Source organism: Podarcis filfolensis (genome assembly GCF_964270895.1).
Source record: "Podarcis filfolensis genome assembly, chromosome: 6".
NCBI lineage: Eukaryota > Metazoa > Chordata > Lepidosauria > Squamata > Lacertidae > Podarcis > Podarcis filfolensis.
In genome coordinates this window covers 92,599,034-92,743,212 of record NC_139609.1, presented here as the reverse complement: position 1 = coordinate 92,743,212, position 144,179 = coordinate 92,599,034, and the positions used below count along the sequence as shown (strand labels likewise).

Below are 144,179 nucleotides of genomic sequence, written 5' to 3'. Positions count from 1 at the left end.
AAAAAGGGAAAGTGCTCTCTGCAGCAGCAGGAACAGCAACCACCAGAGGAATGCTGCAATTGCTGTTGGTTTTCCCCCACTACTTTAAAGCCTGAGAGCCATTAGAAGAAGAAGAGAAGAAGAGTTTGGATTTGATATCCCACTTTATCACTACACAAAGGAGTCTCAAAGCGGCTAACAATCTCCTTTCCCTTCCTCCTCCACAACAAACACTCTGTGAGGTGAGTAAGGCTGAGAGACTTCAGAGAAGTGTGACTGGCCCAAGGTCACCCAGCAGCTGCATGTGGAGGAGCGGGGAATCAAACCCGGTTCACCAGATTACGAGTCCACCGCTCTGAACCACTACACCACACTGGCTCTCAGAGGCGAGGAATGCCAAAATCTGCTTGTATTCCACTCAGCAGGAGGCCGAGAAGGACCCACTGCAAGGGAATAAACAATGCCCAAGTTTGACCAAATAAAAACAACAGGAATACAGCTTGAAACAGGTTGGCATAGAGACAGAAATAATCAGTGATTTGCTTTAGGGCTAGCGATGGACTAGATGGGCTATTGGGGAAGGCTGATCTAGGAGATCCCTTAATGTGGAGAGTGGGGGGGGGGGTTCGCTCCAATGACCTATTTTCTCTGTTAAATCTCTAGTCCAGCTTTGGGGAATCTCTGACCCTCCAGATGTTTCTGAACTACAAGTCCCACCAGGTCCAGCAAGCATGGCTAACATCCAAGCTTGATGGAAGCCACAGTTCAGCAACATCTGGAGGGCTGAAGATACTGCACACCTCCTCTAGCCTGACGAATGTCACAGGAGTTTCCCCTTGGTGTTGACCTTTAAAGCCCTAAATGGCCTCAGCCCTGTATACCTGAAGGAGTGTCTCCACCCCCATCATTCTGCCCGGACGCTGAGGTCCAGCGCTGAGGCCCTTCTGGCACTTCCCTCACTGTGAGAAGCAAAGCTACAGGGAACCAGGCAGAGGGCCTTCTCGGTGGTGGCACCCGCCCTGTGGAACGCCCTCCCACCAGATGTCAAAGAGAACAACAACTACCAGACTTTTAGAAGACATCTGAAGGCAGCCCTCTTTAGGGAAGCTTTTAATGTGTGACATTTTAATGTATTTTTAATCTTTGTTGGAAGCCGCCCAGAGTGGCTGGGGAAACCCAGCCAGATGGGCAGGGTACAAATAAATTATTGTTGTTGTTGTTATTGTTAACATTGTTATTATTGTTATCATTGCTGTTATTATTATTATTCTAGGCAGAAGCCACAACTCATGCAGTAGCACAGAGCATCCCCACTGACTCGATTATAAACATTTTGATCATCATCATCATAATGAAACAACAACAAAATGCTGGATTGTTTCCAGAGGGAGGAAGAAAGCAAAGCTCTCGCAGCCTGGAAATCAATTAATGAAAGCAAAGCTGGGGAGAATCAGGGAGTGATGCCTCTTTTATGAAATCCATGCTAAGTCAGGGACCTCGGCAGGCAGAGGGGGCTGTAAATGATACGTCTCAATGTGGTCCATTTTGTTTGCTCTTGAGTGTTTGTAATTACTTAACAAGCAGATCATCTGATTATCCCTTTCAGCAAAGGCAGCATTTTATTACCTCTTGTGAAGCTGCAATTTTAGGAGCGTTTTTTGCCCAGCTCAAAAAAAAACGCAACAAGGTTCCTTTTAATAGGTAGGCCACATCATTGGCTTACCTATCTTAGTATTGTGTGCTCTGTCAAGTAGCATCTCTAGAGGATCCTGGAAAGAGTTCTTCAGCATTAGTTGCTACTTTTTTATATGAGAAAAAATGGTGAGTAATGTGGGCTGAATAGAAGTGTATAATATAAAGTACAGTTTGGGGAAAGTGGATAGGCTTAAGTCTTACTTCCTCTAGACAGGACCAGCCCATCCATGAGGCAACGTAAATTGACTGTCTCAGTGGCAGGATCTACAGGGGCAGCAGATCATAGAATCATAGAGTTGGATGGGTCCCCCCAGAAATATCTTTCTGATATTTAGTTGGAATCTCCTTTCTCGGAGCTTGAAGCTATTGGTTCGAAACCTACCTTCCAGAGCAGGAGAAAGCCACTTCTGGGACCTGGAAGGAGGTCGGGTTGCGGGCTTCACGGCCACCCCACGTGCGTGGGGGCTGGGTTGCAGCCCCCGCGAGAACGAGGGAATCCTGGCCGCGTTGTCCGCCCAGCCAGCCAATCGGGTGGCTGGGGGTGTGTGGCCTACCCTATTTAGGGCCGGCGCGGCCGGGGCTCGCCCTCTTTTCACCCAATTAACCTTAATTCTGGTGTCCTGTGTCTTTATTTCTCCCTGGTGGGGGGCGGGAACTCACCACGCAAAACAACCTTGCTCCAACTTCTGTGTGGCAGCCCTTTAGACATTTGAAGACCCTCTCAGTATCCCTCAACAGTTCCTCATAAGGCTTGGTTATGGGGTAACTGTGCCCCTGAAGGACCAGGTGTGCAGCCTAGGAGTCATTCTGGACTCACAGCTGTCCATGGAGGCGCAGGTCAATTCTGTGTCCGGGGAAGCTGTCTACCAGCTCCATCTGGCACGAAGGCTGAGACCCTACCTGCCCCGGACTGTTTCGCCAGAGTGGTGCATGATCTAGTTCTCTCTCACTTGGATTACTGCAATGCGCTCTATGTGGGGCTACCTTTGAAGATGACCCAGAAACTACAACTAATCCAGAATGCGGCAGCTAGACTGGTGACTGGGAGCGGCCGCCGAGACCACATAACACCAGTCTTGAAAGATCTACATTGGCTCCCAGTACATTTCCAAGCACAATTCAAAGTGTTGGTGCTGACCATTAAAGCCCTAACTGGCCTCGGCCCAGTATACTTGAGCGTCTTCACCCCCATACTTCAGCCCGGACACTGAGGTCCAGCTCTGAGGGCCTTCTGGTGGTTCCCTCACTACGAGAAGCCAAGTTACGGGGAACCAGGCAGAGGACCTTCCCGGTAGTGGCGCCCTCCCTGTGGAACGCCCTCCCACCAGATGTCAAAGAGAACAACAACTACCAGACTTTTAGAAGACATCTGAAGGCAGCCCTGTTTAGGGAAGCTTTTAATGTTTAACAGACCACTGTATTTTAATATTTGTTGGAAACCACCCAGAGTGGCTGGGGAAACCCAGCCAGATGGGCGGGGTATAAATAATATATTATTATTATTATTATTATTATTATTATTATTATTATTATTATTGGTTTCCTCTGCACACGTTCCAGCTTGTCAACATCCTTCTCAAATTCCTGATGTAGATCTTTATTCCCCGCTTGCTCCTGATGTAGATCTTCAATCACCCCTTCTTCCCTGGTGATAAGAGGGGCGCCATTTTGTCGTTCACCTCAGGTGCCAAAATGTCTTGGGCTGGCCCTGCCTCTAGAACTCGAGGTCATCCAATGAAACCGAACGAGGGAAGGCCGAGGACAGACAAAAGAAAGTGCTTATTCACTCAGCGCATTGTTAAACCATGAAATTTGCTCTGTCTATTTCTTTTCACCAGCTTCGATGGCTTTAAAAGAGGCTTAGTCAAAGTCCTGGACTCAAGTTCTCAAGCTTTTCTAAATTAATACAAGAACCCTGAACTTGTCCTGGTAACATAAAGACAGCCAGTGGAATCTTTTAAGCGCCTGTGTAGTTAATGGAGCCGCACGTGTAAAATCTTTTCAGCGTTTCAGACTATATTCCGTGAGGCAATAAAAAAGCTGCCGGGAGGAATAGAAGGGTTAATTTGATTTCCAACATTAAATTCTGACTCACAGCAGGTAGGTGAAAAGGAGTTGGCACTGCTTCCTCCCCCACCCTATAAGATTGCCTATAAATCACTTACTGCATGATTCTATAGCCCACCCAGCAGCTGGGACACAATTACTAGCAAAATAACTAGGTATAAGTTTCCAGCTCCTTTTCCTTCTCTGTGTTATGCAGGCTTTAAAATGACAACAGTGGACATCTTCCATTTGATCAGGCATCTATGGTTCCTGACATACTAATAATAATAATAATAATAATATCAGCAAAGGACAAATTGCTAACAGACAGCGTTTCTTGAGAGGGAAGGAAGGGGGAGTCTTATTATATTATCTTTGGTAACAATAGTAAATACAGAGTCTCTGTTGTCAACTGACAGAGTCCTACATACACATCAGTCACATTCACATTACTGTTATAGGTAATATGATTTTTGGGGGAAAGAATTTCTTCACTGAAGTACGTGCCCAGGAGTGCTTTTGAATAAATCCATACACATCTTTAGAGCAAGAGGCAGGGCTTTTATCAGCTGGAATTCAGTTCCAAAACCTCTCAGGTGAGTGACATTACCATTCTATCAAGGGAGGCGTTCATGATGAGTTCCAGCACCCTTTTTTCTATAAAAATAGCACCGGCAAGAGGAACACATTTTGTTTTAGCAAAATGCAGTCAGACAGCAGAGATCATCGACATCATCTAAAGAGGCTGCGTTTTTCTGTTAGAGCCCACCTGAGACAGGAAACACAGTCAAAGTAGAGGAAATGATAGAAACTCAACACGGCGATGCCTTTTGGTGGATGGTAAAAGATGATGCCAGCTTAATTCAAGACACAAGTTTCTCCCTTTTGCAGGGCTGCCCTATTGAACCTCCTGATGAAATAGTATAATGGCACATTAGGTAGGTATTAGCAGCATCAAAAGGAAAGGAAATACGTCCCCATTGGCCTGTTCAAAAATGGGCCCCAATCCAGACCTTCTCCTTTTTCCTCTGCCTTTTCTAGAAGAGGCAACTAGAATTTTTTGCACTAGATAGCTAAGCAGAGTGTTCCAGGGCTGGGCATTTGCCAAGGTCCAAGACCAGCTGAGGGCAACCCATTTCCATAAGTATCCAAGATGATCAGATACAGCCTTAGAGAATTCTCAGTTGGCATCTCCTGCTTCTTCTGGGTAACGGTAAAACACTGACAGTCTAGTTTCTCATTTTTTAGAAGAGTGAGAAGGCAGTTTCCCATATAGGAATTGAGAGATGCTTGAGTTGAGAGCTTCCTCCTGAACAGAACAGCAGGTAGAAATAATGTCAACAAATAAAATATCAACAAATAAAAACAATGATTGCACATTATATGAGCCATGGAATTGGAAGGAGGAGAACTATAAATTCGACAAATAAAAAACTCAGACTTTCAACACTGATCAGAAGTGAGGATTTGTTTGGTTCACATTTGTAATGCAAATCTACCTACTTCTCACTTCCCAAAACAAGATGTGAACCAAAACACAGATGTAATTCAAATCTTGCACTGCTGTTGTTTGGAGACACCCCCTTCCTCTACCAGAGCTGAGAAGGGACGCGGGTGGCACTGTGGTCAAAACCACTGAGCCTCTTGGGCTTGCTGATCAGAAGGTTGGCAGTTTGAATCCCCGCAACAGGGTGAGCTCCCGTTGCTCTGTCCCAGCTCCTGCAGTTCGCAGTTCGAAAGCACACCAGTGCAAATAGATAAATAGGTACCGCTGCAGCAGGAAGGTAAACAGTGTTTCTGTGCACTCTGGTTTCTGTCGTGGTGTTCCATTGTGCTAGAAGCAGTTTAGTCATGCTGGCTGCATGACCCGGAAAGCTGTCTGTGGACAAACGCCAGCTCCCTCAGCCTGAAAGTGAGATGAGCGCCGCAACCCCATAGTCACCTTTGACCGGACTTAACCATCCAGGGGTCCTTTTTTTTTTTTTACCTACGAGAGCTACAATTCTCAGAATGGTTTGACCATCAATCCCTCTCCCCAGGGAACTCTGGGATTGTAGCTCAGGGAGGAAAATAGGGGTCTCCTAACTCTTGTCAGATTACAGTTCTCATAATTACAGTTAACAGATTACAGTTCTCATAATTCTTTGGGGAAAGCCATGAGTATTTAGAGAGGTGGTGCCGAGCTTTATATGTATGTTGTGAATGTGGACAATCTCCAGTCACAGCACTGTGATGCTGTAGCAATGAACCAGGTGATGAACAATCCCTCTGGGTGCTCTTCAGAGAGGACCTTTCATCTCTGATCTCAGTGCTAAGCCCCACTGTGTTGCAATGAGAGATAAACCCTCTGCCTGCTCTTAAGATTAACAAGTAGCACTTTCTGCCACACAACCCCCAGTGTTGGAGTGAGAAGCCGCTCTTTAAAGAAAAGAGAGCTTTATCCCCTCTCATGGTGTCAGTGAAGTTAACTCTCTTTATCTGAACAGCTCGGGAGGCCAGCATAACAACTCTTCCCAGTAGATCTTGCCCCAATGAGACAATTCCTTCCAAAGCAACCTGAGGTTCCTTCACCTTGTCTGTCTTTGCTGTGCCTTCTTCATACCTCTTCAGGTTCTGGGAGACCAGGGGGGAGCGGAGCTGGTTGCAAGAGACTCATTGGCTTCTTCAGAAGCCTGGTTAGAGTGTGGTGCTGATTATGCCAAGGTTGCAGGTTTGATCCCCATGTGGGACAGCTGCATATTCCTGTATAGCAGGGGATTGGACTGGATGATCCTCAGGGTCCCTTCCAACTCCACAATTGACTCACAATCCTCTTCAACCTCCTCTTCTGCCTCTGCTTCTGGACTCTTCTCTGCCACAGCCTCTTCCTGCTCACTAAGTCCTGTTACCTCTCTAGCTCCCGACACCTCCTCCTCTCAGTCTGCTCCCTCTTCTCCCTCTGATGACTCATCGTCATCCCACCCCTGGCTCTGAGCCTTCTTCATCTCTTGGGGTTCCCCAGCTGATGCCTCCCACCCAGGGGCAGAGGAAGGGAGGTGTGGTGGGGGCGGTACACCCTGGGTGTCACTACGAGGGGGGTGACAAAATGGCAGACGGCACTCACTGGGGGCCTGCAGCACACCTGAGCCACGCATCTCTCTGTTATTGGGATACTGCTGGGGAGACGAGGGCATCAGGCAGGCCCCCAGCTGGCTCTGGACAATCACTGGTCTCTGTGGTGGTAAGGAAAGGGTTAAAATGAGTGTGATGTGATTGGCCAGTGGGAATGTAAGGGAGGAGTAAAAGTTAGAGTGGGAGGTTTTGAAAGTCAGTTGAGGTTTGGGAGTTGAAGAAGGAAGAGGGAGGATTAGGTGTGGGTTGGTCGAGTTGTATTGTGAGAGAGTAAGAGGAATTGTTATGTGGAGTCAGATAGATAGTTGGGGATAATCAGTTTGAGGTTGTTAGAAACTAAGATTAAGAAACTGTCAAGAAAAACTAACTGAAACCATAAGCTTGTTCCTGCATTTAAAAATAAACTTGTTTATTTGTTTATGTTAACAGCCGACTGGACTCCATGTGTCTCCGTGAGATACGGGGTGGTGGCAGCGGAAAAAGCAATCACAGTGGTGGCACAGGGTCAATAGACCATCAAACGTCGGGGGGCCCTGTGTCTTCAGGGGCGTGGGTTCGAATTCCACTGCTGCCACCAAAGTTTGTGGCGATCACACAGGGTGTCCAGCAAAACAGCCACATAGCAAAAGCAACATACAACGGAAGTTCCCAGCAGACAGTGCTGGGAGTAAACAGGCATGTGATACACAAACGTCATGCCTGTACCCTTTTAAGGTGGAATCGAACTATATCCTAACACTCTCCTGGGAGTGACACGGTGGCTTGGGTGCCCGCAGGCTCCCCGCTGCCCCAAACAGTCCGCCCACCGCCTCCCCCTCAGCTGTAGGGCGGCTGAGTGGGAAGAGGCAGTCAGACTCCTCGGAGGCCCTGTGGAGTGTCCTGCCCCGGCTCACCCTGCCCTATGGGCGAATGGCCCCACCCCACAGGCAGCTGGCCCTGCCCCTAGGCACAGGGCATGCACACCACCCCAGGCGCCCAATCGGCTTGCTCGGCCACTGCTCCCACCACTCTTCTGCATCTAGCCAGTCCATAACACTGATCCAATGGGAGAGATAATTTTTTGGGGGGGGGGGATCTGCTGAGCTACTTTCTGTGGCTTGGCAGGCCAGATTTGGCCCACAGTCCAGTCCCCCCTGAACTAAATTGTCCGACATAGGTCTTTCCATGGATTTAACAAGGCTTGGGCACCGTGGGCATCCAATTGGCTCATCATTCCCTGCAGTCGCTAGGTGGCTACCCTGTGGCTCTCCAGGCACTTGTTGAGCTCCCATCACCCCTGATTATTGATCATGCTGTTTGAAGCTGATGGGAGTTGAAGTTCTGTGCATCTGGAAGGCCGCTCCCTCCACTAGGCATTGCTGCTCTTATGAATTCACATTGGCAGAAGCTGGCAAGTGGGAGGGAAACCTGCTGGATGCTTTGAATGGCTCCCACTGGGAGTTGTAGTTGAAAAACAGCTGGAGACCCAAGTTTTTTGGAAACCCAGCTTTAAATAAACTACTTGCACAGGAAGGAACAATTATCTCAGGCATTCCTTGCAAAGGGGATGGGGGACTTCAAAGCAGTTAGTTAAAAACTCTGCTCCTTCCTTCCCATCTCCCTCCCCTGCCCCCTCCTCTCTATCCCCTGAATATGCCTGCTTTCAGCCATGAATATGATGCTTCCATAACCATGTGATGATTATGACCTCCTTTTTAATATGTAAGTGCTCAGTGGGCTGCAGACTCTGGACAATGGATATCAATTTGAACCTATTTGCAGCAAGAGTCAAATGATTGCTGTTTTTCTTTAGCTAAGGCGGAAGGCAGACAAGCCACTTTCGAAATGGATTTCTTTACAAATAGCCACTCACCACTCTGGAAGGAGGGCGCGAAATTATTAGGCAACCATCGGGCTCAGAGCCAAAGTACCTGTTACATTATCCAGGCTATCCTAACCCCCCCCCCCCACTTTTATGGGTGTCCTTAGAAAAGTTGTTTTTATTTTGGTGAGTAGGGGAAAGGAGCAGCACACAGGTCCTGCTTCCCAAACACTTGTTACATGAAAAGTCGCTTGTCCAAGCATGAGGAATTAGGACTCAAATCTCACTATATGTTCCTCGGATTCAGGTATCCAAACAGCCAGACCTGCATGCAGTAAGCAAATAAAAAGCCTTAAACAAGCCGCCCTCACTTCTTTGTATTTTACTCATGGGAGCGGAAAGGAAAGAGGAGAGATTCCCCAGATGTTGGACTACAACTCCCATCATCCCTGAGCTCCGGCCTTGCTAGCTAGGGGTGATGGGAGTTGTAGTTCAACAACATCTGGGGACCCACAGGTTGAGAATGGCTGGATTAGACAATAAGAAAGCTCCCCCCCCTCTGTTTCTGGTTTTCCTTTTGCAATATTTCTGTGGGTTTCCCCAGGCTTTTCATCATTGCAACCCCCAACATTGGCCTCCTTTCCTGTCACTCTGTTTCCTGGGTCTCAGACAGAAGCAAGCGTCTAATGTGTGAAGTAGGAGTTGGAATCTAGCACGGTGATGGGTCAGTTTCGTTGTTACCACCTCTGACGGCGGTCTCATTTCCTTTCCCCGTGTTTCCTGCATCTCAGACGAAGCAAGCATTTAATGTGTGAAGCAATGAGGAATGTGGGTGTGTGGTATTTCCCCCCGATTTGAACTATAAAATGGTGATTTTCTTGAGTCAAAATGAGAGTACCCCTAAACATTTTTTAAGGAAAAAAAAAGCACTGGCCCTGACGGCATCATGAGGAGCAATGAGAGAAACGTCAGGAACTTAGGAAGCTGCCTTATACTGAGTCAGGTGATTGGTCCATCTAGCCCAGTATTGTTGGCACCAATTGGCAGAGGCTCTCTGGGGTTTTGGGTGCATGTACGCGGGAGGCGCTGTGGGTTAAACCACAGAGCCTAGGACTTGCCAATCAGAAGGTCAGCGGTTCAAATCCCCATGACGGGGTGAGCTCCCGTTGCTCGGTCCCTGCTCCTGCCAACCTAGCAGTTTGAAAGTACGTCAAAGTGCAAGTAGATAAATAGGTACTGCTCTGGCGGGAAGGTAAACGGCATTTCTGTGCGCTGCTCTGGTTCGCCAGAAGCGGCTTAGTCATGCTGGCCACATGACCCGGAAGCTGTACGCCGGCTCCCTCAGCCAGTAAAGCGAGATGAGCGCTGCAACCCCAGAGTCGGCCACAACTGGACCTAATGGTCAGGGGTCCCTTTACCTTTTTATATTCATTTGATGACCTTGAGATGTAATCACTGCATGGCATAATTTCATTGGACATGGACAGGTTTGAACCAAGGCTTGAGGATTCAGGTTTCTGATCACTATCGTCTGTGCTGTTCACTTGCCTTGTCGTTCACCTGATTCCTGCATCTTGGCTTTTTTCATAGGCTGTTCTGCTAAATCTTGTACCTCTTCTATGGATGTCTTTTCAAAATGCTCCAGAGGGCAGAAGGTGTGTCTTCCTCTCCTGTCTTCAAAGTCGTGGCGAGTCGTTTGCGCGGCCGACCTCAGCACTGGGTAACATGGCAGCAGCGACAGACCAGACTCTCAGGGAAGAAAGGAAGAAAAAAGGAAGGGAAGGAAGGAAAGAAGGAACCGAGACCCGCTTTGGCAAACCTCGGTTCCGAGCGCAGGTCTCTCACTGCTCTACCAGGAGCCACTAGGGATTGAACCCAGGGATAGATCTACTATGAGGATGGAGCAAGCTCGTTCTCGCCTGCTCTGAAGGGTACGACCCAGACCAATGGATTCAAATGACAAGACGGCAGATTCCGACTAAGAACTTCCTGACTACAGTGGTACCTCGGGTTAAGTACTTAATTCGTTCCGGAGGTCCGTTCTTCACCTGAAACTGTTCTTAACCTGAAGCACCACTTTAGCTAATGGGGCCTCCTGCTGCCGCCACGCCGCTGGAGCACGATTTCTGTTCTCATCCTGAGGCAAAGTTCTTAACCTGAAGCACTATTTCTGGGTTAGCGGACTCTGTAACCTGAAGCATATGTAACCTGAAGCATATGTAACCTGAAGCGTATGTAACCTGAAGCGTATGTAACCAGAGGTACCACTGTATAAGAGCTGGTTGACAGTGGAACAGTCTCCCTTGGGAGGTGGTGGACTCTCCTTCCTTGGAGGTTTTTAAGCAGAGGTTGAAAGGCCATCAGTCCTGGATGCTTCAGCTGAGATTCCTGCTCTTCTAGGGGTTGGACTAGGGTACCCTAGGGGTCCCTTCCAACTCTACTGTCCTATGATTCTATGATCTCTGAGACCACCCTGAACAGCTGAGTCACAGAAGAAGGGAAGGATTGAAATGTCGAATGAATCCCCAAATATCTCTTGACGGTGATATTTGTGTGGCTTAAAGAATACAGTGGTACCTCGGGTTAAGAACTTAATTCGTTCTGGAGGTCCGTTCTTAACCTGAAACTATTCTTAACCTGAGGTACCACTTTAGCTAATGGGGCCTCCCGCTGCCGCCATGCGATTTCTGTTCTCATCCTGAAGCAAAGTTCTTAATCCGAGGTACTATTTGCGTGGCTATTCCCTCCCCCTCCCACAGATGGAGTAAATAAAGACACAGGACACCAGATTTTAGGTTAATGGGCGAAAAATGGCCACAACTTTATTGATTACAGGAAAGAGCGGTATTGGCTTAGGCATTGGCCCTAACACACTATCCGGTTCTAACCGGGAAGGGTTAAACACCAGCAGGGGGAGCCCCCGAGATGCACATCCCTAGGCGTTCCCCGAGGGGTTACCGCTCGGGAGCGCGCTTTAGGCCTTAGCCTCCGTAGGTTTCGGACGAGGCGACGCCCCTCGGAGTCCTTTAATGAACTACCCTTCAAGAAGTGGGGGAGGTGATGGCGTTCCTCCCCCCGATCTCATTTGCATAACAATACCCCGGCCAATGCCTAACCGCCAAGACCAAGAAGTTGTGACGTTTGCTACGAGGTAGGCGAAAAAACCAAGTGGCTTCAAAATTCCAGCCAATTAGCCAAATGGAAAAACTCCTACCAGGCCCCTTGCGGCGACCAGCCAAAGCCCATAGCAAAGTCTGAATGCTAAACCTAAAGGGCGGGTGGGTGGGAAAACACAGCTGCTGCGAAGGAGGAAAAGGGGCGAGCCAAGGGCTGCCCCGACCTTAAGTGCCCCTAGGTCGGCCCGCCCCTGCTGCCAGCCGATTGGCTGAGGCTGCAGGAGATGAATAATAAAAGGGAATCCCTGGTTCCCGCGGGGCTGGCACCAGCCCCGCGAGAGTGTGTGTGGGCGGGGTCATGAGCCCGCAACACCTCCCCTCCTAAATTCGGGAGTGGCTTTCTGGGATAGAGGAGTCTGTAACCTGAAGTGTATGTAACCCGAGGTACCACTGTATATAAAAGAGCGTTAAGATCGGGATGTGGAAAATATGAAAATAACAAGAAGAGGCAGGATTGAAGATATTGGAGATACACTTCAAAGGTCCAGACTATGGGGAACCCCGAAAAAAAAATATAATTAATAATTCAGATGGTAATCTGGTTGTTTTTTTATTTTAGTTTATTGTTTTTAATTGGATTGTGATGGATATGTTAATTGGCTGTTTTTACTGGAAAATCAATAAAAATGATTTTTTTAAAAAAAAGAATATATAAAAGAGCATTGTGGAAAATTGAAACTTTTGACAGGATTTGACTGAATTTGACTGAATCTTGTGGGGGAACAGAGATACTGAGAAATGTAGAGAATTATAGATAAGGAATGGATAAAATAGAAAGTGAGAAAAGGTAAATGACAGATAAAATACACAAGGAGTCAAAGAAATATGTAATAAAAATTATTTATAAAAAAAAGAAATATGTAATGTCTTGTTAAATAAAATGAAGCAATACTGTCATGGTTTCTAATTAGTTTTCTTTTGTATGTATGTGGGTTTTGTCTTTTCTTTTTTTGTTAAAAACTTGTTTAAAAATTAATAATAATAATAGTAGTAGTAGTAGTAGTAGTAATAATAATAATAATAATAATAATAATAATAATAATAATAATAATAAAGCAGTGCTGCATCAACAAGGTCTAGGAAAGATACTTCATTTTATAACAGCTGCCCGGAAAGCTCTCTGTCGAGAATGGAAGGGAAGCAATATTCCATACAAAGGAAATCTGGTTATTTAGTGTTTAGAGTTTAGCATACATGGTTAAGTTAGAGATATTATCAGAGTTAGAGAAGGGATGCAACAGTGGAGTTTATTTACAATATATTGGAATAATAAGGCACATGAAGCAATAAAGGTTATTCAGGGACATAAGGAAACACAAAATTTGTATTATGTATTTCTAGATATGAAGCAAGCCATGGTTTTTATAATAACAGTATGTGAATAGTATAATTTCGAGGCAATAGAATATAAAGTATAATAAATTAATAGATGCTTTGCTGGTGCTAAAATAGAATATTTTACCTCTAGATTGGACCAAAACCTTGCAGAGGATTAGTTGTTTCTGTTCTCCTTGTTTGTTTTTCTTATTTTGCAGTAAACAAAACCTATGTAATACTGTTATTACTCTTATTATTGCTATTTGCTTTGTGCAATATTATATCAGATTATAAATTAATAAAATATGGTTTTTGAAAATGCAATAATAACTCACAGTGCACAGGCAAATATCTATGTAAGCCTCAGCAAATAAACGCAGTCCAGATGCCAAATGCATGACAGGATATAGCAAGATCATATTTTATTGCTTTAATTTCCAACCAGGAATAGAAACCAAATAATTGTATGACTTTCTTGTGTCCTTTTAATGGAAAAAAAATATGAAATTCCCTGCTCCCCTCTAAAATGACATGAAAAACTTGGAAACATCAATGATCCTTGGGAGCATTTGATATTTTTGGTAACATTTCCTCTCTTTCTCTGATAAATGAAACACCTTTTAATGATAGGAAATCCTTCTGAAATGGCAGCAGCGGGGAATAATTTAATTTTGTTTGTTCTCCTTTTGTGAGAGAAAAACAAACCTCTCATTTTGGCTGTATCTGGTTCCTGTGCTTATCTGAAAGCCTACTGGAAAAAAAAAAACTCCTGCTAATGTAGACTGGTTTTGCCTAATTTAAAAGTTTCTGCATTTCCACCTCATGTGACTTCTTTTTTTACACTGGCACTCTTTGAGCAAGCTGAAACCTGAAGAAACAGTCTCAAAGGCTTGCAAATGCCGTGTCTTATCGTAAGTCCTTCTGTCTATGTATCCTTCTCTCAAATAGCAAACTTGGGTGGTCAAGTTCTTATCAGTTTGGAAATTAAACTGTGCCACCCTTAAAGTCAGAATGTAAGAGGAACAGGAGCAGGCCAAATGACCATCTAGCCCATCATTGTGGTCTTGCCAGGGCTGGATTTAGGTTTGATGTGGCCCTAAGCTACTGATGTATGGAAGTGAGAGCTGGACCATAATGAAGGCTGATCGCCGAAGAATTGATGCTCTTGAATTATGGTGCTGGAGGAGACTCTTGAGAGTCCCATGGACTGCAAGAAGATCAAACCTATCCATTCTTAAGGAAATCAGCCCTGAGTGCTCACTGGAAGTACAGGTCCTGAAACTGAGGCTCCAATACTTTGGCCACCTCATGAGAAGAGAAGACTCCCTGGAAAAGACCCTGGTGCTGGGAAAGATGGAGGGACAGTGTTCTCGAAGCTACCAGCATGAGTTTGACCAAACTGCGGGAGGCAGGAGTGCCTGGCGTGCTCTGGTCCATGGGGTCACGAAGAGTCGGACACGACTAAACAACTAAACAACAACAACAAAGCTACTGAAGGTAATTGGGCCCTTTATATGTCCAGCTGTCCTTTTTTGTGTTGAATGTATGCTGTGTGGTAATTAATGGACCTAATAGGTATCTAAAGCCATTTGCACATAACAAAATATGTATTTTAATCAAAGTAACTGTTGAACTGAAATACAGTATGCAACCAGTCCATGCAGAATGTAGGCAGCCTATATATAGAAATGAGCAAACCAGTGATATTTTAGGGAGCAGGCTAGCAGGCGGGGCCCATGACTTACATCAGAGGAGCCTACACAACACAAAACACTGTTGCTATATGTAGGTTTTATTTTATTTCTTTTTAAACTTGTATTTTGGAAATGTACATCCAGGTTTTCTTTTCCTTTATTTATTTATTTATTTATTTATTTATTTATTTATTTATTTGCGCTCCCAAGAGAGTGAGGCCCTAAGCTATAGCTTGTTTAGCTTATACGTAAATCTGGCACTGGGTCTTGCAGTAGCCAACAGAAGGACTTGTTTGCAACAAAATTCTCCCATTCGGGATTTTCAGTGACTGGGATTCAGAGGCATACTGATGCTTCTGGTTCTGGACACGCCATGCATTTTCAATGGCTAGTAGCAAGGGATGGTGTGGGTGGGTGGGAATTCAGTTTAGGCCACTTAAAGGGCAAATCTAACGGGGGGCCACTAGGGGCGCATTGGAAGATGGCCGACAATACCATCTCTCCGACCCACACGGGGTAATTAAGCGGCTGTTATGGGAGTAGGCAGCCTCCCTTGTTGCCCCAAGGAAAGGGGGAACACTGCCCTTGCCTGCTGTGCCCATAAATCACCCCCTAATTCAAAAGAAGGGGGTGAGGGCCCTAGGCAGAATGCCCCCGTGTGGACCTCGGCTCTCCTGGACGCTGTCTCTGATCGCGCACTAGTTGCAGCAATTTGGAATAATTAATTACAAAAGAAGCAAATGCACATATTTCAAGTGAAGAAGGGGAGTGAAGTCTGCTAATTTAAGTGACCTCTGCGAAAGAAGACGACGGGCTGGAGAAACAGGAATATTTTACGATGAAGATACACCAAAGGCAGGGTATGTTGACAACGGGGCTGAATGGGGGAGGGAAACCTTTTTTACTTTCCTTCTATGTGATTTACAAGAACCCCTCCTCATTAGAACCGTCGGTTGAACTGACCCAAGCAGGATGATTAAGGTCTGCGTGGAGATAAACTTTAACCAAAAGTATGCTTTATGGAGCCCGAGAAGCAATAAGAGCTTTTGGGAATGGCGCAGCAATTAATTCAGAGTCGCCATCTTGCCAAAGGATTTATAGCTGGGAGGAAGAACGGACTTGTTTTCAGACTGCATTCCTAGTGAATCTCCTCAGAGGTTTTGAGAAAGGAGGCAGATTGGTGAAGATTAATGACGCTAAGACTGCTTTGATGTATGGAAGTGATGTTATATGGTATGGAAAACGTCTGGATATGGCTACTGGATAAAAAATAATAATATCCACGCAGGATTACAAACTGTTCTAACCAGCTTGCGGAGACTATCAGAGGTCACAAAGAGAAAGGAAAAATATATGAAAATAACAACAAGAGATGTGGAAAAATAATAAGAAAGGACTGGATAGTACTGTGAACATCATTTGGTTAGATTTGTGGACATTAAAACAGCAGTAAGAAGCAAGAAGTTGATTGGATCCCTTCGGAACTTGAAATATGGGTACCCCCAACAAAAATTTAAAATTCGGCTGTGTAATTTGGAATTTATGTAATTTGGTTTGATTTGATGTGATTGGTCGGTTAATAAAAAAATATTCATAAAGGGCAAATCTAACAATTCCACACTTTCTGAAACAATATGAGGACTGAAACAGTCCAATTCACGCTTATCTGAATTTTGTACAGTATTTCAATGAGAAATACACACACAGAGAGAGGCCCAAAGTGCAACCAACCAACCAAGCAATCAATCAATCAATCAGTGAAAATAACATACAAAACTACTTTATATTTGGGGCAATTGCTTGCCAAAAAAAGTGTGCATTGATCAAAACTGCATACGTCCTACCAGTGAGAGTGGCTGGGCCACAGAATATGGAGGGTTTCAGCTGAAAACCAAATGGAGGGAAGGAATCAGTTTGCTGGAGCACCTAACTCTTGGTAGATGCCCTGGAAGTAAACACTAGGAATGGAGGGTGGATACCATAAGGTGAATTAAACAAAAAGTCCTTCCCATCCTATACTCTTGTACCTATAGGACCACCTCTCCTAACGGTCTTCAAATAAAAACATATTGGAGATCCTGGGCCACAAGGAGGTTAGGTTAGGCTGGCCTCAACCAGAGCCAGGGCTTTTTCGGCCATGGCCCCGATCTGGTGGAACACTCTGTCACAAGAGACTAGGGCCCTGCGGAACTTGACATCTTTCTACAGGGCCTGCAAGACAGAGCTGTTACACCAGGCCTTTGGCCAAGGCACAGTCTGAACCCCCTCTTTCTGTAGTCCTCATAGAACTCTAGCCCAATGGTTGCCATTAATTTGACTCTGAATTGATTTTAGAATGAATTTCAATTAATTGATTGTGATTTTATGTAAACTATGTTATTTTTACTGTTGTTAGCCGCTCTGAGCCCGGCTTCGGCTGGGGAGGGTGGGATATAAATATATAAAAAAATATTATTATTATTATTATTATTATTATTATTATTATTATCATCATCATCATTATTTATTACTCACCACCCCATGCTAAAACACTAAATATAGATGATGAAGTCCAGAGCTGGAGCTTTCATCTTTGAGGTGTAGCCTTATTAGACTTTACCGATTGGTGGGCTCCGTGTTGCTCCCAGACGGGAGGAAGGAAGTCAAATGACACCGAGGGTTAGTTCAGAGAAAGAGTTCTTTATTTCTGCTCTCCAGAGCAGCAGAAAGGCACTTGTGTGGTCAGTCCACAGCAAGTCCAAAGAAATGAGAAATTTCATGCAGTATATATATCCTCCAGGCACCCTCTCCCCCTTCCCCAGGAATCCAAGCACGTCAGCTTGTACACACGCAGGTTGACATCACACATGTTCCTGCTCCGGCACTCTTAACCATAAAAGGGTTTTCCTTCCTGTACTCCTGACCATAAAAGGATATTCCTGTTCCCACTCTTATCTTGGAGCAAGAGGTCACCAACTCCAAGAACACACTCTGACGCTGTTCCCAGACTAGGTCTGTGCATCAGAGAGTGGTCAGGATGTAAGATAAGACCTAGACATGTCATCCCTGTTCTACTGGTACTGTCAAAGCCATCCTTGCTGTCACGAACTGATAAAGGAGAGGGCTCTGAGCACTTGTTTATACAGCTGGCTTCTTGTTTGTACATTCTCAGAGCTCAAGTTAATGGATTTTAGCTAAGGAAAAATAGGGATTTTGGTGCCTGTTTCAAACTGCCTGCGCAGTCAGTTTTGGGTTTGGGAAACCCATTCCTTCAGGGGCTCAGGATGCACTGCAACATATTCTTGTTTTACCCCTCGCCCCATTTCTCTGAAGCAACACATTTTTCTTTCTCGCTGACTTAAACAAGATTAATTTCCAGAGGGCTGGGTTGGCAATTAGCGAGTTGTCCATTTAGCCCCCTCTCAAAAGAACCTGCAATTAGCCACAAGGAGAGCAAACAATTAGCCGGGCTGTCGGAATAACAACACGTCAGGGTGAGGGTTCCCAACGCCCCCACACCCACAAATGTCAGATCCAGAGTCTTGCTAAAGGAGAATGGGTTATTATCATTGTTAGAGAGGTTCCACTTGAGCTGCAGAGCCACGGCCTTTGGGTGAATGGAACATAAAGGTGATTGTGGTTAATTAACTATAACTTAGTTGGAAAAGAAGGTTAAGGTGTAATAATTGCTGAATTATACCCTGAATTTTCAACTCCTGCTTTTCACCCATGTCTAGCCCAACCCCTCAAGGGATACACCAGCCCTCTCTTTGGATTTTCAGTTTTTGTTTTTTAAACCCATAAGTTTTAAACTTTTTACTTGCAGATCTGTAAGGAACAGCACACAGACTGTTTTCTGCTCAAATACTCAGTAAGAAGTAAACCTGCTTTTGGATGATGAACCATAAATGGACTTATAGTATGAAAGCCCAGGGCAAAAGAGCCAGTGAAAACCCTCATTTTCTCTCCCTTGAAGTTTAACCTAGCAAAACCAATACAGTCATACCTCAGGATGAATACGCTTCGGGTTAGGCATTTTCGGGTTGTGCTCCGCGGCGACCCAGAAGTAACAGAAGTAAAGGAGCGCGTTACTTCCAGGTTTTGCCGTGCGCGCATGCGCAGACCATCAAAATGACGTTACGTGCATGCGCAGAAGCACAAAATGTGACACGCACAGACGCGGGGACACGAGTTACGTTTGCTTCAGGATGTGAACGGGGCTCCAGAACGGATCCTGTTCGCATCCCGAGGTACCACTGTACAGTCAAACCTCGGTTGTTGAACGTAATCCATTCCAGAAGCCTGTTCGGTTTCTGAAATGTTCAACAACTAATTTAAATGCAGGATTTAACTTCCTTCCGCAGGGCCTGTAAGACAAAGCTATTCCGCCCAGCTTTCAATTTCAACTTAGCCTGATCTTTTATTCCCCTTCCTTTCTTCCCTCCCCCTCCCCTTTTTATGAAGATTACCCGCTTTGGGATCCCACAGCTAATTCTCCCCTGGTCTCCTCCCTGGCCCAAATAGGACTAATTTATCCAGCTAGCCCTGGTGATCATCTAATGCTTATTGGATGGATTTCCCCCCTAAATTGATTTTTGAATTCTGAATTTATTGTTATTCACATTTTATACTGTATTTTATGCTGTTTTTTTGTACCATCAATTAAGTGTTTCAAATTTGTTGTTAGCCACCCTGAGCCCAGTTTTCTGAACCGGGAAGGGCGGGGTATAAATAAAAAAATATTATTATTTATTATTAAGGCGTGGCTTCTGATTGCTTGCAGGAGCTTCCTGCACTCAAGCGGAAGCTGCGTTGGATGTTCGGCTTCCGAAAAACATAAAAAACCCCGGAACACTTACTTCCAGGTTTTCGCCATTCGGGAGCCAAAAACGTTCCAAAACGGAGACGTTTGGGATCCAAGGCTTGACTGTACATCAATCTATAGATAGCTGAGGTGCCTGAATCAGCTTAGTTGCGTGGTGAGTTCCCGCCTCCCCCCAGTGGAAATAAAGACACATGACACCGATATTTAAGGTTAATGGGCTGAAAAAGGCCACAACTTTATTGGTTACAGGTGATGAGCGGTATTGGCTTAGGCATTGGTCCTAACCGACTATATCCGGCTTCAGCCCGTCTGCTTGAAGTCTGGGAAGGGTTAACCACCAGTAGGGGGAGTCCTGCTGATGCACGTCAACTAGGAACTCCCCTGGGATCACCGCTCGGAGACGTGCCTTAGGCCCTCACCTCCTCAGGCTTCGGACAGGGCCACTCCCCCCGGAATCCTTTATTGGACTACCCTTCAATATGTGGGGCAGGTGATGGCGCTTCCTCCCCCCCTCCCATCTACATAACAATACCAATTCTAATGCCTAAAAACCAATACCAAGGAAGTTGTGACGATTTGCTACAAGGTAGGCGAAAAACCAAGTGACTGGTGCCAATGTGCCAAGTGGAAAAATTCCTACCAGGCCCCTTAACGGTGACCAACCGAGGTCCATAGCAAGGTCAAAGACGAAAAAACCTAAAAGGGTGGGTGGGTGGGTGAGAAACTGGAGCAGCTGGAAGTGGCAAAGAGGGAAATCCCAGGTAGCCCCTGTGTTAAATGGAGCAGGCCACGCCCCCCAGGCCAGCTGATTGGCTGGCCAGGGGATGATGAGATCAGGGATTCCCTCAATCACGCGGAGGCTGAGAGCCAGCCCCCGTGCGCATGGTGGGAGGATGAAGCCCCCAACCTCACCTCCTTTCTACGTCGGAAGTGGCTTTCTCACTGAGGAGACCAAACTGGAGGTGATGGACTAGGAATGAGACCTTGGGGTCATAGTAGATAAGCTCAAAGAAATTGTTGCACCAGTGTTTCACGGGAGCCGTGAAAAACGCAGACTCCATGCTAGAGATCATTAGGAAAGAAATTGAAAATAAGACGGTCAATATCATAATGCTGTTATACACATTTGTGGTATGACCCCCATTTGGAGTATTGTGTACATTTCTGGTTGCCTCACCTCCAAAAAAATATTGTATGGTTGGAAAAGGCCATTCGCTTGGTCCAGAAGGTTCTTCTTATGCTCTTACATCAGGTCAAAGAGTTGTCATTTAGGATGTGGTCTGGGAAGAGGGTTCTAACATGTGCTCCATGACCAAGCCCTGAACTGACTGAAGTCCAAAAAAAACAAGCTACTCCAAATGAGGGTATTGCTCATAAGTTCTGTTTCCTGTAGGTACTACCATCACCTACCCAGATTAGGTTGGGCAAATCTTATCCCACAATGAAGAAGTCAACAAGCACATATTTTAATGTTTGATGCATTACTGTATTTTAATATTTTGTTGGAAGCTGCCCAGAGTGGCTGGGGAAGCCCAGCCAGATGGGCGGGGTATAAATAAAACAACAACAACAACAACAATAATAATAATAATAATAATAATAATAATAATAATAATAATAACCCTAGAAGGAAATTTACCAGGTTTGATTTGGCATTTTAAATAGCCTTTTTAATTGAGGAGGAAAATGCCAAATTCTGTGCCTTTTGTATACACTTTTTGTTTGGAGAACTGCACCATAGATTTCAGGGAAGCATGGATTTTGAAGAAGAGCTTCATTTCAGCTTGAATATTATTTTGGGAAGTATGAATTGAAGTGGTTGGGCTGGATCCTGACCTCTCCCAACCACTGCAGGCCATTTTGATAGGTTTGGCCTGGCCCGCCCACCCTTGTCCATCTCCTGTTGTCATATGATGTCTGGCAATAGTTTAACTCAAGGAAAGAAACAGCAGATTGGACTGATGTGAAACACTAGTATGGAAAGAGCAAGACTCTTCCAACACATTCATATTTCTTTATGCAGCATGACATCCCATCATCTGTCATTAGTCACACTTGCACCCTGATCCCTGTGGTTAATAATTTAAAAGTAATGAAGCGCTCTCTGTGTGGGCAATCACAAATATGCGTCTCATTAACATTCCTATAAGTTTCTTAATAAATGATTTATTGCACTAGAAAGGTCATAAGATAGTACAAAGGTTACAACAAACTGCAAAATATTTTTCTTTTCTTTTGACAAATTCTGACAGTGAGGGCTGCATGTTCTGCATCTCAATTCCCCCACCCCATTAAGGGGGGCTGAATTATGTGGAACACATTATTTTTAGTGCTTGCCTAAAGTTTGAGGAGAGGGGACGCGGGTGGCGTGTGGGTTAAACCACAGAGCCTAGGACTTGCCAATCAGAAGGTCGGTGGTTCGAATCCCCATGACGGGGTGAGCTCCTGTTGCTCGGTCCCTGCTCCTGCCAACCTAGCAGTTCAAAAGCACGTCAAAGTGCAAGTACATAAATAGGTACTGCTCCGGCGGGAAGGTAAATGGCGTTTCCGTACGCTGCTCTGGTTCGCCAGAAGCGGCTTAGTCATGCTGGCCACATGACCTGGAAGCTGTACGCCGGCTCCCTCGGCCAATAAAGTGAGATGAGCACCGCAACCCCAGAGTCGGCCACGACTGGACCTAATGGTCAGGGGTCCCTTTACCTTTACATTAAAGTTTGAGGATTCCCTCTCTGCCCTGCAAAAATGGATGCATACGCCTGTATGTTTTAGCTAGGAATGGATGGTGTTGTCATCAGTTCTGAGGTCAGAGCACCTCAAAACCCACTCACTCTGTGGGCACACAAAGAACACCCAAGGAATTGGGGAGTTGTCTGCAAACAAAAACAGTTTTAAATTCTCTCCTTGTTCTCAACAATATCAACGAGATGCCTTGTGTTTCTATTTAAACTTTGCAAATTATTTCTACACTGGCACGTATAAATTAGCATATGCAAACCAGAGACTTCTTTCATCAGCTTTTGGGGTGATGCAGAAGTGGCCCCCACATAACTCTGCTACATCTCCCCCCAAAATTCTTTGGGGGAGCCATGGTGTTATGTACTGAGTTGAATAGGATCCAAACTGCAGCAGTCTGATTGGTCCTAGAACAATAGGATCCAAAAGGCAGCAGTCTGATTGGTCCTAGAACAATAGGATCCAAAAGGCAGCAGTCTGATTGGTCCTAGAACAATACAGCAGTATGATTGGTTGGCAGGAACCACCCAATCATGCTCCAGATAGAAGTGAATCCACAACCTGATTGGCTTACAGTAGAATTCCGGAATTAGCCAATCATGTGCAGCCCATTGTGTAAATAATGTATATAAAGCAGATACTTTGAGGGGACTTTCATTCATTCCTCCTCACCACTATGAGCTGAATAAAGAGCATGAAATCACTTTGCGACTCTGAGTATATTTCACATGACTTTTTAAAGTGGCACCATAGTGCCCTAAATGCATGGTATGAATGGGACTGGTACTGTACACTAGGGACGCAGGTGGCACAGAGCCTCTTGGGCTTGCTGATCAGAAGGTTGGCAACAGGGTGAGCTCTCTCTCTCTCTCTCTCTCTCTCTCTCTTGCAAAACAGTTTACATAAAACAGCACAGACAAACAAAAGAGAACAGTACGTCAGTAACAACTACACACACACTAACAACAAATCTTCTAACTTCACACACACTTTTGACTTCTGATTCACAGCTTTCTACTGTACATATTCTTAGCCTATACACACTTCCTGTTATATCTATTGCATATTAGGTTTCTAGCATTCCTGAATATTCAAGATTCAATATAAACCTGTCAGGAGATCTGCATTTTCACAATATTGTTTTATATATTCTTTAAATATTATCCATTCTTTACTCTGATTTGTGTTTCCTCTTATTCTCCCAGTCATTTTTGCATGTTCCAAGTATTCTATCATCTTCACCTGCCAGCCAAGCTTTGCCGGAATTAAGTCACCTTTCCCGTTTTTTGCTATTAGGATTCTAGCCACTGTAGTTGCGTACATAAAGATGGTTCTAAAACCTTTTTGTATTTCAGTGGGTGAGTTCTCATTGCTCTGTCCCTGCTCCTGCCAACCTAGCAGTTCGAAAGCACAAGTAGATAAATAGGTACCCCTCCGGTGGGAAGGTAAACAGTGTTTCTGTGCACTCTGGTTTCCGTCACGGTGTCCCGTTGCACCAGAAGCAGTTTAGTCATGCTGGCCACATGACCTAGAAAGCTGTCTACGGACAAACGCCAGCTCCCTCTGCCTGAAAGCGAGATGAGCGCCGCAACCCCATAGTCACCTTTGACTGGACTTAACCGTCCAGGGGTCCTTTCCTTTTTTCTTTTTTCTTTTTCTGTATACCATTAGGGATGCTTTGGGAGGGAGGACCTGAAAAGAACCCAGCAGCTTAATGCAGTCATGGATGAAGATGCTGAAAACCCATGACACCCCCTTTCAGCTCATTATCTCTACCTATTGATTTGGAAAAACAGACATAATCAACAGGTATGAGAAAGAAGCGGAAAACAACGATATGCACTTTATAAAGCAGACACTATGAACACCTTGTCTGTGTTTTTCCACACTGTTAAACATCTGCCACAAAAGCCACCTCTCTGTCAATGGCAATCTTCTTAAGATCTGCAAATTATTCTTGATGCTGCACTGATTTTTATCCTTCCCCTAGAGGATTTGCCTGAAACCTGCCCTATTACTATGGTCACAGATTGACCCTCTTTTGCAACAAATCAGAATTGCAAATTCCTACAAAGACATACTTGTTTCTTTCTCTTTTTTAAAAAAAATTTATTAAAGTTTTAAGGATTACAAAAAGAAAAAGTAAATACACCATATTAAACAAAAACAAAACAACACATCACAATAAGGGAAAAAAGAAAGAAAAATAAAAAGAAGAAAACAGAAAAATAAAAACCATTTAAAAAAAACACAGCGAATCTTCCCATAACATATCTTTCATTTGCTTGTTTCCTTGACCTCCTCACACCTCCCTTTTTTGTATTCTAGTTCAGTTAACTATTTCAGCAAATCCTTTCCATCTTTTCCAATTTTTGTCCCGTAATTTATTTTAATATAATGTAACTTTACTTTCCCTCCTTTCACCAATTAACAGTCTGTTTTTTCCTAAACCTTTATAACATTTCTGCTAAAACCACATAACTTCATTCCAACATCCTTCTAACATTCGTTAATTTTACAATGTTTCTGTAGATAGTCTTTAAATTTCTTCCAATCTTCCTCCACCGACTCTTCTCCCTGGTCTCGGATTCTGCCAGTCATTTCCGCCAGTTCCATGTAGTCCATCACCTTCATCTGCCATTCTTCCCGGGTGGGTAGATCTTGTGTCTTCCAGTACTTTGCAATAACTATTCTTGCTGCTGTTGGACATACTTGTTTCTTTCTCCTTATGATGCTCTGAGGAGTTCAGACAAGTATTGGAACATTGAGATGGAAGGGTAATCAAATCTCATCTAGTTCAATCCAGCCACAGCAAGGAAACTCACTACTAAAACAAAAGACAGGTAGTCAGACCCCATTTTGTACTTTTAACAGCTACAGAGAGAAGCGTGAAACTCCAGCAGCTAAAATCTCTTCTAGTATTATGCATTGACCCAGAGACCCTCAGCCTTCACCACAATGCTGTGTGCAGCATTGACAACCATTTGCAATAGCTTTACTGATGATTTGTTAGTTATTTTATATGATTTAAGCTGTTCTTGCGATGTTCTATTATGCTATTGTTATTTATTGTTTGTAAATCACTTTGGGATTCACTTGAATGAAAAGCAGCATAGAAATTCAACACGTCCATCCCTTAGTGTATCGCTATTATTTACTTATCTCTAAAATGTATATGACCTGCACCTTCAGTCCCAATCAATATTCCCAAGATGGCTTGCAAAAGAATGAAAAACCGAACGTTATAGGATTCCCCATCACTGCGGCAAACACAGACAAAACACCAATGTCTGAGGCAATAAAAATAATACAGCATCACGTAGCAGAAGAAAAAGAAAAAGAAAAAGAAAAAACTCCCATTGCAAAAAGAAACTTGGCTCAAAAGAGGGTCAGCAAGTTTGAAACAAACAAGAATGTTGTTCTAGGGCAAGTGATTAATTGGCAGTCATAAGAGCCTGAAGAGAAGAGCCTGCTGTATCAGATCAGTGGCCCATTCTAGTCCAGCCTACTGTTCTCACGATGGTCAACCAGATGCCTGGGGAAAACCAGCAAGCAGGACCAGATGTGCTGGGCTTGGGGGTTAACCTGAGCAACGCGGTCCAGGTCCGGTCCCGAATCCAAGGATTCCACGAGGAGTCAGTCCAACAGGGCTAAGGCAGGAAACCAGGCTAGGTCAGGCACAGGGTAACAGACAAGAAGCAGCAATGTTGCTCCTGCAACCTGGGGCGGGGTCTGGCAGCCTTTTATCTCTGATGGGGTAACGGCCAGTCCTGATCCCCCGGTGACTCACCTCCCTGTCTCGCCCGAAGGCAAGCACTCCTCCTGCGAGTACTCAGGTTTCTCCTTCTCTCAGACCTGAGTCTCTGCAGCTTGGGAGATGTCAGTGGGTTACTAGACCCAGAGGCTGCCTCAGCCTCTCCTGACCAAACCGGTAGTGGAGCAGCTGTAAGTGATGGCCCAGCAGAGGGCAACGAGGTAATCCCCGCATCTGGAGCCAGAGCAGGCTCAGGCCCCTGACTCGGCCCAGCTGGTGCTTGTTGCAGGGGAACCTGTGCAGACTGGAGCTCCTCCAGTTCCGAGTCTGAGCCCGAGTCCCAGGCCATCACACCAGAGCACAATAGCCCACTCTCCTCCCACGGTCTCCAGCAACTGGTTGTCAGGTGTCAGAGGATCCAACCCTCACAGCAGGTTGCCAGGAATGGATACGACAAGGAAGTTCTTACCAATTGCTTTTTATTCAATATTCACAGAGAGAGGCTTTGAAATGCAGCCTCTTGGAATAATGGCGTTGCTCTGAGTAAATCTCCATCCTCCCTTCTCTTCCACTTCCTCATTCATCAACGGTACCACCACCCCTATGGCTGTTGCTTAGTGCCCTCTGTCTTTGAGCTCTTTGCTCTCCGGATTTTGAGGCTCGCCAGGTTCTGGGAGATGGTGGTTCTGGAGTGCTTTCTAGTGATGACATGTCAGCCAGCTGCTTCTCCGACTCTTCCTCCTCCTCCTCTTCCTCTCCCATTATTTCCCAACTTTTCTCCTCACCTGCTGTGACCTCCCTCAAACCCCTGTTTGTAATTCTGAACTGTCTTCTTCTTCTCTGGAAGGGTCAGGCTGAGGAGGTGGTCTCCTCCATTCCTCCTCTGTCCAGTCCCTGACGTTGGTAGTCAGAAGCATTACTGCCTCCACACACACTGTGGAGACAGAGCATAGCCATCATGTTCAGAGCAAGCAGCATTTCTTGGTCGTGACAAACACCATCAGGAACACCCAACGCCCAGTTACAGTTTGAGAGTTGGAAACAGAACTTAGTTCTGAGCATCTCTTGAAAATGCAGCAGGATGTTTATCCCTGGATTATAATTAATGTTCAACTGTGTGGTTCTGTTTTTATCGATAATTATGTTAGTGTGCTGTGTGTGTGTGTGTGTGTGTGTGTGTGTGAGAGAGAGAGAGAGAGAGAGAGAGAGAGAGAGGTTTTTATATTTTGGTTTCCATATCTTACGTAAACTGCCTAGGAATTATATATATTAAACTGTGTGTGTGTCTTTTTCTTTTTAGTTCAAGATGCTGAGAACCAACCGGAGAACTCACTTGGCAGACAGTTTTAAAGTGTCGTAACAACAACAACAATATATTAGGTAAACAAAAGCTATTGTCAAACTAGGAACATCATGCCCTTTATTTCAGGGGTACTTAACATTATGCCCTTCAGATGTTTTGAACCATCCATTTTTTAAATTATTGGTGTGCTTTTAAAATTGAAAATTTCTTAAAGAAAATGGGGGAGGGGACCAGAAGAGAGAGAAAAATGCAAAAGAGAGGGGGAAAGAAAACCCAAAAAATGCCAACTCACATTCGCAACACAGTAGATATCCATCCATCTTATTTTACACAGAGAGATCAATACATGCCATCCAAATGCCCGAATAGGTACCCAAGTAAAGTTGCTGTTAACAGAAAGCACTTCAGATGCCACAAGGACATTAAGGTTTTCAGACCATTAGATAACATATGGCGAGTGTTTACCCTTCCAGGCTCCAAGTAGAAGTCTCTTAGCAACCAGAAGGGCTCACGGAATCATTTTTGTTGTCCTGCCGTTTAGACCCCCGCTACAGGGATATAATTTAAAAGTACACGAACAGCTGCAAACGTCAAGGATGTTGCCAATGCACGACTATTAGGGGCAGCCGCTTCAGACCAAAAAAGGAGATATCTCTGGCAAACCCATGTCATATTTAGCTGTGATTCCTGCATTGCAGAGGGTTCAGCCAGAGGACCCTATGAGTCCTCTTCAAACTCTACAATTCTAGCATGTTGTGATATGCCTCCCTAATCGCTGGCTATGTTGGCTGGGGCTGATGGGAGATATGAAGGGCAGGTCCACACCAAATATTTAAAGCACACCCAACACACATTTATATCACATGACTAGGGCTGGGCAATATCTGGTTTTCAATGTTGTGATATATCATGAGCTAAGCATTGTGATATACCGATATATCACGCTGTCTGAAATAAGGATGCAACTATGTAGAGGCAAATGAGATAATATCCTGGCAATTGTTCTAAAACTGATACAGTTTTACTAACCTTTAACATTTTGTTACCACTGTTATTTTATAGTACTGTGGTAAAGGTAAAGGGACCCCTGACCATTAGGTCCAGTTGTGGCTGACTCAGGGGTTGCGGTGCTCATCTCGCTTTACTGGCCGAGGGAACTGGTGTACAGCTTCTGGGTCATGTGGCCAGCATGACTAAGCCACTTCTGGCAAACCAGAGCAGCGCATGGAAACGCTGTTTACCTTCCCGCTAGAGCAGTACCTATTTATCTACTTGCACTTTGACGTGCCTTCGAACTGCTAGGTTGGCAGGAGCAGGGACCGAGCAACAGGAGCTCACCCCGTCGCGGGGATTCGAACCACCGACCTTCTGATCGGCAAGTCCTAGGTTCTGTGGTTTAACCCACAGTGCCACACGCGTCCCTCAGTACTGCTGTACCTTGGGTTAAGAAGTTAATTCGTTCTGCAGGTCCATTCTTAACCTAAAACTGAGGTACCACTTTAGCTAATGGGGCCTCCCGCTGCCGCTGTGCCGCAGCCATGCGATTTCTGTTTTCATCCTGAAGCAAAGTTCTTAACCCAAGGTACTATTTCTGGGTTAGCAGAGACTGTAACCTGAAGCGTCTGTAACCCAAGGTACCACTGTACAGAGCCACAGGGGCAGCAGGAATCACGAGAGAAGGGATGACTAGCTTCGTGAGTTTTCCCACTTCACAATTTTTAACGCAGCACACACACATTGTGATTTGTGAGATATCGCCATGTCACATATTATGAAACCTTTATCATGATGTGGACTTCAAACCAATTTTGGATGATGTATCGATGCATCTCCCAGCCCTGCACATGACTCCCTCCAAAGAATCCTGGGAGCTGTAGTTTTCCACTCACAGAACTACAATTCACAGTATCCTTAACAGACTACCATGCCCACTATTGAGAAATTCATGTGCTGTCAATGCATGGTGTAGATATGTTCATAGTTCACAGCAACTGACTGGCACTATGTTGACTATTCCTTCCATATTCATTGTGCCAATCATAGACAGTATTCACTGTCTACTGAGAAGCCAGCCTAAGAAGCCAGTAGGGGACTTCTAACCGCTGCTATATAATTTCTCCGTGTATACTTTGTGCACACAAGCTAATTTGCTTTTGGACTACCTGTCCCTGCTAGATTCTAGACCAGCAACTCTACCCATGGGTTTGAGAAACTCCCAGGTTTCATGCAGTATCCTAACTAAAGGTCCCCTTTCATGCTTTAAAGCAACCCCAGTGTGAAAGCTTTGAAATGAAGAGATTTCAAGGAACCTTGCAATCAAATCATCTGAGGACACCAAACGTTCTCACCGGTATATCTGTTTGGACAATGTTCCTATGTGGGTATTTGAAATGTCACATTATTGCAAGCAGAACTGTGAAACAATGTGCTGTCTCCTGTGGAAGCAGAGGACAGAATTGTTGTTGTTGTTGTTGTTGTTGTTGTTGTTGTTGTTGTTGTTGTTGTAATACCCTGCCCATCTGGCTTGGTTTCCCCCGCCACTCTGGGTGGCTCACAGCACATAAAAAATTGTAAAACATTAGACATTAAAAATTTCCCGATACAGGGTTGACTTCAGATGTCTTCTAAAAGTCAGATAGTTGTTTATTTCTTTTGACATCTGATGGGAGGGCGTTCCACAGGGCGGGCGCCACTACCGAGAAAGCCCTCTGCCTGGTTTCCTGTAACCTCACTTCTCACAGTAAGGGAACCACCAGAAGACCCTTGGAGCTCCCTCACCTGCAGAACCCATTGCCCAGCCCTTCCTGGCTTGCTATTATGAGCTAGGATGGGCAAGGATCAAGGATCAATGAGGCAGGTGGTCGATTTTACTCATCCAAGCAGCCTATCCACATCCTCAGAGGTAACAGATTGGAATTGATCCCATGCAACTTGACTAGACAGGACTCTAGCACTCTCCCACCCCAGCCTTGCTACCACGATGGAGTCTTTCCGAATCTGAGCGACTTTATCTGCAAAAAACTTTGCAAAATCATCGCAGGAGATCTTGGGGTCCTCACCAGGCCCTGATGGTGGAGGTGGTTCCGTTAGATTGTGAAGCACCTGAAAGAGTCTCCTGCTGCTGTTTTCTGCAGATGCAATAGAGGCAATGGAGAAGGTCCTCTTTGCCATCGCTATTACCACTTGGTAGGCTTGACGTTGAGCTCTAACCCACATCCGGTCTGGCGCTCTAGCCGTCTCAGCAATTGTTTCATCGTCCTCAGCTCTGGGGAAAACCACGGGGCTGTCTGGGCTCCATGCAGGGCTTTTCGGAGCCAGACAGCTGATAGCCCTGGTTAACTCCACATTCCAGCAGGCCACCAGGGAATCAGATGAAAGGCCATCAGCATGGGATAAAACATCTCCTACAACTCTTTGGAAACCATTTGGATCCATTAAGTGCCGAGGGTGAACCACAATAGAAGGCAGAGATTGTATTCTCATGACAGGACAGATGTAATTTAAAACAGCTATTTTATGTAAGTGGTTTGCAGAATTTTGCACAGCTCAATATGATCTCCCTTTGTGTAGTGTAAAAACATTGTTTTTCTTCTCTTCTCTTTCTTCTCATTATTTTCCAGGTCATATATGGGAAATAAATTGCCTAGCCTTGACGAAGGCTTTATTGCATATCACCCGCAATGAACTTCACCAATAGGATTTGAGATTTGATTAGGCCTCTCTTTATTAAGAGAAGCAAAAAAACTTTAATAATATCTTGAGGAAAGTGGCATAAATCACTGATGAAAAGAAAAGAAAAGTTGGCTGGATGTCTAATGCTTAGAGCAGTTCTTCATTAGCCGTCTATTAATCCTGCCTTCATAATTGTACAATAAGAGAAACGCTCATAGCCCTGGTGTGAATGAACGCAGAAGCGAAAAGTGTTAAAATCCTCACTGCAAACACAATGTAAAATGTCAGATCTATCACATAGCAATTGCTGAAGATGGGAGTCAAAGGATTCACAGTATTTAAAAAATATTGGCTTTGAAGAACTCGGTATTGTTATTACCTGTTGCTAGGAATCCAATTTTGACTAAACTGCGGGAGGCAGTGGAAGACAGGAGTGCCTGGCGTGCTCTGTTCCATGGGGTCACGAAGAGTCGGACACGACTAAACGACAACAACAAGGAATCCAATAGGTGTCTGGTTGGCCACAGCAAGAAATGAATGACGGACTATATGGGCCTTTGGCTTGATCCAACAGGCTCTTCTTATGCTCTTCTTATCACCCTAGATCTTTATTGATGGTTGATCATGGTATATTAAGCATCAGCCTTCATGCAGAATATTTTCACCCTGGAATGAAGATGTAAGAAATTGGGCTAGAAGGGGATCAGGTTTCTTAGCTTAGCAAAACCTGCATCTAGCCTAAATATGTCAGCAATGAGATAGCAACCCCTCTGCTGAACGTCAGTTGAGAGGAATGTAGGAGAAATTCAGACCCACAAAATTATTTATTAAATTTATTTCAGTTTCCTGACACTGAAGCATAGGAGGTGGTGTTTGGTGAGCAAATGTTTGAAAGACTTTCAAAAGAGAGGAAGTTAAAAGGAGTGTGGGGAGACAGAGTATGTGTTATGTGACGTTAAATTAAGAAGTGGCAAAAGTTGTCTTTCTTGTTCATAAAGAAGATGAAAAGAGGGGGAAAAGTAATAATTAAGGAACTGCTCTTTTAATTTGCGTTAATAAGCATTGGCCCAATTCCTTGCTGTGATCAATATACCATCAGCAGCCCTTAAAGTACAGCTTGAAGTAAGTACAAAGGAACGCTTGAAGAAATTGTGCAGCAAATTAACCATTCCTCTCAAAGCTACTCTGCTCACTTTAATCAATAGTTGCAAAGGCTCCAAAGTGGTACGAGGCAAGAAGTGCAATGTATCTCCTTAGAGTCGGGAGATAATCTCGTTTGTTACTGAAAACTGGAATAAATACACAAGGGCCAATAAATTGAGTTGGAATCCTGGGAAGACAGAGGGACTGTCGGCTGGTGGCTCCTGAGTCTGCATGATTTGCCAGTTGCTTGTTCTGGATGAGGTTGCATTCCCTCCCAGAGGGGAAAACAGATTCTGAGCTTGGGTGGGCTTCTGGATTTAGCTTTGTCACTGGAGTTTCAGGTCACTACAGTGGGTAGAAGGGCCCTTTACCAGCTATGGTGTGCACACCACTTATGGCCATTCTTGGACAGCGATAGTTTGGCCATAGTGAGCCATTCACTGGTAACATCAAGGCTCAATTATTACATTGTGATGTATATTGGACTGCCCTTGGACCTGGCCCAGAGGCACCAGATGGTTCAAAACATTATGGCTAGGCTGTTGAAGGGAACAGACTGTCACCAGCACATCACTTTGATCCTCCAAAACTTGCAGTGGCTGCCCATACACTACTCAACCAAGTTCAAGGTTCTTGTATGAATTTACAAGGCATCTAGTTGGTCAAGGAGCAGATGGGGCTCATCAACCTGGGAAGGTAGTCCATTTAAGAGAATGAAAACACTGGTCCCAAACCTCCACTGCTTTGTGTGACATCTTGAGGAGAAGAAATGGCTAAGGAGTAAATCCTACACAAATCTGGAGTGGAGTCCCTAAGACAGTTGGATGGTTCCTTGTATGTCTCATTCCAGCAACTGCTGCCACCAACATATTGCTATGCTTTCTGTTGGACCTAGGGCTGCCATACATCTGGATTTTCCTGGACATTACCAGGATTTCAAAGGCTGAATTTCCAAAAGGTGGCACTTTGTCCTGGAACTTAGGCAAGTCAATTGAAAAATCACGTAGTCCCCCACCCCCATTTTTGTAAGCAAAAGCCCAACAACTTTCAGGTTTTCCTTAAAAAAACTCAACAGTTTTGGGGTTAATAATAATAATAATAATAATAATAATAATAATAATTTATTATTTGTGCCCTGCCCATCTGTCTGGGTATCCCCAGCCACTCTGGGCAGCTTCCAACAAAGATTAAAAATACATTAAAATGTCACACATTAAAAACTTCCCTGAAGAGGGCTGCCTTCAGATGTCTTCTAAATGTCAAGTAGTTGTTTATCTCTTTGACATCTGATGGAAGGGCGTTCCACAGGACGGGTGCCACTACGGAGAAGGCCCTCTGCCTGGTTCCCTGTAACTTGGCTTCTCACAGTGAGGGAACTGCCAGAAGGCCCTCGGAGCTGGACCTCAGTATCTGGGCAGAATGATGGGGGTGGAGACGCTCCTTCAGGTATACTGGACTGAGGCCGTTTAGGGCTTTAAAGGTCAACACCAACACTTTGAATTGTGCTCGGAAGCTCAACAGCCTTCAGGATATCCTGTTTGTTACTTTTTGAAATATGACAACCTTATTTGGATCACATCAGCGAGGTTGAGAGGAGCTCCATACCCACTTGCATCCCAGTGATGTCACTTCAGTGCTGCAAATGTAGTGGTTTGACTTCGCCCCTGGAGGCGTACCCCATTGTTCCTCAAGTCAGATGGATGCCAACAACAGATGGTCAATATGAGAAGAGGATGCTGGACATGACAAACCTCTGGCCAGACTGAGCAAGGCTCTCATGATTAAAAGTATAACCATACTCATGTTTACTCACTAGATGAGCCCATTGGTACAGTCAAGCACATCTTACCTTGAAAGTAAATTCCACAGAGTTCAATGGCGTCTACCTCTGAGAAGATATGTTTCTTTCATTTATTCAAGTGCTTTTCATTTTTAAAAAAGATCAAAGTGGTTTCCAAAAGCCCAGCAACAAAATTAAACTGTGCAATTTAAACAGTTGAAATAGATTCAATAAAATCCAAGAAAACATCCTATGGTATCTGTCAGGGAACTGTCATCTGAGACGAAGGAGGTGAAAGGGCTCATGGAGGGTGAGAGAGACCACTCAGCGGAGGAGGGGACCAGCAGGGGGAGAAGTGGAGTTACAAGGGAAAGTGAGTCGGAGGGAGAGCTCAGAGATACTTCAAGCGGGAACAGTGGAGAGGTTTCAGGACCTCCCGTAGGCACACCCACTCCTCGGCGGAAACTGTCACGCCGAGAGTCCAGAAGACGCGTTTCCGTCAAGGAGCTTTTATGCTGGAAGAAGTTCCGTAAACGCCCACTGTCCGATTCAACGAGCGATTGATGGAGCCATGCTTAAGGAGCTCCATCACAGACAGAGGTTTGGGAACTTAGCCAAACTCTGAGGGATCAGGATTTTACGCACAAGCAGCTCACCATCCCATCACAGCAATCGGACAGTCCCTGAAAGCAGCTTGTGCAGAGAGGCATCATGAGCAACCCAGCCGGAGCCGGAGGAGCAGCAGGAGCTGGAGAAGGTCCAACTCTGGAAGAAAGGTACAGAGTTTTGGAACTCCAGCTAGCAATGCAAACGGCGAGGCTAGAAGAAAGGAGGGCGCAGGATGCAGAAAAGGCAAAAGGCGCTACACTAGCAAGAAAGATGCCAGGAATGGTGCAGAAGTTTGGGGGGGACCCCAGGAACTACCAAGCCTTTAGGACAGAGATGCAGTATGCTCTTGAACTGCAGTTTAACGACTTTCCCGATGAGGCATCGCGAGTGGCGTTTGTGATTGGCCATCTCGAAGGAGGGGCGAGAGACTGGGTCCGGCCCCTGATGGCAGGGAATAGTGACATGCTGAAGGACGCGAGGAAGTTTTTTCGCGCCATGGATTTGATGTTTTCCAGCGAGATTGAACAGGGACTGGTGCGCAGACAATTGATGGCTTGCAAACAGGGGAGCCGATCGGTTCGTGAGTACTGGACTGAGTTTACAATGTTGATACATAAATTGGGGTGGGACCTATCGGCGGAACCCATTCAAATGCTCTTTGAAGAGGGGCTTTCATCGGCGGTGAAAGACGAACTTTCCCGGGCGCCCAGGGCGGAGTCTATGGACCAGCTGACCAAATCAGCGTTGACCATTGGAGCGCGCCAGGAGGCAAGAGCCTTGGAGAAGCGGGAGGGGAAAGGAGAGCGTTGGAGGGATTTCCGCATTCCAGAGATTCCAGAACCCAGTTTCCCGCCCGGAGAGCCGATGGAAGTTGGAACAGCGCGCGCGCGCGCAGTTTCAAATCCCAGTGAAGGGAGGAAGAAGGAGGGAAAGAGCGCCAAGAAATGTTACCTCTGCCAGCAGCCAGGTCACTTTGCCAGAGTCTGCCCACAAAGAAAGGAATGGCAAGGGATGGCGGGAGCTGTTGGGGGGAAGGAGGAGGAAGTCCAGGAGCCAGTAAAAGCCAACGCCTGTCTGCCGCTGTCAGGGCACTGCAGACAGGCCAAGGAGCAGTAAAAGTGCCCACTCCGGAACCTCCAAGACCAGCTCTAGTAATAGAGGTGCTGCTAGAGCTGGCAAACGGATACCCACTAAAGACCAAGGCGCTGTTGGACTCAGGCAGCTCCTGTAATTTTATGAGCAAGGAGTTTGCAGCTGAACACCAGATACAGACACTCCCTTTAAGCAACCCCCTGCAGGTCACCACGATCGATGGGAGGGAGCTGTTGGGGGGAGAAGTTAGCCTACAGACCGTCCCAATGGTTATGAGGGTGGCAAGGCACACTGAAAGGATAGCGTTCAATGTAGCCACCCTGGGAGGGGCGCCAGTCATTTTGGGAATGAGCTGGCTAGCGTTGCATGACCCGCTAGTGGGCTGGCATCAGAGAGTGGTCTCCTTTGGGTCAGCACATTGCCCGGAACACTGCAAAGAGGGAAAGGTGCCAGAAGGGGCAAAAGCCTCCCTAGCAGGGATGGAAGTGGCGGACAAAGGGAAGGTGCCCAAACAATACGCTGACCTGAGCAAGGTCTTCAGCGAAAGGGAAGCAGATAAACTACCACCGCATAGAGACTTTGACTGCCAAATTAACCTGGTCCCTGGGGCCCAGCTCCCCGTGGGCAAGCTGTACGCCATGTCAGACAGGGAAATGCAGGAGTTGAGGGAGTTTATTGACAAAAACCTGAAGAGAGGTTTCATCAGAGAGTCCAGAGCGGTGGGGGGCAGCCCAGTGTTTTTTGTGGACAAAAAAAACACGGATAAACCGAGATTGATCGTGGACTACCGGCGGCTAAATGCCGTGTCAGAACCAGTGACTTTCCCCATGCCCAGGATTGATGACATTTTGACCAGGGTGAGGAAGGGAAAGATATTCACGAAACTGGACCTGAGAGGAGCGTACAACCTGATACGAATAAAGAAGGGGGATGAATGGAAGACAACGATGTTCACCCCCCTAGGGGCTTTCGAATATCTCGTTATGCCCTTTGGATTACAAGCAGGCTCCGCCTGTTTTCAATCGCTCATGAACCATGTACTGGGACCTTTGCTCTACAAGAATTGCGTGGCCTTTCTCGATGACGTGCTGATATATTCAGAGAATGAGGAGCAGCATGTAAAGGATGTCAGGGAAGTGCTGAGCCAGCTGCAAGCAAACCAGTTGTGGGTGAAATTGGAGAAGTGTCAGTTCCACGCCAAGGAGGTGGAATTCCTGGGGTACCGCCTATCAGACAAGGGATTAGCCATGGATCCAGGCAAGGTACAGGCGGTGCTGGAATGGAAGACACCGAAAACGAAAAAAGATGTGCAAAGGTTCTTAGGGTTTGGGAACTTTTACCGTAAATTCATCAAGAACTTTGCCCACTTAACGGCTCCCATCACGGACTGTCTGAGCAGCAAGAAGAAATTCGTTTGGACGGCGGAGGCGGAGCACGCTTTTGAGGAATTGAAAAAGGCATTCGCTTCGGAAGAACAGCTCCTGCATGTGGATTTACAAAAACCCATGAGAGTGGAAACTGATGCCTCAGACCGCGCGGTGGGGGCGGTGCTGCTTCAGCCAGGGAGCAATAAGTCGGAATGGAGACCGTGTGCCTTCTTTTCGCGTAAGCTGAACAAATCCGAGAGGAACTACACGGTATATGACCGAGAACTACTCGCCATTCACGAAGCGTTCCGGAGATGGAGACACTTACTAATTGGTGCACAGCATAAGGTACAAGTATGTACGGACCACAAGAATTTGGAGTATTGGAGAACGGCACGAGTGCTCAACCAACGACAAGTGAGATGGGCCCAGGAGTTCTCCAAATTCCATTTTGAAATCTGCTATGTGCCAGGTCCAGAAAACATCAGAGCGGACGCTCTCTCTCGCAAACCTGAATATTTGGAGGGGGAGGGAGCGCCAGAAGAGAGACATATTATCCCAGAGGACCACTGGGTGTGTGGTGCGGCCTGGGTGGGGCAAAGAGAACTGGTTGAGGGAACGGTAAATGATGAGTACGCCCAGGATAAGCTCAGAGGTTTAAGGGGAGAGGGAGAAGACCCCGGAGGTTTTGAAGAAAGAAACGGGGCATTGTATTACAAAGGGGCGCTATATATACCCGAAGGGGAATTGAGGGGGAGAGTACTCAAACAGCTGCACGACAATCCCACAGCGGGGCATTTTGGGCAACACAAGACCATGTGGTTGGTGACCAGGGAGTTTTGGTGGCCCAAGGTGAGGGAGGATGTACGGGAGTATGTGAGAAGGTGTGACCAATGCCAGAGAGCCAAAGGAGAAAGGCGGGCACCAGCGGGGTATTTAGAACCGTTACCCACACCAGAACGACCGTGGGAGGCGGTGTCGATAGATTTTATGACTGATCTGCCCAAATCCCAGGGGGAAACCGCCATACTAGTCGTAGTAGACCAGTTAACTAAGATGGGTCACTTTGTAGCTTGCTCACATGCAGTCACGGCGGAAGAGACAGCAAAATTGTTTGTAGAACATATTTTTAGGCTGCATGGCGCCCCCTTGAGGCTGGTTTCCGACAGAGGGAAACAGTTCACGTCCAGGTTCTGGAGGAAGCTTATGAACTTGTTGCACGTAGAGGTCAACTTTTCGACTGCCAGGCACCCTGAGACCAATGGGCAGGCGGAGAGGGCGAACGGTATCCTTCAACAATACCTGAGGTGTTATGTCAATGACAGAGAAAACGATTGGGTCGAAAAGTTGGCACTAGCGGAATTTGCTTACAATAATGCAGAGAATGTGTCCACCGGGATGAGCCCCTTTTTGGCTAATTATGGGTGCCACCCCAGGGCGTTTCCAGGGGAAGGAGGAGAGAGATGGAGTGTTCCGGCCGCTGAACTTTTTGTAGAAGAAATGGAAGCGATCCATCGTCAACTCCAACACAACTTAGAAAGGGCCAAAGAAGAATATAAGAGGCAGGCAGACAAGAGCAGAAGGGAAGGTGAAACAATTAGGGTGGGGAGTCGGGTCTGGCTATCAACCCAAGGGTTGCCGTTCAAGGGTAGTTGCAAGAAATTGAGACCCAAAAGATTGGGACCATTTGAGGTCATCCAACAGGTCAACCCAGTGGCTTTCAGACTCCGGTTACCGAACCACATGAAACTGCACCCAGTATTCCACAGGTCATTACTGTCACCATACAGGGGGGAAGGTGAAGGGGTATCCACACGGGGGCCAGCCATAGAAGAAAGGGAAAGCCGCAACTATGTGGCGGAAATCATCGACTCCAGGTGGAAGGGTAATCAGGTGGAGTATTTGGTCGCGTGGGAAGGGGAACCGGAGTCGGAAAACACCTGGGTGAAGGCAGAGGAGGTCCATGACGAGGTCTTGATCGAAACGTTCCACCAAAGGTTCCCCAGGAAACCTCAGACAGTAGCGAGGTTCCGGAGGGAGTACTTTGGCACCACCGACGATGAGGAGGAACTGGAGGGATTCAGGGAATCGGAGTTGGAAGAGGGTACAGACTCCGAGGAGGAGGAGTACTTGGAAACCGGGAACAGCAAAAGGTGGAGGGAAGTGTTCGAAACTTCGGAAGATGAGGGAGGTTCCTTCAGGGGTTTTGCTCCCTCGCCTCCCGCAGAGGAGGGGAGGGAAGGGGGTGAAGGGGGCCCTAGAGGGGAGGTGGATGTCAGGGAACTGTCATCTGAGACGAAGGAGGTGAAAGGGCTCATGGAGGGTGAGAGAGACCACTCAGCGGAGGAGGGGACCAGCAGGGGGAGAAGTGGAGTTACAAGGGAAAGTGAGTCGGAGGGAGAGCTCAGAGATACTTCAAGCGGGAACAGTGGAGAGGTTTCAGGACCTCCCGTAGGCACACCCACTCCTCGGCGGAAACTGTCACGCCGAGAGTCCAGAAGACGCGTTTCCGTCAAGGAGCTTTTATGCTGGAAGAAGTTCCGTAAACGCCCACTGTCCGATTCAACGAGCGATTGATGGAGCCATGCTTAAGGAGCTCCATCACAGACAGAGGTTTGGGAACTTAGCCAAACTCTGAGGGATCAGGATTTTACGCACAAGCAGCTCACCATCCCATCACAGTATCACAATAAAATAAAAGCAACAGAAGCAGCCAGCATTAACATTTTTAAAATCCATAGACCAGAGCAGTTAACCAAATCCACCATAAGCTTAGGTGAATAAAGCTGTCTATAGATATAGAAATGGGTGTCCTCATCTCACTGATTATTCTGAAGAGCAACAGCCCCTCCCTCCCAATGGCTGCAACCAGCAGCTTCAAATAAATGTTAAATAGTAAACCACAGAGCCTAGGACTTGCTGATCAGAAGGTTGGCAGTTCGAATCCCCGCGACGGGGTGAGCTCCCGTTGCTCGGTCCCTGCTCCTGCTGACCCAACAGTTCGAAAGCACACCAGTGCAAGTAGATAAATAGGTACCGCTCCAGCGGGAAGGTAAACAACGTTTCCGTGCGCTGCTCTGGTTCGCCAGAAGTGGCTTAGTCATGCTGGCCACATGACCCAGAAGCTGTATGCCAGCTCCCTCGGCCAATAAAGCGAGATGAGTGCCACAACCCCAGAGTCGGTCACGACTGGACCTAATGGTCAGAGGTCCCTTTACCTTTTTAGTACTGGTGGCAAGAAAGAACCCTGAGGCATCCTGCAATTCAGTTGACATAAGGGCTACTCTCTGAAGGCAAGCCCTGCAGAGAAGAAAAGAGCCACCATATTGCTGCAGCCCCAACTCATGATGCATAGACCTGCACCAGGAAGCAACCATGGCCAATTGAATCAAACCTGATATGGATAGGATTGTACTGTAAAACTTGTGCAATTTATTAAGGTGGGCTCTAGCCAATCACCAGCTAACCAAGCTCTTCCTTTGTTCTTCTGAAGCACCCAGCATCTTGAGAGACTGCAATCGATTTGGCCTATAGCCTTCCTGGTGCGGAGATGAGAGCAGCCCCTCCTCCGTGTGAGAATATATAAAGCCTTCTAAATGCACACTATAAAGTTTTCAGCACCAGACTCCAAAGCTATTAGAACGTTAATAAGCTGGAGTGCCAATTGAATGTGCACCAAGAACGTGGCAATTACTTTTGTTTCTCCTGTAAGCTGCCAGAAGAAGTCTCTAATGAATGGCCTAATGAGCAGGATTTTAAAACATTCAATTATTCCCTTCAGATGCTAATTTTTGCCACTTCTGCATTTTCCTGGGGTTTTTTTCTTCTCCTTTTCAATTTGCCAAGGCAGATGTAGTTCCCGATTAGCCTGTCGTGCTTTCTCTCTGTCTGTCTCTCACACACACTCACACTTAATTTCATATGCAGCACTTGCCATAAAGGACTCATCTGCTGTTTCGCACCTGTGCCAGGAGACCCATTATAGCAACTGTAGCCAGCTGCTAAATTCATGCAGGCCTTGTCCCAGCCACCTCCTAGAAACCCTCTTTCAGGGCCAAAAGACATGCGACAGCAGGAGACCCAATACCAGATCTGCCCCTTTATAATTAATAGCAGCTGCAACTGCATCTGATTCAGGCTGTGGTGCTGGGGTAAACCTTTCCCTGCCACACAGTGTCCCCAGTTGATACCGTCTCCTATCCCTGTAACTAGTAGCTTTGGGGAGAATTTTGATGGTGTGACTAGCAAAATGGAAAGAACATTTAAAACGAGTGCTCTCCCCACTTGGGAATCCCAGCAACTGCTCTTCAGAAGCATACATCCTTTATTACTGAATGTTGTACATGGCCATTGTGGCTAATAACCACCATTGGCTATCTCCTCCAGAAATTTGTCTAATCCCCTTTCAAGAAATCTAGGTTGGCATCCATCACTATATCCTACATTTGTGAACTCCGCAGTCTAACAATGTTTTTTGACCTGATTCTTTCAACGTTCAGCTTCACTGGAGAACCCCAAGTTGTGTATTCTAAATAAAATGAATAAATATCCAGGCAAATGTGTGTAGAACTAGAAGCCTCTGGCATTGAAGGTTTGAGAACCTATGCACAGAGACATTGAGGGTGCCTCTTACTCCTTGAGATGTTTTTATCCTTCTTCATGTTCAGGCCAGTGCCTGAGAAGGGCTCATACCTTTTCAGACTCTGTAGTTGTTCATCTACAACAGGATTCCCAAACTTGGATCTCCAGCTGTTGCTGGACTACAACTCCCATCATCCCTTACCATTGGTCTTGCAAGCTAGGGATGATGGGTTTCCAGTTGTTGTTGGACTACAACTCCCAAGTTTGGAAAACCCTGGTCTACAAGGAGGCATGTTTAAACGCACCCTACTCATGTATTTGGCATTTGTTGATTCAGATTCTGATGTTGAATCATTAACACACAACCCCAATCTCCAAGCAGTGAGAGAATCCAGGGGTTACAGGCACCTAGGTTTGGTTTCCACGGAACGAAGGCCAGGGGATACTGTGGTATCTTTAAGATACAGTATATGGTTTTATCTACACATATATACAACCTGAGGGTAAGATGGAGGGGCTTCTCCATTAGTCACAGCTTTGATCCAGAACAGAGCAAGCATGTTTCTGTGTATCTGGCTCTCAGCCTGCTCCCAGTCTGCATCCAGTTGAGTTCACACACAATACACCAGCTACTGTTCACCTACACAGCAACTAGGTGAGGGGGTGGTGGAAAGCCCCCGCCCCCATTAGCCCAGAGGGCACCACCACTTAGCTGTAGCTCTTGCAATGTACCTCATTCTTTTGGGGTGCGCATGAGGACATTTAAGTTGTTTGCTAAGGTCATTGTCTTATGAAGAAACTTGTCTGACTGGTTCAGCAGTAGAATCCTCCATTAGATTCTAACTCTCACTGGGTAAACAACCCTCAAAATTGCAAGGGACTCAGGACATCATCTAAACTGATTCCCCGATGTTGGAATTCATCTGTTCCCAGAGACAAAGCAGGGGCAAAGCCAAACCACTGGAGAATCACAGCACCTGCTGTGGCTGCAGAGACTCACAACTGCTGGGCAGTGTGTATGGAGCTCCTGGGCTGCCCAGAAAACAAGACCCTTTTCTTGGCCTCACTAATGTGGTCCAAAGGAAAGCAGAGCAATATGTCTGGCACCAGCTTGGCTGCAGAAGTTGCTGGAAAGAGGCATAAAGTTAAAGGTAAAGGACCCCTGACAGTTAAATCCAGTCGCAGATGACTCTGGGCTTGCAGCGCTCATCTCACTTTACAGGCCGAGGGAGCCAGAGTTAATCCGCAGACAGTTTTTCTGGGTCATGTGGCCAGTATGACTAAGCTGCTTCTGGCACAACGGAACACCAAAACCAGAGCAGCGCATGGAAACGCCGTTTACCTTCCTGTCAGAGTGGTACCTATTTATCTACTTGCACTTTTTGGGGTGTGCTTTCGAACTGCTAGGTTGGCAGGAGGTGGGACTGAGCAACGGGAGCTCACCCCGTCGCAGGGATTCGAACCACCGACCTTCTGACTGGCAAGCCCAAGAGGCTCAGTGGTTTAGACCACAGCGCCACCCACGTCCCCTGGAAAAAGGCCTACAATATGCCATTTAACTGTTTTAGAGACTCTACTCTGGATTCTTCTCCTAAATATGTTCCATAATAACACACACACCCAAAAACCCACAGTAATATTAAAAATGCATCAGTTATCTCTATGGCTACAGCAACTGTCATAAGTTAACAGGCTGCTTTTTCAAGATTATACAAACCAGTCTATAATACTGGGAAATGGGGGCAGGGAGGGTGCTACTAACATATCTGCTGTAATATTGCTCCACTTGAAATGCACAGTGTATATAATTCAGTTTCCATACAGATACGAACACCTGTTTCTATTCTCCACAGCACAGACTTCAGGCTGAAATGATGGATCATATATCATCGTTGTGAAGACATCTATATAATTTGATTGTCCTGTGTGCTGCCCTGCAGCGTTCTGAATGAGAAGAACTGATCTGATTTAATTGATCTTTCATTCTTTGTAGAAAGAATGGCAGAGCCCCTTCCCTCCTTAACACAGGACTTAATAAGAGCTCATGTGCATTATTTGATGCTGTGGTTGCCTCGATATATTGAGGAGCCATAATATTGAATCTGCTAGATCAAGGGAACTGATTGTGTCAAAGGTTGCTTTGTATGTTCCCTTTGGGTCAGCTGTTAACTGACCATTACCTTCTTAGCCAGATTGCTGGTCATTAACAAGGTGTGTCAAGGTAACCCAAGGATTGCTCAACCTTTGAAGTAGCTCTAATGTCTTAGTCTTTCCAAAAAGGTAAATGCACAACTCCTCTGACAAATGATACCCAAGTGACTGAGGAAATGCCCAAAGCTTGAGAGAGTAGGAGCTGGAGAAGTGCAAGACTTTTTTATTTTGACTGATAGGTGCACAAATTTGGCAGGTAAAGGTGGATGAATCTTTCGACTCTGGTCCTCGCAAATTTTCACGTTTCCCGATCTTAAATTCAGTTCTCCATGTTTCTGCAGAAATTTATGGATTTTATTCTTTAGAATTTTTGTTCAAATCTCTTTGTTTTGTTTAGCTGATATATTTTCAATAAAATATTTTTTAAAAATTAAAAATATTTTTTGTGCAATTTTTTCCTAACACACACATTATTCTATGCAGCTTTGACTAATGTACACTTTTTTGCAAGCATCCCCCACCAAAAAAATAATGCATTTTTGTATATCTTCACCAAGATATTCATTTTTATGCACATCTTCCCCTAATATATATGCATATTGGCAAACATTACTTGGTTACAGAACTGCATCACAAAATTTGGTAAGTGTGAGTCTTGAAAGATTACTGTGTTTCGATGTTGCATTAGGAAGTGCAAATTTGATAAATCTGGCTTTAAATGTGAACTGAATCAAACCTGTCCCCCATTCCTATTGGTAGGCTTCACCCCATCAGAAGGGGTGACCATGCCCAAAACTCAGATCCAATTCTGGCAGGAAATAATGAAGCTAGACACTTTGCCCGTGCAATGAGACTTTTTCTCCCTTGCAATTCCCTTTGTGTCTCTATCCATCCAATCTGTTCCAGAGCATCGGGAAAACAACAGAACAGGCCTGTGAGATAAAGGGGTACACAGGGAGAGGGAGAGGAAGTCCTGTTGGGCAAGCTGAAGTCCTTGCATTAATAGGATGGCTTTGCCGGATACAGCCCAGCATGAGGTTTTAAAGGTTTACTGCATGAAAAACCCATGGTGGTTTTACTGGAATTGTTAAATTGAGAGTGAAAACTTAAAGAGAATTATACAACACAGCCATCATGCTGGCTCTGTGATCTATGGCATGGAGTAATACTCAGCAGCCTAGCTTAGAAACAAAAGGTAAGTTACGTTAGAATTCCTGCTCCGTGATTGCAGTCATGGAATTGTTGTCTTTCACATGACAGTGTATGTTTTGACTCCACAGAGTGGGAAGTGACAGAGACAGGATGTTTGTGTTACTGTGTTCCGTGAAGTGGGACTATTGTCCTTTGTTCTTTTTCTCTTTGCTGTCTGATGCTAGAGAGAGAGGGAGCCGTGTTGCAGTGCTCCGTGTGTGCTTATATGTAAATAAAGTAGATTAGCCAAAATGCTGAGTTGCTGAGGTCTGTTATGCAAGCTGCAAAGACTCTGCGGATCCCTAAGTGTGTTGATGTCTGTTGGCATCGGTTGCTGTGATCTTTGGGCTGAAGAAAGCTTTTGAAGCTCCCGAACGATTGACCAGGAGGGAGAGAACATGCCAGTCGGGCTTGTGTCTCTGCCAGGGTCCTACTCGAGAGTGGGACGAGTTCCTGACAAGTTATGCCCCCCCAAAGGATGATAGAGCTTTAAGATCTCTCTTCATGGCCATACAGCAAATGGAGAAATGTGTCAGTGGATGGGCATATCAGATCACATAAATTATAGAGTGGGAAGCTGTTGGAATGTTCAGGGAGACAGGAGAGGATATATAATTATTTATTAATATCCTTCCTAACTTGCGCTAGCAAGTTCCTGTACTTAACAGAGTTTCACTTTCCCCTTTTGGACGCACAGCGGGTAGCTGGTTGCAGGCTTGTGTAAGCTTCTCACTATTAGGTTCCTGGTAAGTTCCCTTATATCCCTCTTAAAAAAAATAAACATGCCACAATCTTGTATAAAAGTAGTTTACTCACATCAGTTCACAGTTGGATCCCTGAAGGACACTTCTTCACATACAATTTGTGAGATTGATGGACTTCCATTTCATGCAGCTCAATGTGGTATCTGAAGATGTGTGCATGCACACAAAAGCTTTTACTAAGAACAAACTTAGTTGGTCTCTTAGGTGCTACTGGACAATTTTATTTTTTAGATATATATTTCGAATGCGTCAGACCAACACGGCTACCTACCTGAGTTTAAATACAGTTTAAAGAAAGGCTGTAGCAGCAGATCTTCTTGCTTTTCAGCTGTTAGGAGGATTCGATCCTGTGTAAAAGCAGCACCCAAGCCCCGCAGGACTGATGGCTCTGCTCAACAGCTGTTGAGTAGAGGCATTATCCTGTGTGGTGAGATGGCAGGCAGGAAACAGCTGCAGCAGTGGCTTACCTTCTAACCAAGGAGATGCAGGCTTTTTTGTGTGGTTTCTCCACCCTGCCTCTCCTTCCAGCATGATGTCCTCACACCTGAGAGCCACAGGTCTGGGCTAATCCAGTGTGACTCATGGTGATCAGTGGCTGTGTGTACCTGAGCTGTCCCATGGCCTGAAGTCCTACAGACATGCTCATTTTGGCTCAGTCCTCAGCCAAATCCAGTGTGCAGCCCTAATTGAAATCCTTTTGGCAAGCTTGAAGTATTCTAAGCTAATCACAGACCCTCCAAGTGTCCCTGTTTTCCAGGGACAGTCCGGGATTTACAGAAGCCATCCCAGTTTCTGATTTGATGCCATGATGTCCCTCTTTTCCTTAGGATGCCCCTGTTTTCAACAGAGAAATGTTGGAGGGTGTGGAGTTTTCCAACTCCCAGACCATCTGAAGGCAGCCTTGCATAGGCAGGTTTTTAACTATTTAATGTTTTATTATGTTTTTATATATGTTGGAAGCTGCCCAGAATGGCTGGGGCAACCTAGTCAGATGTGTGGGGTGTAAATAGGATGATGATGATGAAGGAGGAATAGGACACCTCTATTTTCATCTGAGAAACATGGGAGGGTATGTAATCCGAGAACAAAACTTTTCTGTCATACCCAACCCGTGTTTCAGATAAAATGGGATGTTGCAATTTGTGGAGGCATAGATAAAGTGATGCACAGAGCTGTAAGTATACGGATCCTTAGACTTTTAGATTAGTTTATTATGCAGTTACAGACATGGTTGTAGATAGTTCATAATACGTAGGCTCACTTAGAGATTATAAATTACTCCATTAATGAGGCGAAAAGCTGGAGTGAGCCCCACAAGCAGAATATTAGACAGCAGATTAATCTACCATTTTCATCTTGCTCCAAGTGAGTAGTACTCTCAGTAGTACTCCAAGTAGGCAAGACTCTGAGGGAAGTACTTGCCAACAAAGGAAGGGTTCCTGGTGCATCACAGTCTAAATAAATCAAGGTCAAACACATAAAATCAGTATAGGTCCAAACACAATCCAGAAGTGAGGTCAGTATTCCAGAGTATTTCACAAGACAGTTGCAGTAGCATAAAGAACAAGGAAGCAGAGATCTGTGTTGCTTCTGATAACTAGAAGGCTCAGGAGGGAGACTTTGCATACTCTGACCATCTGGACCATACTCTGACCAAAGCTGCTGGCACTAAAGGAGTTTCAGAGATTGCATACTCGTGAGTAAGCCCCTTTAGTCACAAGTAGCAAGATGAGAGATTTTACTTTCTTGGGCTCCATGATCACTGCAGATGGTGATTGTAGCCACGAAATTAAAAGACGCCTACTTCTTGGGAGAAAAGCAATGACAAACCTAGACAGCATCTTAAAAAGCAGAGACATCACCTTGCCAACAAAGGTCCGTATAGTAAAAGCTATGATTTTCCCAGTAGTGATGTATGGAAATGAGACCATAAAGAAGGCTGATCGCCAAAGAATTGATGCTTTTGAATTATGGTGCTGGAGGAGACTCTTGAGAGTCCCATGGACTGCAAGAAGATCAAAGCTATCCATTCTTAAGGAAATCAGCCCTGAGTGTTCACTGGAAGGACAGATCCTGAAGCTGAGGCTCCAATCCTTTGGCCACCTCATGAGAAGAGAAGACTCCCTGGAAAAGACCCTGATGCTGGGAAAGATGGAGGGCACAAGGAGAAGGGGACGAGAGAGGACAAGATGGTTGGATAGTGTTCTCGAGGCTACCAGCTTGAGTTTGACCAAACTGCGGAAAGCAGTGGAAGACAGGAGTGCCTGGCGTGCTCTGGTCCATGGGGTCATGAAGAGTCGGACATGACTAAACGACTAAACAACAAAGCAAGATGACTCTGGGTCTGTAGTGTGGGATGTAATCCATTGGAGCAGTCAAATACAACATTCCTTGTTTGCCTAGGGTGGACACAGACAGGGGGATGTTGATCCAGCCAAGGTAGAATTTCCTGTTCCACCTGGTCTGGAGCATCCTCCCCCTGCATATGACCAGGTAGGTGGGCGTGACCTTTGCAGACCTAACAAAAGGCCCAGTCACACAATCATCTCTCTCTTGATGTTCTCTCTCCCATTTTCGCCACTGCTCCTGATGCTGTCTGCTGGTTCTCTGCCAGCAGCACATGGGCCCATCCTTACAAGGATGTAAGCCACACTGTATCTGTAACTACAAGCTAAAGCCTGCCTTCAGGGATCATACTGTGAACTGAATGCAAGCAAACTTTTCATTGTGTATAAGGAAGACTCGTGTGTCTTTATTTCTTTTTGAGAGGGAACAAAGGGGTCTTACCAGGAATATACTCCAAACCGGGCATGCCAGATTGGATTGTTTAACTAAAGAAATCCAAACGAATCTGCAACTAGCTTCTTGCTGTGTAAAAGGGGAATAAGCTCTGCTATATATAATTCACTAGCGTGAGTGAGGAAGGATAATATTTAATCAATATATCCTCTCCTACTATCCACAACCTTCCCACATGTAGATGCACTGGATGACTTTGCTGTTCCAGTTGGTTCCTTTCGGGGCTGGTGTTCTCCAGGACTGCATAATGGTGGCTAAACATCCTCTTCTGATAGCTTGAGGGGTTCTCCATCAGGTCCCAGCCCAAGACGGCCCCTCAAGGGGGTCCTCAATATTGGTTTCAGGGGACCCTGCCTGTTTCCCAAAGCCATCAATCTGTGGCCCGTCTGGAGTCTGGTCAGGTCTAGGCATCACAACTATATGTTTTGGAAAGTTGTTTGTCTATGCATTAGAACACTTCCTAAGATATTGTAACAACATTTTGCACCATGGTTCCTGAGATCAAGCAGCAGGTGTTTATGTATGGCTACAGCTGGGTGCCATTTTGAATCAAGATGGTTCAAAACTGCACAGGTTTTTTGGTTTCGTAGAAATTCCGAACAACACTGGGTATGAGGCTGCTAGTTCCCCGATAATTAATGGTGCTCCACTAATTGTATTTATTTAAAAGCTTTCACAGCTCCTTTATTCCAAGTAATGCTTTGTTGTGTTCCTACCAGCATGAGCTTAAATGGAAGCCGTGTGCGCCTTTATTAAAAACTGGAGAATGGCACCAGGTGGTCCTCTGTCTGAGAAGCATTTGGTTATGACTCAGTCCCCATCTCCCTTGTAGATGAATCTCTCAGTAGCCACCCACACAAACAATAACTTTCAGGCAGCTTTTGCTAATTAAGAGTTCACTCTTCCAAAACTATGCTTGCTGCAGCCCAGTTCAGTTAATTGTTGCCTACATATGCTTAAGAACATAAGGAGAGTCCTGCTTGCTCGGATCAAAAGTCTGTCCAGCACAGATTTCAGTTTCCAGCTTGAGCTAAGAAGATGCTTCTGGGAAGTCCACAAGTCTGTCACAAAGGCAGTACCCCTCCTACGTTTTTTAGCTCACACTATTGAAAATGGATGTGGTACATTAACAACAACAACAACAACAACAACAACAACAACAACAACAACAACAACAACAATTTATTTGTGCCCTGCCCATCTGTCTGGGTTTCCCCAGCCACTCTGGGCAGCTTCCAACAAAGATTAAAAATACATCAAAATGTCACACATTAAAAACTTCCCTGAACAGGGCTGCCTTCAGATGTCTTCTAAATGTCAGGTAGTTGTTTATCTCTTTGGCATCTGATGGGAGGGCGTTCCACAGGGCGGGCGCCACTATCGAGAAGGCCCTCTGCCTGGTTCCCTGTAGCTTTGCCTCTCGCAGTGAGGAAACTGCCAGAAGGCCCTCGGTGCTGGGCCTCAGCGTCTGGGCAGAACGATGGGGGTGGAGAGGCTCCTTCAGATATGCTGGACCAAGGCCGTTTAGGGCTTTAAAGGTCAGCACCAACACTTTGAATTGTGCTCGGAAACGTACTGGAATCCAATGTAGGTCTTTCAAGACCTACCTGGTCTCGGTGGCCGCTCCCAGTCACCAGTCTAGCTGCTGCATTCTGCATTACTTGTAGTTACCAGGTCACCTTCAAAGGTAGCCCCACGTAGCGCACATTGCAGTAGTCCAAGCGGGAGATAACTAGAGCATGCACCATTCTGGCAAGTCAGCCTGTGGGCAGGTAGGGTCTCAGCCTGTGTACCAGATGGAGCTGGTAAACAGCTGCCCTGGATACAGAATCGACCTGCGCCTCCATGGACTGCTCAACTTGGATGGCTGTAAAAGAGGTTTAGATGAACTCATGAAGGATGAGACTTTAACATTCAAAAACTTTACTTGCAGAAACTTAGAAATGAATTAAAACATGTTTACAGTCACATGCTTCTCCAAACACGGGCTTACAGTCTGTTCTTCTAACTTCCAAACAGCTGTAATTTCCTCTCCAGAGCTCAGCACTCAGGCTTTTGTATCTCAATTAGGCCATGTCTTGCAGTTCCTATGAGAGAATTTCACTTTTACCTTCTACTGCAGCTTTGCTTTTTCTTTTCAAGCAAAGAAGCACTCCAGCACTCTATTCTACTTAGCAGTGTTCACAGTGAATTCTAAAACACAGTCATCTTGCTTCACATAAAAAAGGAGTCTCTCCTTCACTATATACCTCCCATGTGACCAACATTAGCCAATCACATGAGAACTACTTTCTGGAATTCAATTATCAACCAATCAAATTTAAACACATGGTAATGCATACAATGGGATGCGGGTGGCACTGTGGGTTAAACCACAGAGCCTAGGATTTGCTGATCAGAAGGTCAGCGGTTCAAAACCCCATGATGGGGTGAGCTCCCGTTGTTCGGTCCCAGCTCCTGCCAACCTAGCAGTTCGAAAGCATGTCAAAGTGCAAGTAGATAAATAGGTACTGCTCCAGAGGGAAGGTAAACGGCGTTTCCGTGCACTGCTCTGGTTCGCCAGAAGCGGCTTAGTCATGCTGGCCACAAGACCTGGAAGCTGTATGCTGGCTCCCTCGGCCATTAAAGCGAGATGAGCGCCGCAACCCCAGAGTCGGTCACGACTGGATCTAATGATCAGGGGTCCCTTTACCTTTACCTTTAATGCATTCAAGCATTTACAGTTTCAGTGAATCAAATCACTTGAATGCACTTAACAAGAGCAAGATGTTGGCCTGATCTATCAAGTTCTTCGTTGTGGGATAATCTCAACATAGAATGGGCCCTAAACTGGCAGTGGCCAACTAGGGAAAAGACTTAGTAGTAGTGATGGATAGCATCAACTCAGTGATTGTAGCAATAGAAAATGGCACACTCTGTACTAGAGATTATTAGGATTTGAAAATTAGATTGTCAGTATGGCAATGCATTCATAAAAATATATGGTGCAGCCGCATATGGAATATTGTGTGCAGTGTTTTTCATTTGCAGATAAATGATTTGCTATCTGATTTTCAATTGGAATTCTCAGAACAGAAATTTAAAAAATGCAAACTAAAATAATAAAATACACTGATAAAATGCAAAACACACACAGAAGGGTAGGTTCAAAGGCACGAGAGCCAGTACTGCTCCCAATAATATAACTTTAATCGTAAAATACCTGTCTATAAAAATTGTCTTAACTGCTTGAATAAAACTGCAATGGCAAGCTGTATCATCAATCCAGGATGTTGTGTAATCTCAAAAGGGATACTGTAGATCTGGAAAAGTAGAAAGGGACAAAAATTAATAGGATGCTGGAACACGCCAGAAAGGATAAAGCACATGTGATTCCTCTGGACATTGCTGGACTATAACTCTCAATGACACAAATACAAGATGGGTGACACCTGGCTTGAGAGCACTACATGTGAAAAGGATCTAGGAGTCTTGGTTGACCACAAACTTGACATGAGCCAACAGTGTGACGCGGCAGCTAAAAAAGCCAATGCAATTCTGGGCTGCATCAATAGGAGTATAGCATCTAGATCAAGGGAAGTAATAGTGCCACTGTATTCTGCTCTGGTCAGACCTCACCTGGAGTACTGTGTCCAGTTCTGGGCACCACAGTTCAAGAAGGACACTGACAAACTGGAACGTGTCCGGAGGAGGGCAACCAGAATGGTCAAAGGCCTGGAAACGATGCCTTATGAGGAACGGCTAAGGGAGCTGGGCATGTTTAGCCTGGAGAAGAGGAGGTTAAGGGGTGATATGATAGCCATGTTCAAATATATAAAAGGATGTCACATAGAGGAGGGAGAAAGGTTGTTTTCTGCTGCTCCAGAGAAGCGGACACGGAGCAATGGATCCAAACTACAAGAAAGAAGATTCCACCTAAACATTAGGAAGAACTTCCTGACAGTAAGAGCTGTTTGACAGTGGAATTTGCTGCCAAGGAGTGTGGTGGAGTCTCCTTCTTTGGAGGTCTTTAAGCAGAGGCTTGACAACCATATGTCAGGAGTGCTCTGATGGTGTTTCCTGCTTGGCAGGGGGTTGGACTCGATGGCCCTTGTGGTCTCTTCCAACTCTATGATTCTATGATTCTATGATTCTATGATTCTATGCTGGCTGGACTTGATAGGATTTGTAGGCCCAGAAACGCCGCTGCGGCAGTGCCGACATAACGCGACATCACATTATGTCGTGGGTGCCATTGTCCAACTCTTTGTGACCCCATGGACCAGAGCACGCCAGGCACTCCTGGGCACCACCAGTTAGCATAGCTATTGTTAGGGGAAGTGCCTTCAAATCTGAAAGTTTATTGTTATACCTTTCAACAGCTGCGTTAATTCTTGCTGGAGAAACATCCCTCAGTCTCAGCATCCAATATTATTGCATCTGTAGAAGACTACAAAGACTCCCCAGACAGTATTCATCTATTCACATAAGGATTACCAAGGCAGAATTGGTGAATAAATTAGAACCCCAGCACATATCTCCCAGGCAATTGTATTCTGTGGACTTCTATTCTCCAGTTCTACGGAGCTCCATAGAATCCAAATTCCAACAACATTCATGTACCTTAAGATTGCAAAGAGTGTTCCATCAGAAGTCTATTAATTTCTGCCACAAGTGACATTTCCTTTAATAAGTAGGTACAGGAGACCCTGGATAGACATGCTGAATAGCTTTTTATTTTTAATGTCACTGAATGTATAAGCATCCTCCTTTCCTAACCTAGAATCCTTTTCAAATATCATCAGTCAAGGAAGCAGGCTTCAAAACCATCACACGGAGTAGAAATGCTGACCTTTGCACCCACACCTCCTTATCAGAATAAAGACGTCAGGCATGTGAATGGAATTAGAGTCAGGCTATTAAATACAAGGCAGCATTTAGCACAAAGCAGTGAGAAACTTCAGAATAACATGAACAGCAGGCGGCCTCACTGAAGAAGATGGTAGGAAATGGTCCTCTTGACTTCCCCATAGGGCAGATCAACCCTGGCTCCTTTCACTGGGTCCATGAAGTCATAGATCTGTGCCTCTCATAGCCTGCATCAATAAATATACACACGCACTTCTTGTCAGCTTCACCCCTCTGCACTGGTGACAAATCAGTGGGGCAAAGCATCAAGTACCTGAGGAAATCTTCCTTCCCTCGACTCTATTTCCATTGCCAGAATGCCTCCAAAAGCCCGTTGCCAGGAATCACAAACCAAGGGAGGGTTGCTGTTGCTCTCAAGCATCTGGTTGGCCACTGTGAAAATAGGATGGTGGATTAGATGAAGAGTTTGGATTTGATATCCCGCTTTATCACTACCCTAGGGAGTCTCAAAGTGGCTAACATTCTCCTTTCCCTTCCTCCCCCACAACAAACACTCTGTGAGGTGAGTGGGGCTGAGAGACTTCAGAGAAGTGTGACTAGCCCAAGGTCACCCAGCAGCTGCATGTGGAGGAGCGGGGAAGCAAACCCGGTTCACCAGATTACGAGACTACCGCTCTTAACCACTATACCACACTGGCTCCAAAGATGTGGCTTTGGTCTGATGTAGCAGACTCTTCTTAGGTTATTTGGGCCAACCAGCAATGACAAGCAGGTCAAGAAACTGACCCCTCAGCCGTACCCTCCAACATTTCTCCGATGAAAATAGGGATGTCCCATTCCATAATGATAATTTTACTATTTCTACCCCACACATGTTACCGGGTTGCCCCAGCCACTCTGGGCAGCTTTCAACATATATAAAAACGTAATAAAATATAAAACATTTTTTTAGAAAACCTTCCCTATACAAAATTGCCTTCAGGTGGCTAGGGGTCAGATAACTCCATACCTTCCAACATTTTGCTAATAATAATAATAATAATAATAATAATAATAATAATAATAAGAAGAAGAAGAAGAAGAAGAAGAAGAAGAAGAAGAATTTATACGCTACCCATCTGGCTGTGTTTCCCCAGCCACTCTGGGTGGCTTCCAACAGAACACTAAAATACAATAACCTATTAAACATTAAAAGCTTCCCTAAACAGGGCTGCCTTCAGATGTCTTCTAAAAGTTTGGTAGTTGTTTTTCTCTTTGACGTCTGGTGGGAGGGCGTTCCACAGGGCGGGTGCCACCACCGAGAAGGCCACCTTTCTTGTCTGTGTTTCCTGCCTGTAGCAGGAACCCCCCCAATCATTCAGTTTGTACAAACTTCACACACACTCACACACTACATACGCTACACTTCTGTTATAAATTCATAGAAAATCAACCATACATCGGATTTGCACTGTTCCACTTTTATTTTACTCCATGAAGGAAGGACTACAAAATGGGGAAGGTTTGATACAGGGCAGCCATAATCCCTTGACCATACCAGCACATCCACAAGAGCCCTGCCCAGTTGCTATGCCAACCTGATGGTCCTAGATAGAAGACCATCAAGATCACAAAGAACTTGCATATGGGAGTGGATTCAGCACAGACTGGAACAAAGGACAATAATCAGCTCTTCCCTCTGGGGGCAGGAAACTGCAAACTCCCCTCTGTCACCTGGAAAGTAATCATGGAGAGGGGGAAAGGGGGAACCAGCCAGGTGACAGGACACTCAGGTTACCACCACAACTCCTCCCTCAACCCCTCCGTTCTGTGATGTATGCATGATGTTTCTGGGGTGGGCTTGATCTACAGGATGGGAATTTCAAAAGTCTTTATAAGACCTTGCACACCATTTTTTCTGTGTCTTTCCTCTCTCCTGCAAGTGAGGGGAGCACCCTGTTGCAACAGTTCAATAAAGGCCAAGCCTACAGGCTGCTGTTTTGCTCCAAGTAATCCTGGTTGGTGTCTTTGTTTTTGTCCAAGGGAGCCCTCAGATTTTTCCGTTAACATGCCAAAGTGAGCAAAGAGTGCCAGCTACCCAAATTAGGACTACAAACCCTTCCAATTCTACAATATGAAGCAGGCAAAAAATTCCTGCTTGACCCCCAAGAAAGAGTGACAATTTTAAAGCAACAAGATAACTCGAGGTCTCTTGTCTTGTTCTGGTGCTATGAAAAAAACCATGATCTCAGCAAAAGTACCTGTGACAGGTGGCTCCTTTGCATTGGTCAGGCTCATGAACCAAATTAACTGAGACACAATTCCTCTTTGTTGGCCAGTGGACTCCTTGGAGTTGAACTGTTTGGCCAGAGATTGTCTCTCCAATCACAGTTTCAGAATGGCAGCTTTGGGCAAACACTCTGGCTTCCAGAGCAGTAATTCTGGCAAGATAATGTGCTTTCATCCAATTGCTGTGGCCTTTAATACACTCAGATGCATTTCTCATCTCATTTCTCAAGGGAGGTACAGAGGGTAGCCACACAAAAATGGGCCTTTTCAGTGTTGGCTCCCTGATTGTGGAGCCCTGTCTCCAGAGACATGGTGCCTGGCACCATCTTTAGCATCTTTTGGGGGGCACCATAATGTCATGGGGTATGAAGACAATCAAGCCTGTATTGGTGTCCATCTTTTAATAGGGTAGGATTTGTCCTTTCATGTTATTGCAGGATGGGCACTTTTAGTTAGAGGTGTGTGTGTGTGTGTGTGTGTGTGTGTGTGTGTGTTTTAAATTTTGCTTCATTTATGCTTTTGTAATTGTAAGAGGCTTTGACACATTTAGTAATAAATGATGGATAAATGCTATTATCCCCCCCCCCAAAAAAAAACACACACCAATATCCTGCAAAATTGAGGGGTAATCTATTTCCTTCCAGATGTTGGACTGCCGTCAGCCTCAGCCAGTGTCAAGACAACATCTGCAGGGCTCCAGGTTATCCACTGCAAAACAAACAATGCAAAGTCCTTGTGATTGCATTTTGCATCACCTAGCTACTAACGTTAGTTCACCTCTGGGAGCACCTAGATGAGGCAGGGATAATGATCACAGTAGGCAAAATGAGAGGAGAGAAAAAGATTCAGGCACAGGATTATATACTCCTTCTATTGCATACCCCTGTCAATTTCTTTACAGTTCTTTATTTAAGCAGGTGTGTTGTGCAAGAGAACTGATCTGCTTTAACAGTGTGACCTGAACTTGCTGGTACCCAATGGCATCCCATTTGGCAAATAGTGACAGTCTGGAAAAGTCCTTCTTAAACAGACACTGATTTGTCACTTATTTGTTTCCATCAGCATGGTAGAAAAATGCTGTGGGGTTTTCTTTTTAGGCCATTGCTGAGACTGAGTTGTTGAAAGGAGTGGCCTGATTGCTGAGTGAGGCAAATCTGAAGATTGCTGCTCTGTCAAGCAAGCAGTATCCTAAAATTATATGGTAGAATTCAGTGTTACATTAGGTGATCATTCCACCGGTTCAAGCATTCCTACTTTCCAGACTGAACAATCTCCCTCTCTTCCCCTGTGGCTTTGGGGGTTCTCCCAACCCACCTGGCCAATTTTGGTGGGTGGGGGCAGGGGAAGGAGAGTGCGGGGGGCCCACTTCCATAATCCGTATGCATTGTGCTGGCTTCCACCAGCACAACCATTTAGTCAAGTTATCTGGCCCATTGGCATAAGTACCAAAATCTGTATTGCTTTCGGTGAATCGGCTGCCAACGCATTTCAGGAATTTTGATGCCATACATGTGCCATATTCCAGAAGCATTTTCATTCTCAGAGTACTTAAACACATTCATCCCTAGTCCATCTGGGGGGAAACAGCTAGAATAGGATGAGGCTGTAGCAGGAGTGGCTCACCTGGAGGGATTGGGGACGCCTGCTGGCGGCAGCATCCTGATGGCAGCATCACTAACACTTCCTGAGAGAGTGTCGTGGACTGGATGTGTCAGGATGAAGAAGATGGAGGATTGGCTGAGGCCCCAGGGGAAGACTCTAGTGGGACATGGGGGGCGGGTCTCTGGTGGGATTGGGGTGGCCTGATAGTGAGGGTGAGTGGGGGCTGCCTAAGTCTGCTCTCTCTTCTACATCCCCTTGATGGGAGCTGCAAGCTCCTCTTCCCTCTCCAAACTTGGCTCTCTTGAACATGTCCACTCTTTTGCTGTCAGATGCTGGGTGGAACTCTGTCTTCCCAAAGACAGAGGCAGATTTAGGGCAGCACAACCAGTTCCACTGCATTGGGAGCCGAGCCCAGGGGGCGCTGCAGGGTGTCGTAACTATGATGTAGTGAATTGAGCTGAGTGAATGGAATACAAGAGACAGGGAGCTCAAAATTTTGGTCTCACGCAGGGTGCTGCTCAAATTTGAAAGACCAAAGTCTGCCCTTGCCAGAGAGCAATGTTTCACCGGACTCAGCCACCTCTCAGGAGGTGGAGAAACCTCTCCCATCACCTCCAGGAGGAGTCAAAAGCGAAGAGAACAAGCGTTCTGCCTACAGAGACTGCCTTCAAATATACAATAGTGAATGGGTGTGACAGCATCAGATCAGCTTCCAATACTTTTGGAAGTTAGAGCACCTGACTTTGTTGTAGCTGCAATTTAGGATTAGCAGTGTTTTCATACATTCGTCCTAGTGGTTAGCCAATTCCCCCAGATTTGGGTCAGATTTGTACTGGCAATCATGAGGAAAAATGGAGGGTGCCGGGATTGGAGTTGTAGACTCGTAATCTGGTGAACCGGGTTCACTTCCCTGCTCCTCCACATGCAGCTGCTGGGTGACCTTGGGCTAGTCATACTTCTCTGAAGTCTCTCAGCCTCACTCACTTCACAGAGTGTTTGTTGTGGGGGAGAAAGGGAAAGGAGAATGTTAGCCGCTTTGAGACTCCTTCAGGTAGTGATAAAGCAGGATATCAAATCCAGACTCTTCTTCTTCCCATCTGTTTTGCTTTCCCCATCATCGTGTTTTAAGAATTTGAGGAATTGCATCTGGCAAAATTCCTCATTTGTGTAATTATTAGGGTTCCGTAATGCTAGGGCAGAGGGAGGGACAGAAAAATGAACTGGCAAAGCATGGATACCAAACTTGACTACAAATATCAGAAGATGACAGGCCTGATCCATCTCCTCAGCCTTCTTAACCCTTCTCATCTACAGCAGTGATCTTTCTCCCCACTGCAACCTACTACCCTGGTTGCATGGGAATCCAGGACTAAAAAAGCAAATATTTGCAAAAACGGGCTTCCAAAGAAAATCTTTCTTCCCCCACTGAAGCTGCCACAGTCAAGTTGGAACCTGCAGTAGCACAGGCCCATAGATTCTCCTTTTGCAGCATCCTTTGATGGCAGAGCCAAGCCTTCCCTCCCCATATCTTCGTTAGCAAGCTTGCTCAGTTCTTGTAAATCTTTGCTGGCATTATTATTTTGTTTGCAGGATGCGTGTTGCTTCTGAGTGCGAAAAGAAGGTGCCATCTTGCTCGAGGGGAAAGGACCGACAGGAGCAGCAGGCCTGGCCTTACCAGCCGGCAGTTTCCTACACATCCACGTGTAAGCACTGGCTCCATGGCCATCCAGGTGATGCATGATCCAAATAACATCTCAGCCTTGGGTATCCCATTTGACTGGCCTGTGTGGATGATGCCACTGTGAGCAGGGGAAATGAACTGAGAGCGAGAGCGAGAGCGAGAGAGATGCTAATGAGTGGACAGCCACTTTTGCAGGTCAAAGAGGCTTTTATTTATTTATTTATTTTGCAACCCTCCAAAAAACACATTAGAAGAGGCTGCAAGTCATCCCGAAGGAATTCACAATTCTGGTTCTCTGTCACCTGTGAGATTCTCTTTCTCCCCCCGAGGACCCAGGAAAAGCTGGAAAAACAACAACAGCCCACCCACCCTTCCTTATTTTGTCACATTTCAGAAGGTTCCAAAAGAATATTTCGGGGCATCCCTTGACACAACTTTGCCATGGGGGCGCACCCCTCCCTCGCTGCCTCCCTCCATCTCGGGGAGCCGAGCGCCAGCGATGTGACTCACCCGCTCCCTCGGCAAACATGAATTAACCAGGAATGTTCGAGAATTATCCCTGAATAATGCATGAACCTGAATTAATCATGCATTTTCCCCCCACACCACACCCCAGCCATGAATTATTCATGAATAACTCATGGAAATGCAAGGTTTATTCATGCTTTGCGGAAAGGGGGGAGGAGGAGGAGGTGGAGGTGGAGAAGAAGCCCCTCTTCTCAGCCAAGATTTCATCCCCCCCCCCAATCTCTCTTTTCTTTTTTGTCCTTAGCCCGGTTTTTCTGTTGTTCCTTCCCATAAGGGAAGTGTTTGGGGTTTGGTGGGGGGGCTGGTTTGTAATAAAGCAAAAGACCTATTTGTTTTGCAGCTGTGGGGGATGGAGGTCTGAGGAGGGCAATGGGGCTGTAACTATATCTCAGGGTGGTGGGGTGGGATTTTGCTTGGGGCGGGCAGGGGGTTGCAAACAAAAGGAAGCCCATCAAAGAACGGTGGTGATGAAAGGAGAAGGAGACCTGGAAGGCAACCTCCACTTCTACCCTCAGCAGACATTTTGAGAGAAGAAGACTCCGAAGGAAAGCAGGCAAGGACTTTGTACTTCTTACTTTTTTGATGGCCGTGGGACTTCTCCTTTCAATTCCCTCTCATCCCCCACCCACCCCTTCTCTCTCTCTCTCTCCTTCTCTCTCTCTTTCTCTTGGGTGTTGGGTGCATGACTTGGTTGGCTCATTGCTATCCTGAAACTAAAAACTGAACAGGGGGAATCTCCTCAGAGGGACTAGCACTCAAAACCACCTGATATCATCAAGAGATGGTTTTGTAGGAGCTGCCTGCCTGCCTCCCCACCCTCACCCCAACCCCACCCAAAGAAACCTTCTGGAAACAGCTTCATTTCTGAAATTAGGGGCACCCAAGCTCAAACGACACTTATAGCCTGGGGGCAGGAAAAGCTGGTTATGGCTTTTCAAGGCTGTGCAGTAGCAACACACACACACACACACACACACACACACACACACACACAGAGGGCTGCCCTGCCATTCAATTCATAGACTTGTTCCTCCTCCCACCCAGCTCTTGTTTCCCATTTTGCCCAAAATAAAACCTGAAGCCTTCTATTTGGGCAGGTCATCTGCTACCAATATTCTTCTAAGGCAAAACTGAAAGGCAAGTTTGGATAACTCAAGAAAAGCAGTAGAGTGCAAAGGTCTGTCTGATCCAGTATTCTGTTCCCAGCAGTGGTCATCCAGATGTCTCTAGGAAGCCCACAGGCAAGGCATAAAGGCAGTAGCCCTCCTTTGGCATTTGCCCCCTTGCAGCTGGCATTTGGTGGTACCCTACCTCTGAACCTGCAAGTAGCCACCATGACTAATAGACCTATCCTGAGATTCATGCTCTGAGGACTTGAGAGGACCAGAGGCTCAATTTAGAAGTTTTCCCACATATAAACAGGTGGCCTTCCTGAACATGGTGCCCTCTAGATGTTCCTAGACTAGAAATCCCATCATTCTGACCTTGGCCATGTTGCTTTGGTCTATTGAGCATTGTAGTCCAACAACATGTGGTGGGACCTCCAGATGTTCCTGGACGACAACTCCCATTATCCTTGACCATTTGGCTCAAGGGAGATGGAGTCCAGGAACATCTGAAAGGGAACAGGGCTCCACCCATCCTGACCTTTGGACATCCAATGATGGTCTGAAGATAAAGTCTACAGGTGCCTGATAGTGTGACAGTCACACTGGGGGCAGGACCACAGGACATCCCCCTTCCATCTCCCTCCCTGTTTTAGCCGTAAATATGAAATGCAACTTATGAAGGAGGACCAGAACATTTCAATGAGAATCACGTTTCTCAAGAGGGTGGGATTCTGCACATCCTATTGTAAATATTTAGTGGGGCAGGGTTCTTTCCCTGCAACTAATGCATGATAGTCAAGACACCATTTGTATCATAAAATGCATGCAGTGTCTGGCAGGAAGAAAAAATCTCTCCCAGACTTGAAAAGCAAATGATGTCTCTGTTTATGGTAAATGTTGCGGCCTTGGGAAATGACTACACTCTTGGGAGCAAGGGACAGTTTGCAACCATCTGCTGAATGACCCCAACCAACTTTCTTAGGAAACACTTGCAAGCTCCAGCACTGGCCTGGCGATATTTCTGCATCCTACAGAAAAGAACATGTGGGATGTGGTTGCCTAGCAACTGCCACTGTGGTGCTCTCCCTTCTCCTGGACCATAATGAAGCATGGCTGCTGTCAGGAAGTAGCTGAGCACATCGGAAACATATGCTGTGGGCATCAGTTTACTTGTGTTTTTGATAGGTTCTGAGCTTGCTTTCTGATGGGCCCTGATGAATCTAGGGCCCGTTTCTGACCTTGAATTTGAAGGTTGGACCATTCCACAGAATCCAAATCCTGCCTGGTGGAATTCTGAAATCTGCGGCATTGGAGCTGAATCTGGCTAACTGGCTGTATTGTTTTCTCCCCTACCCACCCACTCCAGGGCCAGGTTTGACAGGTGGGCAAGGGCACTCATCTGCCAATCCGCTGATGTCACAATGAAGTGACAAGAAGGGCCAGAAGTTCAGAACTGAGCAGAAGCAACAAAGATGTCCCAACCAGTTTCCACACCCCATTTACCAAGCTTTTAAAGATGAGGTGTGGTGTGTTCGCTCACGAGGCTTACTCATCCTGCAAGAATGTAGGGGGAGGCAAAAGTGTGCTTCTTTGGGCTGGGTAGATCTGCTCCCTTATGCAAAGGCAGTGTCTGGTTTTAGGTGGCAAGACTGTACTCTTCTGTTGAGGTTCCTCTTCAGTCATTGCCACCTCTGGTTCTGGCTCATCCCTTGGCTGCACAGAGCCCTCCTGAGTCCCCCACTGAGGTTGTCCACTTTGCAGAAAAGCAAGAGAGGGAGAGCAAGCACCCTTGATTCCTCCTCACAAGCAACTGAAGTCTGAGTAGAAGGTAGGAGCACACCCTTCTGCAGCTCAGCTCCTCACCATCCAGGCCTTCCCGCTGTTTTTCCCAGCTTCCCCTCCTCTTGCATCAGGGCTTGTCAACCCAAGCCTGACCCTAGTAGTACTGCAGAATTCGTGGCAAGAGTGCAGTGCAGTAATGCAGTCTTGAGGTTACTAATGCATGGACCATATTTATCCTGATCTAGATATGGATGGCCATAGCTGGTATATCAGGTGAAACTGGCAAAATACACTCGTAGCCACTGGGGTCTTCTAATGGCAAGGATGTGCCCAGGAGCTACATACCTGCTCCTTTGACGGGTGTGCAATCCCACTCAGAACAAGCAAATGGCCCATCTTCCAGATAAGGGAACTACCTACCCATAAAACCTCCATATAAAACAGTTTCCTGTGTTTCTAAGGCAGCATCCCAGAGAGACAAGAGCAGCCAGTGCAAAAGGAAACTGGGTAAGAGAAATAAAATACATAAAATCCTTTTAATTTGAATTCAGTCAGGATGGTGATGGGTCTGTCTCTGGAGGAGCAGGTGAAAGAGCTGGCTACGTTTAGCCTGGAGGAGAGAAGATTAAGTGGAGAACTGATAGCTGCCTTCAAATATCTGGAGAGCTGTCATGCAGAAGATGGAGTGGGCTTGATCTCTGTTGTTCCAGAAGGCAGGCTAGAAGAGATGGTTGAAATTGCAGGGAATCCGTTTTCAGCTGAGCATTTGGAGAAGATTCCTAGTGATAAGAGTTATTCTATTGGACACAGGTAGGGCGCCTCAGACCTGAAAACCAAATGTGGCCCTATTTTTCTATAGCCTTCCGAGCCTTTTCCAGTCCACACCCCTTCCCTTTCCTCCATCCACAGGTCTATGCCCCCTCAGGGTCCCTGCTCTGCTCCTTCCATGAATGCTTTTGCCTGGATGGAATATGTAGTAATGTTTCGTACCTAGATGGAGGCTGAGGTCTCTGGTGTCATGTTGGAGAACCCTACGATGATAATTCTGGATGATTTCAACATCCACACAGAGGCTGTCATTGGGCAGGCATAAGACTTCATGGCCTCCATGACAACTTTTGGGCTGTCTCAAATGGTCATTGATCCAACACCAGACTACCCTTGATGTTGTCTTTACCCCAAGTGATATGAGAGAAGGAGTAGAGGTACATGCACTCCCTTGCCATGGTTGGACCATTATCTGTCAAAGTTTGGAGAGGTAGCAGCAATTCTCCCCTATAAGGGTGAAGGCCCATTTGGATGACCCACTCTCAGAGACTGGTGGAACCTGATGTATTCCTGCATGCTCTGGGGGATTTTGCAACAGAGAAAGCTGACGATCCCGTCAAAGTCCTGTTCTTGCTATGAAATGGCAAGATGAAATGGGATGGTGACGTTCTCTCTCTTGAGCACCCTCTCTTGTGGAGCCCAAGTGGTTCCTTGGTATTTGGGGGAGCTTTGGGCTATGAAGCAAGCTGGACAAAGACCAGAGCATAAGTAGCACGAGTCTTGCACCAAAGCAGACTGAACATTGGTTAGCGCACATAATCTTATCCACCATGTGCAAGGATCATTTATCTCTCTTGTGTTCTGCTTTCAAACATTTGGGGGCCCTTAATTCACATGGAGATGTCAGTGTCCTAGACCCTTCTAACCCACACTGAAGCAATAGGAGAAATACTGTTAACTATATATAAAATGGAGAAACTGAAATCTCAGTTTGGTACACTATTTACCTTGACAGCAGCATGGTCTTCCCTCACCATCCATTTTCCTTGTTTCCTCAAAGCTACCCAATAATTTTCTCTTCCTTTCGGGACCCACAGAGTTTTAGGATTCTTTCCAAGTGTCAATAAGCATTTTTTTATATATAAAATATTTATTAGGGTTTTACAAAAAACAGAAATTTACAGAATAAAAGGCGAAAGATTTATACAATCTGAAGAGAAACCAGAGTAGTGGTTTCCAGCTGTAATGCTTTAAGAATATGGAAAAAGGGTATAAATAGGTTAAAACATAATTAAAATGATGTTGGATTGGAAATAAGTGGTATTTGTAACAAAGTTAATAAGAATATGCAAAAATGAATTGATAATGGATGAAAATACTGAGCTATAAAATGTTAAGTTATAGAGATAAGATAAACAAAAGAGGGTAAGGATTTGCTGATTTGATTATTTAAATGGGAATACAAGAAGGGGAGGTGTGAGGAAGTCAAAGAAACAAGCAAATGAGTTTTAAATTATGAAAAAGAATTGTTTTTAATTTTTTTGTATTTTTTGTGTGTTTACTCTTATTTTTTTGCTTTTTATTATGTGTTTTTGTATATCTGTTTTTGTAAAATCTTAATAAATATTTCTTAAAAAAAAGAAATTTACAGAATAAAAAGAAAACAAGAGAAGAAAGAAAAATACAAAAAATACAGAAATACATAGAAAAAAAAGAAAATACAAAATACAAAAAAGAAAAGAAAAGAAAAAAAAGAAAAAAAATAAGTGGAAAAAATTAAAAACAAATCCATTTTTTTCATATCTTTAAACTCGTTTGCTTGTTTCCTTGACCTCCTCACACCTCCCTTTTTTGTATTCCCGTTCATATAGTCAGTTCAGCAAATCCTTACCCTCTTTCATTTATCTTAACTCTATATCTTAACATATTATGACTATATATTTTCATCCATTATCAATCCATTTTTACATATTCTTATTGGCCTTGTTGCTAATGCCACTTAATTTCAATCCAGCATCATTTTAACATTCATTAATTTTACAATATTTCTGCAAATAGTCTTTAAATTTCTTCCAATCTTCTTCCACCGACTCTTCTCCCTGGTCTCGGATTCTGCCAGTCATTTCCTCCAGTTCCATATAGTCCATCACCTTCATCTGCCACTCTTCCAGGGTGGGTAAATCTTGTGTCTTCCAATACTTTGCAATAAGTATTCTTGCTGCTGTTGTAGCATACATAAAGAAAGTTCTATCCTTCTTTGGCACCAATTGGCCGACTATGCCCAGGAGAAAGGCCTCTGGTTTCTTCAGGAAGGTATATTTAAATACCTTTTTCATTTCATTATAGATCATCTCCCAGAAAGCCTTGATCTTTGGGCACGTCCACCAAAGGTGAAAGAATGTACCTTCGTTTTGTTTACATTTCCAACATTTGTTATCGGGCAAATGATAGATTTTTGCAAGCTTGACCGGTGTCATGTACCACCTATATATCATTTTCATAATATTCTCTCTTAGGGCATTACATGCCGTAAATTTCATACCTGTGGTCCACAACTGTTCCCAGTCAGCGAACATAATGTTATATCCAACATCTTGTGCCCATTTAATCATAGCAGATTTAACCGTTTCATCCTGGGTGTTCCATTTCAGTAGCAAGTTGTACATTCTTGAAAGTATCTTAGTTTTGGGGTCTAACAGTTCTGTTTCCAATTTTGATTTTTCCACCTGGAAGCCAATTTTTTTGTCCAAATTATAAGCCTCCCTTATTTGATAATAGTGAAGCCAGTCTCGCACTTTATCTTTTAATTTCTCAAAACTCTGCAATTTCAATTTATCTCCTTCTTGTTCCAGAATTTCCCAATATTTCGGCCATTTGGCCTCCATATTGAGCTTTTTCTAAGCCTTTGCTTCCATCGGTGACAACCACCTTGGGGTTTTATTTTCAAGTAAGTCTTTATATCTTATCCAGACATTAAACAATGCTTTCCTGACAATATGGTTTTTAAATGCTTTGTGTGCTTTAACCTTGTCATACCACAAATATGCATGCCACCCAAAAACATTGTTAAAACCTTCCAAATCCAAAATGTCTGTGTTCTCAAGAAGCAGCCATTCTTTCAACCAGCAGAATGCTGCTGATTCATAATAAAGTTTAAGGTCTGGCAGGGCAAATCCACCTCTTTCCTTTGCATCAGTTAATATTTTAAATTTTATTCTGGGCTTCTTGCCCTGCTAGACAAATCTAGAAATGTCTCTCTGCCACTTCTTGAAACAATCCATTTTGTCCAAAATTTGCAATGATTGAAATAAAAATAACATTCTTGGCAATACATTCATCTTTATAACAGCAATTTGACCCAACAAGGAAAGCTTCAAATCTGACCATATTTCTAAGTCCTTTTTCACTTCTGACCAACATTTCTCATAATTGTCTTTAAATAGGTTTAAGTTCTTAGCCGTCATATTAACCCCCAGGTATTTTACTTTCTTAACCAATGTTAAACCTGTCTCCTTCTGAAACCTCTCTTTCTCAAACGGTGTTAAGTTTTTCTCAAGAACTTTAGTTTTTAACTTGTTTAACTTAAATCCTGCCACATGACCAAATTCTTGAATCAATTCTAATACTCTTTTAGTACTAGATTCTGGCTCCTGTAGCATCAATACTAAGTCATCTGCAAAAGCTTTCAATTTGTATTGTTTGGCTCTGACCTGTATACCTTTAATCAGACGGTCCCTTCTAATCATATTTAGCAAAACCTCCAGGACCGAAATAAAAAGCAATGGGGAAATTGGGCAGCCTTGTCGTGTACCTTTCTCTATCTTAAATTCCTCTGTCACCACATTGTTAACTATTAGTTTAGCCTTTTGTTCTGAGTAAATTGCACTTATACCATTTTCAAACCCTTGACCAACCCCCATCCCCTGAAGATTTTTCTTCATGAAACTCCAAGAAATATTATCAAAGGCTTTCTCTGCATCTACAAAAATTAAAACTGCTTTGGTATTAATGTTCACTTGCAACTTCTCCAAAATGTTAATTATATTCCTTGTGTTGTCAGACAAGTGTCTACCTGGGAGAAAGCCAGCTTGGTCTTTGTGTATCTCTTCCACTAATACTTTTTTTTAATCTTTTAGCCAAAATATCAGCAAATATTTTGTAATCCACGTTAAGCAGGGATATGGGGCGGTAGTTCTTAAGTTGTGTCTTTTCAGGCTCAGTTTTCGGTATAAGCATAATATAAGCTTCCTTCCACGACTCTGGCACTTTTTCCCCCTCCAAAATTTCATTACAAACCTCCTTTAGTGGTTGAATTAGCCAGTCCTTCAAGGATCTATAATATTTTAAGGTTAAGCCATCTGGCCCTGGAGATTTGCCCAACTGCATATTCTGGATGGCACCTTCCACCTCCTGTTCTGTTATTTTATAGTTCAGCATTAACTTATTTTCTTGAGAGATTTTTTGTAGTCTATTTGTTTTTAAAAATTGGTCTATATCAAACTCTTTCTGTGGCCCTTGTGTATATAACTGTTTAAAGTACCTCTGGAAGCATTTTCTAATTTCCACTGGATTCTGAATGTTCTTTCCTTCCACTTCCAAATTAGTAATAATGTTAAGCTTTTGTCTTTTTTTCATTTGCCAAGCTAACAATTTTCCACATTTATTAGCCGATTCAAATGTCCTTTGCCTCGTTTGTTTAATTTTCCATTCAATTTCCTGGTTCATCATCTTCATGTATTGCACTTGATATAACTTTATGTCTCTCAGAATCTCTTGTGACTTTGGTTTCGCTCTCAATTTCTTCTCACCCTCTTTTATTTTTTCCAAAATTTTATCTTTTTTCTCATTTTGAACTCTCTTCTTTATTGCATTCTGTTGAATCAGAAACCCCCTCATAACTGCTTTGCTTGCATCCCAGATTACTCTTTTTTCAATGGTGGTGTTCAAATTTATCTCAAAATAGTCTCTCAAGATTTTTTGGGCCTTCTTGGTAACCTCTTGATCTCTAAACAAGGTGTCATTCATCCTCCATCTGAAGGAACCGGTTGGTGTTAATTTCATCTCCATTTTCACAGCATTATGGTCGGAGGAAGTTTTAGGGCAAATTTCCACTTTTCGGGTCTTAGGTGCCAGTCCTCTAGTTATCCAGATTTGGTCAATTCTTGTCCATGTCATTTTGGCTTCAGAGAAGAAAGTTCCCTCTCTACCCAAGAGATTCTTTGTTCTCCAAATGTCAATCAAGTCCATATTGTCAGTCATCTCAAAAATGGTTTTTGGTAGTCTGCCTGTCTCTGCGACTTGTCCATGTTTGTAGATACTACTCCATTCATATCTCCCATCATGATAATGTTGTAATACATATAGTCTAACAATGTCTCATGCAACTTCTTAAAAAATTCAGATTTCCCCTCATTTGGTGCATATACTCCTACTATCAAAAATTTTTCTCCTTGTGTTTGAATTTCAATTGCCACAAATCTTCCTTGGTCATCTTTAAAAACAAATTTCGGTGATAGGCTCTCTTTCGCATAAATTACTACTCCTCTCTTTTTAACCTTGTCCGATGAAATAAACTCTTGGCCCAATCTTTTATTAATCAATACTTTCCTATGTAGCCTTATCACATGTGTTTCCTGTAAACAAATCAAGTCCAATTGTTCCTTTTTCAGTAAATGAAAGACTTTTTTCCTTTTCTCCGGGGAATTAAATCCATGAATATTCCAACTTAATAGTTGCAGAGACATGGTGTGTTTATTTTGCTTTTCCTCCAACTGCTCCCAATAATTGTTCTTGTTCTGACGGTGGTATCACTTTCTCTAGCTTGTCCAATCCCAAAGGTAGTGGTACTATGTCTTGTGTTCCTGGTTTTAAAGCTCTTGGCTCTTCTTCAGCTTCTTTTTGCAGGTCTTCTCTGTGTTCTCTCAGAATTTTTTCTTTATCTTCCACTGATCTTATTTTAAACTTTTTCCCTTTAAAGGTAAAAGATAGGCCTTGGGGGAATTCCCACCTAAAAATGGTTCTGTTTCCTCTTAACAGGGCCACCAGATCTCCGTAGTTGGACCTGAGGTCCAAAAGGTGTTTCGGGATGTCCTTAAATATCTCAATAAGCATTTTGATACAGGCAATCCAACAGACCATTGGTGGAGAACCTATGACTTTCCAGTTATTGCTGGACTGCATCTCCAATCAGTCCTCATCATTGACCATGCTGGCCGGGGCTGATGAACAACATCTGGAGGTTCACAAGTTGCCCATCCCTGTGGTAGATGTTATGTTTTTGGCCAAGTCCCTCATCAAAGGGAGTGAAATTAGCAGTCATGGAATAAGAGAACAGGACCTTTTATGAACTGGTGACTGGTTAAAAGCAGAAGGTTGGAATAGGAAAACGGGGTCTTGAGTTTGAGGGGGAGCATTTTTTCCACCCTTCTAAATTTCCATGTAAAGCCAGAATTGGGGCCTTTGTGGATTGGATTGGTGGCCACGCAGCTTTCAAATGCATGGCTTGCAAATGCATTGCGTATGCACTGACACACAGCCTCCAGTTCCCACTCAGGCAGCCCAGAGCACACACAACCCACACAAATGAGGGCAGTGTGTAATTCAGGCAAGTAGTTTTAGAAGCTTTAATCAGTATTTTAAAAAGATCTGCCATCTCAGCTGGAGGGTTTGGTTTGGGGCTTTCCTTTTGCAATTTCTGTGGTTGCACTGGTGCATTGATCCAGTGAAGAAAAGCTATTTGCTTGCAGGGTATACTCCCAGTGGTTAATATTTCCTGTGGTCTAGGTCTAAAGATGCTTGAGCAAGAGCAGCTACTGCAAAATGTGTAAACAGGAGCTTCAGGACCATCAGTTTGTGGCCGGGGGAGTGAGGGTATGTGCAGAATTTTAACATCTCCGTAACGAACATTTCCTCATGGATGGTAATTAAAAGATTTTGTTGGAGCAGAACTGAGCAATGTTTAAATTAGATTGAGGCTTTTAATCAAGAAGGCTAATTTGAACAACACCAGACTCTAGAGAGTGGGAAAGGGAATGATCAGTTTCTGTCCTGCATCTCTTAGACCTGATGCCTGCAACTGTCTTCTCCCTGATAGCCCATCATGGCTGCCGGAAAATGGGGAACAGATAGACCGAGCCAGTGGAAGGGCGATGATCTGGGAGACTTGGGGGACGAAAACAAAATAACTGGGAGGGAGGAAACAGCAGGGGAGAGAAAGTGGGGTGGCACAGAAGTTAGGAAGGAGGGAGGCATATTCCCGCACACACATTGGATCCAGTAAAATTGAACTTTCATGGGTTTCCCCCCAGAAGTTCATTCCCCAAATCTCCATCAGATCACAGATCACATTTGTCTCTTTTGATTGAGCTGTAAAAATAGTGGACCTTCTGCCTTCCAGCACTGTCATTGCTCAAAAATATCCTTATGCATCCTTGTAACCATATCAAAACATATAGTTCATTCCTATGAGAGCCAGTGTGGTGTAGTGGTTAAGAGCGGTAGACTTGTAATCTGGGGAACCGGGTTCGCGTCTCCGCTCCTCCACATGCATCTGCTGAGTGACCTTGGGCCAGTCACACTTCTTTGAAGTCTCTCAGCCCCACTCACCTCACAATGTTTGTTGTGGGGGAGGAAGGGAAAGGAGAATGTTAGCCGCTTTGAGACTCCTGAAGGGGAGTGAAAGGCGGGATACCAAATCCAAACTCCTCCTCCTCCTCCTCCCCTTCTTCTTCTTCTTCTTCTTCTTCTTCTTCTTCTTCTTCTTCTTCCTGCCTTCACACATGTGTCCTATGATTTGTTGATGGTTTCATTGTCCTGTGTAAAAAAACCATGAAGATCCATGAGATCTGTGCCCTAGATCAACATTTCTGTGGCTTTAAGCTCAATCAAAATTAAGCAAAATAGAATTAAGCAGCCTCCATTAAGCCTGGTCCTTTCTTTAGGCAGAGTGAGGCAGCCTCCTCAGGCAGCTGATTTTGAGTGTCGTGAGAGGGCAGCAAAAAGTTGTTTTTTATTGTATATTTGTTTCCCAGGGAAAGGCATTTGTGAGCTTTTTCTGGCGCAGATACCAACATAACTTGGCCAGCTTATAGCACTCTACACTGATTGTGTGATGAGAATCATTTAGATTTTCACATCTGATATCTATCATTGTTTAGGCCAGCCTTGAGAACAATAGAACATAGTACAGAAAATAGCAGCACTAAAATAGCAGCTTTAATGCAACCCATACAACCAGCAGGTTGTTAATAATGAAAAAGCTTACCATACCAAAGTGATGGACTACGCCAAAATGGCAAAGCTGACTGGAAAGCTCAGGAACCAAGAGGACAAAAACTTTAAAAAAGAATTGGGAAAAAAATTATAATTTACTTAGGAGACCACTGTAAGCAGATGAAAACAGCAGGATTTTAATTTCACTTGTAATGTAACAAATACTATGGATAATATGGATGGATTATGAAATAAGATGTAGTTGAAAATGTTGACGATAGGAGGGGATGTGGGGGGAAGGCTCGAGATTCGGAGAAATGTAGACGGATAGGTATTTGGTATTGATATAAACTTATATTTGTAAAATCCAATAAAAATGATTTCAAAATAAATGAACAAACAACCATGCAGATAGTTTTTTTAAAAAAAATGAAAAAAGCTTGATTTCTTTTTCTGAAAATATCTTCAGTAGATGCCTAGAGACAAAGAGAAGGGAAGCCTGGTGATTCTCCATCAGGAGGACTTTCCACAGTGCCACCACTGAAAAGGCCCAGCGTCTTGCAGCTGTCCATGACATCTCACATAGGAATGGGACAGAAGGTATGACTATTGATTTCAATGTTCATGCCAACCATATAATATCAGATGTGTCAGCAAATATGGTGTCTAGCCTTCTTTATTCAAGGATGTGGAACCTCAGGCCTGGTGGCCAAATGTGGCCCTCTAGCCCTTTCTACCTGGTTCTCAGGATTCTCCCCAGGTCACTCCCACTCCTCAGACACACTCTTTATCCCTGGGGCCACACCCCTCATTGGTCCTGCTTCCCACCCTCAGCTGTTTTTGCCTGGCTGGAATGTGCCCTTGAACTCTTTTTTTTTTTAAAAAAAAATTAAATTTAATTAGATGTTACCAAAAAAAAAACCATACATAAAAACATTTAGCTACATAATTTTCCAGAATGCAGACTAGAAAAGAAGAAAGATGAAAAATAGAAGAAAGAGACAAAAGAAAGAAGAAGAATGAAGAGAAAAAATACTTTTCATAATCAATAATTCCAAATTCATACTTCAAACATTACAATATATAAATCCTAGTTAAAATATTATAAAAGACTTCCACCGCATTCACCACACGTCTCTTGGTTATCTAATTCACCTTTACATCTGTTCTTCAGTCACTTCCTTTCCTTAAGTTCTTTCATAGTCCATCTAATCTTTGTATTCTCTGTACTCTTCACAAGGTTAGTCTAAGCACAAGCAAACTTTCGTGTTTGATCCCTGTTTGTGTAAATATTCATTTAAGCATTCCCATTGTTTCTGTACCATAGTTTTAGATTTATGCCTTATTATATCCGTCAATTTTGCTAACTCCAGATATTCACTCCAGATTTGCCTTTGAACTCTGATGGTGATCACAGCTAATTTATTAATTGCCTTCTAAACCGTCACCTGAAGGCGATTCACACAGAGGATAATTTGTTGTTGTTGTTTAGTCGTTTAGTCATGTCCGACTCTTCGTGACCCCATGGACCAGACCATGCCAGACACTCCTGTCTTCCACTGCCTCCCGCAGTTTGGTCAGACTCATGTTTGTCGCTTCAAGAACACTGTCCAACCATCTCGTCCTCTGTCGTCCCCTTCTCCTTGTGCCCTCCATCTTTCCCAGCATCAGGGTCTTTTCCAGGGAGTCTTCTCTTCTCATGAGGTGGCCAAAGTATTGGAGCCTCAGCTTCACGATCTGTCCTTCCAGTGAGCACTCAGGGCTGATTTCCTTAAGAATGGAGAGGTTTGATCTTCTTGCAGTCCATGGGACTCTCAAGAGTTTCCTCCAGCACCATAATTCAAAAGCATCAATTCTTCGGCGATCAGCCTTCTTTATGGTCCAGCTTTCACTTCCATACATCACTACTGGGAAAACCATGGCTTTAACTATACGGACCTTTGTTAGTAAGGTGATGTCTCTGCTTTTTAAGATGCTGTCTAGGTTTGCCATCGCCTTTCTCCCAAGGAGCAGGCGTCTTTTAATTTCTTTTAATTTTAGACTTCCGGTTTGGGATCGCGAGCAGCAGGGAGCGCAGAAAAGCCGCTGCGGGCTTTTCTGAGTTTCACGGGGGCTTGGGGGAGACGCAAGGGCACTGCGACCCCCGAAAATCTCAAGGCGGGCGTTCTTGAGGGATAAGCTACCAAGCGGCGTTGGCGGAGTCTCGGAGTTTTTTTCGAGTTTTTTTTTAAAAGCTTGAAGACGACGGGACTGAGAAACGCGAATGGTAAGCTCTGCGGACCCCGTGAAATGATGCCTCTTAGCTCCCACTGATAAGCGACAAATCTCCACAAACTACCTAACAGGACCCCCCAAAATATAAGGAACTTATTAAGGAACTTAATTGCTTAATATCAGGGGGGTTCAAGGCGAAAATAAGTTACTTAAGGAGCCCTACCTGATTTCAGTGCAAAATGGCGCGGGACACCCAGTCGTGAGAGAAAGGAAAGAAAATGGAGAATTACCGGCTATAGAGGAGAGAGAAGAGAAAGTCCTCGACAGTTCCACCAAAACGAGGCAAATGGAATTTAAACGGTGGATGACAACTTAATCAAACACGTGAACCTGCAGAGGCTTTGAACCTTCTTTTGAGAGGAGAAAAAGTTGGAAAAACTGTGAAAGAAATAGGAAAGACACAACGGAGTGGAAGGGAACTTTCTGGAACTACAGGGTCCCTCTGTAAGAGACAGTTTGAGTAAATAATAGATTGGAGTAAAGACCAGAACAAAGACTCTACACCTCTCTAGGCACGTTCTGGATATTTTTTTTTTAACTTCTCTTGCGTTTGGAAGAGTTTAAATAAAGAAGGAGAACTGAGTTAAGAGACGGAAGGACTCTAGAGGGGTAATATAGAAACTTGGAAGGATAAGTTGGATTCTGAAAGAGCCATCTCAGGGTTGAAAAACAATCTGAAATATAAAAGGACAAGCTGGACTTTTGTCCCTGTTAGGAATTATTTGTGCCTATCTTCCCTTTTTGAAATCGGTGGATTATAAACTCAACTACCGACCTAAACTAAAGGGTCGGAGGTTGGAGCAGCTTTCGGAATTTCCCTCCCTCCTCATTCGATAGACAATATTAATGTGGACTTAACTAACAAGTGGCAGAAGAGCCTCAGACCCCGGGACATAAAGTGCAATTAATTTGAACAATTTACATAGTATTATTGAGGCTGGAAATTGGACTTACTCTCCTGGAGTGGACGTAAATATCGGATATAACCAACTAATTAATTTCTTTTTCTGGACTCTAATCTTCACCTCTCTTTTTTTTTATTTTGTGTGTTGTGATTGTAACAACTCATATCTAAGGTGTACTGGTTCATTGGTATATATTGTGTCATAACATTGGACCAAGTGCCTTGCTGTGGTCTGGTTTAGTGAGAAAAGAGAAAAGAGGTTGATAATCCGGGGCATAAAGTAAGATTTGTAGTAGAGGTTAAAAAGAGTAAACCCAGAGGAACAATCGAAGGTAAACTTTAGATTGTGCGCCCTCTAGGGGAGAGGAGATATATTGTGAGTCTTTAGAGAATAACAAAAACAGAGAAGGCAAAATGTCGGGTAAAAATGGAAAGAAAGTAGGGGGAACACCCTCTGAAAGGAAAGTATCCAGACAGGAGGAGATCAAAGATCTGGATATCCTCTGGTTAAAAATCAAAGACGAATTTAGACAAAGGGAGATACATATGGAAAAAAAATTAGAAGAGATAAATGATTCTATAGATAAAAAAATAGAAGGAGTAGTAGGTGAATTATCAATTAGAATCAAAGATCTTTCGGTACGATCAAAAACCCTGGAAGAATCAAATAAAAGGATGCAAAAGGAGATAAGAGACCATAGAAAGGAAACAGAAAAGATTAAAGACGAAATAGGAGAAATGAATAGAAATCAAGATCAGATATTGGACAACTTAGCGATGATTGAAATGAAACAGAAACAATTAAACTTAAAGTTCAGGGGGGTAGGTGAAGAAGTAAATGAAAACATCAGAGAAAAAATGATAATAGAAATTGCTAGATGGTTAAATATGAAAGGGGAGGAGGGGGCATACTCGATCGAGAATGCCTTCAGAATAAAAACTAAAACTAAGCAGTTAAGACTAAAGAATGCACCAGGAGATTGTATAGTTATCTTCAACTCGATAGAAATGAAGAACCTGATCCTAAAAATGAGCTACCAAAAGAGGTTAATTATTGATGGTAAATCAATTATCATATATAAGGAAATACCGATCAGACTCCTACGCAAGAGAGAAGGTTACAGACAGTTGACTAGTGCATTAAAAAAGAATAATATACAATACCGGTGGGAATTCCCTGAGGGGATTTCCTTCTACTATAAGGATAAAAGGTTCAAGATGGCAGAAATTCAGGAGATGAATAAGTTCTTGCGTAGGTATGAAAAAGAGCTAGGAAAAGTAGAAGAAAGATATGAGGTAGCAGGAGGAAAAAGAAAGAAAAATGAGTTGGAGAAAGGGAAAGAGGATAGCGCCAGGGAAGGAGAGTCAGACGACGAAGAAGAGGAGGAGTTAAGTAAGGAAGAGGAAGAGGAAGAACAGGAAGGGTACGAAGAAAGCAAAAACAACTAAAGGCAATTTATTAGCTGGGACTTAACGGGAAAATGGTTAATACAATGAACCTGAAAATATTATCGTGGAATGTGAACGGTTTGAATGAAAAATCCAAAAGGAATAAAATAGTGAATGTGTTGAAAAAGAAAAATTTAGATGTAATCTGTCTTCAAGAGACACATGTAATTAAAAAACACAGACATATTTTGACACAGAACAAACTAGGGGTGGAATTCACGAATTGTATAAATGAAAAGAAAAAAGGTGTGGTGACATATATAAAAGAAAAATGGGAACCTAAACTGATCTGCAAAGATGAAGAAGGTAGGATCTTAGGGGTTCAAATCAATTTCCAGGGAGAAAAAATAAATGTGATAAATGTCTATGCTCCGAATTCGAAGAAATTGGAGTTCTTTGGAAAATTAGAGCAAATACTATTGGAGTTAGAATGCAACAAGATGATAATCTTAGGAGATCTCAATGGGGTAAAGAAACCAGAATTAGATAGATTATCTAACGGGAAAAAAAGGAATCAAGGGAAGCTACCAAAAACATTCGATAAACTAGAGGATAATTTAGACCTAATAGACATTTGGAGACATAAACATGCCCTAGAGAAACAATTTACTTTTTTCTCGGAGGTGCATAAGAGTTGGGGAAGAATCGACCAAGTGTGGATATCAAGAGAGCTCTCAGTGAGAACCATAAAATGTGAAATTCAACCCAGAACATTTTCCGACCATAACTCAATAATCTCGGTTATAAAAGGTAAATCTCAAGGTGAATTTAGATGGAGATTAAATGAATATTTATTGGAGAACGAAGAAGTGGTGGAAAAAGCTAAACTCACCTTAAAAAATTACATGGAGTTAAATCTGAATACAGAAGTAGGGTTAAACACGGTGTGGGACGCCAGTAAGGCGGTGTTAAGAGGGTTCTTCATCCAGCAAAATAGCTATAGGAGGAAGGTCAGAGATAAGAAGAAAGAAGAAATCTTGAAACAGATAGAGGATTGTGAGAGAAAACTAATAAGGAACCCAAAAGATGAACAAAACATACAAATGATAAAAATATTACAAGCACAGTACTCAATGTTGACAAATGAGGAAATAGAATGGAAAATCAAATTAATGAAACAGAAATACTTTGAGTCTGCTAACAAAACGGGTAAATTATTAGCCTGGCAACTTAGGAAAAGACAAAAACAAAGCGTTATAAACAAAATAAGGGTAAATGAGCTGATGATAGAAGACCCAAAAGAAATAAAAGAAAATTTTCTTAAATTCTACGAGAAATTATATAAAAAAGAGCATGAAGACGTAACCCAAATAGAGAAATATTTAGAAAATTATAGTGGGAGGAAAATAACAGAGGAGGAAAGAATCCAATTAAATAATCCCATAAGAACAGAGGAAATTCAAGGGGCAATAAGGAAAATGAAACTGGGGAAAGCCCCGGGGCCGGATGGCCTATCGGCAAAATATTACAAAGTATTTGAAAGCCAATTAACACCAGTGCTAAGTGAGGTAATGAATAACATTCTAAAAGGGGGAAAGGCGCCAGCAACATGGAAGGAAGCTCACATCACAATGATCCTTAAACCAGGTACAGATAGATTAGATATTAAGAACTATAGACCAATTTCCCTTTTGAATAACGATTACAAAATCTTTGCGGAAGTGATGGCAAACAGATTGAAGAAATGTTTAGTAAATATAATACACAAAGATCAGGCTGGCTTCCTTCCAAACAGATTTTTGAAAGATAACATAAGACATACGGTCGACCTTATTGAATATTTAGAGGACAAAAATGAAATCCCCGCGGCACTAATCTTTATAGACGCCGAAAAGGCGTTTGATAACGTCTCTTGGGAATTTCTATTGAAGAGCATGGGAAAAGTCGGATTGGAAGGTGAGTTTATGGAGGGCATAAAATCAATATATTCTATTCAATCTGCTAAATTAATTATAAATAATAATTTAACAAATTCCTTTAAGATCGAAAAGGGCACCAGACAGGGATGCCCCCTGTCACCACTTTTATTTATCATGGCCCTGGAGGTGATCCTAAACAAAATAAGAGTAACACCAGAAATCCGGGGGATTAAAATAGGAACTAAAGAATTTAAGTTAAAAGCATACGCGGACGATTTAATGCTCTCACTAGAAAACCCACAAAGAAGTATGGGCGCCGCGTTGGGAAAGATAGAGGAATTTGGTAAGTTGTCCGGATTTAAATTAAATAAAGTAAAAACTAAAATGCTGACTAAGAATATTAAAAAAGAAGGTTATGAAGAATTGGAAAGGACGCATGGAATAAATGTGGTAAAAAAAGTGAGGTACTTGGGAATTTGGCTAACTACAAAAAATATAAATTTGATCCAGGATAATTATTCGGCCATATGGAAAGAAATAAAGAAAGATCTAGAAACATGGAATAGAGTGAAGCTTTCGTGGAGAGGAAGGATGGCAGCAATAAAAATGAACTTGCTTCCGAGGATGTTATTCTTATTTCAAAATTTACCGGTAATTAGGGGTACTAAATTATTTAAGGAGTGGCAGAGAACCCTCTCGAAATTTATATGGCAGAACAAAAGACCAAGGATTAACTATAAAATCTTAACGGATAGAAAGGAGAGAGGAGGGTTCTCGGTACCCAATCTGAAACTCTACTATGAAGCTGCCAGTCTTTGCTGGATAAAGGATTGGATCACTCTAGAAAATACTGACTTGTTGGATCTGGAGGGGTCCAACAATAGGTTTGGCTGGCACTCCTATTTGTGGCAAGGTAAAGAAAAGATTCATAAGGGATTCTCGAATCATATCATCAGGGGCCCTCTTTTAGAAGTGTGGGAGAGAAACAAAAAACTTTTAGAATGGAAAACACCTTGGTGGCTATCCCCAATGGATATGCTGATAATAAAAAAGGCCAATATGGAGGGTAAAAGATTAACATATGAGGAGTTATTAACAAAGACGGAAAATGGATGGAGGATGAGAACATATGAAGATTTGAAGAACGAGCTTTCGGGTTGGATTCAATACCATCAAATAAATGCGATATGGACAGTGGACAAAAAGATAGGTATGAACGAAAAAAAATCAAAGTTCCAGATAGAGATAATTGAAGGCAAAAATAAAATATTATCAAAAATGTATAATATACTTTTAGAATGGGATACGAAAGATGAGGAAATAAAAGGGGTTATGACAAGGTGGGCTATGGACTTGGGATATAATATAGAATACGACAGATGGTATGAACTATGGTCTAGTGGAATGAAATTCACAGCATGTGTATCACTGAGGGAGAACTTGGAAAAGATGATGTATAGGTGGTACATCACCCCAGCAAAGCTGGGGAAAATGTACAAAACCAGTAATAAGAACTGCTGGAAGTGTAGAACCAAAGAAGGCAATTTCCTCCACATGTGGTGGACATGCGAGGAAATGAAGAAATATTGGGAGCTTATTTATAACGAAATGAAAAAAATATTTAAATATACATTTCCCAAACGCCCAGAAGCATTTCTACTAGGAATTGTGGGGGACGAGATTAAAAAAGAGGACAAAGTGTTATTTCAGTACGCTACGACGGCGGCCAGATTGTTAATAGCCCAAAATTGGAAGAGTCAAAATACCCCAACAATAGAAGAGTGGCAAATAAAATTATTTGAATTTGTAAGTCTAGCAAAATTAACACAAAGAATTAGAAATCAAAAGAAGGCAAAGTTCGTGAATGACTGGAACAAATTCTTGGTGTATATAGAAGGGAAATATAGAAATTTTAAGACTATAGCGGATTTGATATAAATCTCACGATGTGTATATAGATGTGTATATAAATTTAAAAATCAACTGCAGAGAGTTAAATAGCTGATATTAAGAAGCCTGAAACCAGGGGGGAGGGAAGTTAGTAGGGGGTCGAATAGAAAAAAGAAGAGAAAGTCATTTGAAGTTCTAAAGAAACAAAGGAGAGGAACAAGTACTGAAGTGGAGAATCGGAGTAGGTCGCACGGGATTCAGATGTCTAACATTTTTAAGTGTTATTTAAGCGTCATTATCATTATCATTAGTATTAACATTATTATTTTCTCCTTTTTCGGGTATTTTTCTTATGTATTTATACTTATACTTACGTTCCAATTTTGTTCTTCTTTGATTTTTTCCCTTTCCTTTTTCTTTTTCTTTTAACATTGATGTAAATGTAAATGTATAGGTGTGTATGTATGTATGTGTATGAAATTAATAAAGAGATTTAAAAAAAAAAAAAAAAAAAAAAAAAATAATTTCTTTTAATTTTAATTTCTTTTAATTTTAATTTCTTTTAATGAGTTATTCAATCCCCTTCGCCACGGCAAGGCAGTGATCCATGAAGGGGAGAGGATAATTAGAAGCAGTTAAAAATTCAAAACACAACATATACATTTAAAAACTGACAAAAACCGCTGGGAGGAGTGTAGAGAGGAGAAATGTCAAGGTGCGTCTGCAACAGCACAATCGGATGTCTTCATCTGCCCCAGCTGCAACAAAACATGTCTCTCCCAAAACATGTCTCTACAGCCACAGCAGGCGCTGTAACTCTCCACTGGTTCGATTTCAAACTCTGTAGGCATGTGCCAATAGGTAAAGTGTTTGCTAGCCATTTACAGAAAGCTTAGAGTACCAACTCATAATGTATTAACAGGTGGTTTTCTTCCTTTCAAGAAAGAGACATGTGAATTGTTCCCTCAGATCTTCCCTGCCTCTTCTTCCTTATCTTAAGTGACCCAGCTGCCAATGGCTGCCAAGCTTTATGTTCTCATCAGCTGGCCAGACGGAAGCCGTGTTATCAACATTGAAAACATCAAGGAACCACGGAAACCCTTCCACCTCTATGAGGCTGGGGAGCAAGTTTTGGCCCGATGCCCAGGCTTCAGTGGTCTGTACTGGGGAATCGTGGAAGGAATAAGCGGTAAGCAGAACTCACTGTATAGCTACGTTTTTGTAATAACAAACAAACAAACAAACACACTTCCATTAATGGGTGGGTTTTACGGAGGTACTGCCTTGAAAATTTCTTCTATTTGCTCTCCAAGATCTCAGAAGTTCCTCCATTGATCTGCTCAAAGAAGAAAGAACCCCAAAACTTTGAAACTCTTTTTGCTGGTCTTATCAACTTTGAACAGCCCAGGACTCTCAACAGGCCATCCTGTGCCCATAAGGGATCAAAGGATGGCATCCACTAGGGATGCAGGATACATTTGGTTTTAGCAATTTGCAGCATGTGAACCACAGCACAACTAAAATCTGCACTGCTGTTCTCCAGCACAAATAAAGGTAAAGGGACCCCTGACCATTAGGTCCAGACGTGGCCGACTCTGGGGTTGCAGCCCTCATCTCGCTTTATTGGCTGAGGGAGCTGGCGTATAGCTTCCAGGTCATGTGGCCAGCATGACTAAGCCGCTTCTGGCGAACCAGAGCAGCACACGGAAATGCTTTTTACCTTCCCGCCGGAGTGATACCTATTTATCTACTTGCACTTTGACGTGCTTTCGAACTGCTAGGTTGGCAGGAGCAGGGACCGAGCAAGTGGTTCAACCTACACAAATAGGGAACAAAAAATGTGCACATTAAGTGAAAGTGTGCGGAACTGCATGGCAGTGTGCTCAGAGTGTTGGACTTGAACCTGGAAGACCAGAGTTCAAATCCCCACTCAGCCAGGAAGCTCACTGGGTGACTTTGGGCCAGTCCCTGCCTCTCAGCCTAACCTGCTTCACGCCTTGAGTCATCTTGAGTTCCTTGGAGGAAAGGTGGGATGTAAATGTAGTAAATAAAGAACAATAATACAGGTGTTAATATAAATAGCATACAAAATACATTACATCAGGGGGAAATTGCTTGCAAAAATAGATATATTACGGAATATGAGGACAAAAATGCTGATTTTTTAATATTACAAACATGTGCAAACGTGGTGAACTGAGCTTAAGTCTGCAAAAAATGGAGAGATCTCCATCTAAGAGATTTGTGCATCCCGTACATCCACAACACAGCTTGACTAACAACCAGCATTCACTGCAGGCCCAGAAAAGTGTGGCTCCGTCTCCCCGCAATTAATCAAATGTTTTTTGCTTCCCTTAAAATCTGAGTAGAAATTATCCTTGAAGATAACTAGTGTCACAGAGTGATTTAAAATGGTGGTCCTGTACAAATGTACTTGGGAATAAGTCCTGTTAGACCTGGTAGGACTTAAGGTAAAGTTAAAGGAACCCCTGACCATTAGGTCCAGTCACGGACGACTCTGGGGTTGCGGCGCTCATCTCACATTATTGGCTGAGGGAGCCGGTGTACAGCTTCCGGGTCATGTGGCCAGCATGACTAAGCCGCTTCTGGCGAACCAGAGCAGCGCACAAAAACGGCGTTTACCTTCCCGCCGGAGTGGTACCTATTTATCTACTTGCACTTTGACGTGCTTTCAAACTGCTAGGTGGGCAGGAGCAGGGACCAAGCAACGGGAGCTCACCCCATTGCGGGGATTCGAAACACCGACCTTCTGATCGGCAAGCCCTAGGCTCTGTGGTTTAACCCACAGCACCACCCGCGTCCCGGTAGCACTTACTTCCAAGTAAATATTCATTAAAGCTGGGCTGCAGAAGACCAACCATGAACCAGATCAGGAGGTCCTTAGTTCATATCTTGCCACTGCTATGAGCTCACTGAATGGGCCTTTGGAAAACTTCTGTCTCTTGACTGCAGTCTGCTCATCTGCAAAATGGGCAGATTTCATGGCTGTTTTGAGGAATTCTGAAACAATGAATTGATCCAATGAAATCACTGTGCATACTGAATTTCCCATCCTTATAATTCTCCCTGTGCCTTAATCAACCAGAAATCTGCGCCAATGAAGTGAGAAAACCCTCAGAGCAGATTTGGGGATGGGGAGGGCTTGCAGGGTGCACCAGGGCCAGGGGTGGCAATGTGGAGAAAAAGGGGAAGTTTTGTTGGGCAAGCCAGAATTAGGCTCATGCAATGACTTGGAATCAATTCACTGTATATGAATTGCCTTGAGTATTCCAAAGCATTAAGTCAATGGCATGGATTATTGTTGTCAAAATTTTGTATTGGGCAAAGTTGATGACGGTTCTACAGCACAGTGGGATGGATTTGCCTGCAACCCTCGTGGAGGTGAAAAATGAATATTAAAAGGCCTTTCTTCCAACAGAGCATAAATATATCCTGGAGAAAAAGCTACAAGAGGATAAAGAACTGCTGGAGATGCTGGGTAAGCAGAGTCCCTAACTGTGCTTTGTAAGTGCAGCAGGGGCTCAGGGCAGTCCAGTATTAAATTTTCAAAACATAATTCAAAAAGGATCTAAATTAGTATGGTTCCAAAACTTTCTTCTGTATTTCCCCTACCATTCTACACTAATAAATGAGAACAGATATTACACTTGAAAATTGTATCAAAGGGGAGAGATAATTATTGTGAAATGCTTGTAGATGGGGCATCCCTACCTTACTTCCGAGGTGGCCAAAAGACTTTTTTGGCTGTCCTTTATTTCATTCCACAAATCATCCCGGCAGTGATCTTCACTCTGCAGCCTCCCTGGGTGCCTGAACTTCCTCAAAATCCCTATTTTTGGTTGAGCTTCCCTATAAGCATGAGGAGATGTGGAGGCTATCTACCATGTTCCTGACAGTATGAAGGGGAAGGGGAATAGATTCAGTTCCTTCTTATTATTATTATTATTATTATTATTATTATTATTATTATTATTTATAGCCCGCCCATCTGGCTGGATTTCCTCAGCCACTCTTGGCAGCTCCCAACAGAATAAAACTTCAAGCATTAAAAAATTCCCTAAACAGGGACTTAAATGTGGACTTACTGAATTTGCTGTTTTCAAAAGGAATATGTGAACACAGCCTTCAAAATTCAGTGCAATTCTTTGGCCAAGAAATGTCTACAAGGATGCAGGTATTTGGCTAATTTTTGCATATAAATGCACATAGTAGTGAAAGTAATATAAAAAATGCATTTAATTGGAGAAAATGGCTTTGCAGAAATGTGTATATTAAGAGAAGCACACACTAAAATGCTGATGAATTTTCATGAGGACTTCTTTTTTTAAATCACAAACTGAAGTGGAGATATGGAGAACTGAATTTAAGAGTGGGGAAATGAGAAACTGAGAGAAACTAAAACTGGCATCTCTACCTGACAGCTGTGAACTGTTGTTTTTAAAAGAGGAAGTCCTTAGAAGAAAAATCAGCAAGCACCCAACCTTCCCACTTTCCTATGACTGAGATAAACTGGGGAAGATAACTCTTCCTTTGGCTTCTTTTTCATATCAAGAAGTGTGGGCAGCTAGGGAGGCTGCAGAGCTCTAGAGAAATTTCTAATGGAAAGAAAACACACACACACACATAGTGTGATGGTCAGAGTGTTGGACCAGGACCTAGGAGACCGGGGCCATGAAGCTCACTGGGTGACCTTGGGCCAGACACTGTCTCTCAGTTTAACCAACCTCACAGGTTTGTTGTAAGGATAAAAAGACGAGCGAGAGAAGCATGTACCGGTACGCCTTGGAGGAAAGATGGAGTGCAAATGTAATAATCAATAAATGTTCTTCCTGGCCCTTCTCACACATGCTGCTCTGTACTTGTGGAATGCTTGCTGGGCAGCTAGTCCTGCTGCTGCCAGTCTGCACTGACAATATTTAGCTAGATCATCCAGAATGGATCCCGTTCGCAACCAGAGGTACCACTGTACAAGCAAGAATAACACACACAGTGTTATTGTTTGATGCACTTTTCCTGATTTCAGATGATCAGTCAGCAGTGCAGAATCTGGGGCCACCACAGCCAAAGAGGTCCAGAAAGTCCTTTCCCAAGTGGAACCCAGGGAACGGTTTGAAGAAATGCCCAAGTGATAAAGATGTCGAGACCACTGTGGAAGATGAAGAGGCTGATCTCCAGCAAGATCCTGCAACCTCTTCTGGCCTTAGAGAGGTGCGCACCCTTGGTGTCATGATGAGGTCCCATTCCTCTGAACCAGCCACTCCTCACTCTTCTACTCCCTTTCATGTATCACCTTCTTTCCTAACGATATCTTCTGCTGGGGCATTCCCAAGAGGGGCAACGAGGCCAAGCCCAGCAACCAGAGGTAAAACATCTGTTATAATCAAAGAATGGAATGAGGGTGCAACAGGTGTACAGCAAATGTGAGATGATTATGTTCATTTGTATTCCCAGCATATGAGCCCGCTAATTCATATGCCATGTGTTCTGAGTTGTGGGAAATTGCAGTCAAACAAAACTATGCACGAGTGCTAGGTAGTGCATGAGGGAGGTGCAGTGGTCAGCAAACTTTTTCAACAGGGTCCACTGTCCCTCAGACCTTGTGGGAGGCCGGACTATATTTTGGGGGAAAAGAAGAAGAATGAATTCCTATGCCCCACAAATAACCCAGAGATGCGTTTTAAATAAAAGGGCACATTCTACTCATGTAAAAACATGCTGATTCCCGGACCATCTGCGGGCTGGATTTAGAAGGCGATTGGGCTGGATCCGGCCCCCAGGCCTTAGTTTGCCTACCCATGAGCTAAGGCAATAGAGTTGAAGTCCTAGGCTCAGCTAGGTCACTCTCCCTTTTCTCCAATAAGGGAGGAAGTGAAGACTTCTTCCTGTTACCTCTCACTCCATGCCATGTAACTGATCAAGGAAGACGTGCTCCATGCTTAGAGCATGTGTTTGAAGGTACACTAGTGGCCAAAATTGTGGGAACCTTTTGGGGAAAGTGTATGTCTGAGGTTTGATGGCTCATAACAGCTGATAGTATAGTAAAAGCTATGGTTTTACATATAGTAAAAGCTATGGTTTTACATATAGTAAAAGCTATGGTTTTACATATAGTAAAAGCTATGGTTTTATAGTAAAAGCTATGGTTTATAGTAAAAGCTATGGTTTATAGTAAAAGCTATGGTTTTCCCAGTAGTGATGTATGGAAGTGAGAGCTGGACCATAAAGAAGGCTGATCGCCGAAGAATTGATGCTTTTGAATTATGGTGCTGGAGGAGACTCTTGAGAGTCCCATGGACTGCAAGAAGATCAAACCTCTCCATTCTGAAGGAAATCAGCCCTGAGTGCTCACTGGAAGGACAGATCCTGAAGCTGAGACTCCAATACTTTGGCCACCTCATGAGAAGAGAAGACTCCCTGGAAAAGACCCTGATGTTGGGAAAGATGGAGGGCACAAGGAGAAGGGGACAACAGAGGACGAGATGGTTGGATGGTGTTCTTGAAGCTACCAGCATGAGTTTGACCAAACTGCGGGAGGCAGTGGAGGACAGAAGTGCCTGGCGTGCTCTGGTCCAGGGGGTCACGAAGAGTCGGACACGACTAAACGACTAAACAACAACAACAACAGCTGATGGGCTCTCTAAACACTCCTGCTCATTGGCTACATTCGAATGAAATCAATCACCCTAAGCAAGTTGTGCTTCCTTTTTCTGGTTATTTGGCTATAACTTTTGATAGAATACAGATAATTGAACAAACTTTGTTGCATTACATTCTTCAATAAATTATCTTTCCATTGGTTTACAATTTTATGGTACTACTCTAAATGTAGTGGTGTTATGAGCCATCAAACCTCAGAAATACACCCAAAAGGTTTCCACAATAGTGTACTGCCTGTGTTTTCCTTGCTGCTGCTTGGATAAATTCATGAATCTGACCTTTGGCATGCTTTGTATGTGAAGTTTTTAAACTTACTTCGCAGTGTGGTCTGTTCATTTTAAGCGGGTTAGAAGAAGAGGAGCGCTTTTTGCAAGTGGACTGATTGGGATAAAAAGATTTAACAGCCTACATTCCTAACACTTCACAGTGCTGCTTAACTTTTAAGTGTTTAAACTCTGCTACTGGAGGCTCTCTCCTGCTGGAGAGTGAGTTTAATCCCACGTTTTGAATACTGATTCTTTTGCTATTCGCCCCACACGCATGGGTCACAAGGATCATATATTTTCCTCCCACATGAGTTGCATACAGAATTTCCTCCCATGCAAGGGCTTCCTTCCCCAATGTGAAGGAGGAAACCCAACACATACAAAGGAATGACCTTGTGGCTCTTCTCCCTCCATTGAAATGACTGATAAATTGTGGGTTTGAGGGGCTTCCTGTGAGCATAGAAGCATATATGAGGTTCCTGAGCATGAAGATGCGTTTGTCATTATTGAAAGATCTACAATGACACCCAGTACGTTTCCGAGCACAATTCAAAGTGTTGGTGCTGACCTTTAAAGCCCTAAAGGGCCTCAGTCCAGTATACCTGAAGGAGCGTCTCCACCCCCATCATTCTGCCTGGACACTGAGGTCCAGAGCCGAGGGCCTTCTGGCAGTTCCCTCACTGCAAGAAGCCAAGTTACAGGGAACCAGGCAGAGGGCCTTCTCGGGAGTGGCACCCGCCCTGTGGAATGCCCTCCCACCAGATGTCAAAGAGAAGAATAACTACCAGAATTTTAGAAGACATCTGAAGGCAGCCCTGTTTAGGGAAGCTTTTAATGTTTAACAGACCACTGTATTTAAATACTTTGTTGGAAGCCACCCAGGGTGGCTGGGGAGACCCAGCCAGATGGGCAGGGTTTAAATAAATTATTATTATTATTATTATTATTATTATTATTATTATTATTATATTGAATTACATTTGGAGCTGACTCTACAGTAACATTAGACTGGATCTTCTCCTCAGTATCTCTGCCAAAAAAATCAGAAAATCACACATCAAAACGGGGAACTAAAATGCTGTTGAATCCTTAGAAGACCATCACTTTAATGTAGTGGTCATAAATGTATCTGAAGAAGTGTGCATGCACACGAAAGCTCATACCAAGAACTAACTTAGTTGGTCTTTAAGGTGCTACTGGAAGGAAAAATTTTTTTTTGTTTTGACTATGGCAGACCAACACGGCTACCTATCTGTAACTGGATAAATGTATTGGTTGTACTTAGAACAACAAAGGGGGTTTCATCTGCCATGTTTAATTTTACATAATCTTTCCTTAGCCTATCTTCTTTTTTAGATTACACTAACATGGCAACTAGGAGGAGGTCTGGTGATCCTCTGGCCCAATGTCAGAAACATATCTTCATAAACAGGTAATGTATCCCCCCTCCCACCCCAAAACCCCCAAATTGTACAAATGTGTCATGGTATACGGATCAAGCATTTTCATTTACATTAGGAGTAGGGGTTGGGGAGAAGTTCAGCTGGGTTCACGTTTACAGGCCAACCTATGTAATCCACATTTTCTGAAACTATACGTAAACCGAAACACAGCTGTCAGGGAATCAGGAGCAGGAGCACTGGGGAGAGAGGCTTGGGAGAGCGAAGGGGAAGAATCCGAGGGCAGCGTAGGGGAGTATGACAGTGGCCCGAGAGATTCCATGAGCTTCTCCAGCGAATCAGAAGATTCCCAGAAGGGGGCGCTGATGGTCAGGGCAAGGGGGGTCCCAGGGGGGACGCACCAGAAACAAGGAGCCAGAGGGGAACCCCAAAGCAGCAGTGGAGAATCGGGACCAGTTTCCCCACCAGAGCGTAGTGGGGGGGAAGAGTCACATGTGTCAGGGCCAGCGTCTCCTCCGGAGGGGAGGGAGAGTAAGTCAGGGCTGACCACGCCTCCATCGGAGAGTGGGGGAATGGAGGGGAGGTCAGTTGCAGCTAGCCCACCCGAAGGGGGAAGCAGTGACAGCAGCAGTGAAACGGTTAGGAGGAAAACTGCTGGCTGGGCGCGCGCGCCAAGTTCAAATGTACAGGCGCGCGGGACAGCAGGAGACCCGGATGGGGAACCAGCTCCTAAAGCCCGCCGGAGGGAGGGAGAAGGCTCAGGGGAATCAGCATCAGAAGAGGCTAGGAAGGGCGAGACCCCGGCGGGCAGGCGGACCCAGAGGAGGAAGGAGCAGCGGAAAAGGTGGAGCAAGGCGAGGGTCTTAAATTGGTGTACAGGGGGAGGAGATTCAGAAGGGTCATCAGCGGTCTGACAGTTGAGACGTGGGGCTGCGCGCTGCGGCTCTGGAAGTGAAACTGAACTTCAATAAAGTCTTTTGTATTTAACAACAAAGCAGCGTTGGTCCTTTGTGAGCTGGGACCTTGGGCAGCCTTGACAACAGCCATCCTTTGAAATTTGCACTTCTCTGAATTTTGCAGTGCCGTTCTCCGTCCAAGTACAAAAATGCATATAGTAGAGTAAAGTGTACCTAAAAATGCATATATTAATGAAAGAACACAAAAATGCATTGTATAAGGGAAAACTGCTTTGAAGGAATGTATCTATTAGGCAAATTTTGCAAAGAAATGTGGAAACATTAACAGAGGAGAAATGAGAATCCAAAACTGACATTTTCACCCATCCCTAATTAGGAGTGCAATTCAGTTCTTGTCAAAGTGTTAAGAGGATTTTAAGTTGAGCGGTGAATGTGCATAATCACCAGCCATTGTGCACATTCACCAGCCCTCGTGGAGAATGTGCGCATAATCCTCCCATGGAGAGGTAATTGTGCACATTTCCTGGTCAATATACACAAACAGGCCTTGGAGGATGTGCATATGGTGAATGGATTTTGTTTACACTTGGGAGAAGAAGAATATTTTGCTCAGCTAGAGATGAAAGCAGGTGAGCTGCATAATGTGCAGGAGGGTTGGGCTAAGACACAATTGGGGAACCTCAGACCCAGAAGCTGAAAGTGGTGCTGGGAGCCACTGTTAGGCCCCTGAGAGTTTCCCTAGGCCCCACACCCTTCCCAGGCCACATACCCTTCTCGCTCTGTTATGCAGCCTCCTTGGGTGTTTCTGACTGCTTGTAATGTATTAATAGAATCTGATATAATGTCTCGTGCATGTCTGGATGGAGGAAAGATGTGTGTGTGTGTGTGTGTGTGTGTGTGTAGACACTAACCAAAAAGGGGAAAAAAAACATTTGCTTTTCTGCCCAAGTTTGCCTCCAGTTGCACCCATCAGTGTCAGCACTTCACACACACAAAATGAAACAAAACCGTATAATCTTCTCTTGGTCTAAAGATAGTAGGTTGTTGCTGTTTTTTAATGAACTCTGGAGTTACTTGTTTCAGCTATCTGTTTGTTCTTCTAGCTGTGACAAGTCAAAGGACACCAATTCTCTGGAAATGGATGGCTTTGAGGTGGCTCAGAAAGTCTTCAGTGCTTGTGAAATGGAAAGGTAATCTGGCAGGGAAGAGACCCATCTGCCCCTAATTGCATTTCTAGCATCTTGCCGGAATATAATGGGATATAGATTAGACATGCCTGGAAACCTAATAGCAATTTTCAGGCCCACAAACTCACCTGGCTTTTCCATTGGATGGATTCTTGCTGGAGTGTCCAGCATTGCTAGTGATGGCAGAGAAGTGAAATATTTCAGAATCACATACCAGCCACTTACCAGGTGGGTTCCTAACCCAAATGCTATTGTTTTCCTTCTGGATAGAACTACATAGGGCAGTTCCAGCAGTGGACTGTGACACCCCTATGTTTAATCCTTCATAACGCTTAGGCCAGGGTTGAGTAACCCTTTTCAATCTCAGGGTCAAATCCTCGGCAATTTCTCACAACATTCAGAACTGCTGTGCTGCAGTACAGGCTGAAAAAGTCAATCGGGCCACACACCAGTAATTAAAGGTCTGGTATAAAAATGTCAGCAGCTGAAATTTTCCTCATAATTGTATTTCCAGATTAGAACAGGCTTGCCCAGTTTAATTTCTCCCAGCCACACAGCTCTAAAGATGAAAATGTGCCATTTGCTTTCTTACTATCCCTGTACTTCTTGCTGCAAGCTACTCCTTTTTTGAAAAAATAATTTTTATTAACTGGCCAATCACATCAAATTAAATCACATCACATAAATTCCGAATTACAAAGCCAAATTTTGAATTTTGTTGGGGGGACCCATACTTCAAGATCCAAAGGGGGATTCTAATCATCTTCTTGCTACTGCGTTAATGTCCAAATCAGTCCCAATCAGTCCAAACAGAGTTCATAATTCTATCCAGTCTTATCTTGCTGTTTCCACATCGTATTTTGTTCATATAATTTCTCTTTTTTCTTTATGATCTCTTCTGATAATCTCCTTAAGCAGATAAGCACAAATATAATAATCCTGTGTGAATTTCCCGTTCTTCCAATCCAAGTCCAGATGGTTTCCATATATCATCTCCTTCATAGATAACATCGCTCTTTCCATCATAATTTTACGAAGTTGTCGCTCTTAAGTCCCACTGAGGAGTTTAATCCATGATATATAAACAGCTTTGTTTCTCTTTTTCTCCTCCCAGACTCAAGACCTCCGACAGAGCTTCCCAAAATGGCGACGGCATTTTTCACTGCGTCATTCCAAAACTCTTATGCCTTCCAGATTCGTCTTGAAACATTGCTTTGGTTCGAAAGTTTATCTCCACACAGCCTTAAATCCACAGCTTAAGTCCTTAAAACGACATTTCTGACTCATTCAGGGAGGGGATTCTTGTTTAATCACATAAAAAGAAAGGAAAGCTTTTTTCCCCCTCCCCCCTCAGTCATTTGCCGTACCATATCTTGACGTATCTTCTCATGTTTTATTCTTGTCTTGTTTTATCAGAGATCTCTTCTGTCAGCAGTCTTTACTCCCCCTCCTTCCTTGAAGTATGTGCAATTCATCTCGTCCAAATTGTTTCTTTTGAAGTTCTTGCAGCTAGTGGCGCGAATCAGAGACGGCGTCCAGGAGTGCCGAAATCCCACAGGCGGGCTTTGTGCCTAGTGCCCCCATCCCCACAAATTTGGGGGTGGTATAGGGCACAGCAGGCAAGGGCCGGCCCCCCCACAATCCTGGGGGGGTTAAGGAGGCTAATTACCCCCATCATAGCCTCCAAATTACCTCGTGTGGGTCGGAGAGATGTTATTGTCAGCCATCTTCTGATGCACCCCCTAGTGGCCCCCTGCTGCAAGCTGCTCCTGTTAGAAGAGAGCAAATCTCTTCAGCAAGGAAAATACAGGAAATGCCTCATGTTCCTTCCTTCTGACTGCTTAGTAGCAGCGAGTGTGACTACGTATCATTCACAACAGCAGCACCTTCATATCTGCCTAATTAGCCGGAGAAGGTTGCCACCTCATTTTGTTTCCTAACTTTCTTTATATTTCATAATTTACTTATGTATTTCATTAAATTTATACACCGCTTGATTATAAAGAAACCTCAATGAGGTTTACAAAAAGATAAAACACGAAAATCAATTAAAAAATCACAACCATACTTTAAAACAGATGCACGTTAAAATACCGAAACAATAAATTTACCTCAACTTTCTAAGCATCTGGGTAGGCTTGTCTAAACAAGAATGTTTTTAACAGGCACTGAAAAGAGTACAAGTTACAGGTAGGTAGCCGTGTTGGTCTGCCGTAGTTGAAACAAAATAAAAAAATTCCTTCCAGTAGCGCCTTAGAGACCAACTAAGTTTGCTATTGGTATGAGCTTTCATGTGCATGTATCTGAAGAAGTGTGGATGCACACAAAAGCTCATACCAATAACAAACTTGTTGTTGTTTAGTTGTTTAGTTGTTTAGTCGTGTTTGGCTCTTTGTGACCCCCTGGACCAGAGCACGCCAGGCACTCCTGTCTTCCAATGCCTCCTGCAGTTTGGTCAAACTCATGCTGGTAGCTCCGAGAACACTGTCCAACCATCTCGTCCTCTGTCGTCCCTTTCTCCTTGGGCCCTCCATCTTTCCCAACATCAGGGTCTTTTCCAGGCAGTCTTCTCTTCTCATGAGGTGGCCAAAGTATTGGAGTCTCAGCTTCAGGATCCGTCCTTCCAGTGAGCACTCAGGGCTGATTTCCTTCAGAATGGAGAGGTTTGATCTTCTTGCAGTCCATGGGACTCTCAAGAGTCTCCTCCAGCACCATAATTCAAAAGCATCAATTCTTTGGCGATTTAGTTGGTCTCTAAGGTGCTACTGGAAAGAATTTTTTTATTTTGAAAAGAGTACAGTGAAGGTGAATGCTTGATCTCAATAGGCAGGGAGTTTCAACGTGCAGGTGCTGCCACATTAAATGACTGAGTTTTTATACATGAGGAAAGGGTATTATGTAGCATGTGTAGTGGTGCCAATTCCGTTTATCAAGGTGGTTGAGTGGGCGCATGTGGGGTAAGGTGATATATAATTGACTTCCCCCTTTTTGTTAAAGAAAGCTAAGGTTCTAGACCTCCAGCTGGAGGTGGTGGGGGGAGGGAATGATTGTGAAGATGAACTAGAAAGTGTTCAAAGTTCTACCCCAACATGAACTTCCTTCACCTTTAGTTCACCTGGCAATTATGGGGACTACTTCCAGGAGTAGCTCTGAGGATTTCACACTACATCCAACTGAACTAGTTCATTTCAGACATCTAGAGGGCACACGGTTCAGTAAAGCTAACTTAGATGGCTTGACAAAAAGAGAAAGAGAGAGAGAGATGTTTTTGGACAATGGATCTGTCCATAGCTATTAGTGATGACAGCTGAATGGAACCTCCATTAGAAGCAAAATGTCACATTGTGTACCAGGTGCTGAGGACTGGAGACAAAGAATAAGAAAAGGCTGTCATGTTCATTCCCTGCCTGTGAGTGCCCCAGACATCTGATGTTCTAAATTGATGTTCTAAAGGGAGTGCTAGACTGGAGGTCCTTTATCTGATTAATCAAGGCAGTTCTTAAGTGCTAAAAAGAGTTTGTTGCTATTGCTGCTACTGTTGTTGTTGTTTAGTCATTTAGTCGTGTCTGGCTCTTCGTGACCCCATGGACCAGAGCACACCAAGCACTCCTGTCTTCCACTGCCTCCCGCAGTTTGGTCTGATAGCTTCATCATCCATGAATTTGTCTACCCTCCTATCCCCCCTTTTTAAAGCCATCCATGTTGTTGCTTGACTCCTCTAGGGAAGAAAAGATCGAGCATCTTGAACAAATGGTCCTCAGCCTCCAGAGAGAAGTCCTCTCCTTGAAGCGGAAAGTGCAGTACCTGGAGGCCTCCTCCTTTAAGGAGCAAGAGCCCGCACGCCATCCCTGCGAGGCGTCCGAACTCTTCAACGGGTACACCAGGGGGCAACTCAAAGAGGCCATCCGGTTTGACCAGAAGATCAGCACCGCTTGCAAAACACTCCTCTACAAGCTCTTCAGTTCTGACTATATACAGAGCCATTCCATCACGGGGAGGCGAGGAAACACCTTCCGGGAGGCTAAGCCCATGATGGACGAGAGGTGCATCAAAATCATCAGGGTTTTGCTGAAGCAGAAGTTTGGGGACCATCTGAGTGACACGGTGATCACGGAGAAGATCCAGAACGTGCAGAAAGCTCTGAGGCAGAAATTCAAGACGGAATGTCTCTGAGATGCGCCATCCCATCTATAGATGAGATGGGGGTTCCCTGCTACATTATCATCAGCGTTGATCGGGGCCTTGGAGATGAAAGACGCCTACTGTTGACACCCCAGATTTTTGCTGGCTGATCTTGAAAGCCTTTCTGAAGCTGAAGCTGCTACCATCCTGTCATTGGGAATACGGATCCATTGGTTACCCTACGCAGAAGTGGAGCGAAGAGCTGTGAAGCAGGCAGTTTGCCATACACACCAGCTCATAAACTGATTTCCATATGCTAGGAGACAGATGAGATGTTAGGAAGCAGGACACCACGTGAAACTCAGCTGGTCATAAAGTGATATCCACATGCTGGGAGCCAGATGAGACTGGAACCTCTTATAGAACAGCAATACAGTCCCAAACAATCTTTTCTAGGAATAAGGTCCATTGAACTCAGTGGGTCTTCTGAGTGGATAGGCATAGGATTATGCTTTCATTGATTTTGGATTGTGTTCATTGTTTTTGTTTGCACTACCAAATTAGCATTCTGCCTTCTCACTCTATATGTCTTTTCTCTCTCTCTCTCTTGCCTTCTCCATATTAAATGGCTCATAAATTTTCTATTTTATGTTGTTTTTTCTGTGTGTGTATGCAAAACAAGAGCCCATTTATTATGGAGGCCTCAAAGAGCAATACAGTTTTTTTTAATACCATGAGTACAGCCTGTTCAGTAATTTTTATTTCTCCCCCCCCCCCCCCGTAGGAGCAAATGGCAGCCATTCATTTATATGACAGGAAGTATAGAGGTGCACACAGAAAGCTCAATGGGTGGGGCTGGATGTGCTCCCTACCTCTGGAGAGATGCAGTACGTGGGATGAAGAACAGGGCTGCCTCTGCACTTGTGTGGTTAGGGATTTTAAAATTACATGTATATCCAATCTTTTCCTCCAAGGAGCTCTCCTTCTCCCCATTTAACCCTCACAACAACCGTGTGAGGTAGGTTAGGTTGCGAGGCAGTGACTGGCTCAAAGTCACCCAGTGAACTTTATGCCCAAGTGGGGATTTGAATCTTGGCCTCCCAGGTCTTCGTCTGACACTCTAACTGCAACACCCCACTAGCTCCCTGGTTGTGGCAGGGAGTGGAAAACCTTAGCTCCGAATGTCAGTGTGGTGTAGTGGTTAAGAGCAGTGGACTCGTAATCTGGGGAACCGGGTTCGCGTCCTCGCTCCTCCACATGCAGCTGCTGGGTGACCTTGGGCTAGTCACACTTCTCCGAAGTCTCTCACACTTCTCCGAAGTCTCTCGGCCCCACTCACTTGTTTGTTGTGGGGGAGGAAGGGAAAGGAGAATGTTAGCCACTTTGAGACTCCTTCGGGTAGCGATAAAGCGGGACATCAAATCCAAACTCTTCTTCTTCTTCTTCAAATGTGACCCTGCAGGCAGCTGTGTATCATGAGATCCTGGTGCCTGGGGTCGGTGCAAGCAGGCCAGAGGGTGGGACACGGAGAATGGAGGGTGAAGGATCCAGCCGCAGCACCCCAGCCCTCGCAGTCGACACACCCAGAGCGACCCTGCCCTGCAAGGAGCCAAGCGGGCCATGCTGCACCGCCAGCCAGCCCGTGCCCGGGGGAGCTCAGTCAGCCAACCCAGCACTTGGCGGGTGTGAACCAGGTGCTCCCAGCACAGCATGGTTAAAATCGGTGGACCATACTATATTATTATACGCAACAACAGCAGCAATGATTCTTTTAGCCCAGAAGTGGAAACAGCAAGAAACTCTGACAGTAGAAGAATGGCAGAACATGATTGAATATACAGAGCTAGCAAGACTGTCCAGGAAAATCCAAGACCAGAGAGACCAACAGTTTCAAAAAGACTGGAGTGAATTTATTTATTTATTTTAAAGAACATTGTAAACACTTAACAACCCTAACAGGACTGGCTTATAGGTTTGTCAGTTAAAATTAGAAACTTATTTACAGTGATAAGGAATCTCAAAGTAAAAGGAAATGCGGATGAAATCATAATTTGAAGTTAGAAAGTCAGTTGGGAGGGATAAGGTGAAGTCGTTGACTAGAGAGAGTCAGAATATAAGGAATGTAAAGATATGTAAAATCACACAGCATTTTTTGGGAAATGGAAAACGAATAAACAACAACAACAAAAGTGAAAGGTCAGAGTCATCTCCATTGCTTTTCCTACTTTTGTTTCTGGTCTCACTGAATACTAGTTTGTGGCCCCCAGAAGGTAGCTCAGGAAGGAATACGGCCTCCAGTCTGACCCCTACCCCTGTTGTCCAATGGGGTTCGATGGAAGCCACTGAGAACTGACCCAGCCCTTATCTGCATGCCTTTGCATCTGCAGACCTCCACTTTGATGGGCTTCTTCTGGACAAAGACATCTTGGGCTTTGAAAACATGATGAAGAGAGAGAGAGAGAGATGAAGGAGACAGAGACTGGGGCTAGTCGAAATGTCAATTCATGGAGCTGAGAGTGACGCAGGAGAAGTGGGGGGAAGAGAGCAGGGCCAAGCGCCAGACAAACAGAACTGAGCCTCGGAAGGTGCTAAAAAACATTATTTATATTCTAGGGCCCTCCAGTTAGCTTAATGCATTTCAAGTGCCAGATAACCTTCTCTGGAAGCAACCAGAGAACACTTCAAAAAGATGTAATTTGATGGAAATTTATGCCATGATGCTATTTTGAAAAAATAAGGGTGTTTTTGCACAACTACATCGTACCATTTGTATCAGGACTGGGGAACCTATGGCCTTCCAGATGACGTTCAGCTCCAGCTCCCATCAGCCCAGGTCAGCATGGCCAGTGGTCAAGGATGATGTGAGATAGAGTCCGGCAACATCTGGAAGGCCACATGAGGTTCCCCCAACCTGGTGCCCTCCAGCTTTTTTGGCATTACAGCTTCCATCAGCCCCAGACAGCATGACACATGAACATTAAATACATTATTATTTATTACTTTCTATAGTTCCCTTCGTCCGAAGATCACAGGGCTGTTTACAATATAGAATCATAGAATTGTAGAGTTGGAAGGGACCACGAGGGTCATCTAGTCCAACCCCCTGCAGTGCAGGAATCTTTCCCTCAACATGGGGCTCAAACCAACAACAACAACAACAACAACAACAATAATAATAATAATAATAACAATTTATTATTTATACCCCACCCATCTGGCTGGGTCTCCCCAGCCACCCTGGGCGGCTTCCAACAAAGTATTAAACTACAGTGGTCTGTTAAACATTAAAAGCTTCCCTAAACAGTGCTTCCTTCAGATGTCTTCTAAAAGTCTGGTAGTTGTTCTTCTCTTTGATATCTGGCGGTAGGGTGTTCCACAGGGCTGGTGCCACTACTGAGAAGGCCCTCTGCCTGGTTCCCTGTAACTTTGCTTCTTGCAGTGAGGGAACAGCTAGAAGGCCCTCGGCGCTGGACCTCAGTGTCCGGGCAGAATGATGGAGGTGGAGACGCTCTTTTAGGTATATTGGACCGAGATTAAGAATAAAATGCATAAAATAAAGAGTCTCATGCTCTACCGACTGAATACATTCTCTCTCTGTTTTATTCACTCTCTATCTATTTGTAGTTACATTTGTAGTTACAAATGGTCTCCCATAGTCAAAACAAAAAAAAATTTTTCCTGCCAGTAGCACCTTAAAGACCAACTAAGTTAGTTCTTGGTATGAGCTTTCGTGTGCATGCACACTTCTTCAGATACGCATTTGTAGGCAGAGATTGATGGGTGGAAAGGGAGTAAGAAGACGTCATCTTCCATTCTGCCCTGTGTTTATCACATGCAAGACTGTTCCTATACCACCAAGTTTGTCTTCTGCCGAAACGTACAACATTTGCCTCACTGCGCTGCGGTGAAATTACACAGCTCAGTGTAATTAGTTTCATAAATTATACTTTCATTGTGTTATTCCACCCCATTCATTTCCATGCAAAAGAAACGCAATGTAAAAGGGGGAAGATATAATCAATTGCATCATCATTTGCGGACTGAAAGCAGCGACATGTGAACTTCAATTGTGGAATGATCCACTGGATTAATTTCGGTCCTGGACATGGGATGACTAAGCAGACATCGTCCATTTCTGCTCCCATTTCCATTGGAAGATCCCACCTCCCTTACATGCAAAATGTTAAAAAGAGATTCTTGATATAAAAGATGTATTATGACCAACAAAGCGTACTACAGATGTCCTATTCTTCCAACAGTGATCAGCCTTTTTATTGCTGAATAACCAGTGATCTCAAACAAGGATTGTGATGTTGGTCTTGTATGGTGTCTCACCCACTGAAATACTAATTCTGAATAATACTTGCACATTGCTTAAGCTAAGTAGCACCCACATCAGAATCACCATACGTTCTTCTTCTTTGGCGATCACTTGTAGCCGAGTAAGATTGTCTTCCATAAACACGGTTTTAACAGTGAGTCCATAAGTGACTGTGTAGGCCAGTTCTGGATCCGCACATCTTTCCACAGTGGGGACATAGATTTCCGGGCGGGAGTTGATCACGGTGAGGATTTGCCAAGCATGCCTTCCTCTTAGCACGTTTCTCCCCTGTGTCCTGAGTTTGAGTGTCGTCAAAGCCCACGACACCTTTGGTAAAGGCTGTTCTCCAATTGGAGCACTCGCAGGCTAGTGTTTCCCAGTTGTCGGTATTTATACTACATTTTTTTAGATCTGCCTTGAGAGAGTCTTCAAACTTCTTTTGTTGACCACCAGCTTTCCATTTTTAAGTTGGAAGTAGAGTAGTTGCTTTGGAAGACGATCATCAGGCATCCGCACAACATGACCAGTCCAACGAAGTTGATGTTGAAGAATCATTGCTTCAACACTGGTGATCTTTGCTTCTTCCAGTACACTGGCATTAGTTCGCATGTTTTCCCAAGTGATGTGTAAAATTTTCGGAGACACCGTTGATGGAATCTTTTGAGGAGTTGGAGTTTACAATGTGGCCCAATTTAGCCGCAGGGCTCATCCTCGTAGAAGCTTTACCTTACCTTAGGGGATGAGAATGCCATGGCCCCCCAGATGCTGCAATTGGACTGGTTGCTACCTGGACCTTTTAGCAAGCCATCTGGGACATTCAGATAAGCATTGGGTCAGTTGGCTAAGACAAACTGCTGCTTTCATTCTGCAGGCTGCCTGGCTCTCCACACATGGCTTCTCCCCGGAGCTTTCTGCCTCTCTATCTGTCTTGGAGAGCGGGAAATATGTTTAAGAGGCCGCTGCTGGCAGTTCCAGGCCAGGCTTGTTCATTTCCCCAGGTTACCATGCTTCGCAGACTGCTGGATTTAATTGGAAACATCATTGTCTGCGGACTTGCTTGGGCTCTGTTCCTGTGACCAGCTCTGGCTCACGTGTCGGGGGCTGAGTCCTGCCAGCAGGCAACAACATACAGAAGCAGCAGATCCACTTAGTGTATGAACCAAAGTTTTGTTTCAAGAATCTGCGGTGATCATGATGCCCAGACCAAAGGCTAGAGGAGCAGGACAGGTGCTGGCTAAGCATCATTGAATGCACAGCTTATTCTTACTTCCATGCCAACTTTGAGATAAGCACAGGAATGGACCCTTTATCTTCCTCTGAAGATCATTGTCCGGATGGTCGATGCATCTTTGATAACTCTGTTTGCTTGAACTGGGAAGCAGCTGTTCATGGAAAACTACCCCAGTTATAAACTAATTCCTCATTATGCCTCATTTCCTTAAGGGGTTGGAGGCAAAATTCTACACACACACACACACACACACAGAGAGAGAGAGAGAGAGAGAGAGAGAGAGAGAGAGAGAGAGAGAGAGACACTCTTAAATGGTGTGTGTGCATTTTCTCCACCTTTCAGGTTTACATTTGCCAGTGTTGATAATGCATCCTTTTGACAGCTAAGCATTTCATCAGATTCATGAAGGTAGAAACCTGTTCAGTCTTCTGGATTTCCATTTGTGACTGAAAGCAACAGCTGTGCTCATGAGGAAATTCTGTCTTTCTGTCTAGTGGTATTTGCATGTTTGATTGAAGTTATGACAATTAATCACGGATCTTTTGTTAACCCAGTAAGTCATTTTGGCTTCACAATGATATTGGGCAGAGTGCCCCACATAGCTTAAAAAAAATCTGTACGATTGCTGTCTGTGTTAGAAGAAATTTCTGAAGGCATAGTGACACAGGTGGCGCTGTGGTTTAAACCACTGAGCTACTTGAGCTTGCTGATCAGAAGTCGGCGGTTCGAATCCCTGCAATGGGGTGAGCTCCTGTTGCTCTGTCCCAGCTCCTGTCAACCTACCAGTTTGAAAGCACCCCAGTGCAAGTAGATAAATAGGTACCACTGCGGCGGGAAGGTAAGTGGCATTTCTGTGCGCTGCTCTGGTTCGCCAGAAGCGGTTTAGTCATGCTGGCAACATGACCCAGAAAGCTGTCTGCAGACAAACGCCGGCTCCCTCGGCCTGAAAGCGAGATGAGCGCTGCAACCTGATAGTCGCCTTTGACTGGACTTAACCGTCCAGGGGTCCTTTACCTTTCTGAATGCATCAACCATTCTCTTTGTTGAGTCAATAGGCCTGGCCATGTCTGTTAGGTATCTATTTACATGTCTAAGGAGCTGGCTGAGTACAGCTTTGTTGGCATGGGAACAGCTAGGTGATGTTTTTTCAGGAGGATGTAAGCCTTCCCCTCTTCACTTGGTTGGAGGACACATCATCTTGTAGGAAGGAGAGCAATATCCCAGGAGCTAAACTTTTTAGCGACTCGGGTGGCGCTGTGGGTTAAACCACAGAGCCTAGGACTTGCCAATCAGAAGCTTGGCGGTTCGAGTCCCCATGATGGGGTGAGCTCCCGTTGCTCGGTCCCTGCTCCTGCCAACCTAGCAGTTCGAAAGCACGTCAAAGTGCAAGTAGATAAATAGGTACTGCTCTAGCGGGGAGGTGAAAGGTGTTTCCGTGTGCTGCTCTGGTTCACCAGAAGTGGCTTAGTCATGCTGGCCACGTGACCCGGAAGGTATACACCGGCTCCCTCGGCCAATAAAGCGAGATGAGCACCACAACCCCAGAGTCAGTCACGACTGGACCTAATGGTCAGGGGTCCCTTTACCTTTACCTAAACTTTTGTTTTAGTTATGTCAGGAGCTGGAAGCAGGGAAGATGAAGCTTGCTCTCCGAGCTGAGACAAAAGCTGTGGCTTTCCTGAAAACCTATTTGGAAAGCAGGATACATTGGAGTGTAAATGCTATGACCCTGCTATATACACAGGATGTAGATATGTTTAAATTAAACCACTTATCCTAAAGACACCACAATCTGCAGTGACCTTGATTCCAAGGAAACCAAACCTTGGGTAAGTTCTGGAATCCCTGAAGTCTCTCGCTGCTCAGAGATTGGGGCGCACACGACAATGTTCTGTTAAGAAACCTCTGTTCAGGTGTAGCATGGCTGTGCAATGAGCATGTGGGACAGCTGCACTTGGACTGTGAATGTAGACTGCAAAGCACATGGTGTAGTGCGAGTGATAAGTCCATGCACAAAAATATCCAGGGCCATTCGAATGTGAAATATGGTATGTATTCAGAGTGACCGAGAAGAATCTGAGATAAATTGTGTGGGTTACAGAGCAAGTTCTGGAGCATGATTCCACCTGAGTAAAATCCCGGATTTCATCTTGAATTCTGTATTGCACCTCTATAGCATGTTTCTGTCTTCATTTCCTCCCAAACGCCACAATTCACTACAAAATGCAATTTGCTACATTACTAATTCAGGCACCTTCTCTTGCTGGGGGGAGCATAAGAGGAAGAAGAAGCAACTTCTGGAAAATTGCATGGTATATTTCAATATCCCCCCTCCCAAATGCATTTTATAGCATCTGTCATAGGCACACACATTATATTTGTGGAGAAATAATTCATTCTATAAAGCAAAAGAATGTGCAGGAAGAAGGAGATTATCCTGACATTTTGGATTAGACCCCCCCCCCAATGGCAGGTACCCAACAAGTGGCAGCAAATTGCAGATTTCTCCCAGTACATTCCATTCCCCTGGGGAAACTTCAGATCAGAAAAAGCATAACTATAAAGCCAGCTCACAAATTTGTATTATCTAATACTAAGGAAAATAACCAATGTATTATAGGCTGAGGAATCTTCTTTCTATATGAAAATGTGGTTGCTCGACTATGACAGATCTCTGGAACTTACTACCCCTTAGGACTTGTTGTTGCTGTTTAGTTGTTTAGTCGTGTCCGACTCTTCATGACCCCATGGACCAGAGCACGCCAGGCACTCCTGTCTTCCACTGCCTCCCTCAGTTTGGTAAAACTCATGCTGGTAGCTTTGAGAACACTGTCCAGCCATCTCGTCCTCTGTCTTCTCCTTGTGCCCTCAATCTTTCCCAACATCAGGGTCTTTTCCAGGGAGTCTTTTCTTCTCATGAGGTGGCCAAAGTACTGGAGCCTCAGCTTCACAATCTGTCCTTCCAGTGAGCACTCAGGGCTGATTTCCTTAAGAATGGATAGGTTTCTGTCCCCTTAGGACAGAAAGCATCATTTAGTATGGTACCATCTGCCCATGTAGCAGAGATGGGGAACCTGTGGTCCTTCAGATCTTGGTGACCTCCAGTGTCCACCATTTTACAGCCACTGGTTCACATATTATTTCAGAAACTGAGAATTAGGTATGTTTGTCTTTACGTGTGAATGCAACTGAATTTCTCCCCCATGTCTGTGCAATGATTATGGGGCAAGAAACTGGCATTCTTCTTTGCCCACCAAGCTTCCACCACTGGTTGGGGCAGCAACATCTGCAGAGCAGAGGAAACCAGTCCCCTTCCAGAGCCACCCAGCACATTCTCCCAGTTCCACTCTTTCTGACAACTTCATAAACTTCTAGCAGGTTTTACTGAGTAACCTTGGGTTCTCCTACCTCTCAACCTGAAAAGCAGGCCTCTCCTTGCAGGCCTTTCAGGTTGTGCAATTGCTGACTTCCATCTAAGGGGGCGTCTTCCAGAGAGAGCCAGCGTGGTGTAGTGGTTAAGAGCAGTGGACTCATAATCTGGTGAACCGGGTTCGATTCCCTGTTCCTCCACATGCAGCTGCTGGGTGACCTTGGGCTAGTCACGCTTCTCTGAAGTCTCTCAGCCCCACTCACCTCACAGAGTGTTTGTTGTGGGGGGAGGAAGGGAAAGGAGAATGTTAGCTGCTTTGAGACTCCTTAAGGGGAGTGAAAGGCAGAATATCAAGTCCAAACTACTACTACTACTACTACTACTACTACTACTACTTCTACTCTTCTTCTTCTTCTTCTTCTTCTTCTTCTTCTTCTTCTTCTTCTTCTTCTTCTTCTTCTTCTTCCACAATAGGGGGATATTCACCACGGCGATAGTTGCTCAACACTTCTGGGTCCAGGGAGGTCTTCTTAAGGAGGGGGTGAACTGCCAGCTCCTTCAAGGAAGTTGGTACCATCCCCTTCACCAATGAAGTATTAATTGCTCCCTGGATCCACTTAGGCAACCCCCTACAGCTAGCTCGTAGAAGCCAAGATAGGTGAGGGTCAAGGAGACAGGTGGCCAGCTTCATTTCTCCAAGCAGCTTTCTACACATCCTCAGGCTGCAATTATCTAAACTGATCCAGTACAGATGGAACAGGCAGTCTCTAGACACCTCCACTGGACTAGCATCCAACTCTGTCTGAACTATAGAGCTAGGAGTTTGTATTTGATATTTGCCACCAAAATCCCCTGCAAAAATAATAAAAAAATAGAACTTTTGGAGTATTCTCCCCGCCTCCCAGCAAGTTCTACTTGGATGCAAGTTTTTGGACTTGGGTGGAGCTGTGGGTTAAACCACAGAGCCTAGGACTTGCCGATCAGAAGGTCGGCGGTTCGAATCCCCACGACGGGGTGAGCTCCCGTTGCTCGGTCCCTGCTCCTGCCAACCTAGCAGTTCGAAAGCACCTCAAAGTGCAAGTAGATAAATAGGTACTGCTCCAGCGGGAAGGTAAACGGCGTTTCCGTGCGCTGCTCTGGTTCGCCAGAAGCGGCTTAGTCATGCTGGCCACATGAACCAGAAGCTGTACGCCAGCTCCCTCGGCCAACAAAGGGAGATGAGCGCCACAACCGTAGAGTCGGCCACGACTGGACCTAATGGTCAGGGGTCCCTTTACCTTTACCTTTATCCTGCTGCAAATAAAATGTTTTAAGTGTGTTTCAAGTGCAATATAAAATGTGACATTAGATGGCGATGGTGAGCCTTATGGAAAATTCAATGTGTTTTTAAAAACGCTTTTTTTAAAAAAGCATTTTCAGAACGGTTTTTATACGGGTATAGATTCCACCATAGGGTTGAGTCAAGCGATCCACCCTTCTTTATCTTACAAGCAATTTCGCCGTCAGGCTAACACTGCAGCACAAAGCACTGGCAAAGGCGAGTCTCAGCAAAGTACTTGTGATTCATTTAAACACACAGTGCAATTTGTCAGAGCATGTAACAGAATGCTGCTTAGCTTTCCCTTGAGGATTTGCTAAGAGATCTGTCGCTTGTGCCTTGTGCCCCCACAAAGGGAGCAACAGTTCATCAACATGACAATATGGCAGAGCCATTAGCAGGAATCAATTGGGGGGGGGGGCGAGGGTGCCATTTTAAGTTCTTTCTGTAGGTGTCCATTAACACACTCCTCTCATCCTTTCTGGTGAGAAACAGATAGGAAGTTCATTACTTTAATTCACTTTTTACAGTACAGAATTGAAAACTAAATTAGAAGGAACTTGGCTCCCGGAACACAGAATACTTTCAGTTCCTTTAGCATTCGACTAAATAATAATTGCGTGTGCAAAATGACTGCTGATTGCACAACAGGACTTGACCCCTTCTCCTCCCCCTGAGGCCATCCCAGATCTGTTCCAGAGGGTTGAGAGAACCCATAAAACGGGTGTCCAACCAGTAGATTAAGATCTACCAGTAGATTCCCATCTTATCCTGGTAGATTGTGGGATCCTTATCGTGTACAGTGGTACCTCAGGTTAAGAACTTAATTCGTTCTGGAGGTTCATTCTTAACCTGAAACTGTTCTTAACCTGAGGTACAACTTTAGCTAATGGGGCCTCCCACTGCTGCCGTGCCACCGTGGCGCAATTTCTGTTCTCATCCGGAAGCAAAGTTCTTAACCCGAGGTACTATTTCTGGGTTAGCGGAGTCTGTAACCTGAAGCGTCTGTAACCCGAGGTACTGTCACGGCTAAAAATTGGCTGCTGTTTCTTTAATGCTAAAAGAACTAAGTCAGGATGAGTTAGTGGCCTACAATGACTCATGCAACCTTTCACCAAATTGTACCTGTATATATAGAGTGGTCCAGATCGTGAAGCTGAGGCTCCAATACTTTGGCCACCTCATGAGAAGAGAAGACTCCCTGGAAAAGACCCTGATGTTGGGAAAGATTGGGGGCACAAGGAGAAGGGGATGACAGAGGATGGGATGGTTGGACAGTGTTCTTGAAGCTACCAGCATGAGTCTGACCAAACTATGGGAGGCAGTGGAAGACAGGAGTGCCTGGTGTGCTCTGGTCCATGGGGTCACAAAGAGTCGGACACGACTAAACAACAACAACAACAACATATAGAGTGGTCAATGTTAGTGTTCTGTTTGGGTTGGTTGGATGGTAGGAAGCTTTTTGTGTTTGATATGTATAAAGCTGTTGGTCATGGTTGGAGATGACGAATTTTAAGAATAAAAGCAGCATTCTGCAAAGTACTCTTTCTTAAGGACTCTTTGTGCCAACTAAGGTCTGAGGACTAGGCAAAGGAGTAAAAAGGAGGTCAGAACCTTTTCTTTTTCAAACACTGACAGGTACCACTGTACAAAACGTTACGGGGGGAAGCTAAAAAACTGTGCAATCCTCCCCCCAAATCTCTGGGCACATCCCTCCTAAAAAAAACCTCAACAACTCTGGGCAATCCACACACCCACCCCATGCACGTTCCTCCTCCCTCCAATGAAAATGGGTAGATCACTGCAAGTTTTTTTATACTGGGAGTAGATCACAGTCTCTTGGGAGTTGGACATGCCTGCCCTAAAAATATATATGGGGAGAAGTGCAGAGGGAGGAGGGGGAATACTGTTTTGTTGTGCAAGGAAAAATCTGTGCCTTGACAGAATGCTCCCTTTAGCACTGTGCTGAATTCCACCAACAGACCCAGGGCATCTCCCCTCAAATCAGGATGGCTCACTGGTATCTCTCCAGTTGTTGCTGAACTACAACTCCCATGAACCTCAGCCAGCACGGCCAGGGATGATGAGCATTGAGAACACAATTTGTGCCCACTGGGTCAGGCCAGTGGCCAATCTTACGCAATGTCCTCTTCTCACAGTGGCTGACCAGATTCCGGAGGGAAGCCTTCTGTAAATGGTTGTTCACCTACTAGAGCACATGCCTACTGGGGTGAAGTCAAACCATTGGAGAGTTACAGCGCCTGCTGTGGCTGTAGAGACCAATACAGGACAGGCATGTTTTGTTGGAGCTGGGGCAGATGAAGGCGTCCGGTTGTGCTGCTGCAGATGCACCATGGCCGTTCTTCTCTCTGTGCTCCTTCCAGTGGTCATCCTCCTCTGGTCACGGCTATGGAAACACAACCTGACTGCCTGTCTCCAGGCACTGCGGTCATCTGCAAGGGATTCCCACACAGCACGGTTGATGTTTCCAGCCGTCAAGGTAATATGAAGTAGCAAATAAAAGGTTGTATGCAACACCGCTCTAAGTAAGCTATTGGTAAAACCTATTTGGTGTTTCGCAACTTTCTGACTAGTTGCAGGACCTTAGCCAGACCTTGCAGAGTACACGCAGAATCCATGGAAGCAATTGGCGACTTGGCTGCAGACAGGATGGACGAAGCAGGAAACAGGAACTTGTAGTTAGGTGTTTATTATATACAGAGGATTATTTACAGGAACAGAACACAGATCTTTTGCTAGCTCTCTCTGACACGTCTCACAACTCCTACACTGACACACAGAACTCTGAACCTCTGAATACTGAACTAACACATTCCAGTTAGTAGGCCATTAATTATCACTCCCTTGAGAGAGCTTGACCAATCAGGGAGCTGTAGCCATGTCTCTGTTATCACCAGGCAGACTTACTCCTTCAGATTGCCTTCTGGCTGTCTGCCAAACCTTAATTGACTCTGTGTGAGTAGCTGCACATACACAGTTTCCCAGCACCCCCTCATAGCTCTCACACAGTGCAATTAACTTCTGAGCACATACAGAGTATTTTACCCAACTTTGTTCTGCAAACCCAAGCATTCACACATTTGCTTGTTCTTTACAAATGACAACGGTTTTGTAAATATGTCAGTAACATTTTCAGCACTCTGAACATATTCACATGCAATGACATTTCTCTGTACATTACATAACACATTCTGGTATTTTATGGCCACATGTTTGGATCTGGATTTAAACTGTTCAGTTTTACTGAGCGTTATACAAGCTTGATTGTCAACATACACTTGAATTGGAGAATTGCATTGTATCCCCAAATCTCTCAGCAACTGCTTGTAATACAATAGCTCATTGCAGAGAACAGAACACGGATCTTTTGCTAGCTCTCTCTGACACGACTCACAACTCCTACACTGACACACAGAACTCTGAACCTCTGAATACTGAACTAACACATTCCAGTTAGTAGGCCATTAATTATCACTCCCTTGAGAGAGCTTGACCAATCAGGGAGCTGTAGCCATGTCTCTGTTATCACCAGGCAGACTTACTCCTTCAGATTGCCTTCTGGCTGTCTGCCAAACCTTAATTGACTCTGTGTGAGTAGCTGCACATACACAGTTTCCCAACATAAGCATCCTCCCAGAGCAAGAATTTTCACTTGTGCAATGAGACTCCCCCCCTCTTCCCCTGGTGTGCCCCCTGAATTTGTTCTAGGGGTTCCCTGAACCCTCCAGAGCAAATTGGGGTGGATGCATGGGGTGAGTGATGGGGATATGGAGCAGTCTTGTTGCACAAGCAGAAATCCTTTTGCTGATGGGACGAGTTAGTTGAATATTGCCCAATACGAAAAACTTCAGTAGAACACCCCAGAGTCCCAGAACCATTTGGGGTCGATGAATAAAAAGGTCCAAGCTGGCAAACAGCAGCTTTCTGTGTTTCATGTGAATGCAGAGACAGGTCCTGCTGAAAATATATTTATTTAAACATTTTTTTATACTGTTTAACGACAATAATCTCAAAGCAGTTGATGAGGATAGAGAGCAAACTTTGCAGTGTTAATTTGGAATCTGACTTCAGAAGAGCAGTGCTGGATCAGGCCAAAGGCCCATCTAGTCCAGCAGCCGGCTTTCACAGTGGCCACCCAGATACCTGTAGGAAAGCTAAAGCAAGCAGGATCCAATCATGAGAGTACCCTCCCTTCCTGTGGTTTCCAGAAGCTGGTATTCAGAGGCGTACCAACAACAACAATTTATTATTTGTACCCTGCCCATCTGGCTGGGTCTCCCCAGCCGCTCTGGGCAGCTTCCAACAAAGATTAAAAATACATTAAAATGTCACACATTAAAAACTTCCCTGAACAGGGTTGCCTTCAGATGTCTTCTAAAAGTCTGGTAGTTGTTTATCTCTTTGACATCTGACGGGAGAGCGTTCTACAGGGCGGGTGCCACTACTGAGAAGGCCCTCTGCCTGGTTCCCTGTAACTTGGCTTCTCGCAGTGAGGGAACTGCCAGAAGGCCCTTAGCGCTGGACCTCAGCGTCCGGGCAGAACGATGGGGGTGGAGACGCTCCTTCAGGTAGAACATAGCTATCATGCACAGTAGCTGTTCATAGCCTTATCCTACATGAAATCATTTTCTCTTGTTTCTGGCCTTTGCAAATTAGTCATATTTTACTTCTACAGGGGTTTTCCCCCTCCCCTTGACAGTCCCATTGGTCTTATGCTTTAATGCTATGTTATGATCTGTATGGTGTTTTATATTCTTTTAATTTTAATTGTTGGCAATTGAAAATGGGTCAAGGATTGGTATTCCAGCATGACAATGACCCAAAACACACGGCCAAGGCAACAAAGGAATGGCTCAAGAAGAAGCACATTAAGGTCCTGGAGTGGCCTAGCCGGTCTCCAGAGTCAATAAGGTTTGAGTAGCTACACATCAGCCTCGAAATCTTATTGACTTGGAGAGGATCTGCAAAGAGGAGTGGGACGAAATGCCTCCTGGGATGTGTGCAAACCTGGTGACCACCTACAAGAAACCACGTCAATCTCTGACTTTTGTCTTCTGGGTTTCTGGGGGTTTTCCTGTCGTTATTCTGTCTCTCACAGCTACAATAAACCTACCATTAAAATTATGGACTTGTCATTTCTTCGTCAGAGGCCAAACGGGCAAATTTAGCAGGGGATCAAATACTCCCCCCCCCTCTCTCTCTATATATATATGAAAAAAGCAACTAAAACCTAAACTGGATGCCCACCCGTTAGTTTTAGTTCCAGTCTCTGCAAACATAAAGGTCAACAGGATTTTGGGCAGTGATGTGGCCCAGTAAAAGTGCTTTCTAGGTGAACTGCAGAAATTACCTGCTACTGAAAATATGAGAGGTGATCAACCTCAGAAGGTTAAGTGTGGTCCCAAGGGACAGCAGGACAGAAAATCAATTGTTCTTTATTGCTTAATGGAGGTATAAGGAAGTGATAGACACAGAACATTTCTGCTAAAACGCTAACAGTTATTAAACCTTTTGTGTTGTGTTTGGGGCAGGCAGGAAGGGGGAGGAAGAGAAGCTGAAATGTAACAGAAAACAAAAGGTTTTGCAGAAAAGTGAGTTGCTCCATCAAAACATGTCTCGGGGAGTTTGGCAGGAATAGTCAAAATGATAACCGACTATCAAGGGAACAGAGCTACTAGAAATTTGCCGGTGCTCCAGGAAATGGGGAGCGATAGATTTTTGTGCCATCTGGTGAGAGAAAGAAATTGAAAGTGAAATGTGTTGATTTTGAAAGGGTGCCAGGAAGAAAATAAAAATTGCTGTCTTTCTTTAAAAATAAAAACAAAGTAACAACTGCATCAGGGACTATTCTGCTCGATTTTGTTTTGCAAGTGGCAAGAAGTTAAGAAGAGCTCTGATGAACTGGTCCAGTGGCGCAAAATAAATAGCAAAAACAGACAGACCTCAGCGTAACACTCAAATCGGAAGCATAACACTCAAAACAGAGCACGTTCAGCTTCCGAGAAAGGTTCACAAACCAGAACACTTACTTCCGGGTTTGCAGTGTTTGGGTTCCAATTTGTTTGAGTACCAGGGTACCACTGTATACAGAATCATTGCCTGCAGCTCCAAGCTTGGAAAAAAAAATGTGGAAAGCAACTTTCCCCTTCAGGAAACCATTTGTTGCTGTTGCCCTCAGCAAAGAGCACTGTTCATTGCAAAAAAAAAAGCTCTTTCCTCAAAGAGATAAGAATGTATGGAAGCTGCTTAACACTGAGTCAGAAGCAGACCCACCTAGCACAGTATGGGCGAGGCTGACCGGCGGGAGCTGTCCAGGGTTTTAGGCAGGGATCTCTCCAAGCCCAACCTGGGGATGCCTGGATTTGAACCTGTGACCTTCTGCATACAAGGCAGAGATGCTTGACCACTGAGCTAGGGCCTTTCCTCCATTACTTCCCAGAACCGCTTGCGCAAGAGTTCCACTCCTCGGAAACAACTTGCATTTTCTGCCATCAGCTTGTTTTTGTTGCGCACCTGGTAATGGGAGGTTTGGAGAAGGGAGAGAGTTTATTTTCCAGTATGCTCAGGGTTAATAATACGTAGCTTGGGAATACCGAATATTAACAGGATGAATCACCTAAGTGCATGGCATTATTACATTTTCAATTTCCAGGTTGTTGTTGTGTTTTTAGTAGAGGGAACTTATAGAAAGCTGAGCATCTAATTTATTTGTCCTAATCAGGAACATGACATGGAAAGGTACATTTCTTCCCCTTCGGGAGCTAATGCCACCTCTTGTTCATGCCTGATATTTCAGACCTATGGATTATACTTTAAGGGTAAGTGCCCACTCTTTGCCTGAAGCAAACCAGAGAGGTGCATTTACAACATGCACAAACGCAGGTAAGTGCCATCCCAACAAATCTCATTACTGCAAACATCAGAGCCCAATTTAGAAATTATGCAGAAGTAGGGAGGTAGAGGACCATGAAGTGTAATGATGACAGCAGTGATTAGAGACTTCGCTACAGATCCATCAGTGATACTTATTTGTGCTGCTGGCACAAACTTCACAGAGTGGTGATTGTAGGTTTGGGTTCCCTTAGGTCAAATAATCTCAGTCACTTCTCCTCTTCGGAGTCCAGATGAACTTGATTGGTACAATGTGTTTATGATTTGCTAGATATATCAGTGAAGCAATATCAGTGCCAGATTTATGTATAAGCTAAACAAGCTATAGCTTAGGGCCCCACTCTCTTGGCCCCCCCACCCAAAATATACTACTTCTTAATTGTATTTCACTATTAATATACTTCTTAATTGTATTTCACTATTAATATACTTCTTAATTGTATTTCAGTTCAACAATTACTTTGATAAAATACATATTTTGTTATGTGCAAATGGCTTGAGATACTTATCAGGTCCGTAAATTACCATATAGCATATATTCACAACACAAAAAACAGTGACAATTTGTTGTTGACAAAGGACAGCTGGACATATAAAGGGCCCCCTTGCCTTCAGTAGCTTAGGGCCTCATCAAACCTAAATCTGGCCCTGAGCAATATACGTATAACAGTCTCATTTTTACTTAATTACTGTAATATGTGTAGTTATGACTAATGAATGTGTTATGGAAAGTAGTCCTTTATATATATGTCTGGTGGTGGTTGCTAATTGAATTTATATACCGCCCTTCATCCGAAGATCACAGGGTGATTCACAGCATAAAATACAAAATAAGAACACAAAATACATAATAAAACGAACACAAACCAACAACCCCCTTCCCACAAACACATTTAAAAGGTCGTAGAATATAAATCGACCAAAGGCCTAGTTATAGAGAAACATTTCTGTTTCTGTTTACAGTTTATTGCACAAAACTTGCAATAACCATTTGTTTTTTTAAAAAAAGAAACCCAAAGAAAAAAAATAAAAGGAAGATAGTCCATTCATCTTTCTTGCTCCCAAAGTTTCAAAATATACACCTCCGGGTACTTTTTCTTCCTTTCAACGTTGCTTTATCAAGGCCCCGTTGTTTCATTTCCTCCTTTGATTTATGGCCAAGCTGTACATGGGAAGGCTCCATCCTCTAGCCCGCCTTTCAAATGGTGTTTAATCTTATCTGAGAAGCCCAGACATGGCTGAACAAACAATGGTCCCTTGATCTTCTGGCCCCAGCCTAATACAATTGCAGCCGGCAGACTAGAATTAAGAATAGAGAGCCAAGGAAAAAAAGAACGATAAGTAGGATTTTTTTAAAGGAGACGGAAGAATAGCAGCTACCAGGAAAGAAATGAGATAAATTTAATTTCCATCGTGTCTTAGAGCACCCAGGGCTGGGGGGTGGAGGCAGGAATGGCCCAGAAGCAGGATGTGGTTTTCTTGTGTGAGTGTGTTTGTCTGAACTGGACCCTCAAAGGCAGGAACCAGCTATTAGATAATTTGCTTCTTGTGTCAAAGACCACAGGTTCAATTCCTTACTGGGGAAATCTGAAGAAGATTAATAAAAAGCCTATGCAAGGCTGTTGCAGCAGCACCCCAGGGGAACATTTAACGTGTTGCTTTAAAGTGCAGAGAGAGAACACTTTGAACCTTTGCATAAGTGTTTTTTGTTCCTGACTGCTAGTAACATCAGGAAGGTATGCCTCTGCGTTGCTCAGTGTGATTTGGAGATCTTGGTTCATGTTTCCAGAACATCCATGGTTCATTACTGCCTATGCTTCCCCCTTGAGTCTCTCAGGTAAATCCTTTAGGGAAACAACAAAAAATGACTCTAGAAGAAGCCATATATCCCAAGCTTCCCTCAGTTATAGTTATTTATTAGTATTATTTATTAAATTTGTTTGCCACCCTTCATCCGAGGATCACAGGGCGCGCGCGCACACACACACACACACACACAATACAAAATGAGAACACAAAATGCAGAATAAAACAAAAACAAACTAATAACACACACACCCTACAAGTACATTTAAAAGGCCATAGATTGTTTAATCAGCCCAAGAACTGGGTTCCACACAGTCACAAAAACAAATTAACCGAAAAAGCCTCAGAAACAAAAACGCAAAATAAATAGCAAAAGCAGAAGTGCCAAACTTAATCCGTTCCGGAAGTTCGTTTGACTTCCGAAATATTCGAAAACCAAGGCGCAGCTTCTGATTGGTGCAGGGGCTCCGGAAATAATAGCCGACAATTGCGGCGGATGTTCGGCTTCCGAAAAACGTTCAAAAACTGGAACACTTCCTTCTGGGTTTTCAGTGTTTGAGAACCAAGGCGTTTGAGGACAAAGGTACCACTGTAATCCAACCTAGAGGTTATCAGAGCACAGACAACAGGACTTAGGCTATCTCTGTCCAGACAGGGGCACAGCTGGGCCAACAATCGAGGCCACCTGAGTCTCAAGCATCAGCAAAAGAACCAGAAGTACCCCCTGGTTGAACTGTGCATATTCTTGCTGATACTTTTTTTTAAAAGCTTCACTCTGGCCTTTCCTGATACCAGGCTTTTGATGAAACCCATGATGAGAGGCTTAGAATACTGCCTACAGATTTCTGAAGTGATCAGGAGGGTTGGTTTCATTAAAGCAAAGCAACATAAAAAAACAAAACAGAAACAAAAACTTAAACAAAGCTTTCAACTAAATTTTTGTCGTTGTCCTGTTGGGCTGTGTATGTGATAAAAGGGAGCTTTACCGGGGTGAAGGTGTCTTCTTCTATTTGTCCCCGTGTCAGTTTCTGTTTATTGGTTAGTTTTTTCTAATAAGGCTGTTTCCCATACTATTTGATACCATTGGTCCATGCTTACTCCTGACAGATCTCTCCAGTGTTTGGCTATGATGTTTCTGGCTGCTGAAGTTGGTGGGTTATGAGCTCTTTATGATGTGAGTGGGCATTATTATCTTGGAAGATGTTTAGTAGGGCCAGTTCTGGGGTGACTTCTAATACTTGCTGAGTTATTTTGCATATTTCTTGTATGATTGTTGTCCAGAATAGTTGGATTTGGGGGCATTCCCACCACATGTGGAAGTATGTGCCTGTGGAGGTGCACCCTCTCCAGCATTTTGGTGAGGTTCCTGGGTGTATTAGTGCTAGTGGGCCTCTCATAGTGGGCATGGTGTAGTGGTTAAGAGCGGTGGACTCGTAATCTGGTGAACCGGCAGGATATCAAGTCCAAACAACAACTCCTCCTCCTCCTCCTCCTCCTCCTCCTCCTCCTCCTCTGTCATGGTCCGGTTCACGGGAGATCAAAGTCCTGGCTGGGGACGTCGGGACCAGGGGCAAGATGGCGGGGTGGGAGCAGGAATGGGAGTCCAGAAGCCAGGAGTTGGGAAGCCAAGAGTCTGAGGGTTAGAGAGCTGGGAGTCAAGAAGTCAAGGGTCCGAGGATCACGAAGCAAGGAGTCACAAAGTCAAAGGTCCGAGGGTCAGGAAACAAAGAGTCACAAAGTCAAAGGTCCGAGGATCAAGAAGCAAGGAGTCACAAAGGCAGGGGTCCGAGGATCAAGAAGCAAGGAGTCACAAAGTCAGGGGAGCTAGGAGTCAAGGAACCAAATGCAGCAAGGCAGGGAACGTGCTGCTGTGGCAAAGAGCTGAATGGAAATGCTGACCTTATATCCCTTCCCGGCTCTTGCCACCAGGTGCTGTGAGTTACCAATCGGCCTCACCTGTGAGGCTGCGCCTTGCCTCTTCAGAACAAACTTAGGAAGGCCCCAGTCCTGGTCACAGGGCCTGGCACCTGCACGCACACCTGACATCATCTTCTTCTTCTTCTTCTTCTTCTTCTTCTTCTTCTTCTTCTTCTTCTTCTTCTTCTTCTCCCCCCACCCATATTGTTGAAAAGCACAGATAAGCTTCCCCTCCCCCCCTCTCTCTCTGTGTATGTTGGACATCCCATGTTTCGAGTGCCAGATACCTGCCCCTGGATGTATACCTAAGCCCATATTTCCATACCCCAGTGAAGCGGAAGGCTTGGCCAATCCACACTGCCCACCAATCACAGAAACTGACGCTGTATGCCCCTATCACCTCCAGGGCTTAAAGGGGACTACCTCCATGTTCTACCTCCACTGTCAGAGGTGATATGCCGGAAATCACAAGCAATGAGCGCACTCTGCTTTCAGGCTCCCAGAGGCATCTGGCTGGCTTATGTCAGGATGCTGGGCTAGAAGGATCATTGGCCACAGGCATTTGGCTGCTTAACTGTGAGAAAGCCACTTCCGAACTGGCGAGGAGGTGGGGTTGCGGGCCCACACCCTCCCCACACACGCGGGGGCTGGCTTCCAGCCCCTGCGAGATTGAGGGAATCCTCGGGCGCGTCAGCTCCCTTCCTAGCCAATCAGCTGGTCAGGGAGGCATGGCCCGGGCTATTTATGCCCAGCGCACCCGAGGTCCGCCCTCTCTTTGCCTCTCCAGCTGATCCAGCTGTATTGCGGTGTGTGCATCTGTCGGAAGGAAGTGCCATCACCTTCCCCCAAAGCAAAGGGTAGGCCGGTAAAGGATTCTGGGGGGCATTGCCTTGTCCGAAGCCTATGGAGGTGTGGGCCTAAGGCACACCCCCGAGCCAGACACTGGAGAGATCTGTCAGGAGTAAGCATGACCCCAGGGGAGCTCCTAGTTGACGTGCATCAGCAGGACTCCCCCTACTGGTGGTTAACCCTCACCGGTTAGCTGATAGGACCAGTGTCTAAGCCAATACCACTCAATTCCTGCAATTCTTGCAATCAATAAAGTTGTGGCCATTTTCTGCCCATTAACCTTGTATACCGTGTCCTGTGTCTTTATTTCTCATGGGGGGAGGGGGACTTGTCACACAACACAATGCTGGAACCAGACAGGCCATTGGCCTGAGCTCTTACGTTCATAGGAGGCCTGCATGCCCATCATTTCAAGCAACCAATTTGTCTTTAAAGTTTCTGCATTCAGAAACTTCAGCGTCCCTGATAACAAGTTGCCTTTTTCCCTTGCGTAGAGCGATCTGTGCCTGCTCATTAGCATACCTACCAATTATACGCTTTGCACTGATATTAACATCTGGCATCTTTCGAGTCTTCTGCGCAAATTAAAGCCTCGCTGCTTCGCCAAAGTTCCTCCTGCTTCTGCCACCACCTCAGGTCCCAGTTGCTGCCGGGGTACATGATCCTGCAACTTCTCGATCCGCCTCCCCAGGCTGGGGGCGGCTGATTATGACTGTCGTTATCAGCACTCTAGTGGATATAATGATATAATTACACTAACTAATTTACTGTAAGGCTGAGATATGCTTGGCTGATCCATCCTTATTCTAGGAAAATAGATTAATACCAGTTTTGCATTCCTAATATGCAGAGAGAAAATACAACCTAACTTTCAGGTGAAGTCCACGCTGCGAGGGCAGTGAGGCCACTGTTGTTGGTTTTTGTGTAGGGTGGGACTGCTTCCAATTATTGTTAAATGATACATGTTCACTTGAATTTTTGGATTTGTGGGCTGGAGTATTACTTAGGGGCTTTTTGTTGGGGAGTGTATTGTTTATTAGTGTGTATTGTTTATTAGTATGTTGTTGTTTTGTCGTTTAGTCGTGTCCGATTCTTCGTGACCCCATGGACCAGAGCACGCCAGGCACTCCTGTCTTCCACTGCCTCCCGCAGTTTAGTCAAACTCATGCTGGTAGCTTCGAGAACACTGTCCAACCATCTCGTCCTCTGTCGTCCCCTTCTCCTTGTGCCCTCAACCTTTCCCAACATCAGGGTCTTTTCCAGGGAGCCTTCTCTTCTCATGAGGTGGCCGAAGTATTGGAGTCTCAGCTTCAGGATCTGTCCTTCCAGTGAGCACTCAGGGCTGATTTCCTTAAGAATGGATAGGTTTGATCTTCTTGCAGTCCATGGGACTCTCAAGAGTCTTCTCCAATTATTTTGCTTATCGGCTTAAGGAGACTAACAGAAGAGATCGTAAAGGAAAAATAGAAATTATATGAACAAGATATGATGTGGAAACACCAAGATAAGACTGGATAGAATTATGAATTTTGTTTGGACTGATTGGGACTGATTTGGACATTAACGCAGTAATAAGAAGATGATCTGAATCCCCCTTTGGATCTTGAAGTATGGGTTCCCCCAACAATATTTTAAAAATTTGGCTTTGTAATTTGGAATTTATGTGATGTGATTTAATTTGATGTGATTGGCCAGTTAATAAAAAATATTTTTTTTAAAAAAAAATCAAGAGTCTCCTCCAGCACCATAATTCAAAAGCATCAATTCTTCGGTGATTAGCTTTCTTTATGGTCTAGCTCTCACTTCCATACATCACTACTGGGAAAACCATAGCTTTAACTATATGGACCTTTGTTGGCGAGGTGATGTCTCTGCTTTTTAAGATGCTGTCTAGGTTTGTCATTGCTTTTCTCCCAAGAAGCAGGCGTCTTTTAATTTCGTGGCTGCTGTCACCTTAGTATTGTTAATTGTTTTGATTATTCTTATTCCATTTTGATTACTTTTATTTTATTTTTATTTTTACTATGTTTTGATTACTTTTATTAAGTAATTTCTGCTTTGATTATTTTTATTATATATTTTGAGCTTTGTATATTGGGTATACAGTGGTACCTTGGGTTACATACGCTTCAGGTTACACACTCCGCTAACCCAGAAATAGTACCTTGGGTTAAGAACTTTGCTTCAGGATGAGAACAGAAATTGTGCTCTGGGGGCACGGCGGCAGTGGGAGGCCCCATTAGCTAAAGTGGTGCTTCAGGTTAAGAACAGTTTCAGGTTAAGAATGGACCTCCGGAACGAATTAAGTACTTAACCCGAGGTACCACTGTATATATATATTTCTTTGATTTTACAAGTGAAGAGTTATAACAATACCAAATACATATCTATGTTTAGAGATTTCTCCGAATCTCCTGATTTCCCACCTTCCCCTCCCTGGGTCCTATTGTCAACATTTTCAACTGCATATTATTTCATCATCTATATTTTATATCTCTCCATATTGTCCATAGCATTTGTTACACTGCAAGTGTTATTAGAATCTTGCTAATGTTTTCATCTGCTTACAAAAGCCTCTGAAATAAATTATAAATTTTCCCCATTCATTCTTGAAGTTTCTGAGCTTTCCGGAGAGTTTTGCTATTTTGGCGTACTTCAACAACTTAATTTGCCATTCTTCTTTGGTGGGGACTTTATCTTCTTTCCATCTCTGGGCTAGTATCATCTCTGTGGCAGTCGATGCATACATGAAAAGTCTTTTCTGCTCCTTTGGGATCTCGGTACCTACAATTCCTAATAAAAATGCTTCTGGTTTCTTTATAAAAGTTATTTTAAACCTTCCCCCCATTTCATTATATATAATTTCCCATAATGCTTTTCCTGCCTTACACATCCACCACATATGATAAAAGGTACCTTCTTTTTCTTTACATTTCCAACAGATATTTGTACTTTTCTTATACATTTTTGCTAGCTTACTAGGACTCACTGAGCTTTGTATATTGTAACTTTGTGTTGTGAAATGCCCTGAGACCCACGGGTATAGGGTTGTATACACATTTAATAAATACTACTACTACTGTGGTGTAAACCACTGTGGTGTAAACCACTGAATCTCTGTGCTTGCTGATCGGAAGGTTGGTGGTTCGAATCCCCGCAACAGGGTGAGCTCCTGTTGCTCAGTCCCTGCTCCTGCCAACCTAGCAGTTCGAAAGCACCTCAAAGTGCAAGTAGATAAATAGGTACCGCTCCGTCGGGAAGGTAAACGGCGTTTCCGTGCACTGCTCTGGTTTCGCCAGAAGCGGCTCAGAAATTTTCTTTGGATGAAATGCGATAGTCACTGAGGCCAGTTTTGTGTCTTGCATTTGTTGCACTATGATACCATTTTAATCATGGCTTTCCCCAAGTGGGAACTGTAATTTGTTACGGGTTCTGAGAGTTGTTTAGGAAGACCCACCCCCATTCTCCTCACAGAGTTACAATTCCCAGAGTGGTTTAACAATCAATGACTATATATAACATGCAAAAAAATAAAAAAATAAAAATGGATTATTTTTGAGACGGCTGCTTTGCAAAAAATCTGGAGAAATTCACACTAAATTACCTCTGAATTTCTACCAATTTTCGCAAACAGGTGTGGAAATGTGGAGAACCGGACTTAAGAGCAGAGAAATGGATAGAACCCGATTTGCCTATCCCTATGGCAAACATCAGAATCATTTTGAGGAAAGAAGCATGTGATCTTACAATCTTCTCACTCCTTACGATCTTACTTCCGTTGGTTCTAATTTAGAGCGGCAGCAGAAATAATGTTTGCAATCAATGAGAGGCTTATATTTCCCGTTCCTGTCTCCAACGATGGCACTCACAGACCTCTTTGCAGCATTGTTTACATTTTAGATAATTAAAAGTGTGGATTAATTTGGCCTGTGGCCAGGAATGAGATTGAGGCAGCCAGAAACACATTAGAGGTTTGCCTGCTTTCAGTCAGCCCCTGCCTCTAGCCATAAACACCTTGGCATGAAGGCAGAGAGAGACCTTGGGGTAATTGTTTTGGAAGACAACTGGTGAGCTTTAAGGCCACGCTTTTGGGTTTTTTTAATCCTATTTTCTTTAAAACCACAAGCTGGCCATCTTCCTCCTTGAAGTGCTTGACAAAAGAGAAATTTGTGACATTATTATTAAACGTGAAAGGCTCACAGAAAATTGGCCTACTCAAGAAATCTGGGACCGCACAACCTTTTTCCGATAACGATTAAATTGGGTTTTATTATTGCTGTTATTATTTAGATGTTTTGCCCTGTAAGAGCTGTCAGTTTATGATCGCAATGCTGCAGGGCTAGCAGTTATTACCAAAGACAAGAATAGCTCAGACAAAAATATTCCTTATGTTTGCCTTTTCACCTCTTCTGGCTAGGTGGGACTTCTGAGCGCATTGAAATTGCTTACTGGAGGTGTACAGATTGCAGTCAATGTTCTGCCCAGCGCAGGTAGGGTAGAGTCTTCAAGAAGGTCTTGGTAAGCCATGCCTGATGTGCACAAGGACTCAAGGAGAGCTGGTGGAAAGGTGGAATACACAGTTGACAAAAAAACATTTAAATAAACCCAGAGGTCACATACTTTGCGCAATGCGATGGGTCCACTCATAACAGTGGAACATCAAAGCAACCATGAGGAATGTTAAGGAAGATGGACAAGCAGGGACCCTGAGAGGTTCAAAATGTTCAACAGCATGGCTTGCATGTAAAAGATCCAGACTTTACTTAGAGTCACGTATAACCTTCAGTCTAGTCACCATGGTTCATAGATCTTACTGCCTTCAGGCTCTGTTTTATTGGAGCACAATTATAGTCTTTGTAATGAGAATGTTGGAAAAGGGCCCTTTTAGCGCAAAAGGTTTTGGCCAACTGTTCAAAATAATAATGTTGGGATGGAATGAGAGGGAAATAATAAAAGTGGGCTGGTGGCAACCATGGTTCCTTCAGTCGGAAAAGAGTAGGATCCATTTGCCCCCACACCCGGAAAGAAGGCTCATAAGACAGAAACGGAATAAAGGGTTAAACTACAGAGCCTAGGCCTTGCCGATCAGAAGGTTGGTGGTTCGAATCCCTGTGACGGGGTGAGCTCCCATTGCTTGGTCCCTGCTCCTGCCAACCTAGCAGTTCGAAAGCATGAAGTGCAAGTAGATAAATAGGTATCGCTCTGGCAGGAAGGTAAACGGCGTTTCCGTGTGCTGCTCTGGTTCGCCAGAAGCGGCTTAGTCATGCTGCCTGCATGACCCAGAATCTGTATGCCGGCTCCCTTGGCCAATAAAGCGAGATGAGCGCCGCAACCCCAGAGTTGTCCGCAACTGGACCTAATGGTCAGGGGTCCCTTTACGTTTACCTTTATTCATTAAAACGTAAGTCAGAGGAACTGCAAACCAACATTAACCCATTCAAAGGAGTCCAGGCAGGTGAGGACTTAAGTAACTATGGCAAGAAAGCATCCCTCCAGCCCCCAAGCATGTGATTCCACCATATGCTAAGGATGGGGTAGGAATAACACCCTCCTTACTAGGCGAGCCTTGAGTATGAAGCCAACATGTGCACCCAAGTATTCACCTAAAATATACCTCACCAAGGCCCACTAGGCATAAAGCACTGGCAGGCCCCAGTAGAGTGGGTGCCCTTATAACCCAGCAATGCCTCAGTTTACCAACTATTTTGCCTATCACTTCCTTACCCGTCCATCAGTGCCAACAACAGATTGTTGCACTATGCATGCCCAGAAAGCCAAACAACTTAGCCCCAGGAGTGTGGAGCAGGCAAAAACAGAGCGACTCGAAGGCCAATCGAGGAATCCACCTGCAAACGTTCCTATTCAGCCCCTTCAACAGGCAACGGGCTAAGCCCCTACTGCATATAAGGAAGGAGAATGCTGCAAAAAGAGAAGAGTCTTGCACCTTATTGGTGCAGGAGTCTCTGCAGGTTCAGCTAGTGCAGCTTTTCATAGCCAGATTCCTTCCAGATGTTTTGGACAGCTACTCCCATGAGTCCCCAGATGGTAGAGCTGGGATGCTGGTGGCGCCGTGGTCTAAACCACTGAGCCTCTTGGGCTTGCCAATCTGATGGTTGGCAGTTCGAATCCCCATGACAGGGTGAGCTCCCGTTGCTCTTTCCCAGCTCCTGCCAACCTAGCAGTTCGAAAGCATGTCAAAGTGCAAGTAGATAAATAGGTGTTTCCGTGCACTCTGGCTTCTATCACGGTGTCCCATTGAGCCAGAAGCAGTTGAGTCATGCTGGCCACATGACCCGGAAAGCTGTCTGTGGACAAATGCCACCCCCTCAGCCTGAAAGCAAGATGAGCGCTGCAACCCCAGAGTCGCCTTTGACTGGACATAACCATCCAGTAGTCCTTTACCTTTTTACCTAAAGCCAGAAGGCACCAGAACAAGGAAGGTTCAGCTTGTGAGTAGAGCCATAGCTAGGTGATCTTGCGCATCTGGCAAAACTGTCTAGATTGCGCCCCCTAGCATGGATAAATTAGCTCTTCTTTCCACCTCTCCTCCAACCCCCACACCCACCCATCCAATTCACCCTCTATTTAAAACCTTTTTTTATGAGGCAATAATCGATATTTTTATTTATAGACATATTTATGGGCATATTTTTAGCCGATTTTAGCCCCCTCGCCTCAGCCCCTGGCGGGGGCCCACCTCCCTATCCCCTAGCCATGGCCCTGTTTGTGAGTTACCTTCCATATGGAGGTGATGAGAAATGTATTTATACCAGATAATTAAGGGTTCAGCCCCACCTACACATTCATCACACAATCTTAATTACAACACTTTGCATTTCAGAGTGCCTGAAGTGTTTCACGTGCTTTATTGCAGGAGTCCTTACAAAACATGAGTATCTAAATATTACAGGTGGAGGGCTGGGGGCGGGGGGGGAGTGTAGCTTGTTTAAATACGTCTAATGAATTTGAGAAGAAGTGAGATTTGAACCCAGGGGTTCCTGGTTCACAGCTTTCACTTTAATTATTAGGTTATACCAGCTCTCATTATTGGATGCTTAATGCTTGAGGACCTGGTTCACACAAGCATGCTCATGTCTGATGAATCCAAAAGTAATTTGTGTGTGTTAATGAGGCGACAATGATCAAACAGCTGCAACTGAAACATTTATATCTTTTCACCAATTCAAATATGAACCTCAAAACACAAAAAGGTGGCAGTGGAAGGTGCAGGGTGCTGAACAATTCCTGCTTCTTCCTAGAGATGGAAGAGATGTGTAGAATGAAAACAATAAGAATAAAAATCTTATTACCTGGAAAAAGGGTCTGGAACAAAGACTTCTGTCAAGGTCATGCTGACTATGATAATAAGGCTAGAAGGAGCCTGAGTTTCACTTTCTCTTTTTATCTCTCTTCCTTCTGTTGTGGTGTTCCGCATATAGTGTTAAGGTTTAGACTTATTATAAGTTATTGTAAGTTTACAGGTCAAATGATACTACACTGAGCGTGGCAAAGTTTCTTTTGGAGGTTGCAAGAAACAAAGACCATCACGCTCTATACACAACAAAATGACGACCTCGGTCTCTTTCGCCTGTTGTTTGGTTGTCTTAACTGTATCTTGTTTTGAAACTGTTTTGTGGGTCTATGGACTATAAAGCTATATATTGTAAGTTTAAGTTAGGTCTGCTGCAACTGGATTTCTTATGACAGTGCCAATCCTGAATGTATTGGATTTGTGGCCATGATGCCCATTTGCCTTCAGCAGCAGTAAAGCTCTGCTGGATGAAATGCCTCTGGTATATTTTTTGGGAATCTTGTAACGTGTTTAAGTTTTGGCTCTGCTAACTATACATCATGGAAGTGAGAGCTGGACCATAAAGAAGGCTGATCACCAAAGAATTGATGCTTTTGAATTATGGTGCTGGAGGAGACTCTCGAGAGTCCCATGGACTGCAAGAAGATCAAACCTCTCCATTCTTAAGGAAATCAGCCCTGAGTGCTCACTGGAAGGACAGATCCTGAAGCTGAGACTCCAGTACTTTGGCCACCTCATGAGAAGAGAAGTCTCCCTGGAAAAGATCCTGATGGAGGGCACAAGGAGAAGGGGACGACAGAGGACGAGATGGTTGGACAGTGTCCTCGAAGCTACTAACATGAGTTTGACCAAACTGCGGGAGGCAGTGGAAGACAGGAGTGCCTGGCGTGCTCTGGTCCATGGGGTCACAAAGAGTCGGACAGGACTAAACAACTAAACAACAACAACAAAAACAACTATACATTGGAGTGCTGCTCTGGATCAATATTGAGTAGAATTTCCATGGCAAGACCATTGGTCTGCCTTACTCAGTTTTCTACACTGACTGGCAGCACCTCTCCCAGGCTTCCAACAAGGAATCTTTCCCAGCCCTACCTGGAGCTGCCAGGGATCAAACCCGGGGACTTCTGTGTGCAAAGCAAATGCTCTTCCTCCAAGCTACAGCCCTTCTACTAAGATATAATATGCTTTATGTTTTAACATTTTTTTTAAAAAAAACAATTACTAATTTTACTAATTACAATTCTTAAAGAGTCGTGAATTTCTTAAAAAAATAAGTTCATGTATATTCTGCTATCTGATTTAAATGTTCTCTCGCTTTGCTTTATGCTGCAATAAAAGCGATTCTGCATGCAAGAGGACCCAGGTTCAACTTTCGGCCTCTCCAGTTACGACAAGAAGGACCCATTCTGAGACCCAGGAGAGAAACTGCCGCTCACTATAGGTCCTAAACTAGGCGAGTCAATGGTCTGATTCAATATGAAGAGGAGCATGGGCAGGAAAATCTTGCTCAGGTAATAGACATTATCACTCCCAAGGGTGTCTTCCCACCACTAGGAGCTTGATCAGCTCCTTGGGTTAATAGAAACTGTTGGCAAGGATGTAGGAAAGATAATAGACCTATGGGGAATAAGGTCCGAGATGCTTCATTCTCCTCATCTAAATGTCTCCCTTTCTTGGGAGACATTACTTGGTCTGTTTATTAAAGTTAACCAATGTATTATGAGTTCTTTTAATTGCCAGACTATGTTCAAAGAACCCTGCATGTACAGTTTGCTCCAGTTCCTTTCGTGAATGCCTTCTACACTATGTAGGTGCATAATATGTCCATGGATAGGACACTACCCAAAAAACATAGCTGCAGCTATGTAAGGTTGCATTGAGATTATTTTGGTGTTGTGTTTTACCAATGCGCAAAAGCATTTGTGCGCGCACGCACACACACACACACACACACCCCTTGTGCACACACAAGGAAGCAAACTTGATGCTGTTATACCTACTGTTTTATCAGTAGTCTTTGTGCATGCTTTGCACATTAGTACAACTCAAGGCACAAAGAGAACGCTGATGGACCAATGCAGGTGTTCACACCAAGAGTCTTGTTGTTTTTGTAAAGTTTTGTTGATGCACATATGCACATCAGTAATAGAGAGATGGAGTGCCCATGCAATCACATTTGCTATGTGTGTGGAGGACTGTTTTGATGCACAGATCTCATGATGAATCAAGACATCTGATTTCAATGAGTTGACGTGTTGTTTAATGCAGAACTGGGAAAATCAGAATCAGTATATTACAGAGGTGGACAGCATTCTTTTTGCCCCCCCCCCCAGCTGCTGGCAATCTCCCTCGGGTGTTTGTTGAATATTTCAAATACGTTGCTGTTCTATATATTCAACCATCATTGACAAATATCTTTCAGCATTTGGTAGTCTACTGGAAGCGTAACTGAAAGATGAAACAATTGCAAATAGCAAGGGGACTGGGCAAATACAATTGCAGCGGAAGCCTTGCTTGTTCGGCAGCCAATTGCGGTCTGCCAACGTTGCAGTTAATGATCTTTAATAGCACGTAATCTCATGCAGTCAGATGGTGTCTTTTACATAGCTTCCCAATGAAGGAGCAGCCAGCAGCCCCTGAAACAAGGCAAACAGCCTCCCAGCCCAGCCAACTGCTTCTCAGCTCAAGAGCAGTTGGATTTTACCAATATTTTTCAAACTCTGTTGTTAAAAAGCCTTATTTCAGTCAGTTGGCATTTGCGGCGGGGGGGGGGGGGTTGGACTCCAAGGCACACAATGGGTGACTTAGGTATTGGAGGTGGAGATGGAACTACAATTACCCAAGACCTCCATTTTTCATATAAAAATCGATAGCAATTGTTTCAGGCTCTGGGTGCTGTTCCCTGAAGAAGGCAAAATAAAATTGACAATTCTTAGTAGCTTTTGAGGGTACAAAGCGAAAACAATTTCGGCTCTAACATTTCCTGTGTATTCCTTTAAAAGAAAAACAGAAAAGAAGGCACTGACCTTGAGAGATGCAAAAAACACCCAGAGGAAAAAAGATCCTTGCAGCAGATTTGAGAAATCTAGTCCATGGCAGATTTGGTCATCCATCTATGAGATTTTGCCTCGGCCAAGTCCATGCTATGTTCCTGATAAAAGTGCAAGAAGAACCGTGCCTGATCAGATCACCTGGTGCTATACCAGCTGCACTGGCTCCTGGTGGAGTACAGGATCAGGTTTAAGGTGATGGTTTTAACCTTTAAAGCCCTATACGGCCTAGGACCCTCGTACCTACGGGACCGCCTCTCCTGGTATGTCCCACAGAGGAACTTATGGTATTCAAATAAAAACATCTTGGAGATCCCGGGTCACAAGGAGGTTAGGCTGGCCTCGACCAGAGCCAGGGCTTTTTCGGCTGTGGCCCCAATCTGGTGGAACGCTCTGTCACAAGAGACTAGGGCCCTGCGGTACTTGACATCTTTCCGCAGGGCCTGCAAGACAGAGCTGTTCCACCAGGCCTTTGGCCAAGGCACAGTCTGAACCCCCTCTTTCTGTAGTCCTCATAGAACTCTAGCCCAATGGTTGCCATTAATTTGACTCTGAATTGATTTTAGAATGAATTTCAATTAATTGATTGTGATTTTATGTAAACCGTGTTACTTTTACTGTTAGCCGCTCTGAGCCTGGCTTTGGCTGGGGAGGGCAGGATATAAATAATTTATTATTATTTTTTAATTATTAATATTTATTATCAATGACCCGTCTAGTCCAGCATCTGGTTCTCACAGTGGCCAGCCAGATTACGGTGGAAAACCTGAAAGGACATAATCACAGCAGCGTTCTCCCTACTTGCAATCCCCAGCAATTGCCATATTCCTCCGACAGTGGTGGTAGACCATAGCCTTCCGGACTGATTTCCCACTACGGCACCCATGGGCCTTGACACATCTTCCCAGAATCCTCTAGTTGGCTGAGAGTGTCCATGATGTCATTGCCACATGCTGCCTCCTATAGTTGAGGACCCAATCCCTCCCACGCTTCTACAGAAGTGTGAATGCTTCCAGAACTATACTCCATAAGGGGGTGCTTTGTGTTGTTGTTTAGTTGTTTAGTCGTGTCCGACTCTTCGTGACCCCATGGACCAGAGCACGCCAGGCACTCCTGTCTTCCACTGCCTCCCGCAGTTTGGTCAAACTCATGCTGGTAGCTTCGAAAACACTGTCCAACCATCTCGTCCTCTGTTGTCCCCTTCTCCTTGTGCCCTCAACCTTTCCCAACATCAGGGTCTTTTCCAGGGAGTCTTCTCTTCTCATGAGGTGGCCAAAGTCTTGGAGCCTCAGCTTCAGGATCTGTTCTTCCAGTGAGCACTCAGGGCTGATTTCCTTAAGAATGGATAGGTTTGATATTCTTGCAGTCATGGGACTCTCAAGAGTCTCCTCCAGCACCATAATTCAAAAGCATCAATTCTTCGGCGATCAGCCTTCTTAATGGTCCAGCTCTCACTTCCATACATCACTACTGGGAAAACCATAGCTTTAAGACACCTTAACTCAAGTCCAGAATGAAATAGCAAAGCAGTGGCAGTGGTACATGCTTAAAAGAATTTCAGGATTGTAGGCGATCACAAGCCTGAATGTGAGTCAGCAGCGTGGTGTGGCAGCAAAATAAGAATAAGATTTGAACATGTTCAGATGAGGGCAAAGAAGGTGGAAAGTACAGTGGTACCTTGGTTCTCAAACTTAATCCATTCCAGAAGTCCGTTCTAAAACCAAAGCGTTCCAAAACCAAGGCACACTTTCCCATAGAAAGTAATGCAAAATGGATTAATCCGTTCCAGACTTTTAAAAACAACCCCTAAAACGGCAATTTAACATGAATTTTACTATCTAACGAGACCATTGATCCATAAAATGAAAGCAATAAACAATGTACTGAAGTCACACAATCAATCCATCAGTAGCTGAACTGGGTTCCACACAGTCACAAAAAACAAAACAAAAAAGCCGCAAAAACGAAAACGCAAAATAAATAGCAAAAACAGACAGACCTCAGCGTAACACTCAAATTGGAAGTGTGGCAGTCGAATTGGAATTGTAACTGTCAAAACAGAGCATGTTCAGCTTCTTAAAAAAATTCGCAAACCAGAACACTTACTTCCAGGTTTGCAGTGTTTGGGTTCCAAGTTGTTTAAGTACCAACGTGTTTGAGAACCAAGGTACCACTCTATTGATGTAGTAAGCCTTAGAGGGCCTGCCCATCTCTGCTAATATCCTGCCTCCACCAACATATGGTAGCTTTCTGGATCAGCTGACACCTTCAAACAATAATCCAGGCTTTAGGATAAATGGACATTTCTAGCATTCAAGTCCTGCAATGAATCAGGGCCATATTCCTGACGGAGCGGTGGAGGGTTAAGGCCCAATTTCCCCAAGCACCCTGGTTTCAGTCTTCTACAGATAAGATTCCAGAACTCCCTTTGCAAAAGAAAAAAACAAAATAATAAAAATAAACAAGCGAGCTTCCAAAGTCCAGCTAAATAGCCTGCAGTACTTGGAAATTTGCTCTTGATATTGATTCACTCAGAACTGGTCTTTTCAGTAAATCTCCCCTCGTGTGTCTAAATAGATTCTCCTTGTCTCCACTGACAATTGGACCATTCCCAACACTTCAGCACCTGCTTCCTGGTGTGGCAAAAACACATTTTATTTGCAGAGGGCATATGTATTGTCCCCTGAGCTACTAGATTTGGAGAAACAACAACAACACACACATATATAAGGAAACAACCCACCAACTCCCATTTCTATTTTTCCTTTGAAACGGCTAATGAAAGATCTAACCGGAGGGTGCTTTGATAGCCTCAGGAATGTTTCCTTTCGTTTCTCTAATAACATATAAAGTGAAATAAAATATCTGTGTGAAAAAAAAGGATGCTGGAACCTCTCAAAGGCCTTCGTTAAAAGTGGAGTACTCAAACACCTTTCCTCCAGCTCTGGGGTTATTTGATTCTGGCAAACATGCAAGTGGATAAAAATGATTCTTTGGCCACATCTCTGCTCTCATTTAAAGCAATGGCAAGGGGGAACAAAGCTTCTCAATATCAGTTTCTAGAAACCACTGGAGGGGAGAGGGCTCTTGTGTTCACTCAAGTATCGCTTGCAGGTTTCCTGTAGCCATCTGGTTGGCCACTGTGAAAACAAGTGTAAAATGGCTCAGGACCGCAATACCTCAAGGACCGCCGCTTTCCATCTGAACCTACCCAGACCCTGAGATCATCTTTTGAGGCCCTCCTTCGAGGGCCTCCTCCTCGAGAGGTCTGGAAGGTGGCAACACGAGAACGGGGCCTTCTCTGCAGTGGCTCCCCATCTATGGAATGCTCTTCCCAGGGAAGTTCGCCTGGAACCTTCATTGTATACCTTTAGTGTGCTTTCAAACTGCTAGGTTGGCAGGAGCTGGGACAGAGCAACGGGAGTTCACTCTGGTTTTCATCACAGTGTCCCATTGCACCAGAAGCTGGCCACATGACCTGGAAAGCTGTATGTGGACAAACACCAGCTCCCTCGGCCTGAAAGCGAGATGAGCACCACAACCCCATAGTTGCCTCTGACTGGACGTAACCATCCGGTGAGTCCTTTCTTTTCTTTTCTTTTCTTTTTTACACCTTTAGGTATCAGGCCAAAACATTCCTTTTTAACCAGGCATTTGGTAGATCTGATTTACATTCTATGCCCTTTTAAAATATGGGGGGAGTTTTTGGGGGGGCTATTGGGTTATTGTTTTTATTATGTATTTTGTGGTTGTATATCTTGATTTTATTCTGTGAACCACCCTGAAACCCCCAGGTATAGGGCGGTATACAAATTCAATAGATAATGACAATAATAACCCAGGAAACTCAACAAAGTGAAGACAGAGATTTCTCCAGGTACAGGTAAGAAACTTACTGATGATGAATTTTCTCTTTGGGGGAATGCGTAAGTGGACACTCTAGCACTAAGCAGTTTCGGAGGTCCAGCTGATCAACTATCAGGGCCTCAAAAAATTACCGTTTTTTTTGCTCTGTAAGACTCACTTTTTCCCTCCTAAAAAGTAAGGGGAAATGTGTGTGTGTCTTATGGAGTGAATGCAGGCTGCGCAGCCATACCAGAAGCCAGAACAGCAAGAGGGATCGCTGCTTTCGCTGCGCAGCGATCCCTCTTGCTGTTCTGGCTTCTGGGATTCAGAATTTTTTTTTCTTTTTTTCCTCCTCCAAAACCTAGGTGCGTCTTATGGTCTGGTGCATCTTAGAGAGCGAAAAATACGGTACGTTCTTCAATGGGAATGGGAGACTGATCTAGGGATAGATATTGCGGAAGTTGGTTGGAATAATAAGTGGGCTAAAAACAACAATGCTACAATAAGTATCAACTCAGTTACGAGAAAATACATTTGAATTACTACATCGGTGGCATTTGACACCATTATGATGTAGCTATATCAACAAAATATCCCACCATTGTGCTGGAGAGGCTGCAATAGTATAGGTACAACATTTCACATGTGGTGGAAGTGTGGACATATAAAGTCCTTCTGACAGAGGGTGGTTACAGAAATAAGCTATACTACTGGTCAACATGTGGGATGTACTGCAAGTTTGGGATTGCTATTTTTAAAAGAAGGGCAATCTGAGCTTTGTTATAAAAGAACTAATTATTTTTCTATTGGTAGCTGCATGCCTACTATTGTCACAGAACTGGAAAACGTTGGAACATCTGTGTATTTCTTGTTGGAAACAGATTTTATGGTCTAGTGATGTATCAGAAAAATTAACAAAGAGATTGGATGCTTTGAATGGCATAAAGGATGTAGATGATTTTGTTGAACTATGGCACACTCTTATAAAATACTTTACTGATAATCCTGGAAAAATGGCAACTAGCAAAATCACAGATTGGACTTTGGGAAACTTAACTAGATTGATCTTGTTTTTGTCTTGTTTTCTTGTTGTTGTTGTTTACTGGAAATCAATAAAACTATATTTTTAAAAGTTCTCCATGCAGTAAGGAAAACAAAATCTATTGATGAATCCATTGGTGTGTGGATTTACTGTCATTTTGCAGGATGAAATGTGCCTGAAAAAATCTCTATGTTCCCTATGAAATAGCTTGTTCACCCACAGTGCCTTTCATACTCTGGGTACCACTGTCAGGATTTAATCTTGTGGATCAGAGCTATTATCAGAATATACTAAAGGGCCCCTACTGTGAAAGAGACATCTGTGGGGTGTTGTTGTTTTTTAGGATTCTCTGGGGATTTTTAGAGAGACACCGAGAGACAAAAAATAACCCCACTGGCCACATCTGCTTAGCAGAAAGAGAGGAAATAAGTCCATTTTGTCAACAGCCATCACAGCGCTCTTGTTTGTTGCCACCTGTTGTTGTCTTCCTCCCATTCTCCTCTTGAAATTAAGGCTGCCATGGATACCAAAGGAAGGCAGGTAATGCATGCCACTTGTACCCACTCAGGCACTAAATGATGGGTACGTCAGCTGGCTGAAAGATGGGGATTTAATTTGTTCAATTTAGCCTGGTTGCGAGACGCAAGCAAATCCTGCAACGAGGCAAAGTCACATAGAGTTTATTGCAAAGAAATTAGAGGGCAGGGTTATTGTCCACTCCAAAAAGGGGGAGGCAAAAGTAAAATGGCAACCAATATGATGTACCACCACAATATATTAGCTAGAAGCCTCTAGCAATGACGCAAATACAGGTAAGTGCCATTTGTGTCGTAGAGGTTGAGGGTATTGGACTAATCTACATGTACCTTTCTAGGCAACAATTTGTGCTTTCTTAGTCTGTGTCCAAGTGCTCTTTTTTGCCACTGTTTTCCACAGGAAAACCCAATCTTTACCACTGAATCGGAGCAAACAGCAATTCAGGTGTCCCACAGATTACTGTTTTCTCCAATTCTGTGGTAAAGAGAGGGTTTTCATGTGTCATGGCAAAAAAAAGGGGGGGGGTTCAATCTCAGACCAGGAGAATCCAAATCTATGCCTTGAAATATGGAGCAAATTTAAGTATAGGTAAAGGTAAAGGGACCCCTGACCATTAGGTCCAGTCGTGGCCGACTCTGGAGTTGCAGTGCTTATCTCGCTTTATTGGCCGAGGGAGCCGGCATACAGCTTCTGGGTCATGTGGCCAGCATGACGAAGCCACTTCTGGCAAACCAGAGCAGCGCACGGAAACGCCGTTTACCTTCCCGCCGGAGCGGTACCTATTTATCTACTTGCACTTTGACGTGCTTTCGAACTGCTAGGTTGGCAGGAGCAGGGACTGAGCAACGGGAGCTCACCCCGTCGCGGGGATTCGAACCGCCAACCTTCTGATTGGCAAGTCCTAGGCTCTGTGGTTTAACCCACAGCGCCACCCGCGTCCCTAATTTAAGTATAGATGAGCCCTAAATTTGACAACACCCTAGTCTGCATCCCCATTTATCCACCAAACGTTTTGCATGCCTTGGGCCAGTGGATACCTCTCAAACTAGCCTACCTCCCAGGGCTGTTGTTCCCTTATAATGGAGGGGAAGAATTATGTGAGCTGCCTTGAGTGAGAGAAAAGTTGGTGTGCAAATGAAATTATTAAGTAGAAACTGTACTAGCGATAAGGTGACGGGGACAAAAACATTATTTCATGTTGTAAAATTCGTAGGCTGCTTTTCCTGAAAAGTCTCAATGTATTAAACAGTGTCAGTAGAAGAAAACTACCATCAATAAGGCCATCTCCATACAATGCAATAATAAAAGAGTGCAGGCATAATAATGCCCCCCCTGCAAATTGCCATCCCAGAAAGAGAGCCGGCCGTGTCAGTGGGAGGGGGGAGATGTTCCGCCACCAGATATTTGTCCTCAATGTGTGCAGATAGGTAAAGCTAGCTGCTAACCAGGACCTGCACTGTTCTGAACAGATCTGAGACCAAAGGCTAATTTGTAATATATTCATGAACATTACATTGCTAGGGATTAAGAATCTATGGTATTTACCCCTGAGGGTTCACTCAGAATCCTAGAATCGTGCATACTTCAAGTGCAGAACAGCTGCGTGTTTGGGATAAGCTGCAAGAACAAACAAAAATTCTACTCTGTGGGATCACACAGGTAGAAGGCAAAACATTTGAAAAGCAAATAAAGGCACAAAGCACAGGGAGTAGCCTTGCACTGGAGCCAGGGGTCAGCAAACTTTTTCAGCAGGGGGCCAGTCCACTGTCCCTCAGACCTTGTGGGGGGCCAGACTATATTTTGAAGGGAAAAAATGAACGAATTCCTATGCCCCACAAATAACCCAGAGATGCATTTAAAATAAAGGGACACATTCTACTCATGTAAAAGCATGCTGATTCCCGCAGGCCAGATTTAGAAGGCAATTGGGCCGCATCCGGCCCCCGGGCCTTAGTTTGCCTACCCATGCACTGGACAATCCCACATCAAATTTAAGCTCCCTTCATGGGGCTAGTATTAATGAGATATGAAATCAACTGCCTGGTGTCCTAGCAATGTCGATAGTGTCTGTACTATAAAAAGTGGTGGCATAAATCAGCATTTTAATCATGGCGGATCACATGTTTTCTTCTTCCTTACAATCCTGGAGGGACAGATCAGCTTCAGACAGAATTTTAATAGGAGGAACATGATGGGAGAACAGTGGTTGGAAGTGTCAGAACATCACATTTGTTCCTTTGCAGATCTTCCTATGCAGATTGTTTCCACATTTCTTTGTTACTAACTTGCAATAATAACAGAACATTGATCTTTGCTTCCATCTGGGAGGTGTCCCCCCCCCTTATTAATTTTTCACCTTATATTTGACTACAAACTAGAAGATTCTATCTGATACCATCTTGCTAACACTCTGGAGGTGCAGAAGGGAGCAGCTGACTCTAATCTACTTCTGGCAATATCCAAATTTTTCCCACTATAAAGGACCCTGTGCGGCACCATTAGCACAGGCTTGGCTTCGCCTTCCCCAGGTGGGATACCTGGAGGTCTCCGCCTACCTCAGCCAGTTGCCCAATCCCACCTGGGGAGGCGTTGCCAAGGTGATCAGGCCAGGTAGGGGAAGGGACCACCCTGCCCACACAATAGGGGGAGGATCTTACCTGGGAATCATCAGTTGGCTCCAGAGCTTCTCCCACCCTACACACCCTCAGTTAAGACTTCTTTTGCAGGTTAACCTTTTCTCCACAAGTACGCGGGCGCTGCTACGTCAAGGTCGATGTTGAAGGGCTGGAAAGGAATTCTCCTGCATTGGCAGGTTTGCCTTTCCCGTAGCAAAACGTCACAACTTTGGCGGTATCAGGCTTTGGGCGAAATCCTTTAGTCTATCTTCCCTAAATGGGGGTGGGCATGTAGCGGTGATTCACGCCCCCCTTCTCTTTGTGGCGGCGATACCAGGGTTCCCCGTTAAAGGGGTTGTTTTGAGGGGAGGCTTTGGCCGTACGCCTAGAGGTTGTCATTGCTCTCCCCTGTGACGGCGGCGTAACGGGGGCGGGCTCTCTCTGCTTGAACATATGTTCTCCAGAGCCAGTCCACCCCCCCCCACTGGATAACCCTGACGTTCCCCAGATCCCCAGCGGGGGACTGGGAGGGATAAACGCCCAGTGCCTGAGCCAAGGTCTACCCATATCTGAAACATAATAAAGTTGTGGTCAATTTTAATCCCATAGCACGTTGTCTTGAGTCGTTATTCCACACAGGGGCTGCCCGGGGTTTTGGCGGAATCCGCCTGTCCACGCAAAGGCTTGGGCTGTCCGGATACTTTTCCTTTGTCCCAATTGCAACAGACACAGGTCAAAGGGAGCCCCTAGCAAACCGCCCCCCTGGAGGACCGCTTATTAAAATAATTTTTAAAAATCTCTAAGCAGTCAGAAATGCAACAACAATAACCATGTAAATGCCATTCAATAAAATTGCCTAAAAATCTGGATAAAATGAAGGCAAGAGCCCCTGTATGTCATAAATAAAACTGAGCCATGTACAGAACCACACTTCTAGGATGTTGTTCGAACAGTGGCATGGTGTGGGTTGCCAGTGCCCAGGGCCACATGGAGGGGATGGTGGGAAAGAAGGGAATGGAGGGAGTGTTTTGTGTTGTATAGGCACTGGAGCAACAGTGTTTTGTGTTGTCTAGGCTCCTATGATGTAAGTAATTGGCCCCGCCTGCTCGCCTGCTCCCTAAAATATCACTGGTTTGCTCATTTCTATATAAAGGGTGCCTACATTCTGCATGGACTGCTTGCATGGCAACATGTAGCATGCAGCTGCAGACTGCAGTGCAGCACAGTTGAATGTAGGTCAAGCTGTTGTACCTGTTATCTAATATTAAAGAGTGCTTGTAGACTGATGATCAGGCAGCATAGACTAAGGGTATCAGGTCCATAAATTACCATATTGCATATATTCAACACAAAAAACAGCAACCATTTGTTGTTGACAAAGGACAGCTGGACATTACCTTCAGTAGCTTAGGGCCTCATCAAACCTAAATCATAGCAGAGCGTTAGCGCTGAGCAGACTAGAACAGGGGAGAACATCGGGGTCAGGAAAGCCAGCTATTGAATGAAGAGTGAATCAGACTCCAGGCCTACAGAGTATAGGAGTCCCTCCGGTTAAGAACTTAATTCATTTTGGAGGTCCGTTCTTAACAATAACAACAACAACAACAACAACAACAACAACAACAACAACAATAATAATAATAATATCTTTATTGTCATTGCCCCCTGAAACTGTTCTTAACCTGAAGCACCACTTTAGCTAATGGGGTCTCCCGCTGCTGCCTTGCCGCTGGTGCACGATTTCTGTTCTCATCCTGAAGCAAAGTTCTTAACCCGAGATAATATTTCTGGGTTAGCGGAGTCTGTAACCTGAAGCATCTGTAACCTGAGGTACCACTGTAAGTGAAAAGGAGCCCCACAGTCAATCAGGAATGCTCCAGAAAAAAACCCTTCTCAACTCACAAAGGCAAGTGGATAATCCTGTATTGCTCCAAGGCTGGGTGGACTGCTTCTAATCTGGAAAAAGTAAGATAGATGCCCCGCCCACTTGAGGAGGAAGCTCATATCTCTGGGATATTGCACTCTGGGAGGTTGGAACAATTCTGATTTATAGCAGAGAAGCTTATCTGAGTAGTTTTCGAGAGCCCCTGGGTCACAATTGCTTAGGCAGAGTTATCTGCAACTTTTGATGCTTCCACTGATGCGGGCACACACAGAACATTTGCTGACTGCATTTGTGTTTTATGTTTGAGATGAAAGCAGGGGGGATAATCACCTTAGCGGATATTAAATTCAAAGAGTCACGATGGAGGAAAGGCGAGGAACATTTCCACTTGTCATTTCCACTGCCTTTGTAAATGAAATATCAAGGCAGCGTTGGCATATAGCTCCGCGGAGGTAGCAAAATGGGCAGATATGGGACAAATATGTGTCGCCGGAACAACTTGCAACGCGCCCAGAGAAATCAACAGTATCGGTAAAATGAAAGCAGAGAGAGAAGAGACCCAAAATAGAAATTGTACTTGAGAGACGTTTTCATTATCTGTTAACCAAAACTTCAAGTCGAGGCTTACGCAAGTGCTGGAAAATTCTTGTTTTTATCAAAACTCCGAAGACATAAGAAATTCATTCCATTCTCTGCGCACACATCTGCATGCTGAGTTGCTCCATTACAGAATCAGCCTTACTATGAAAGAATGTGATGTAGTTGTTTTAAGCTGCATTTTCCACTTCCAAACTCCATCTATTTGGGGGAGAGAGATACACTCATTTTGAGTTGTGGGAGTCATTTCCCCTTTTTCTTTCAGATATGAGAAAATCGAAGGCCTGAAGTACTTTTGCACCCTTTGAATTGCAGGGCTTATTTATACTTTTTAATTCCCTGATCAAATCTTCATTCACCAAAGTCTCAGGATTTGTGTTTGGGTGTATACCTGAAGGAGCGTCTCCACCCCCATCGTTCTGCCCGGACTCTGAGGTCCAGCGCCGAGGGCCTTCTGGCAGTTCTCTAACTGTGAGAAGTGAAGTTACAGGGAACCAGGCAGAGGGCCTTCTCGGTAGTGGCGCCCGCCCTGTGGAACACTCTCCCATCAGATGTCAAGGAAATAAACAACTATCTGACTTTTAGAAGACATCTGAAGGCAGCCCTATTTAGGGAAGTTTTTAATGTTTGATATTTTATTGTGTTTTGAATATCCTATTGGAAGCCCTCCAGAGGGGCTGGAGAGGCCCGGCCAGATGGGTGGGACAAGTAATAAATGATGATGATGATGTCAAAATGCCCCCTGCCCCCCCCCCCACAAATAAACCAATATTCGTCTTTCAGAAACAAAACTTTCTTGAAAAATACAGCTGGTTGGGTTGTTTATCTCATCTAGAGAAGACTGCCTTGTCCCATATATACTCACTCAGCTGCTTGAATCTGTAGAAGTGGCATGTTACAGGTGCCATATAATATCTTCCCAAATTTGTAAGAAGTTGAACTTTTAGTGTGGCAGTGTCTACACTTTGGAACTCAACTCCCTGCCATTTGACATCAGGCAAGCATTGGCACTTTACTCTTTTTGGCTAAAAACAGTTTTGTTTAGGCAAGGCTGCCCAGACGCATTGAATGTTGATGTGCATTTTCATCTGGTCCTTAACTTATTTTGTTGTGTTTTAAATTGTTGCTTTTAACTTTTTCCTGGTCATTTCATTGTTTTGTTCTTTTTGTAAACCTCTTTGAAGTAGCCACTGTTTCCTTACAGTCAAGCAGTATATATATGAATATAAATGAATGAATGAATTTTTAAAAAATGATTTTGACTTCTCTTTCAGGGCTGTGAGGTTTACAACAAGGTAATGTGTGTGTGGAATGCTTTGAACATTACCTGAAATGGTAAGTAATCAAAGATCAAGGTCCCCAGCTCTTGAATTCTGAGTTAAGCATCTCTTGCAAGCTTACTAATTAATCTAAATAGTGGGTAAGGTCTTGTAAAGGCTCTAGTTTGGATCTAGCAAGGCAGGTCCTACAAGGCCAGGAAGGACAGACCAGTGATACAGCTCTGTGAGTGCAGCTTTCTCCCGATTGAAGTGCAGAGTGTTTGAGGACCGGGAGATTCGCAGGGAAACCAAAATGCTTGTTTACAAAGCTGTTGTACTACCAACCTTACTGTATTCTTTTGAAACATGGACCACTTATAAACGCCATCTCCAACTCCTTGAAAGATTCCATCAACAGTGTCTCCAAAAAAATGTACGCATCACTTGGGAAGACAGACGAACTAATACCAGTGTACTGGAAGAAGCAAAGATCACCAGTGTTGAACCAATGATACTTCAACATCAACTTCGTTGGACTGGTCATGTTGTGCGGATGCCTGGTGATCGTCTTCTAAAGCAACTACTCTAGTCCGAACTTAAAAATGGAAAACGTAATGCTGGTGGTCAACAAAAGAGGTTTAAAGACTCTCTCAAGGCAAATCTTTAAAAATGTAGTATAAACACCGACAATTGGGAAACACTGACCTGCAAGCGCTCCTGTTGGAGAACAGCCTTTACCAAAGGTGCCATGGGCTTTAAAGACGCTTGAACTGAGGATGAAAGGGAGAAACATGCTAAGGGGAAGGCATGCTTGGCAAACCCTCACCGTGATCAACTCCTACCCATAAACCTATGTCCCCACTGTGGAAGGATATGTGGATCCAGAATTGGCCTCCACAGTCACTTACGGACTCATTGTTAAGTCCGTGTTCATGAAAGACAATCTCACTCGGCTGTGAGTGATCACCAGAGGAGAAGAAGAAGAAGAAGAAGAAGACAGACATCGTCTAACAAATCTTGCAGCATTTTTCTGGCATAGGAATGAGGATTTTCACAGGAACATCAGGTAATTTAGGATGACGGAGTTTTATCTCATCCCATCAAGCTCCTGTGGAGCTTATCTCAGACAAGACAAGCTGCACAATGCTGTCAAATGAAGCAAATGAACTTCCTCAGTTAGCACTCCAGAGGAAATCTTGTGCAATTCTTTAATACTTTCCCAAATTGCCCTTTACTGAATTACTCCTGACTGCGAGATAAAAGTGGTCCACTCTGAGGACTAAGAAGATGAAGGGGAAATGTGGCTGTGGTAGCCCTGCTGCGCTTCCTGATCTAATTGCTCACTGTGAGTGCTGTTCACATGGAATTCAATCTCATAGGTTCATCAAGCCTCCTCTTAAATCCAGCACTTTCCTTGGCTTCCATATTTAAAAATAGCTGTCTGATAGATTTTGACAGCTCTTTGCAAATGAGCAAGGTTAAATCTTGTTTCTCCTCTTCTCTCCCCACTTACCTGGAGGAAATAATGAACTCCGAAAGTTGTCAGGTGTTTAAAGTTTCTAGCAACTTTCATTTTTTTTGGTTTTTTTTTTAAGGAATATTTATTAAGATTTTACAAAAACAAATATACAAAAACACATAATAAAAGAAACAAAAAAATAAGAATAAACACACAGAAAAAAGAAGAAAAATTAAAAACAATTCTTTTTCATAACTTAAAACTCATTTGCTTGTTTCTTTGACTTCCTCACACCTCCCCTTCTTGTATTCCCATTTAAATAATCAAATCAGCAAATCCTTACCCTCTTTCATTTATCTTATCTTTATAACTTAACATTTTATAACTCAGTATTTTTATCCATTATCAATTATTTTTGCATATTCTTATTAACTTTGTTGCTAATACCACTTATTTCCCATCCAACATCATTTTAATTATGTTTTTACCTATTTATACCCTTTTTTCCATATTCTTAAAGCATTACAGCTGGAAACCACTTAATTTCTATCCAACATCATTCTAACATTCATTAATTTTACAGTATTTCTGTAGATAGTCTTTAAATTTCTTCCAATCCTCTTCCACCGACTCTTCTCCCTGGTCTCGGATTCTGCCAGTCATTTCTGCCAATCCCATATAGTCCATCACCTTCATCTGCCATTCTTCCAGGGTGGGTAAATCTTGTGTCTTCCAATACTTTGCAATAAGTATTCTTGCTGCTGTTGTAGCGTACATAAATAAAGTTTCTAGCAACTTTCGGGCTTGGGAGAGGGTTGTGTCTCTGCCGCAATACAGTGTTTGCCTTGATTCTATTATAGTTTAATTGCTTTTTTTACTATTATTTTTACATGTTTTTGGCTTCCTGTATGTCGTCTGTTTTGTTTTAATTTGTGTAGGCTGGCTTTGGTAATAAGCACAAATTTTGCATTGTTGTCATCTCAGCTTTAATTTTTGTTCAAAGAACCAAGTTTATTTTCTCTTTCTCCCACCCTAGGCTTAGTTATCACCTCCTTTTGGAGACGAGTGAAAGCATTTTTGCGGATTGATCCTGCCGCTGTTGACGCGTTAATTGTTCAATTGTTTTAGATTCCGTTGGCTTTCTTGCTGTAAAGGCTTTTAATACCTGGCTGCTGCTGCTGTTTTTAGTGTTGCAAACTGAATCATTGAAAAGTTGTACAAAGAACAGAGAGTGAATGGAAACATGGGTGGATGTAGCCCTGGAGTGATGGACACAACTCTATTTAAGTGCAATCATAAAACCATAGAGTGGGAAGGGACTATGAGGGTTACCTGGTCCAACCCCCTGAAATTCAGTAATCTTTTGCCCAACATGAGACTTGAACCCACAACCCCGAGATTAAGAGTCTCGCACTCTACCAACTGAGCTATTCGTGGTTGTTATTCCTCCCCCCACATGCCTGCATAACCCCTTCTTTGTATCACATGATTCTAACAAGTAATTTCTAGGGTTAAAAGGTAAAGGGACCCCTGACCATTAGGTCCAGTCGTGACAGACTCTGGGGTTGCAGCGCTCATCTCGCTTTATTGGCCGAGGGAGCCGGCATACAGCTTCCGGGTAATGTGGCCAGCATGTCTAAGCCAGAGCAGTGCACGGAAACGCTGTTTGTGGTGTAGTGGTTAAGAGTGATGGACTCGTAATCTCCTCTCCTCCACATGCAGCTGCTGAGTGACCTTGGGCTAGTCATACTTCTCTGAAGTCTCTCAGCCCCACTCACCTCACAGAGTGTTTGTGGTGGGGGAGGAAGGGAAAGGAGAATGTTAGCTGCTTTGAGACTCCTTCAGGTAGTGATAAAGCAGGATATCAAATCCAAACTCTTCTTCTTCTTCTTCTTCCCGCCGGGCTCCGTGGTTTAACCCACAGTGCCACCCACGTCCCTAATTTCTAGGATTAAATGAACTTAAAAGCTGACAGATAGAACATTAAGTATCACTTAAAAAAAAAAAAAGCACTCAGCGCAGACACATCAAATGTACTCTGAGCTGTGCTCAGTGGTGGAGCACTTGCTTGGCCTGTAGAAGGTCCCAGGTCCAATCCCTGCCATGGAAACATTCCCCGCCTGAAACAATGGAGAGCCACCGCCTTCCCCAACCTGGTGCCCTCCAGATGTTGTTGGACTACAGCTTCCATCAGCCCCAGTCAGTAGGGCAAACAGCCTACGATGATGGGAGTTGTAGTCCAAAACATCCAGAGGGCATGCAGGTTGGGGAAGTCTGGTATGGACAATTCTGAGCTAGATGGATCAATGGTCAGACTCAATGTAAGGCAGTTTCGTTCCCCCCCCAATTTTTTTATTGTTTTTCCAAATTTATAACAAACATAGAAGAAAAACATTACAATATTTAAAAAAACCCGAACAAACATATATCCTAACTGTTAAAATCCCAATTTAATTATCATTATTGGGTGACTCCCTCGAATCCCCCTAGCTGAGTTTCCATATAACTCATTGTAGCAGTTTTCCAATATCTAGTTTCAAATAAAGTTAACTTATTCAGTTAACATCTTTCTCTCTTTTCGTAGTATTTCCTATCCATAATGTTATGCAATTTAACATATTTTACTTCTAGGCCAATTTGGTACTTACAAGTAATTTTACTTATGTTATCTTAGATTATCTAACTAAATAGTCCTTAAATTTCTTCCATTCTTCTTGATGCTCCTCCTCTTTCTGTTCGCGGATTCTTCCAGTCAGGTCGGCCAGCTCCAAAAAGTCCATCATCTTCATCTGCCATTCCTCCACTGTTAGTATTTCTTGTAGTTTCCAGTTTTTGGCTAACAAAATTCTTGCTGCATACAAAAACCATCTAATATATTTCTTGGGCAATTCCAAACCTATTATTCCAAGTAGAAAGGCTTCTGGTTTTTTTCATAAATGTGTATTTCAACATCTTTTTCAGCTCATTATAAATCTTTTCCCAGAAGTCTTTCACCTTGGGACACGTCCACCACATATGATAAAAGGTTTCTTCCTTTTCTTTACATTTCCAGCATAAATTTTCAGTCGTATGACAAATCTTTGCTAGTTTTACTGGGGTTAAGTACCATCTATACATCATTTTCATGATGTTTTCTTTTAAGCAGTAAACTTAACCCCTTTCTTCCACAACCTTTCCCAATCTTCCAACATTATATTGTGTCCAAGTAAGACAGTTTCGTATAGTCCTAACTTGGGTTCATTAATTTTGATAGATCTGGTCCAGGCATCCCCAAACTCGGCCCTCCAGATGTTTTGGGACTACAATTCCCATCATCCCTGACCACTGGTCCTATTAGCTAGGGATGGGAGTTGTAGTCCCAAAACATCTGGAGGGATGAGTTTGAGGATGCCTGATCTAGTCTGTGACTTGGCCAACCAGCACCCAATGAAAAGGTCTTGTCAATGTTGTTAAAAAGATACCCTTCTAAAATCCCTTAAAACCAGCCCTGCTTCCTAGCAGTCCTGACACCAATGGAAATGGACCCCTGTTGGTACATTGAACAAGAATGTTTGTTTGTGTTCCAGGAAGGGCATTGCTCTGGTGCTGTGTGTTGTGCTAAAGAGACGAAAAAGAAAACACCTTCAAGAACAAACAGTCCCATCGATTTGGCTCCGTTGTTCCCACGAATAATTGTTATGTTTCTTCCTAGAATGTTTAGGGATGCTGCAGGGAGGAATAATTGTTATGTTTCTTCCTAGAATGTTTAGGGATGCTGCAGGGAGGTAAACAAGCAAGTCATCCGATGGGCATCAGAATATGTTGTCTTTAATAAAGACACCACTTACCTCCCCGGAACAAACAATGGAGTGATGACGACTAAATAACTCTTGTGTTAGCAAGATTGCTTTTTCGCCAGTGTTTCCTGAACACAGCACTCCCAGCCAATTAATGCTGATAACAAGGCTGCTTCTTGGGTGACGTAAACTTAAAGGGCTCACTATGTCCTTTGCCAGCAGATTCTCAGAAGAAGGAAAATGTGGTAGGAATGAGCAGCCACTGCACATGGTCAGGAACGAGATGATGCACATCATAACCTTTCACTTGGAAGCAGGAGTAACAGGAGAATCTGGGGATATGTGCAGTTCTGAACATAAGCTATTAACTAGAGATGGGGGAGAACATAGATTAGTTCTCATTAGAAGGCAAATCTTCCTAATCTGCATTTTCGAATTTGGGTTGTGACCCAAGACACAACCATTCTCCAAAATTCACACATGTCTGAATTTTGCAATGCAGTTCTCCAGGCAACTAGTGTGCATGCTGAGATAAAGTGTCCATAGTGCATACTGTTAGTGAAAACAGGGGAAGGTGTGTTGCAAAAATGAGTACATCAGGCAGAACTGCATGCAAACATGTGTAAATTAGGTGGGATTTGTGTGAATTAGGTGTAAATTAGAGTTACAGCAGGGACGCGGGTGGCGCTGTGGGTTAAACCACAGAGCCTAGAACTTGCCGATCAGAAGGTCGGCGGTTCAAATCCCCATGACAGGATGAGCTCCCGTT

At 44.2% G+C, this 144,179-nt stretch overlaps 1 protein-coding gene and 1 long non-coding RNA gene across 3 annotated transcripts; one reads left to right on the top strand and one right to left on the bottom strand.

The window, feature by feature from the left end:
- Positions 1–70,914: 70,914 nt before the first annotated feature.
- Positions 70,915–143,550, bottom strand: LOC310764907. The gene is made up of 3 exons (XR_014549343.1): positions 143,462–143,550; positions 71,417–71,482; positions 70,915–70,960 (listed from the first exon to the last, which is right to left on the bottom strand). It is a non-coding gene; the product is annotated as an uncharacterized lncRNA (long non-coding RNA).
- Positions 71,827–94,934, top strand: LOC310764642 (uncharacterized protein). 2 transcript variants are annotated; one of them, XM_083618989.1, is made up of 7 exons: positions 71,827–71,959; positions 80,736–80,924; positions 83,175–83,234; positions 84,780–85,118; positions 88,036–88,111; positions 90,100–90,186; positions 93,906–94,934. In XM_083618989.1, exons 2-7 carry the CDS (start codon positions 80,750–80,752, stop codon positions 94,354–94,356), a joined length of 1,188 nt encoding a protein of 395 aa, XP_083475115.1. In that variant the 5' UTR covers positions 71,827–71,959; positions 80,736–80,749; the 3' UTR covers positions 94,357–94,934. The 2 variants fall into 2 exon arrangements, with proteins under 2 accessions (XP_083475115.1, XP_083475116.1); XM_083618990.1 differs by lacking the exon at positions 80,736–80,924.
- Positions 143,551–144,179: the final 629 nt, after the last annotated feature.

Bases quoted from the DNA above. Each gene is read 5' to 3' on its own strand.
- LOC310764642 (XM_083618989.1), top strand. From the start codon at position 80,750: ATGGCTGCCAAGCTTTATGTTCTCATCAGCTGGCCAGACGGAAGCCGT. The intron at 80,925-83,174 runs GTAAGCAGAACT...TTCTTCCAACAG, and splicing joins AATCGTGGAAGGAATAAGCG to AGCATAAATATATCCTGGAG. The intron at 88,112-90,099 runs GTAATGTATCCC...TTGTTCTTCTAG, and splicing joins AAACATATCTTCATAAACAG to CTGTGACAAGTCAAAGGACA.